This window comes from Manacus vitellinus, unplaced genomic scaffold (assembly GCF_001715985.3).
Source record: "Manacus vitellinus isolate BGI_N305 unplaced genomic scaffold, ASM171598v3 scaffold_49_pilon, whole genome shotgun sequence".
NCBI lineage: Eukaryota > Metazoa > Chordata > Aves > Passeriformes > Pipridae > Manacus > Manacus vitellinus.
Window position 1 is genome coordinate 2,360,006 of NW_021940603.1, and position 144,179 is coordinate 2,504,184.

The 144,179-nt window shown below is 39.6% G+C and overlaps 4 protein-coding genes across 7 annotated transcripts in view; 1 reads left to right on the forward strand and 3 right to left on the reverse strand.

Moving 5' to 3' along the window:
• Nucleotides 1-1,344, forward strand: part of MRPS22 (mitochondrial ribosomal protein S22) — a 5,260-nt gene extending 3,916 nt beyond the window's left edge. The window contains exons 5-7 of the mRNA XM_018080015.3: nucleotides 1-83; nucleotides 788-896; nucleotides 1,169-1,344. The exon at nucleotides 1-83 is cut by the window's left edge and continues 63 nt beyond it. Of these exons, the coding sequence (XP_017935504.1) occupies nucleotides 1-83; nucleotides 788-896; nucleotides 1,169-1,261 (285 nt within the window). The 3' untranslated portion in view covers nucleotides 1,262-1,344. The remainder of the gene's footprint in view (nucleotides 84-787; nucleotides 897-1,168) is intronic.
• A 388-nt stretch (nucleotides 1,345-1,732) lies between these two features.
• On the reverse strand, nucleotides 1,733-15,846 carry COPB2 (coatomer protein complex subunit beta 2). 2 transcript variants are annotated; one of them, XM_018080014.2, is made up of 22 exons: nucleotides 15,755-15,846; nucleotides 14,395-14,532; nucleotides 14,056-14,142; nucleotides 13,144-13,270; nucleotides 11,948-12,096; nucleotides 10,656-10,802; nucleotides 9,389-9,488; nucleotides 9,114-9,256; nucleotides 8,718-8,917; nucleotides 8,283-8,393; nucleotides 7,927-8,015; nucleotides 7,739-7,845; nucleotides 7,323-7,466; nucleotides 6,523-6,653; nucleotides 6,022-6,229; nucleotides 5,670-5,780; nucleotides 4,859-5,073; nucleotides 4,489-4,581; nucleotides 4,229-4,409; nucleotides 4,051-4,119; nucleotides 2,530-2,619; nucleotides 1,733-2,075 (listed from the first exon to the last, which is right to left on the reverse strand). In XM_018080014.2, exons 1-22 carry the CDS (start codon nucleotides 15,755-15,757, stop codon nucleotides 1,980-1,982), a joined length of 2,739 nt encoding a protein of 912 aa, XP_017935503.1. In that variant the 5' UTR covers nucleotides 15,758-15,846; the 3' UTR covers nucleotides 1,733-1,979. The 2 variants fall into 2 exon arrangements, with proteins under 2 accessions (XP_017935503.1, XP_017935502.1); XM_018080013.2 differs by having other exon boundaries at nucleotides 2,530-2,622.
• Nucleotides 15,847-30,510: 14,664 nt separating this feature from the next.
• RBP2 (retinol binding protein 2) lies at nucleotides 30,511-38,870 on the reverse strand. The gene is made up of 4 exons (XM_008919608.3): nucleotides 38,743-38,870; nucleotides 35,634-35,812; nucleotides 32,510-32,611; nucleotides 30,511-30,777 (listed from the first exon to the last, which is right to left on the reverse strand). Exons 1-4 carry the CDS (start codon nucleotides 38,813-38,815, stop codon nucleotides 30,724-30,726), a joined length of 408 nt encoding a protein of 135 aa, XP_008917856.1. The 5' UTR covers nucleotides 38,816-38,870; the 3' UTR covers nucleotides 30,511-30,723.
• Nucleotides 38,871-55,640: 16,770 nt separating this feature from the next.
• LOC103753858 (retinol-binding protein 1) lies at nucleotides 55,641-96,892 on the reverse strand. Of its 3 annotated transcripts, XM_018080054.2 has the most exons (8): nucleotides 96,750-96,892; nucleotides 90,359-90,444; nucleotides 88,843-88,979; nucleotides 79,909-80,092; nucleotides 75,717-75,826; nucleotides 71,496-71,674; nucleotides 59,049-59,150; nucleotides 55,795-55,919 (listed from the first exon to the last, which is right to left on the reverse strand). In XM_018080054.2, the coding sequence occupies exons 3-8, from the start codon at nucleotides 88,949-88,951 to the stop codon at nucleotides 55,866-55,868; spliced, it is 738 nt and encodes a 245-aa protein (XP_017935543.1). In that variant the 5' UTR covers nucleotides 88,952-88,979; nucleotides 90,359-90,444; nucleotides 96,750-96,892; the 3' UTR covers nucleotides 55,795-55,865. The 3 variants fall into 3 exon arrangements, with proteins under 3 accessions (XP_008917858.1, XP_017935543.1, XP_029818533.1); XM_008919610.3 differs by lacking the exons at nucleotides 75,717-75,826; nucleotides 79,909-80,092; nucleotides 88,843-88,979; nucleotides 90,359-90,444; nucleotides 96,750-96,892 and adding an exon at nucleotides 72,266-73,253 and having other exon boundaries at nucleotides 55,641-55,919; XM_029962673.1 differs by lacking the exons at nucleotides 55,795-55,919; nucleotides 59,049-59,150; nucleotides 71,496-71,674; nucleotides 88,843-88,979; nucleotides 90,359-90,444 and adding an exon at nucleotides 73,745-74,251.
• Nucleotides 96,893-144,179: the final 47,287 nt, after the last annotated feature.

Genomic DNA, 144,179 nt, shown 5'->3' on the forward strand with positions numbered 1-144,179 from the left:
AGGCACTTCGGGGGCATGGTGTGGTACCTGCTCAGCAGGAGGAGAACAGATGGCTTACTGATAGATATGATCAACAGAGACCTGTAAGTACTGTGTGACGCTCACTGATCCTGCTTATCCCAGCAAATAGAAAACAAGCACCACTGGTCAAAAATAATAGTTCTGTAAGATGCAGAAAAGTTTTCATTTGCAGGAAAACTTAGGCTGGCTCGAAGCGTTGGCTGTACAGGTGCTGTTTGCTGTGTGGAGGCACTAACTGCAGGGCATGAAGTTGTGGGGTACTAAACTAAGTTTCTGCAGAAACAGACCTTTTGGAGTTGTTGGGGTTTTATTTTTGTTTCCTATATAATTGTCAGAACACTTTCAGCCCTGGGCAGTGCTGCTCTTAAACATGCTAGTTACTGCAGTCTGTGTTCAGAAGCTCCCCTTTGGCACAGTTGCTCCACTATTTGTTGTGGGGTAATTAATTTTATTTTACAGATAGATTTCAGGTGTATTACTGCTGAGCAGGGCACCAGGCTTCAACTGCACTCTGGCTAGATTTAGGTACTTTTCCTGGTGCACTGTGGTGTTCATGTGCTTCTGGCCTTCCTTCTCATGAAGGGGCTGCTGCAGATGATGGGCTGCCCATTGCCCTGTTCACCTATTGCAGTGACTGGATACTCAGTGAAAGCAGCACTTTATGACAGCCTGTGCTGTGCCAAGTACATCACAATATACACTTCCTCTGTAGACTCTTAATGATTAAGAGACAGTAATTGCTACAAATGAGCCTTTATTTTTTTAGGCTGGATGATGCCACCAGTTTAATTACACTGTATCATATGCTACATCCTGAATGTCAGTCAGCAAAAGAAGCTGAAGAAGGGAAACTTAAAGGAGTTGATCTGATCAAGGTATGCTTTTCTGCTTTAAGCTACTTTAACTACAGAGGAGAAAGCTTTTAAACAGCAGAACTCATTTAGTAGCCTAAATTTCTTACCTTAAGAAGCAGATATTTAACTAGAACTGTTCTGCATGCTATGTTTGGTGTATTTTAAGATATATATATATATATCTGCACCAGGATTTCAGCTGTAGGTGGCTGATCTGCCACTGGCATGATGAAATCTCATTATGCAACTCTGCTGTTAACTGTACATTAATCTCTCTCCTGCCATGGTTGCAGGTGTTTGTGAAAACTGAATCCCAGAGAGAAGGCTACATCCAGCTGGCCTTGCAGGCTTATGAAGAAGCAATGGCTACTTCTACAGCTTCGTGAAATAAATGGCAGCTCATCCTAAGTTTTAAGTCTGTTTATCAACATTCTCTGTACAGGATTTCACAATAAATACAATAAACTGACTGTTCTGGATTTTTTTTTTTTACTGAACTATATAAGAATCATTACAGCAGTTTGCTATTTTGAAAAGCTCTGTAAATGAACTTAGAGCAGTCATCATGAGTTTTGCCCTGAGTTTAATATTTTAATGTTACATCTTGAATCTAAAGAATTTCCCACAATTCATTTTAGTTATTTTACTGATTGTTACCAAACCCAAGCCAAACAGCACAGTGAACATAACCATATGCCTCAGTGTATATGCTGAGGAAATGTCAGGCTAAAATACTCATGTTCAGCTATTATGCTCCTGTTTCATGTATTTCTAATATACACTGTTGAAGCTGGGTTATTCTTAAGAATGGCCCTATTCTTAGTAGAATTACTAGTAAATGGAGATCTGAGGAGAAGAATGTTTAAAAGACTTTATTGAGTTGCTTGCAAAATGAAAACATTTGTTAGCACATGCTGGAGCCAGGCCTATGTCTTGAAATTCAGTGTACTGGAAGCTGATTCTCCACGTACAATTGCTGGGTCTGCACTTCCTTCTACATGTACATGGTCCACTTGTGGTATAAAAATCAAGTTAACTTGGAGCACATAGTCCACAGAACTTCATTTGTTGGAGTAACTGATTTGGTCATCTAAAAAAGGATGTTCACTCATCTAAGATCTCTTCATCCAGGTTGATATCTGTAGTATCAATATCCTCCAGATCCAAGTTATCTAAGTCATCTTCCAAGTCCAGCAGTGTCTAGGGAAAGAAAAGACTAGATGAAGGGTACACTACTACAATTATGTCAGCCAGCTTCTATGATGTATGATTCTGTAGGATGTACTTGCACATTCTGCAAACCCCAAGTTCTGGCAGTGGTGTGGAACAGGAATGCTAAAATGAGCTGTAGAGAGAAGCTCTGTGCTTGGTAAGGAAGCATCTTGCAGGAGTTGCAGCTTTTTACAATGTTCTGGCCAACTGTGTTTGAACTTCCCCCTTGTAACCCCCAAGGCTGTTACCTGGTCTGTGTCACTGTGGATGGTTTCTGCACCCCAGCAAGGGAGGGAGGGACCTGTACCCTGGACTGGCCCTAAGTTGTCCAGTAATATAGAGACATTTTCCAGTAGCTTTGTTCAATCACATTATTAATTGAAGGCTTTAACATAAAATTAGTGCTTGTAGTGCTCCCCTTCATAAAAATATGTTTTGGTACCTTCTGATCTCTTGTTGGAAGTATATCAGCATTCTGCAAAACTGTCTTCATCACTTCTTGTTTAGGAGAGGGAACTGGTTCTTCAGCCTTCTTCTAATGACAAAAAAATTCCTTTAGTTCTTTTGAATTTAAATTTTCCAACAAAAGCAAGTAAACAACAGCAAACCTCTAATCCTCCCCTCCCACCCAGTAGTTCTCTTCCAAAGTTTTCCTCAGCAATTCTTGAGCCACAGCCTGTAAGGGTTCTAGTCCTCACTCCACTGGAACCTGCCATTTCCCTCCCCAGTTACTTTGAAGCAGTTGGAACTGCTTCAATGGATGGAACTGATAAAAGGAAAACCACCTTCAGTTCATTTCAAATACCCAAGTGCTGTTAGAAAGTGATTGTAAAGGTCCTCAGCAAGACACATTAGGTTACTTGAGACTGTGACAGCAAACCTTAGTACTGTTGTGGGTTTTGTGTACCCTGTAAAGGTTTAACACTTCATCTTCTCTCTTTGCTGCTGCACAAGTTTTATATTAAGATAATTCATCAGTATCATCACTGAAGCAATACTGTCCAATTAACTGTTTTGATTAATTCTATAATTATCTCCTACCCTGTAAAAGACAACTGTGGTTTAGGCCTTCTATGTAATCATGACAGCTACTTGAAAGTAAGGTAACTTCTCTGAACTGCCAGTGATGCTTTGTAGTGCATCTCCTAAGAGGAAAAAAATAAAGACAGAATGGGGAGTTGTGGCTTTTATGTTTCTCCCTCAGTTTCTGATTTTAGTTCTAATTTAAGATGTTTATAGTGTCAAAGAGCTGTGCCTCTTCAAGAAACTCACAATCTGATTTTCATGTACAAATGTATTTGACATGAGCAAGAATTGTAAGGTGTCATCTTCTGTTGAAGCTCTGAAAAGCATTTGAAGTGTTTGTTTCAATCTGTATGCTCATACCTTACACTTAAGTTGTGTTTTCTGCATAAAAATTGGACAACTGAGGTGGAGGAAAAAAAAATCAGTTTGTTACTTCAGATATTGATTAGAACATCTGTTCAAGTACCTGAGGATGATTCCTAATCAGTCAGTCATGGAATAGTGTTATTCCATAACCATGCAGCACACTAGCAGAGAACATAAAGCATTTTTAACTGCTGTAATACACAGGAGTTTCCAGGTTCCAGCAAGTGAGCTGTTAGAAAACCATCTGCAGTTGGGGTGGTGTTTGTATGTGCAACTGAAATTGGTTTTCTGCAGGATGAATTCAGTGGTAACACTCTACAGTCACTCACACCACAAAGGGTGACCCAGGGTAGGGAAGCACACAAATAATTTCACAGCCGAGAAGTTCTTAGTAGTTACAGATGCAGATAAGAAGAATCTGAAGCAAAGAACATGGAACTCAGCTGCAGCACTTACAGTCAAGCCAGTAAGAGCAATAATTAGTCCATTATTGGTGAAATATTCTCCAAGGTAGATGTTATCACCAAATAGCAAAGTTGTCTCTTAGAATTCATCACTTAGTACCACTGACCTGAGATGCCATTACTCCAGAAGGCTCAAATCCTTTTGCTTCTTCAAGTAAGTTTCTTTCTTCGTTTGGCTAAAAGTAAAAAACCAACACGTGTGTTTAAATGTTGCACTGACTTGCTTAAAGCTGCTTTCACACATCACCAAATCTTCTTCTAGACACAATAAAAACTCCCACTCACAGTGACAAGGGGGTATTCCTTGGCTGGCCTCAAATCAGCCAGGCTTTGTTTCACGTATTCTTCAGCAACAAAAGCTTCCTTCAGGCCAGGGAAAAGGTTTTCATATTCTGTAGGATCAGCGAGGGACTCGGCAGCTTTTTGATTGACTTTGGAGAGGTTTTCCCGCCAGAGTTTAACAACCCTGGAGACACAAACAGTATTTGTCACACCCAGCTGATTCTGACAGTGCCATTCGTGCTCTGAATATGCTTAAAAATTACCTGGAAACTTGGCTTGGCAAATATGTCCGTGCAAGAAAAGCAGCTTCTGGGAGCCGCCCGGTTTTGATCAGGAGTTCCAAACATGAATCAAGCCTAGAAGATTTTAAAATGTGGTTTTAACCAGTAAATTTAATAAAGACAAATTCCTGTGTTAGATTAGCTGTTTACGCTATTACATTAATTTAAAGTGCTTTCACTTCAGATTTTAAATCTAGCAGCCATCATAAAATAGAAGCACCTTTTCTGAGAAGGTGCCCACCACCAAGTTTCTCTGTGAAAGTTGGCAGTAGTTTACCATTTGGAGAAACTGAGGTACTTAGAACTTGGGAAGGCAGAAGAGAACAATCAGAATCTCTTGTTTGCTACTTACTTTCCCTGCAGGAAGTAGCTCATAAATGCCACATTATTCTTGCCATCTTTCTCTGCTCCTTCAGCTAACTTGTTCACCATGTTGGCATTTCCTGAAGCTGTGGCCAGGAGCAGCAGCCCTCCATAGTCTTGTGCATGGTGGAGACACTCCTGGGCTAAGCCAAACTGGCATTTACTGATGGCAAGCTCTGCAAGTTGCTTCCATTTCTGTTCTGACTAATTGTACAAAAAGGGGAGAGGAAGGGAAAGAAAATAAACCATAACTCACATTTTTGAACAGCACTGAAAGATTTGCAGAGCATTCAGTATGGAAATGTAAGTTTACTTATGTATCCCATTACTACATTGTCTTCCCTTTGAGGTCCTGTGATTACTGTAGCTTCACAGCATGACACAGTGAGTTTTATAAGATCATTACACAGCTCTACCATTACATAAAATAAACAGTTTGTCAGTAAACATGGAGGTGGGAGGTAGGAATAACTTTGGAAATTGGCCTAAAGGCCTCAGCCCTGTCACTCCTCCTCTCACTGTTCAGTACTGGAGACTCAGGCTTCGTTCTTTGCCCAAGTTCTGGTTCTCCAGGAGATCCTGCAGCTTTCTGAGGAAAAAACATTCTTCTGTCCCCATCCCACAGCTCAGATGCCTTTGAATTACAGGCAGAAGAGCTTCATCAAAAGAGTTGGAGGCATTTCTGTTGTGTTCAGGAAGCTGTACTGTGTCCCTACACACCACTGTCTTTTCTTACAGGGCCTCTCAGATTCATGCTAGCACTTAGAATTAGTATGAATCACCAAAAAGTATATATGTACCTCTGCTTCCACTGCAAGCTGATATGCTATTTTTAACTCTCCAAGCTGAAGAGCAAGTTCAAAACGATGTTCTGGATCTGTAGATACTGCAAGAGCTTGTTGTTTGAAGCCCTGAAAGGAAAATCTCAAAGTTAGGTGGGATCTGTCAGGTCAAACAGCATCCTAGATGTTTTAACAAAAATACTCTCAACAGAAGGTTACAGGATTCTCAAATAAATACAGATAATTAACAGGAGTTTATGCTTACAGATAACTGTAAGCTGGGTTATGCTGGGTTTTGCTTAGCAAACTCAATTAAAAATGTGAATTAACTGATTTGTTTAGTTTGATAACTAAGAAGTAGTTTTCTTGCCTGCTTCTCAAGGAAATGTGCAACTCTTGTTCTCTGTTCTTTCGGAATTGTGGGAAGAACTTTGTCAGCCATACCAAAATCTCTTCTCATCACAGCAGTCTGATACTCAAGCACTGAGACCAGCAAAGAGTAACTAACAATGTTTAGCTCTTTATCACCCAAATAAAGTCGGTTGTCCTTGGGGATATACCCCAGAAGATACATTGTTCTGAAACAAAACAAAGAATATTCATCTTCAATAGATCCACTACAAAACAGTCTATCAAAAAAACCCCTCCAGTAGTTCTTATGGTAGCGAGAGCACTCACATAAAATATTCTACTTCTCCTAGAGGTGCACTTTCACACAGCACTGTTCACTCCCTCCACCATTACACATCCATCAGTATGATATATAAGAAGGGGTTGTAATGCACAGCAAGCAGGGGACAAGGTTTACCTTGGACTCACTTGACTGACAGAACCTTTAACACTCCCTCAGGAACCTGCAGCAGCCACTTACCTGTCCAAATGGGCAATGGTGACAATCTCTCCTCCAACGTAGTAGTTGAGTCTGTTCACAGAACTGGTGTAAATAAAGCAGTCACCCACCCACAAGCCTGTTTTCACAATCTCCTGAATCTCACCAAGAACCTGCAAAGTAAGATTGGTTTAATTAGAGACAAAAATGTACTTTTAGGTAGCAGAAAGATTACTGCACTTTGAAATTATATTTAATATTCTGTATTAAGTAGTGAGGCAAGTTGCAAAAATAAGTTTAGATACAGATTAGAAGTACATAAATGATGATTTGGTTTTACAAAAATGCTGCCTTAATTCTTAACTAACCCAATTACAAATCTAGGAAACAAGCACCAAACCAAGCATTAAACAAGGCAATCAAAGACAACTTTCCTTCTGAAATTTTCATTTCTGACATTTCACGGCATGACGTTTTTTCACTTCTAAATTTGAATAACATTTCAAAACTTGTAAAAAATTGCAAAAAAAAAGTTTAAGCCATGACCCAAAAGTGTGTTTTAAAAACAATCTCTGTAAGTCTGTGAGAACAGTAAACAGATAACTGAAGGGAAATGCAGGCATCAAGGTCTGTTATGCTGGGATTTAAACTGGGATAACTCTCCTCTGGAACCCAAAGAAAATTATGAAGATTGTTCCTTAGGCAGATGTACTGTGTGGTACTCAGTGGTCTGGAAACTGTGGTGTAAATAGTTATTTTAACCACTAAGTTTGCTACACTCTGGGAAGACTGGCTTCTACCATCTAATCTTATTCCACTTTTCAAACAGAAGCTTTAAATACCTCAAAGGCATCTTCAATTCCATCTTCAGTGACACCTTCATGTGTTTCTTGGGCTGCTGCTACTTTTTCTGACAGGTATTTGAGAATGAAGAATGACTCCTCTGTAGCAATGCACACAAGCTCCCCCGAGTCAGACCAGAAAATCTGTATCATCAGAATCAACAACAGAAGTTTTAGACACCTCAGCTTAGGAAAAGAGGATGTGTGAATTAAAGTTAAAACATTAACTCTAGAAGCTTTAGGACCTGAAAAACCAACACATACAGGATTTTTTTCTTCTCCTTCTGCCATATGATTGAGATAAACTTTAGGATTGATAGCTTGGCTTCATTCATGAAAATCAGCAGTTTAGTAAACAAATGAAAACTCAGTAAACACAGACAGCTAAATATCTTCAGTCCCCTGTAGAAACTTACGTGTTTGGGCTGAATTTCAATTCTGCGAATCAGTTCTGTGTTTTCCCAGTCATAGAATGCCAGGCCATTAACAGATCTGACTCCCAACAGAAAGCCACCATAGATGCCTGCAAGAAAATAAAGGCAGAAGAAATCCAAACTGTGCAAAAAAATGAACCAACATATCTATTTTAAAAGTAAATACTTACCTTCTGCTCCAAAATCGGGTTTGAAAGACTTCTTCTCTTTGAAATTTTTAAATATCTTTACAACACTGTTGCTCTCCCTGATTGCATATCTAAATAGAGATTAAATTGTAAGAAAAACCAAGATTATTTGGTTTCCAAAGTAGCAAATTACTAAATCATAAGCTGCTACAAAACAGCTGCATTTGAGTTATCTTCTGCAACTAGCAGAGTACTAGAAATAGTAATTTTAAAGCAGCCAAGTTATTGCAAGTTCATTGTCCACATAGATTTTAGTCTTCAGGCCAGTTCACTGTTTGCACGGCCCAAAAACGAGCAGCAGCAAATCTAATACACAGGAAAAAATGTGCAGCACTTACTCTGAGGAATCATGTGCCCAAACAAACTCCTGTGCAGAACCAAAGCTCTTGTTCCTCAGAGCCATGGCTGTGTAGATGATGTACTCCCCATCACCACACACCACCACGAACCTGGAGCGGGAAGAAGATGGAGTTGGTCAGATATCTCTGTTCAGTTCAACAGCCATCATCAAGAAGGCAAATTATCTAAAAAGTGAAAGGCCCCCACGCCCAATATGATCACTGCAAATGCAGACAGAGCATGAGCTTTATATATCCATAAAGTGTCAAGGAGCTGCATCTTTTTTCTGCATCACGTTGCTGGCTACTTGCTATTCCCTCTTCCTTCTGCTCTCCACTGAGCAGCTCTTGTACCTTGCATGGCTTTCTTTTATTTTAGCCTATCTGTTAACAAAAAAAAAAACAATTCAAGAGAAGGATAAAAGAATGTATTACCGTCCATTAGGGTTGTGCTGAATGGTCTGGGGATAGATTTCACAGCTCCCCATATCCTTCACAGCCAGGGGCAATCTCTCTCCATCTTTGATTTCAGCATCTCCCATGGCTTTCAAGTTTGCCTGTTGGACTTCTGAATGTTTAGCCCAAATAATTTTTCCATTTGCATCCATGGACATGGCAGGTTCTTCACGGCCAAGCTAGAAAGCATAGTGTAAGAAGGTGGGAGATGGAAAGACTACATTTCTTTTCAGTTGAAAATATCAAATGAAACAGCCCATCCCTATCTAAAAACGCCAATTAAAATGTCAGACTTTCAGTATTTTACAAATTATCCCAGAATCAGAAACCAGCTGCTCTGCATCACCGCTTCTCATTACCAAGCATTACAGGTACCTTGACAATAATGCTGCCTTCATCATATCCCAAAGCCACATTATTGGACCCTCTCAAGCTGGCCACACACCACACTCTCTCCATGCCATAGTTCAGGGTGCTTTCCAGGCGGTAGGTGCTGGAATGCCAGATGCGGACGGTTCCTACAGGAAAAAGAGATGGATGCTTTTCCTCTCTTCCCAGTGCAAGGGCAGGAGCTGTGCAGCCTCACCACAAGAAGAGTTCTCCCCTGAGTTCTTTCCCTGGCCTTTATACCACAGAAAACACAAAATTACCGTCCTCTGAGCCCGTGATGATGATGGGCAGCTCAGGATGGAAGCTGACACACGACACGTTCTGAGCGTGCCCTTCCAGTGTCTGGACACAGGTTTTATTCTGCAAAAGAGAATGAGAAGTATAGGTACAGAAAATGAACACATTTTAACCTCCATTTCTTAAAAAAACCTCCCTCAAATCCAAAATTTGCCTGAAAACATATTTCTCTAGATTTCTTCCGTTTATTTCCAAGTTGCTCAAACAACAGCATTAACATATTAAAAATTATGACTGTACTGAGGTAATTTCTCTTGCCCAGAAGAAAATATTTATTTCCCTACACAGAGGTTTTTTCCTCTATTTTCAGATAGGTTTCTGCCTAGAAAATATGCTTTCCCAGAGCTGTGCAGCACAATAGATTAAAGTAACATAGAAAGCTGAGTTCACTGCAAAAAAAATCAGAAAACATCTGAATCTAAATGCAGGTGAAGACAGATCTAATGTCTTTGGTAAGAATGTTCAATCACATGAACATGAAGTTATGAATGAAAAGGCTATGCTGCTTGTTACAACTAAGACCAACTGATGGCTACAGCTGTACATGGTGGCAACATTTCAAGCAGTGTTGTCTAACAGTCATTACTGCAGTGCATGCTTAAATTAACAGTGCCAGCTTAAACTTCTGGGCTTGGGTTTACTCTAGGACAATGCTTTAATAACCAGAAAGTACCACCTAACAACTTTTGTCTTGCCCTTCTGGCCATTCATACACTTGTACACAGGAAGAACTTTTGAGTTCTAGGGTCCAACAACAGAACAGAGCATTCAAACAGGTCCTCTCAAGACTCCTGGCAAGTAGAAGCACGTGCATGGGTGTGCATGCACATGTGCCTGTGTAAATGTGCACAGGATGAGAAAGGAGAGAGGGAAAGAGTTGATACATGAGCAATATTTACACAATATTTACACTTGAACGTAAAAGAGGAGCATGTTAATCCACAGACATGAAGCCTAAAAGGCAGGGATTAATATGTTACAAGGAAAAAACCTAATGCTAACAGCAGAAACCTTATGTCAGATTTAATTTTACAAATCAACTTTGAGGCTGTTTAAATTCACAGCAGGTTTTCTCAAGGGTTAACAAATTTTTTAATTAAATACATGTCAGGAAATATTCCCTCCTCAGTATCCTTCTTTCCAAGATAAAAATGAGGGAAATCTGTTGGTCTGTTCAAACCTAGCCACGGATGTTTTGCCACAAAGGTTCCTGAGGGCTTGAACACGTACCTGGTAGTCCCAGATTTTCACCAGCCGGTCATCAGCCCCCGAGATGAGGTAGGGCTTGTCCCCCCCACTGTAATAGTCGATGCAGTTCACTCCTTTCTCATGGCCTTCCAAAGTGAAGTTGGGAGAGGATGATCCCAGCTGCCACACCTTCCCAGGAAGAGACCCAACAAAACACCAACCACATGCAGTCACTGATCTTTTGCCTCCAGGTCAAGCTTGCCAAACAGAGCAGGTGTTCAGGTGTACTTTACAAGTCCAAAGACAGATACTATGGAATTCCAAAGGCACAGTTGCTTTTCTTAGGTGAGGAGCCTCAACAACTGCTCACACTACCAGTCCTTCCCCCCACATAAAAACAAAAAACCCCCCAACATGTCGAGTTGCATGTGCCCTGCTCATACCTCTAAACAATGGAATTGGTTTCTTTCGACTTCTTTTTGAAACATAAAACCATATAAAGCACTGTCTGTAAGAAGAAGTACCTGTTTATGATATCAACTAGAACACCTCAGAAAAGCAACAACTGTGCATACACGGGTTGCCCCCAACTGGCTCCTGAATTTGATTTTTTCCCAGTTACATTAAATGAATAACAAATCTTATGTTAAATGAGGATACCAAATAAGTGCAGAAATACTGCTATTTTCTGACGTTTACCACATCAAATCAACATTTATGTGGACCTGATCTCAACATCTGAGGACATTTGAAACCAGAACTGGCTTTTTACAGCCAATATAGTGTACATGGGAGGAAGTCTCACTGCTCAGGTGCCTGTAAATCTGTAGTCACAGATGTTTAGTAACAGTTTCACAGCAAATCAGACTCATCAGGGTGTACCACGAGAAGGCTGAGGGCACCTTTGGAAACAATTCAATAGACAGCCAAGGACAGGAAAGTAATGAGTGAGACACCTTTACCAGAGTTTTGTTTTTTTCTTTTTGCTGCACAACTAAAAGCCTTTACCCACTACATAGTTCTAATAGTGCCAAACCACTCACTGACAGTTTAACCATTACTACTCTCTGTATTTCTGTGTAATCCAAATAGAAAAGCAGCACTTCAAAAAGTTTAAAGACCTGCATTTCAGTGATTAGAGGTGACAAGTAATCTGGTAAATTTACTGAAATACTTAATAAATTGACCAGTGTTCAGGTCTTTGCTCAATTTATATCCAATTCTTGCACCTGCTTTTAAGGATACTGATGCACTGTCCATACAGGGTTATTGGTTTGTGTATACTGTTAATTACTTAATGACTAAAAAAAAATCCCCAAATACAGTTTCTTTACCTTAATTGTCCTATCCAAAGAGGCACTGGCAAACTGATTATTGTCTTTCGGGTTTATGACGATCTGCATGACATAATGGGTGTGTCCTTCAAACACCTGAGAACAAGACCATTTCTTATCCCAGTCCCAGAGTTTAATGAGCATGTCATCTGAAAAAAACCCACAAACAGCCAAGCATCACTGAGTGATAACTACCTTCTTAAACTACATAATCCTCGAAAGCTTCAAGCTGAAGGCTGGAAAGGAAGCACTGCTAATATTCAATATATTTTTCATCTGTAAGATTTCACCAGTCCTTCCTTGCAGAAGGACCACAGCGAGTACAAGTTTCTCAAAAAGACTGTCCAGTAAAATGGTGATAAAACTAAGAAAGAAATACATCTGTGTTTAAAAGGGAGATTAAGAATTGATATTAAGGGATTGAATTATTAATCTTAAAATAGTGTGCAGACATTAAGTAATTGGACCTGTGCTTTGTTCTGCAGCACCTACTCTGATGAGTGCTAAGGAACAGGAAGCAGAGACCACAAAGCTGGCTCCTCAGGACCTTCATTTCAAGTGCTGAGTGTAAGTTTAACAGCAAAACACAGAAATACAGAGTGCTTGTGACACACAAAGCTCTCTGCATTCCTGCAGAGCTCTGACTGCATTACTAAGGTTTCCAGGAACAAAAAGGACTGAGCAGCACAATCCAGGTGTTCCTGGGCAAGATCTCTTGTGCCACTGATCTTCCAAAGCTGAGTAACAGAGATCACTTCAAATAACAGAGAGGCCAGTGACATTTTGGGAAAAAGATTTAAGTTACCTGTTGCTTCCAAGTCAGATTGCCAGCTGAAAACATACTCCAAATCATTATGTAATTTTTTAAAAAATGGGACTCAAGCTGTTATTTGAGAGTTTGCCACACTGATTAGCATATATAGGAACCCTTCCCCTGGCAGATATTTAAATGAGAAGGTTCTTTGCTCTTCTCTGACATGACCATAAGCTACTATATTTTAAATTTTAGGTGCAGTTGATATTCAACCAAAGAAACAGGAATGCAACTGATAAAGAAATAACCAAGTGACAACTGATTCCTGTTTCTGCAGGAAAAGGAGAAGACATGCATCCCTCACTACACAGAAAACAGAAGCCTAAAAGTAGCTGGTTATTAAATATAAAATAAATATAAAAATATGCCAAAGGGCTCTTACCACTGCTGGTCAGTATGAAGGGCTGTGTGGGATGCACAGCAATGCAACGGATATAATCAGAGTGGGCCTCAAACATGTGCACCCTTTCCAAGGTGTTGTAATTAAAAACTCTGATCTGCATGTCATCCTGTGAAAGGTAAGGAAAGCCACCATTAAAATAAGACTCTCTGTCTTATTGCACCTTCTGTGCAATGCAGGGGAGCTAGAGAAAATATTCTGGCACTTAAGAGCCTCTAACAACAAAACGTTGAAGAAAATGTATTTTCTGCACATTGCTAATGGTAAAAATTATGCTTTAATTCAGAAGTTTATAAATTACCCACTGTTATTCCCAAGACACTTAGGAAATGGAAAGAACTTCAACCAAAATTTAATTTTTAAAAGTAACTTGGTCACAGCAGTGTAAAACAACAAAATGACAAGAAATGTTTACTCTGTGTATAGGGCAGAAGACTAGGAAAATTGAGACAAAAATATTTAGGCATTACCTCAGTTCAAACAAATAATACTCATGCCATCAAGAAAAATGTGTTACCAAGATTAGAATAAAACTATTCCTCTCAAAGTAGACTCATTGAATAAAAGCACATTTTTTCCTAGAGGTGAGCACAACTAAAAAATTTATGACCAAGAACAAAAGCAGAAAGCAACTTCTAATTTTCAGTAGTTTCATCTTAAAGTAGCACCAACAATATTGAGTCAAAAGTGGGTGCTGAGTATGTTCCAGTTGGCAGCAAAAGCTGACTTTGGATCTACCCTGTACTACCTGCAGAGTTAGTCACATTATTAGGCTGCTCTCTTTGGAAATGAAGAGTTTAAGCTTCTAAGCTTAAACATGCACAAAGCAGTGGCATGAAAATAAATTAGAGAAAGTACAGCTACATATGAAATCACAAGAGGACAATATCTTACAGCTCCAGTAACAACCCAGTTCTTCCTCGCCACGAATTTGGCAGCTCTCACAGGCAGGTCACACACTTCAAAATTCTTCACCAGAGTCTAAAAATAAAAACAGTAAGTTTATAGCACAGGAGAAAACACAAGTTTTGAAATCAGCTCTCCATATTTTCTTAACAGTGTCCACTAAGTTGCCTCCTTGTCTACTAATACAGTGACTTTTGTAATCAGAGGAGAGCACAGTCAGTTAGCGACAGTGATTTAAGATTCTTGGATAAATTCAATTCTTCAGTCCCAGACACACATCTGACAGCTATGAAGACTCCATAAAAAAGGCAGAGCAAGGCCCTTCACCTGTGTCTCATGGTTCCAAACACAGACACTTCCATTGTAAAGGCTGGCCAGCATCCATGGCTCCGTGGGATGCAAGTCCACGCTCTTCACCCGGTCGGAGCGAGCCGTCAGCTTCCGCTTGATATCCAGTCGGAGAGGCTGGGGGGGAAGAATTGGGAATAGCCACTTACTGAACAGAAAACTGGCACAGAAATACAACAGGGAAAGGAAAGCTGATGTTAAACCTCAAAATGAAAGGATCCAATCTTGCTTTTCAGGCAGGCTGAAGGCTACCACTCTTTTCTATCCACCTGCTTATTTGGTTTTGCAGGGAACCAGCACATCCCCATCAATGGCAATGGGTCCATTACATTTAATTTTGTGAAATTCAAAATTTCTTCAGACTGTAGAAAGCATCCTCAGAACAGTAAAAACCAAGATGCACTGCACATCTTCCTGGTGTCCCTGACCTACCATAGCAAAGCAAAGAGAACTTGCTCCTAATACAAATGTTAGAAAATTAATCTTCCTGCTACTTCACCTGAAAAAACAGGTAAGAGAGCCAATTATCACAACAGAGCACAACAAGATTTGCCCATTATGAATTTATTTCCCTTCACAACTCCAAAATAAAGGTTTAGAACAGAACACTACGTCATAAAAACTGAGAGGAGGGAAAAGTTTAAGTCTTTCCCTTACAGAGAAGGCCTTGACTTTCCACTTTCATCACTGGCAATGTAAATCCACAGTATTTGAAAGGCACAAAGTCTAGTGAAATGATTTTATAAACTATTGGACGCATTACAGATTCATTCAGACACTCAGCTGAGCTCACTTAACCCTGCTGACATTTTAGCTCATAGAAAACTTAATGGATAATATCTGATCAAAGAACGCTGTGTTTAGTGGTGGGATAATATTAATAAAACCTGCAGTTACATTTGTTAAGACACCGCAGGGAGAAAAAAATCCCCAGTTACCATGCAGTACCTGTGACTTACAGACAGGACACGGTGGGAGAGGATGGATTTGTGGTTTATTTCTCCCGACATAAACACTAGAACACGATGCACTGGATTTGTGGTTTATTTCTCCCGACATAAACACTAGAACACGATGCACTCGACTCTGTGCTTATTCGTGGCACTGCTCAGACCTGCAGCCCATCAGGGCCGGGTATGGCCGCTCTGAGGGGCGCCCTGCAACACGCCCCCAGAACACTGGTACAGCTGCTCGGTGCGTCCGATGAACACCCCACCAGTGACCCCGCGCTGCTGCTCCGGCCCCGCCACCCCCCCGCTCCCCACGTCCCGCCGGCCGCGGGGCTGGGACTGTCAACCTCCCGCACCGGGAGCTGGCACAGGGCGCTCCCCGCGCTCACCATGGCCCCGCTCCCGCCGAGGTCTCCCCGCGGTGTCTCTCAGGTGTCCCTCAGCTCCCCGCGGTGTCTCTCCGGTGTCCCTCAGCTCCCCCTCAGCCACCGCCGCGCCCCGGGCAGGTTCCGACCCTCCGACGTGGAGCTTCCGGACCCGCCGCTCTCGCGACAGAGCGCGGGATCTCCCGGCACTCGCGAGAACGAGGCGCCGCCCCGCGGGGTGCCGGGAGATGTAGTCGGCGGGTGAGGGGGGAGCGTGGAATAGGCTGAGCTCGGAGGGACCTACAAGGATCATCGAGTGCCACCCCTGCGCAGGACACCCCAAGAGTCACACCATGTGACCGAAATTGTTGTTGAAACGGTCCTTGACCTCTGTCAGGCTTGGTGCTGCGACCACTGTTCTAGGGAGCCTGTTCAGTGCCCAACCACCCTCTGGGAGAAGAACCTTTTCCTGACATCGAGCCTAAACCTCCCCGACGCAGCTTCATGCCGTTCCCTTGGGTCCTGTCACTGGTCACCACAGAGCAGAGATCGGTGCCCTCCCTCTGCTTCCCCTCATGAGGAAGCCATAGATTGCTATGAGGTCTCCCCTCAGTCTCCTCCAGGTTGAACAGACCAAGTGCCCTCAGCCGCTCCTCGTACAGCTTCCCCTCAAGGCCCTTCACCGTCCTCGTGGCCTTCCTTTAAATGCTCTCTAATAGCTTAATGTCTTTTTTACATCATGCTGCCCGAAACTGTGTCTGTTCGGTGTCCCCTCAGTGTCCCCAGCCAGTCCCCTGTGCGACCTCGGACCTCTCTCAAAGACAAGGACATGAGCCTGGTCAGCCCTGCAGGCCCTGTGAGAGGCTCTGTGCCACATTTCTCCTCTCCCTATTCATTTGGTCAGCTGAAGCCACTGCAAACCCAAACAGCATCTCATAGAAACACGGGGAATGCGAGGGTTTGGGAAGCACCAAAGCACAAGGGAATTTCTCTCCCAGCATTGCTGCCAGGTTGAAGTTCCACCTCCAATTAAAAATTACAACCCCCCCCCCCTTTCGTTGTGTAAAGGAGAGGGATAACATGGAGCATATTTGTATTCGCTGGAATTCAGTTAAAGAAAATTCTCCTTTCGAAAACAAGTGTTCCCCTGGGGATTAGGAGCCCTGTGTGTTCGATCCCACAGCACAGCAAGAAGGATTACACTGACCTGGAGTGATTACAGTCTGAGGGACATAAACAAATAAAAAGGAGAGACAGAGACGTTACTGCAGTGCTTGTTATTTTCACACCAAGAGGGCAAAGACAGAAAAGATAGATAATTAAAATTCGAAAAACCACAAGGCTGATGAAAAGTGAGAAGAGAAATGCCTGAAGCAAGAGAAAGGGCACAATACTCTAATGGGTGAGTTTAGACTTTCAGCTTTCCTTAAGGCTTGCTTTTTACTTTGAATTCATTGGAGTAATGATTGTAGAATAACGCTGAAAATGTTTGAGTACAGAATTTCAGGATGCGGAATCTGGATAATCTCGCTTAAAAGTAATGATCTGAGTAAAATTTATGGCTTTTGAGTCTATTTCATGGTTTTTAGGCAGCTGAGGTTTAACAGTGAAAGAAGAGATGTAGAGGAAAGATACCATATTAGAGAATGTAGGTAGTGGGGGATATAGGACACACACTGTATATTTTTCCTTGAAAAACTCAATGAGATCCTATCCAGAGAGAGATGAGAGTATTGAATCAAAGATAATCAGAAGGGTAAGTGAAATATATAGGTATAGATCTTAGTCAAGAAAATAACAGCAGGGAAAGGAAGAAATTATTTTGCTGTTAGCTTCTCCTGGAAAGTTGTAATAATAGAAAAACTAAAGGGAGAAAAAAAGGCACAGGGTATAAGCCAAGGCTGACCTTACAGTAGGAGAGAAGAAATGAAAAAAACCCCAATGAAATTAAAAATAAGAAATATCCCTCACAGCTGTTACATGCAAAGGGACCAACTGGGTACCAGTTCTGAGTCAAAACCATGATCCATTGTGGGAATTGAATGAATACACAGAGGAAATATATTATGTATTTGTTTTCCTCTCACGTTCTTTGCAGTGTATCCTGTACTGGCCACTGTTTCACCAAGGGTTATATACATAACAACTGGAACCATGGGGTGTCTCTTAGAAGACTTTCACTACAGGGATTAAATGAGAACAAAATCTCTACTTCAGGTTCTTTTGTGTGACCCAACAGCTTTTCTTATGCCTCTTTACTGAAAGCTATTTTTCAGGTAAAAAACCCCCCAAGACAATGTTTTACTCTGGAGCAGAAAGAAAACTTTGTTTCTTGTAGGCATTGTCTTGAAGTCCCTCATTGCCCCTTTCATCCCTCTGCCTGCTGGGCAGTGTAGGAGCACTTGCTGAGCTTACCTGGAACAACACAAACGTGCTGGGCATTTGGCTCTTTCCTCCCAGGCCTGGAAAAAATCTGGCATTTGCTTTGCCTTGGAGGAAGGGCACAAACTTGGTTTTGTCTGTCTCCCATGGCTGCTTCATAACTTTAAGACCACAGACAGGGAAAGGGGAGAGGAGAGAACGATGAAGGGCAAATGCTGAGATGGCTACAGATCATTAGGGTGCAGCCACAGGCCTTGTTTCCTTAAGGAACCAGAATAAAGCTGTACAGAATGCAGTGTCTGGTACCATTCTTCAACTGTCTTCTTGTTAGAAACACAACCAGCATTCCTGAAAAGTGTGGATATTTGTGTGTATAGAAGTGCATAATAAAGGAACTGCTAGTAGGATTTTGCAGGACACATTTCCTGTAGGTGCAAAGCTACTTTTAAATCTCTTGAAGTTCTAAATACGAAGCATTAAAAAGGATCTTTTTTTGTATTACCAAAAAAAACCCAAAATCAGAAAAAAAAATGATGTTCTAAACAACTGACCAGGTAAGTGCTGGTAGCTGAAGCAGTTGCATTCTGACACATTAAATTTTGCAAAGCTAAAAAAATTACTGAAGTTCTGTAAGAGAGGAATTCTGCCCATTTTTACTGTTGGTGATTTAGTCAGAAATACAGCAGCTAAAAAGGGTTTGCCACAAGCAATACAACAGTGGGAAGGAGGAAGCAATGCTGGTACTGTTTCAGTGTACTGGTAATTTCTTCTTTACAGGGTTTTTGCTCCTCAGGAGAGCCAATCCACTCAACCTTATTTGTCTGAGATTCCAGCTTAGATCCTTTAGGCTGTGAAATTATTGGCAGGTTTTGAATTTGCGTGGCAATATAAAAAGTTTTTTTGGAAACAGGACAGAGCATTTTAAAATAAAAAAAGTTGTACAACATCATTCTTTCAAAGAAAAAGATTAAAGCAGTTTGGGATACAAGTCACAAGCACCTGTAATTTATCCTCAGCATAGCAGATGAATTTTAACTGGTGTTTTAACAATAAAACACCAGTCCACTCTCTTTTTCTCTCAGGTGGAGACTGGAGGTCTGGAAGTAAGAACCATATCTATGTGGCTCATCCCATACGTCTGAAAATTCATATTCAGGCAGTAATCTATGAAATGCTGTTAGGAAGATCCACACCTAGTATAATTATTATAGTGTGTGCTGCTGCTGGCTGCAGGAGGTAGCTCAGACCTGAGGGTCCAGTATTTCTTTGCCTTGATTGTTCTACCCAGGACACCACCCCTGTTATGTAAATTCTTTATTTCTCCAGACTTCAGCCACTGCTGGTTTTCTTTGTGGGGTTGTGCAGCAGAATCACTGCCTTTCACTTTGGGTTTGCCAGTGCCTCAGAGCTTGGCTAACTGAGGTAGTATTATGGGTGGCTCTTTAATTCCCTAAGTGTTCTGTAACCTGAATTATTGTATTTTATTCTCCTAAGATCCTTTATTTTATAATAAACAGAGGCACTTATGTATTTAGGTCAACTCTGCAGTATTGTAAAGTGTTCATTTCATCTGCAAAATCAATGTGCTGTGCTGGTGATTGCCAGGAGTTAATACTTGCAGTGCAGTGAACTGAAGCAAAACTCATTGCAGCCTTAACTTGGAAGATAGTAAAGATTGATGGAACACAGTGGGATTAAAGAAAAGGTGTTATTAACATGTAGGTGTCAGAGCTGTGAGACAAACCCCATTGTAAATCTACATTAAAGCCTCCCTTGAAATGATAGCATTTCACTTGGTTGTGGAGCAGGGACACAGCAGTGTGGTGGGATGCAGTTTGTCTCTCTCAGTCTGAGATGCCCAGCCTGTCCCTTCTCACTCTCTTGGATACAATCCTGACACAGATACAGAGCATTAAACTCACTGGGATAATGAGGAATTAAAATGCCAGTAAAGAAATGAGAACTGTCAAAAGTGTAGAGTTCATATATGAAAATATATAATCCCATCCTCTCCAAAACCTGCAACCTGTCAGCAGCAGCCTGATGGTGCATAAACTGATAGTTTCAAAAAATGGTTGTTCCTTCAAATACAATCATATATGTGGTGCACACAGGGAAACTAGATACTGCAGTGAGTAAAGAAGGGTTTGGAAGTTTTGTATTTGATGTCATCTAAAATAATATCACCTGACACTTCCATTACAGGCCTGCCTTCTCAACCCACAGTTCTGCCAAACTTCAGCCATGTGGGTTTGAATTTATTGGTGCTGAATGTCTCCATCTGAACAAGGGGCCTATTTTACCTTGTATTTTCAAGTTTCAATAGAAGGGTTTGGTCATTTTTAAAGGAGCAATTTAGTAATTTTAAGGGAGCACAAAATCAGCACCGGGATCATCAACAATATTTTTAGCAGGATCTGATATGGACTTAATTTAAAGTATTAATCATGGTAGCACACTCCTAAGTGGCACCCACATGCTAATAATAATGAAGAGAGAGATGTCCATAAACAGGGAACTCTGATAAAAAAGAAGGTTGTCAGTGAGAGAAAACAAAGTGTTGTATGTAATATAAAGCCTCCACTTCTTGACCTCTTGTGCTTCATCTTCTTTGGGTACACTTGATTCATTAGACAAATGCTGTCTTTATGTCATTCATGAAATCACTTACCAGCAATGATCTTGATTGACCTGTTAGTGCTTCTGATTTATGAACACTTGCTGCTTCGTGTTTTATTTCCTGGAGGCCACAGTCTCAATTTTGGCACAATTCCACTTCCATTAAGATCAGTGACAAAAGGGCAGGCCTTGAAAGCACAGAAGTGGTTCAGAAGGCAGCAGAATATATCCTCCCAAGTATTCCAAGTTTGGAGCTTGTAATGTCTTTCTTTATCAGATTTACGATGCCTTTCACTCTGGCTGAATGTTGGTGTTAATGTTCTTTTACTGAGCTTTGAGGCTTCGGGTAAACTTATTCTATTTTTTCTGCTCATCTTTAAACATGTCAGACTGTTTCTAAGGTCTGATTCAGCAAGAATCCTTGAATATAATTTTGAGATAACATGAACTAGAAGACCTATAAAATTATTTCTTCTTGTCTGAGGAGTATCAGTCCAACAGCTACTTAAAAGTTTCTATAATGATATTGATTTCAGGACAAAAAGATTCTATGATTTTCACTTCTAATTGCTGTTATATATTATTATTTTATCATTGCTGACCACAGAGTTGGAGCATTCTTGGATTCAGCATGAGGTTTTCCATAAGCTTGCAAAAAATGTTAATTGAATATACTGAGTTTGTTTCCTATTAATGTTAGAAAAAAATTGACATAGAGTTATTTTTTTTTATCCAGCTACAAAGTGGTAATAAAAGGTACTTTAAGAACAGCACTGTGGACACATAGCCAAGGTGAAAGGTTGGTTTATAATTTGAGAGCAGTTGTTTCACCAGGGCTCAAATGCGGGTCAGACCTGTGGTGTGATAGTGCAGAAAACTAAAACCCTACTACTGAGTTTTTATTTCAAGTCAGGCTAATTTACACAAGGTGTCAGGAGAAGCTTTTAGAAACACAAAATGTGTCTGTAATCCAGTGCTCTTCTCTCAAGATATGCACGTCAAATGGAAAGTGGCTCTGCCAATAGGTTTGGGGCTTTTTGAAACATTCTATTATTTTATTTTTAATTTGTTTTCAGTATATGTAAGGTGTTTTTTTTTTTTTAAGGAAAGTTAAGACCACTCTGTATTTGTGATTTGAGCTGCATGGTTACGTGGTTTATCAGTTTGCATCATGTTCAGACAATCAACAATCACAGAATGTTATGGCATTTCTGTAACACCAAATGTATGGCTTTGTATCAGAAGCTTTTTCTTCCCAACAACACAGTAACAAGTTGTTTATGTAGGAGAGCAGGCAGTGATGAAAGCTATATTAAATTTTATCCCTACTCTTTTATAATGATCACACATAAATAACATATTGCCAGAGGCAAATGTAACAATATATTTATATATACAAGTCCTATACAATAGTTGTTTCTTTTGTTTTCCCATTTCTAGCAGACCCTGAATCATTATTTTTTTCAGAGATCCAGTCATATATAGAACTCAATTATAATGGTGTGTGGTATGTACCCTCTTCATCTAGTCTGAGGGCTGCAAGTTATCACAGCCATCTGTGACCAGTGTTTGAATTTTCAAACTCAGACTGTAGCAATTAATGCTTTTAGGTTTGAATGTCTCTTTTTCAGGCCTTTGTCAATATATTACATAAATGGAACCTGACCTGGGATTTACAGCGTTCAGACCTTCTGCACAAGTTCACTCTCAGTGATTTAGTATATAAACTGATGATGAGTGAGGATCAATATAGAGTCTTGGTTTAGGCTAAAAAATTGTATGCTTTTAATCCTGGAGGTTTCTGGTTCAACTCCTCTGATGCTTTTCTTGCAAATGCTGCCATTCTGTGATATAATCAATGTCCCCCCTCCCTCCAAGTGGTGATAACTATCATCTATAACACACACATAGTTTTATAAACTTTATGAATTATTCTATCAAAAATGGATATGTACTATTTTTAGGTGGCTATCCAAATTTAACTGATGAAATTTAGTAATATGTAGTCAGTATGTGGTTGGAATTTCATCCCCTAAAAGTAAAGTTGTGGAAAGTTTAGAGTGTGCACGTTGTCTTAAAAAGACATTATGAGGATTTTATTTCATTTACTTGTAGACATACAAAATTACAATAGTGCTGGTATTTTTTGATTCGAGGAGGTGAAGGGGACAGTGTGATTACGTGATTCGCCACTCGATGGCGCCTTGATTCTGTTAATATCTATTTTGTGGTCTCTGATTGATGTCTGGATGTGAAAATCCCGAAACTCTTTCTGTAGTAAATCCAGCTGGGAAAGAATGCTTACTGTACGTTTCTAAAAGATAGTTTGAAATGTCCTCTACTGATGGAAATACATTTTTTTCAATTTTCACTGATGCCTTTTAACTCCAACCTTTCAAAGAACGATGGTGAATCTCCTCAATTTTGGTTAAGCAGTACTTCAGTGTAGATATTTGCAGGTGGGCACTGGCACGGGAGCAGTTCCTGGCACCAAGTTGCCAACAAGACCTAATTCCTTCGTGATATTTTTATGAGTCAAAGGGCTGCACTGGGCCCAAACCCTAATATAACAGATCTTGTATGTTAGAATGTTATTATGTTCTATGTTCTTGGCTGCTTTGCTGACAAAATCCAGGCTCTTTAGATGGTTTTGTAACTGCAAGAGGTGCCACCCACTGCTTGAAACTTTCAAGTTAGTTCCAAAGTTACTGTAATGAAAATGCTTTCTGATTTTTTATGTGAACTATGTCATGACAGCTGATGACTATTGTTCTATTCAATGCATTAGAAATTAGTGGTGGAATTGTTTGAAGGGTTTCTCTGAGATGGGACTCTGAAGACTGACTCTGACTGCAAATAGAAGCTGGGAGCATTTATAAAGTAACACTTATTTTGTCAGCAGCATTTTTGGTAACTGTTGGCTGAGAGAATTTTGTTGTTTGGGAAAGTAGATTTGATTTGGACAAGACAAAAACTGGGCTTTCCTGGCTTACATCAGGTTTGTGTTTACAGCTTTAATGACAAAAGGAGGTCTCTGGCAATAAGCCTTTGCAGTGTAGAGCAGACTATTGAGGAATTTATTTTTTTTGCTGAAGATGATAGTATAGAAGAAAAATGTGTTCTCATAAATATGTTCTCCTCAAACCCAAATATCACTAAATTAAAGCATTTGTCCTCAGAGAAGATACTGCAAATTCTTCTGTGGCTTCAAGTGACTTCATAGAGGGCCATTAAAGACATTACACATTAAAGACAACTATATAAACCAAGATTTACTTGGTTTTTTGCTCTCTAATTAATACTACCAGATAAGAAGACCTGACATTGAACTAGATACAGAAGTTCTCAGATTAAATTTTTTCCTACCCAAAGATGTTCTCTGGTGCATTTTTTTGGTTCCATAGTCATTATAATGTGGGGGGGAAATGGTGATAAAAGCACCTTTATGCTCTTCAGTCTGTGGAGATTAATTACTGCTGAGGCAGCCAGCAGGAAAGGATAGGAGTAGTAATGGTTTCATTACCAAAACCTAATGGAGTGCTCAGGAGAGTTATACCTTAGAATTGATATGTTTCCATATTTTGTTTCTTTAGTCCAAGTGGAATCCAGAAAACAACCAAAATATGTGCTCCAAATGCTCTAGCACTGATCTAATATTTGAGAAAGTTATTTGGGCTGTTAACTGCCTAGGGTGAAAGTGTTTGGTGAGAGTCTGTGTACATTCTTCACTGCAGAATTGTAACCAGTGTATATACATTTAGCACTCTTGGTTGTTACTGTTGTTGGTAATCCAACAAAGGATATTTGAAATATCTTGCAGGCCTAGATTTTTAGATAAGTTGTTGCACTGTTGTTATACCTCACACAGTGATACTGATTTGTTCTGTGAAAGAAATTTAATCTGTGTCTACTTCCATTAGGAAACAAATTTTCAGCGTGAGGGGAATTATTTAGGCTTCCTTTTAACCCTGTTCCAAGGTGCCAAAATATGTTCTACTTTTCACTGGAAGATTCCTAATATGCTCTGGGTCTCATTTTATTTAAATTATCTGCACTAGGACAGCTACAGAGCTCTGTCATATACTTTATAAATTAAACCCCAGATCTGAGAAGTTATTATGGTGTTTTCATGCACAGCTTTGCTTACAGTTTGTTGATATTGAGATCTACAATAAACCAAACAAATTTTTTTTCTTTTTTGTGAAGGATTGACTTTCTTATTTGAAACAAAAGACAAACACAAACTATATCAACAGATTATAGAGATTTATCCTTGTGAAAAAGCAAGTTATGAAAACCTGTAAACTCAAGTCTGAGCTCAAGGGCCAGAATTTCCATTGCCTTGCATTGTGTCAATGGAACATTGACAGGTTTAAACTGCTATACTAAAATATGGGCTGCAAATCCTTTGTGTTAACTTCTTGTTGTGGGTGTGAGTGGAAGGCTGGACAAAATTTATTGAAGAAAAGCCCTGCTGTTGAGTTACAAGGTGCAGAAAGGACTTGATTTCTAAACTCCTTCTCAGAGAGGAGTCGGGGTGCAGCTGAATCCAGTCTTAGCCTCAGATTGTGTCAGTGTAAGGAATTACAGAGATGTGATTGAACCATTTTTGTCCAGCAGGTTTTAATGATTGGCAGGCAAAATGAGAATATTTATATAAAATGAATCATTTATTATTCCAAATGATCAGACAAAAGATATTAGTCAGAATTATTTACTACACACTATAAATGCTAAAACTACTAGTAGTATAGTATAAGGATAGTGCACTATTTTGAAACAGTTATTGAAGCAATTATATTAAAGCTTGCAAAAAGAAATAATTATTAAGTAGAGATTTGATGTAACTCACCCACACCAACACTCATGGGGAGATCTCTTTCTCTCAACCTTGAGGAGCAACCTTGAAGGTTGAACCTCCACACATACAGCCCAAGAAGGTTTGTGATAGAAGTGATGTTGTATCTGGAAGTGCAAGCAGAGGCAAGGGCTGGAGCTGTCTAGAATTCCATTGGGATCACACTGGGGCCTGCAGCCCGATGGCCAGAGGTTAATTTATTCCTGCCATTGTCGTTTAGCCCCAGTCCCCATCCATTTTGCTCTGCTACAGAATGACTGTGCAATCAGCATGGCCAGAGAAAATCTGGTTCTGCTGCTTGTTTTAAATGATACAAGTTCACTGAAAGAGAAACTAAATTGATCACTAAAACAGATCAATTATGGTCATGCAAAGTCTTTCTCTGCAAAGCAGTTATTTTCCTTTAGTGCCTTTTGATGTGCTAACATTTTAACTCAGTGTTCATGTTTTCTGTGTATTCAGTTTATGCCATCAAGGAAAGCAATTTGCTGTAATGCTGCACAAGGCACCCATTAGTAGCAAACAGCAATCTGTGTTTTTAGAGAACCAAGGCTGTTATTTCACAAAGGGAGCAATTCAACTCTCCCTTAATCCTCTAACCAGTAAAGCTCATCTTCCAGGTGTTATTTCTGACTATTTTACTAATAATGGCTTCGAAAAATGTATAGAAAATTTAAGTCTAATTTAAATTAAGCTGTTGGTGATGTATTTAAAAAAGTATGTGATATATGTCTATATAAAGAACTGTAAATTCTCAATTTCTTTTCAAAACAACAGAAAAAAGTGCCATATGTCACATGCCTTTATTTTTAGTTGCTCGACTTGAACATCTAATCAAAAAGACTTTTTGCCAGGTGGCATTGCAGGAGACACCTTTCACAAGCAGCAAATCAGCAGAGCATCCAGGATATTCATGGAAAATTTGAGGGGCATTCTGTGCATATCCTGGTGACCCTTCAGAGCTCCACAGAAAGGCAGCATCACAGGGACTTGCCACGGAGTGTTATTGGTAGGAGCATTTACACTGTTATTCTACAGCCTTTGCCTGCAGTGTTGCTCTCTTAGCAGCTGGCAAGAAAATGCAGGGAACTTCTGGAGAGAAAAACTAGCTCAATGGAGAGGATTTTTAGTAATTCTGCCCTAAACTTTTCTTACACACAGCTTTGTCATTGTCATTTGAAAAGTCCACTGACAGGTAATGGTACTGATTCTTTTCCCTGCACTGTATCAGTAGGAAGGGCTTTTGTACAGTACAGGCTTTTCTGTTTTCTGGATCAGAAGGTTGCTGGTAAATTCCCTTCCTGGAGCTGTATTTGGGTAATATTCTCTGTGAGGAAAAGAATCCATGCAAATGGTAATGCTTCAAAACAGTTGAGACAGCACTGTGTGCCAGAGGGCTGAAAAATGTGAATGAACATGCTCTGATTTACCAGCAAGGTCTGTTCCTCCAGTGCAAATATTTCATCTGCTGACAAGGAGATAAGGGGCTTTGTACACTTGGAGACCAAGCTAACATCCCAAATATGATACATTTCTTACCTTTGGAAGAAATTATAATGCAGCATAATGAATATCTCCTCTGTCTCCAGTTCTATGTGTACAGTTGTAAAGGATACTGCAGGTTCTTCCACATCAGCATGTCCAGAAACAAAATGTTGTTTTGGAGAATAAAAATCCTTGCATGTTTTCTCACTTCCTGTTAAAGAATCTGAAATTTTCATTTCCAAAATAGATGAGAAAATAGGGTCAAATCCAGTTTTCTTCTAATCAAAGTTTACTTGTGCTCAGTTTCCTACTTCATTTACTTCTGAACCACAACCATAATACGAAACTAATTGAAGAACGTTTCCTCTCCATCTTCAAACTCATAATTTGTGAATTGATGATAGTTCTTTTTGATACATGAAAGGTTTTCTTTTGTTTTATGATTTGGTGTGAAGTCACAAACCCCTTCATTGTGCTCATTCCTGGCAAGAATTATGAGAAATGTCGCTGATTAAAACATGCACATTTTGTTTTCTAGTGATTACTTCCTTTGGATAACATTTTGAAATCTTAATGAATTGTGGCACTTCTTATCCTTGTAACTGTCAGAGACTTAGAAATAGGAATTAAATACATTTCTACTGAAAAGTCCAAGTCAGGGCTGAATAAGAAAAAATAAGGAGTTTACTAAGTCCAAGTGCAGTTTCTTCTGTGTGAACTCACATGAAAGCATTGCTCAGTTGAAGTACACAGGAAGTTTGATACCAGGTCAACTTTTATCAGGAGAAGCAAAGTCCAATTCATAAATACATCCTTACATATGCACCTCTATGCCTGTCAGGATTTAACCCCAGACAGCAACTAAGCACCACACAGCCATTCACTGAGAAAACTCGTGTGTTGAGCTATGGACAGTTTAATAGGTAAAGAAAAAGCTTCCTGAACAAGGAAAGTAGAACAAGGAAGCAATTCACCACTTCCCATGGGTAGGAAACAACCGTTTTCCCTCTTTTTTCTTCAGCTTTATAAGCCAAGCATGGAACATCCCTTTGGCCACTTCAGGTCAGCTGTCCCAGCTCCCTCCCAGTTTCTGGTGCCCCTGGCAGAGCATGGGAACCTGGAGTCCTTGGCTTAGAGAAAGCTCTACTTAGCAGCAACTAAACCATCAGTGTGTTGTCCCCATTATTCTCCTACTAAATCCAAACCACAGCACTGGTGTAATGGGTTGGCCCTGGATGGACACCAGGTACCAGCTCTCTCACTCCCCTCTGCAGCTGGACAGAGGAGAGAAGATATCACAAATGGTTCATGAGTTGAGATAAGGACAGGGAGAGAGCAGTCACCAGTCACCATCACGGGCAAAACAGAGTGGGGATATTAATTAAATTTACTACTGACAGAATCAGAGCAGAAGAATGAGAAGTAAAATAAATCTTAAAAACACCTTCCCCCCACCCCTCCCTCCTCCCAAGTTCTGTCTCCTCCCCACAGTGACACAGGGAGATGGGAATGGATGTCATGATCAGTTCATCACAGGTTATTTCTGCTGCTGCTGAGGGAGAAGAGTCCTTCCCCTGCTCCCCATGGGGTCTCTCCCATGGGAGAGAGTCCTTCACAGCCTTCTCCAGCATGAGTCCACCCCATGGGCAACAGTTCTTTACAAGCTGCTGCAGTGTGGGTCACTTTTACATGGGGTGCAGTCCTTCAGGCACAGTTTGCTCCAGTGTGGGTCCCCCACAGGGCCACAAGTCCAGGGAAAAGCTGCTCCAGTGTGGGCTCCTCTCCCCACAGATCAGCAGGTCCCTGCTCCATCATGGGCCTCCCATGCAGTCACAGCCTCCTTTGGATCCCCACCTGCTCCAGCCTGGGCTCCTCCAGGGGCTGCAGGTGGGTCTCTGCACCCCGATGGTCCTCCATGGGCTGCGGGGGAACCTCAGCTCCAGTACCTGGAGCCCCTTCTGCCCCTCCTGCCCCTCCTTCTCCACTGACCTTGGTTTCTGCAGAGTTGTTCACATGTTCTCACTCTGCTCTTTTCTGGCTGCAATTTTCATCTGCCAAATAACTTCTTTTTCCTTCTTAATGATGTTATCCCAGAGGCATTACTGCCATTCCTGATGGGCTTGGCCTTGGCCAGTGGGGGGGTCCATCCTGGCAGCTTCTCACAGAAGCCACCCCTGTAGTCCCACTGCTACCAAAACCTGGCCACAGAAACTCCATAAAACTAGCTCCTAAGAGGAAAATTAACTCAATGCCAGCTGGCACCAGGATAATGTCCACGGCCATGTAAGTATTGGTGACATAATAATCAGATTTTTGCAGATGTAACCTAGTTTTCAGCTGGGACTCCTTTCCTATGCTGAGCTATTGACAGTGAGTGGGCTAAGGAACAGGCAGGGATGAGGAGAAAGCATATGAAATTCTTTTTCCACATATTTTCTGTTCTTCCCTACCACTTATCTATTTAGTGAACTTCCACCCCTCCCATACTACACAGAAGATGGGGGCTATGGACAAGAGGGAACTTTAACAGTGATAAAGTTGACATGAAAGTTTTTATATCTGAAAGGCAAGGTTGTAGGAAAGACAGTATGTATTATTAAATAGCTCATATAGGTGGGAAAAAGCAGATGAGCTTTTGGGCATACCAGCTCTTCTGCAGTTCCCTGGAAGGCGCACACGCATTTTGCCAAATCATTTCAGTTCATCCACTGAAGTAGTGCTCATCAGCCATGGGTGACTTGAACTTGCCTTTAGCAAAGAACATGATTTCTTTTGAAAAACCCTGAATAAAACTGAGTAGAGTTGCATGGAAATGACTTTTCTTTTTCAAGTCTCTGAGAGGTAGGTGCGAGGGGAAGAGTGCAGCATGCGGGGTGCTCTTTATGCACAGGGAACGTGCAGACTGTGTGTGCTCTGAAGTTTTCCTCTTGCATCCTGAGTGTGCCTTAGTTTTCGCACCACAGAGCAACTGTGAAAATGCAGAGTTTGCCTCAAACAGCAGGTTTCTCCACTGGGATTTTTAGTAGGATGCTGTTTCTAACTGGAGGTTACAGCATTGTCATTGATCCACCATATTAAGGAGCTGCAGCATTTCCCCATGGCCGTGAGACATTTCTCAGGTGATAACTACTAGGAGCTATAGACCTGGGCCAAATTCAAGTGAACATCTTGTGAAAGGCTGTGTATTGTGCTCAGTGAGCCATTCTGGTACCTGAAACTGTGCACTTAGTGATCCAGGACTAAATTAAATAGAAACACTCCAATGAATGTCCAATTTTACTCAGTCATCCAAATATATTATGATAATGCAGCACTATAGAGAGATATACTGTGGTTGAGATAATTGTGACTGTTAATTGTCAGCCTTGTTGCTAAAGGACATTCCTCTGGAAATGATTTGAAAGACATAGGGAAGCAGTATTTGAAAGACAATTACTTTTATTTACCTCCAGACTGAAAGGCAAAGAAATTTATGAGGTTTGTAACCGTTTGATGTTATTTCTATAAAATGTGTTTGTTTCCATAAACAGGAACAAAATATATTCACACAGCAGTGTTAATGAAGTGAAAATCTGGTTTTATCCTTCTTTTAGACAAAACATAACAGCAGAACAATGAGATGAAGATCAGGGCAGCTTTTTGCTCAATTTTATTTCTTCTTCCTGAACGTCTGATGGCACACCTGGTCTTCACATGTCAGTTCCTGCAGTATTAAAGCAATGAGTAAATATATAATGGTAGAAATTATATTTTGCATACACAGCAGATCCCACCAGAAATTACTACAGCTGAGCCACTGCATTAAAAACTTATGCTTATGAAAAAGAGAACAGAAAGAATAGTGTAATATATGTAACCAAACAGCAGGCATGCACCTCATGTTGCAGTAATTAGTTTTTGACACTTGAATTGAACTCTAAGAAGAATAAACATGAAAAATGCATAAAAATTGCGCTTTAATGCAAGGCCTTTTCAGGCTCTGTTATTAAAACAATATACTGTACTAGTTTATAATTCACCTTACCTCATAATTCATGAGAAGCAATGAAACAAGGAAATAATAAAAAAAAGGAATACTTAAAAAAGATGATTTGCTTCAGAGGTGTGCCCAGCTATTTCTCAGGGGCCAGAACAATACACCATTTTTGCCCAGTGTTGCAGCTGACCCCTTAAAGTTTGGCACAGCTGCTTTTTGCAATGCAGTCAGTTTGCTTAGTCTGATCAGCCAGCATTCCTGTGCAAACAGCACTTGGAAGGGAGCTGGAGCTGGCTTTTTGGCCAGCATGGAGTCAAACCTGCAATACAGTTTCTGAAGACTCTTGTAAGGATCTACTTGGCCTCTCTGTTTCCCCCAGTCTTAGCCTCAGTGGTGGTTCCATCCTGTAGAACCTTTGTTAGGTCAGCTTTTGAGTATGTGTTAAAGTGGATTTGAAGTCACTGGATGGGTGACTTTTAGTTTGGTGGCAGATCATGGTTTTAACTCATAGCTTTGACCTTTCAGGGGTACAGACCCGAGCCACTGTAGGTGCCACACCCAGAATCCACAGAGGAAACAGGTGAAGGAGCAGATGTCTGGGTGCAAAGTGTGGGAGAGAACAATGAGATCTCCTCCACAATCTTTCTCCCCCCCACCATTGTACCATCCAACACTATCATGCCCATTTCTTGATTGCTCTCCCAGGAAACTCGGGAATCATTATGTGAAATGTTCAAAAAAATGAGTAGATGTGGCAATTCATGGTATGGTTTGGTGGGCATGGTGGTATTCAGTCAGATCTTGGATTTGATGGTCTTGGAAGTCTTTTCCAACCTTCTGTGATTCTATTATTTTGAAATCTTTCTGGACTTCACTGCCTGCTTATTTCCTGCACGAGTTCTTCAGGCCTCTCTTAGACTCACCTCTTCTGTCTTTGGGTTCCAGCTACTACCTCAGATGTATGAATATTTTGAAGTTTTTATTGTACTAGCAAAAATAGTTGCAGTAGAGGTTGTTTATGGGATCCTCTTGAGTATCCATGGGTTTCTGATCTGTATTACAACATAGTGTGCTAAAAATTCATAGTGCTTCTTTCAGAACAAAAAAAATAACATTTCTCTTGCAATCTGCCTGATTGGTTTTTTGTTATTTTTTTTTTTTTTTCTCCTACCAGGGATTATAACAGAATGAGATGATGCTAGAGATGCAATGTAACAGGAAGGGTTAATGGCTGGAGGGCAGTGGACTGGAGCAAAAACCCCACTGCAGGGTTATGAGTTAATTGGGAGCAGGTGGAAAGAAACAGAGCATTCCTATTACTTAAGGGTAATTTCCTTAGAGTTCAGAGATCAGAACCGTCTAAAGACCTTTCTAACTAGAAAAAGGATCATTTGAAATGGAAAACCTGAGTGTGTTGCACCCTCAGAGATGTGCCATGTATCTGCACAACAGCCCTTACCAGATGCAGAATGTCTCCTTCAATCCAGTGCTTCCAGCCCCTGTTGTTCTTTTCACCTTTCTGAACACAGACCAGTTTGTCACCATCCCAGGTCACCAGTGTCTGCATGAGTCAGATAATTAAGGCAGATATGTTAATGGAAAGTTAATGAATACATGAAAATAAGTTCAATCAAAAAATGTAAATACACAATTACACAACTGCTTTCTGTCATTTCCCACCTTCCTCCTAAAAAACCTCAAATGCCTTTAACCAAAACCCCAGTGCATTCAAGATGCCAACAGCATTTTGAAGGAAAGTTTTGCAGTGCTTTGTTTTCATTTCCAGGTGTTTCTTCCCATACACATATATCAAGTGTTCATACTAACCAATGAACTGCTGAGTGAGTTAACAGATAATTGTGCAATATATGCAAATTGTACTTTTTTTCCTTGCTGTTTAAAGCCATTAATAAGATAGGTGAAGACCTGGGGGTTCATACCAACCAGTGCAGTGCTAACACCTTTTTCTAGGTCTGCATAAAATAACAAGAGAAAGTGGATGCTAGTATCATCTCATACAATAAATTTTTTACATGTTTTCATGCACTTTCATGAAGACATTTAACGAGATGTGATCATAAGCTGGGCAATGTGCTGTAGCTGACCCTGCTGGAGCAGAGGGGTTGGACAAGGTGATCTCAAGAGGTCCCTTCCATCCTCAACCATCTGATGATTTGGTGTGATTCAGAGTCTGTCACTAGTAGACAGGGTATTGGGTGTGCTGATTCTTGTCCAGGAGCAGGATAACTGTCAGGAAGAAGAATTTCTCTTTACAGGCTAAATCCTCTCTAATATCTGCAGATGTGCCAGGGTACATTCACAGCAATTTTGTTTGAACTGTTCTAGGTTTGAAACACTGTACTTTAGGGGCATACTTAACCATGTCTCAGACAAATCCTTTTTAGAGACCAGTTACAGTCCATGTAAGTTCAGCTATTATAAAGCTCCAAGTGCACTGGGACCTTAGTTCATTTTCTACTCCAGCACTGGATAATTTATTTCTCTTAGGAGGGAGCTTTCTATTAATGCCACAAAAGTCATTCCATTTCAGTTAATTTCTTTTTTATTTACGGAATTTTCAAGCTACATGCTCTCTAAATTATCCATGCCCTCTTTACATTTAAATGTGGCCTACCAACTGTATTATGTTCATCTAACTTTAATGTGTTTGTGGCATTGTTTAGTTAATAAAATGACCGGAACATTCTCTTACAGCAGTCCAGAGAATAATGGCATGACATGCTTCTCTTTTGCTTCTTTTCTCATTAGAAACAAATAATATAATTTGTTAAGAAAAGAATATTAGGCCAAAGTAATTAAACCAGGTAGGGTTATAAATGTACACACCGTGTTTTCTTCTTTCCTCCCTCCCTCCCTCCCTCCCTCCCTCCCTCCCTCCCTCCCTCCTCCCTCCCTCCCTCCTTCCCTTCCTTTCTCCCTTCCTGTCTTCCTTTCCTTGCCTTTCTTCCCTCCCTCCCTCCCATTGATAGTGAAGAGGAGAGTCTACAAGTGAAAAGATTTTGCAGGGAAAGGCAAGTGCTTTGGTAGGGGTGAAGGGCACTAGAGGAATGTTAGTTGATGGATTTAAGCAGTGATGCATCTAATGAGTCCTTAGATCCTTCATAATGCCTTCAACTGACCTAAAGAGGTGTGGGAACAATGTTTTAAAGCATGGACTTTGTCACAGGAATATGTCCTACCCAGGGCTCACTGGAGAAAGAGGTAGGAAGAAAATTTCAATACAGGGATATTCAGGATAGTGGGGGAAAAATAAAAGGTTTTATTATTTGATGGCTTGCAGTGCTGTCAGTGAGAAATAATTTGGAAGAAGTCATGGAATTACACTGCACAAAGAGTTTGAGAATGAAAAGTGATCCATGGTGAATAAACAATGACTCGTGTTAAATTTGTGCCACTCCAGTGCAGGATGATGTGAGTTCAAATGTAAACAGGTCCTTTATGCTGCCAGGTTCCTGTCCCAATTGCCAAAACAAACCAGGTCTTCTGACAGGGAGCTTTGGTCTCAGCTTCTCTGAGCTTGGCAGCTGAGAGCTGAGTGGCAGAACAGGGCTGTGGTGATGGCAAAGAGTCAGACAGGGGCATTCAGGGCATGGTGCAAGAGGAGCCAGGGGATGCAGGATCAGCAAGGCTTGGGAGGGGACAGGCATTGGAAATGTGAGATCTACTGGGCTTTCTAGCTTGGAAAATCTTGCTTAATTGTTTTAGGGGCGAGAAGAGAGTAAACCTGCAGTGGTATTGATACAGAAACACGAGGCTGAATTCAGTAAATGAATTAGGACTCCAGTGTGTTCCTTTCCTCTCCGATAGAGCCCTGTCTGAAGGCCCCACAGGAACCCACTCACTGACTCTGCCACAGGAGGGAGGGAAGGGGCTAACACATAGCATGGCCCTTGGTCCAAACCTGTGTGTCTGAACATATCCCCACAGGTTCCTGGGGGAATTCTGAGCTCGGGTTACTCCTGTAATCCAAAAGGTATCAGAGCATGCACTGCTGGGCCTCCTTGCCCCTCTGCCCCTGCCAGCAGCCCTGCCACCTGGATCACTGGGACCTCTGGCTCACATTTCTTTCTTGCCCCTTCCTGAAGCTCCCTTAAGGTTCATAGCCAAGCACAGTTTATTTTTAACAGTGTCTAAGTGTTAAACTGCCCAGCTGAGGCTGATCAGGCTCAGATTAAAAATACACTCTGAACACAACCATTGCAAACTGAAGATTTATATCGATGTGGAAACAGTCCTAAATTCACAGGGATGAATTTAAAATTTCATTAAAGAGGATACATAGGTAAAAATAAGTTTTTCTACTTTCTAAATACATAAAGAAAGTAGAAAAGCTGGAAAAATTCCCTACTAGAAAAACCTGTAATTAATGATTGTCCTCTCGAGTCTGAGTAACCATCCCGATTCACATTTCTAATAAATGCTTGTAGCAGGAAAGAAAACTGTCTCAAGATGCAAATTATTTCTGCTTTATAAAAATCCTCTGATATTTGTGAAATATTGGGGGCTTATTTAATGTATTCAGCTGATTTTTGAAACTGCTGACTCAGGTACCAGATTTTTACCTTTACCACTCGGTTATCCAGTCCTTTGGTTTGTTCTTCAAACTCCACTCCCACTGTGTAATCCAGATCATAGTTTCTGAAAGTGCTGAGTGTTTTTGTTTTAAAATTATCTCCATTTTGAGTAATCTCCTTTGTTTGTTTCAAGTGTTTTGCAATCTTACGAGTTGCAAAATCAATACCTGTCAAAAACCAAAAGGGAGAATATCACAATGAAAATTCCAGTATTTGATACCAAAAATAAAAAAAACCCCACAGAGCATATATTTATAGATTAAAAAATATGTGGAATATTGTTCCACAAATAATGCTTTTACCTAGAACATTTTGCAGAGAAAAAGATAATTTCAAATAAAAATCATCTTGTGTTTGCAAGTACACTTTCAATTCGATGATCTTCCACTGATTATAAATTTATTTATTAACAGGATATCTGTGGGAATGTGAGCAGAGCTACAGCACACAACCAATAGTGTTTAAATTACCTGAATTTCCAGGTTTTTTTGAGAACATGAAACAACAGGGGCTATTCAGACTGACATTGCCTGTTTGACCTCCCTTCCACATGAAGCTGTGGGATGCAGAACTGTTATCATCTAATAACAGGGAGCCATTCCTTTGCCATTGCCTTTCCTGAGCATGCAGGAACTCAGGGGGCTCCCTTAGGCACGTGCTCTTTGTCCTGCAGGATTACAGATGTTGGCCACTTCTAAAGAAGGATCTCATAATAATATTCCTTTTCAGAAATAAAGCATGTTAGAATGAGTATGTAACCAAGGGAGAATGAGCACCTAATCAAAGGGATTCTGGCATGTTACTTTTATGATGAAACTACAGCCTGTGGGAGTATATAAGAGGTTAATTAATTAACCTAAAATAATGAAATATATACTAATAAAAAAAAAGAAACAATTAATAAAAGCCTGACACCCATTATTGTCAGACAGTGGACGCAGAAATAAATTTCAGTTTAAAAGGAGACAAATTCAAAGTGAAAAGCCAAAGTATCCATGCAGAGCATTTCCCAGTTCCTGTTCAATATTCTGTGAACATCACACAGCACTATCTCCTTAACATCCTTATTTTGCTGGTGAGGAACATTCTAATGTAAACAGCTGCTTGCAGTGGAATGCACTGGAAGTTACCAAAGGCAGAATATAGATTACCATGCTGACAGCTTGCCCCAGCCAATCCACCTCATGCCAGCAGCATTACCAGCTGCAATAAATAGTTCTGCCCAGCTGGCAGGGAATCTTATTGTGGTGCTCTATGCAAATGAAATAATCTCACGTGCTGCTGCAAGAGGCTGAAAAATGGGTTTGGTTTGCCAGCCATCCTTTAGTGGTTTTGCATGGGAGTTCATCACTGTCAGCTGGGCAATGCCACGTTCTAAAGGAGCCCTTTTTCTTTTGGGAGATTCATTAGACTACTTGTGAAGTGCTAATGGAGTTGAGTAAGAGGATTGGCTTTAAAAAAATGTGACTTTTTAACGCAGGGAATAATGTTCTTGTTCGGTATTTATATTCGAGACTTCTTGGGTATATTTTATCTGCTGGGGTGGATTAAAGGTATCTCTGGGTCTGATTTATAGCCAGACAACATAAAATTTAGTTCTCTCCGAGGGAAAAAATTGTCTAGACCTCTAAAGAAATGCTATTTCTGACTAATATATTAGTCTTGTAGCTCCTGGAGAAAATTAGGGGAGGTTTTATTAAAGCATGGTTTTCATAACTGCATTTTGAACAATACAAGCAATAAAAAGGATATATTGTTCAATTTTGGTAGGTTAAAATACTTTGTAACATGTTTATGATAAAACCAAAGTTCCTGACTGAAAGGACAAAAGCATTCTTTAATTAAAGTATAGAATATATGTGTGCATTAATTAAAAGGATGGATGAATTTAAAAAAAAACCCAAACCTCAGTGTGCTTTGAATCTGAGCACTTTCATACTTAAAATACCAACTACATGTAAAACTGTGAGAAACAGAGCAGAAGAATATTTTTTCACCCTTTGCCTGTAATTTCTTTTCATTCTGAGAATCACCTATAGCATATGTATCTTTGTGCTGGTTTTGGTGTTGGGTGTTTTTGCTAATCTATTGGCAGTTTTAACTTCATATAACTTATAGTGTGTATGTGCATGTGTACACAAAAAAGCACGATGGAACACTCAATTGGTGACAACTGGAAGTTGTCTTAAGCATCAGCCAGACCAACAGGCCTCATACTCAAAGCTAAAATCACATTTCAGTTGCACAAAAAATAGCAATTATTCTTCATGTTTAACTAACTGCCAAATCCCAGCATGCAAATCACTTCAGTCAGTGTGTATCCTTCTCCCAAAATTCATGATGTTGGCTTAATCATTCTTATTTTTTTAAAACCTCACAGGTGTCTCTGTATCTTACCTACAGGTGTCCCCAAAGTTATTGATCTTTTTTCCATAAATACAAAGGGCAAAAACTATGAAGAGCGAAACTTGCCTTTCTCTCTTAAGAGAGTTGAAGCTTTGAGGAAATTATAAATATTTTCAGTTGTTGGTGAATAATGATGAGAGTTTATTTATAACTATTTATGTGTATTCCTTCTCTTTCAATCTGAACAGATAAATCAATTAGGGTTAAGATTCTTTGGTAAGAGTAAAACTAGTACAAAATCACATAAAGCATCAAATTTTTCATTTATGTAACATATAATTTGAATAGTTCAAAGCACTAATTAAGTATTAGCATTATTGTTGCCTTAGTGATATAAAACACCCTATTCCTCTTTAGCAGAGCTAACCAGGCTGTGGCTTCACTGGTACAGGAAGTATTTACAGGAATAAAAAGAGTTTCTGTATCTGAAAGCCTGTTATTTTGGATTTTTTTCCCCCCATCTGTATCTGTTTTTTCATTTATCTAAATAAAGAATTATATATTTGGCTACAAATCTTCTCTTACTTATATGATGGTAATTATAAGTGATTTGTTGATTTTCACTTGATTGGCAGAAGCCCTTGTGCCACAGCACACACTACAGAAATAAGCTCATTAATTTTTAGAGGGATTTTACTTATAATTGGAACCTTTCCTCTTCTCTCTGTGCAGCTAATGTTTTCTCACTCACCTAAAGCCACCATGTAGCCTTCAAAGTTCTCGTTGGTCTCCATCTCCCAGGTGCCATTGTAATCAGCCGGCATGGTGGCGACAGCTCCAGGTCACCTGCAGCTCCAGAGGGGAGGCAGCAAACAGGACCTGCTCACAGAAGGTTTTATAAAGCTTTTCATATTTTTTTTTAATAAGGTTTATGGTTTTCTAGATAATACAGTGTAAGGGGCAGAGTGATAACCCTGCAGACTTTGCCTTGGTTACCAAAGTTCACTTGACCAGCTGGCAGACAAGGAACACTTTCAGAAATCTGGAGTAATACAGGATATGATTTTACAGTGACCTCTGGGAAGAACGACAAGCTATTATGGGATACCTTTGAAATACAGTGAACACAGTGTCAAATTGGGCAATCCACTTAAAAGTTTCCAAGGTGAATTCCCGTTTTCAGTTCCTTTCTCTGTGTCACTGTTCCCTGTGAAGGGTCAATTTTACGGAACTGTAACACCCAGAACTCCCATTTCAAATTTTTGGAAGTCTGGAATGTGCAAAAAATGTAAGGCAGGGCAGAAAAAGGAATACTCCCATTGAAAATATTTTTGTTTTCCTTTGATTTTCAAAGCAGCTGTACTTATACCAACCACACTTCCATATTTTTGTTTTAATTTACCAGCAAGTTTATCAAATATAAAGTAAATAAAAATCAAGCATAATTAATATCAAGTCTGCCCTAAGAATGATTTTTAATTACGCTGAAACATGGCAGTTTGTGTTAGAAAGGTATTTTTCATCCATTGGCATTACATTGTTGTGGACAAACCCACATATTTCAGTTGTGCAAATAAGCACATTCAGAATGTGTCTGAATGGAGAATTTGAATGTGCAGTCCAACTTTATTGGAATTTAAAGTAAGTACTAAAAGCAAATTAACATAAGATTTTACATTATGTGGCTTTAATCAGTCAAGAGAACTTAGAGATGGCTCTATAGAGAGAGTAATTGAAATGATCAGCAGTCAAAAACTCCTTAAACTCCTTGCCTTTCTTTCCCTCCTCTTTTTTCCTTTTTTTTAATGGGTATATTATTTAAAAATTTACTAGAAAAAGTAATAAAGTCTAGAACTACAACTCAGAAATAACAAAACTGAATAGTTACTGATCTTATAATGTCTCTTCTATGCCTTCACTTTGTTAAAATTTAATGTAAAATTCCACAATTGCTGAAAATTTATGTAGGGTTTTAAAAAAACAACCAAAAAACTAAAGAAGTTTGAGAGTTTCTGGGAGCTGAGTTCTTAAAATGCCTTAACTTAAGGAGCTAATTTAAGATAAGGAAAGGAAGTATCTTGATCTGTACCTACAGGAGATGGGGAGAGGGTTTTCAATCAGATAAAGGCTCCAGAATCTTTGTGTCTAAAATATTGTTCTGTGGTCATATTAAGTAATACCTATGCAAAAGGTTTGATTTTACATATCTTTGTGTACTTTCTTAGCCTCTGTGCTGCATCAATGTCAACAAATACATTATTACTATTTAGATGTTTTATGTATGTATTAAAAGGTTCTATAAATTTTATGTATGTACTAAAAGGTTCTATAAAAACAAGAAAAAGTTATCATTCTCAAGTCAACCCCTCACAAGCACTCAAAATTAGCTGTGTAAGCACCATCAGTTCCCTTGTGCACATGCATAACAATCTTTGCTGTCTTCCCAACTGGAAGTTCTTCTCTCCTTCAGGATGCTGAAAGAATGAGGTACAATTTATAAGCAGGTACTCGGTGTTTTACCTTATATCTCCAAATGCCTGGGGGGGAATTTATGAGGAGTAGATCAGAGTGAATGTCTACAAGCACCTCCAAAAATCAGAGCATTTGCCAGAAGCTCACGGGCAGAGATTTTATGTGCCCGTTGATTTTAGTTCTGATGTAGTTTGCTTCCTATGTAACAGTCATTTTGGGAGGATGTGGAGGAGACTGAAGCTGTGCCATGTGATGGTCACCAACTAATGTCCATTAACAACCAACAAAGTAACAGAGGGTCCTGTTGCTGCAGATATGCAGAGCCAGGCACATTCAGAGAAAGTCAATTATGAGATGAGTACATCCTTTGCATAAAACACCATAATTAATTAACAGCATACACATATAATTGTACAGGGTTTCCCCATGATGTTTTGATGATATTCATCCCTTTTTCTTATTTTTCCCCCAATGTGTATATTTTCTAAGCAGGTGTTTACCTATTGAAGTAGCATTTTGAGCCTTTTCAGGTAAATATACAGCCAAGGGGTTTACAGACACGAAGTTTAACCAAACAAAGAACTGGCTAAATAGGGAATTAATAAAACTGAAATACTGAAAATTGAATACTGACTTGGCAGAGTTCTGTGATGCTTCATGAGCTTTTAAAGAGCATTGTGTTAAGGTCCATGAAGAGAATTTTCAGTTTAAGAATGAATATCTTGGTAGGCAGTAAAAGCTCTACCACAGTCAAACACCTGCCTAAATCATATGATGCCAAGACACAGTTTGGATACTGTGAACACAATTCTTTTTACAGCACTAGGTGGATAATTGCAAGTCTTGGGTCTGTGCCTTACCAGGTATAGTGACCTGCCTCTCAGCACATTTCAGATTTAAAATTTTGACTAATTATTCATTTGAAATCTTAGAAATGATTCATTGTGCTCTGTATTTGTTGTTTATGTCCTGTAGACATAGGGACAAACTTTCAAAATGGCAAAGGAATATTTCCTTCCCATGGGACAAGTCTACCTTAAGGGAAATGAAGATAAGGTACCTTCTCCTGATTGTCATTAATATTTTGTTCTCAGCATCCTTTTCTTGCAAGGCCATCAGGGATGCCATGTGCACCATGTATTTAACCCCAGGAATGGGGAGAGGGAGGGGTCTTTTCCATGTTTTCCAATATGTGTGTTAAACCCCAAAGTTCTGAGCTCATATCTTTTGTGTCAGGTGTCAACACAGGTGTAAGTTTTATGGCTGAATAGTGAGACCTTAGAAATAAAGCAAATCATGAAAAATCAAATTACCTTTGCTAAATGCCTAAGTAACTTTTTCAGTCTTTATTTGTGTGTGAAAAAACAAAGACAGTTTTGCCTCTTTCCTATGAATCAGTATTGAAAAAAATAATCTCACAGAAGGAGTCTAGGCTGACAAGATTGAAAAGTGAGGCCCAAATGCTGTTTGTGTGGAATAAGTCAGCACTCATGGATGCTACTTCTAACACTTGCCTCCAGCTCTTCTCTCTGTGTCTGAGACCTGCCTAGAAGAGAAATTCTATCCAGGTAGCTGAACAAAACTCAGCCTTTCTTGCTGCCTGAAAGAGCTGGTGGTGCATTCTCCTTGGAAAGGTTCTTCTGTAAAGCTCTGTTGGGAGCACCACATAAAGCACAGAATGACCAGGTCAAACAGAATTTTTCCTGTAAACTTTTGGGCATGGTATTTTGGAGAGACAGTAACATGCTTCCCACTCTGTCCTTGCCTCATTTCATTTTCGTTTTAGATTATCTAATATGCATATATAACACAAGAGAAAAATGCCTTGTACTCCCCCAGCCAGCCCCTACACTCCTCATGCTTGACAGCTGGGACTTTTGCCTATAGTTCTTTGGTTGTTGTTTAACACATAGAAATATGGCAAGCTGTGGAAGTTGTTCTTAGCAACTGAGTTCCCCTGAAGGCTCCAGACAGAAGCAGCATGGTCACAGACACCTATTATTATTTTTAACTTGTTAGCACATGTGAATTCACTAGGTTTATTTTTATTTTTAAGAAAATTAATCATTTGAAATGTATTCAGTGATGGCTGCTACTGCAAAAGCTGTCAGAGGTACTGTCTCACCAGGCTTGGGGCTCTGTTCTGCACTGACCTGAGGAATCACATTGTGGCAACTAAAAGTACACTGGAAGGAGGCAACATGCTGCCTTGTAGGTGTGTTGGAGGCCTTGGGAGTTCAGCTGGCTGAGGAGAGCAATCACCTGCTGGGCAGAGACCTTAGCAAGAAGTGGCAGGAGCAGCAGGAGGGGGCAGAATCAAAAGGTGCTATTTGCAAAATGAGCTCAGCAAATAGGATTTGATGGCCCCTTTTTTGGTTACCTTCCTCCAGCATCAGCTGGCACTACACTGCCTTGGATATCCTTAACTGATAAGCTTTCCTGCTGGGTCAGAGCCATCTCTGAGCACTGAGGGTTGGGGTGCTCAGTGCCTTGGGCTTGGACTTTTGGGTTCTAACTGTTGAGATTGTTTGTTCAGGCCTAGACCCTCCAGAGAAGGACTGGAAGTCTGACCAGTTGTACATAAGAGTTGTTGGCTAAACACGTATTATTTGACATCAGTTCTTAGCTGATCATGCCAAAACAGAAACCTGCAGGAACAAACTTTTTGTTGACAGCTAAGAGAAGGGAGAATTCCTTCATTCCCATCTCAGCAGAGGAACATGCCTTACACCTTGTTGACACAGCAGCAGGGACAGGTTGCAAACGCTGTGGTGGCGTGAGGGAGTGCACAGGGCTTGCAGTTATGCCAGTTTAGCCCATTTTGTGTTTACCTTCAGCTTAAACAAAGATGCACAAAAATATGTTTGTAATCACTCTCTTAGAAAATACTTGGCTTTCAGCCATTGGATTTTTGTCTCCTTTTTTTTTTTAATCAATGACTGGCTGGCTTCAGTCATTCCTGTCTTACTCCATCTGATTTTGCTGATGGAGTTGGATGCAGATGTTACACACTTTATTAATTAGAAGCCTTCCTCCTCTCTAACTAAGGACTTTGGCTTAGCTCTTAGAGACTTAATAATGTCACTAATGATCATGTTACTCAGCTTGATAATATTAAAAATACAAGCCAGTGGATCCTACTGGCTTGAGAACTCACTTTTATTAAAGTGGTTTACATTATGAAAAATTATGCTGTAGAGATATATTAGCCAATGGATAAAGCTGACCTTGGTTTTTAGAAAAAAATGGGGATTACTGAATTTATTTGTTCCTTAATTCTCCTGAGCATTTATTCAATGCTCTTTACCCAGGGGAAGCAGGCAAAAATCATTAGCCTTTATGAAATTAGAAAAATGTAGGGAGTGACATGGTTTGGCCAAGGGCATGAAGGTCATAAAGCCAGTGGGCAGAGCAAGTTAGTGAGTATAACTCTTTATGTTATCCACTAAAATCATGCTTCTGCCTGGCCAACTTTAATGTGGATGGAAAATCTGGAGCCAGTTTAAATGCTTTGTCAATTTAAGGCTGCTTAAATTTTCCCTTCAAAGATTTTTTCAGGATTTGAATTCCCTGCATGAGCTGCACATTAATATCTGTAACTGTAATCTATAACTTAATTGTATTTATTCTGTGGCAAAGTTTTGTAATTGCAACTGCCACTTCTTATCTTCATCAGATAAAGGTTGCATTACTCAGACGTTGGACTGGAATACTGATGGATGGGTTTTGAATGAAAAGAATCTATAGAAAGCAATCTGAGGTTTTTTCTTTGATACTTCTATGACAGGCACAATTTAGCTAAGCAAATGTGTATCTCATGCCTGACCATAAAAGCCTAAAGGTCATTTTAATGCAGGGTCTCATCCATTAGAAGAATATTTTAAAGAATCAATTTTGTCAAACAGAAAAAGTCCTTTTTACCTCATCTGAAGAACACTTTATAGGGACAATTTCAAATATCTTAGACCTCAAGTTTTCACATACCTCATAAGTGGTTTAATTCAATGATGGAAAGATTTTGCTTCAAGTTCTATAATTCAGATGAACAGAAAAAGTTGTATCAGGTGTTGCAGTTAGTGCACAAATTTGAATTCACTGTAGCCTTTAAGAGAAAGATTAAAACCGTTCTTGTGATAACATGAAGGACCTAAAGCCATTGTCCCAGAAGAACTGTAGATTGGGTCCAGACATACTGATGAAAATCCACAATAATGTTCTGCCTCTTTTCTTTCACTGCTCTGCTGCCAGTGTGGAGCAGTCCCAGAACTGTTACCCCAGTCCTGGGGAAACTCTGACAGTGAGTGTATCTGTTTCCTGAATGCTTGCTTTTTTGCCATACATCAGTTTTTTACTCCTTCAGGTTGAAAAAAATCACAAGCAACTCAGGGGCAAAATCTTCACGGTCACTGAGTGCAACGATCCTGTGCTGTCCCACCTCTCAGAGCACAGGCAGAACTCCCTATTTCCTGTTGATTAAGGGATGCTCTGCCTTGTAAATCTCAGGAGTTTACTCCTCTCCCAGTGCTGGATGGTTATCCTTTTCTGCCTGCATCTCCAGCACCCTTGCTGTGGGAAAGGCTCTGCCTTCATTCTACCCACATTTGTTGAGCAAAGACCCAGTGTTTAGCTCTCCAATGCATCCTGGAGCTTATTAGAAAATAGTTTGTTGTAGTAACAGTGGTGTTTAGATGTCTGTCTCTCCTTGTGGTGAATTTCTGGCTCTGAGTTAGTTGGCAATTATTTGATAGAAACAGCACTTAAGATGGAAATTTACAGTAATCTTTAAAAAAAAAGTAACTTGAAAAATGCCAATATTATTTGAGGTAGTTAAATGAGTTGGTACACTCTGTGTTACTAAACTGCAACATTGACACTGCAAGCTGGCCCTTAAGGCATGTGTATAATCAGGCAATTTAGGAATCCCTGGTGCTGGGCCAAGCAATATAATTCAGGACACGTTGCTGAAGTTAAGATTTCTCCCTGGCATCTGTCAGGATGGGTTCTTAACAGCAGTGATACCCAGTAGTCTCAGGAACTGGATGCACATGCATGCAAAGCAGGGGGAAGGATCAATTTGATTTATTGATATTGCCAGTGGATGTTTGAGTTGAAATGAAGCATTGATAAATATGGTAATATCAGTTTTCAGCAAAAAGTACAAAGTACATTTAATATAGAAGAAGATAAAACAGAAAGTAAAGTTTCTTAAATGGGGCATTTTAGAAGAAAATGTATTCTTGGAGATATAGATATACCTATTCCAACATGTATAATATAACAGAATGGCAGGCTGTATTTCACTAGAAGAGTAAAAGAAAAGATAAAAATAATTGAAAATTGAAAATCCGAGGCCTAAATAAAATCTCAGATTAGGAAAGAGTTCCCCAGAAATTCAGTCATGTTCATGATGATATGATAGTTTATGCGTGAAAATAAAATTAATCAATTGATCAGAAGAGTTACTTTCAAGAGAGCATTTGAAAGTTACCTTTACAAATTTCCATTTAATGCTTCCCAGAAATTGGAGAACTATATCAGTGTTTGTTCTCATACTAACTGGGTTTAATAAGGGAAGGAAGAAAGGAAGGGAGAGAGGGAAAGGAAGAAAGAGAAAGGGAGAAAGAGAAAGCAGAGGAAAAACTAATATGGAAACAAGTCTCTCCTTTTTATGAACACAGATACAGCCTGTCAGGTGTGTGGAAGCAGTGCAAGTGTCAGCTTTGACCTGTCTGATAGCACCCATGACTAAAGAGTGTGAGCTGGGAAGTATTTCTTCAGCACCATCAGACTCCTTATGAGGAGTCTCCCTTCGTGACCCTGGGAAAACAGTCTCGTGCTGAAATGAAATGTGTTACTTGTGAAAACATGGATAACTGGGCAATTTTTTCTGATTTGCCAAACATAAACAGAAGTGGTTGCAGTGAGCTATATATCTGTTAGAATGATGTTTAGCATTGCCTTTGTCTCTAGTAAAGGACAACCCTGTCAGGGAAAAGAAAGTGTCTTAGTTGTCAGGGCATTGTGCTCCATTGCTTCCTAGCTGAAAGATGAGCCTTTTGGGGAGAGGATGCTGCCTCAATTAGCTGTGTTATCAAGAGATTGCAACCAACAGACATTTCAAGAGAGGAAAAATGTCTTTTAGACCAATATTGAGCATGAGAGGGGGAAAAATGATGCCTTTTCCTCCTTGTGACTATTACAGCTACATCTTCAGCCAGCAGTTCTAAGGATTCCAACAGCACCATGTTCTAACAGTGCCAGTGCCAAAGTCCAGCATGGTTGGAAGGTCTGTGAGCCCTGTGAACAGTCAGTTGTGACACTGCCTGGTGCCTGTCATTCCTTGGAATATGCTCATGGCCTTTGAAGGCTGATTTGCTATCTCTGCTCAACAACATACCCTTGGCTCGTGAGTAAAGGTTACAGCACTGCGTGGCAGTCACACAGAGCTGCAGTTTCAAAGAAGACATCACCTCATTATTCTAACCTTTTATATGGTGTCTCTTAAACACACAGTCATTAGACTGAGGCTAGTTGGATGCTCTGACAGCTTGGATTTATCGAAAGCAGCCCAAAACTGTTCCTCTTCTCCCCAGTAATATACTCTTCATTAGGATCTGACCACACAGGCTGCTGAGTAAACTGCCTTTTATCTGGCCAGCACACTGACTTAACATTTTGCTTTCTGTCAGTGCACAGCTTTGTGTTTTAATAGTTTTCATATTTCATATTTCAAGGTAGAGATCTTGGGACCTCGCAGAATCTCATTCAAGCACGTTTGCAGTGCAGACAGTAGACTGAGTTTAGGTATTTAATTACAACAAGGAGACATACCTGCATTGATCTCTAACATGGAAGTACCTACTTTTGAAATCCTTGGTGAAATTGCAGGTAGTTTTGCTATCTTTTCAAGAAAAAAAAAATTTAAACAGTGTTATTTCAGAAAATACTTTCATTGTGAAAAGATCAAATTATCAGCCAACAAGCACCAAAATGACCTGTGGTAGAGCTTTACAAAACTGAGTTTTCTAAAAATAAGGATCACTGGCACCAGAAAAAAAAAGGAGTATGAAGAAAGGAAAGGTTTCTTGCTTTGTGTAAGCTATTTCATCAACAAATTTTTTGTTCTGATGGAATGCACATGCTGCACAACAAAACAAAATACACTCCAAAAGAAGTTGTAGCAGGTCCAGGAAGAGCTGTACTTCACAAAGAAATAACTCTTATGAAAAGTGGCCTTTTCTGTGGGTACTTGTTCCATTTATTTTTTCTCTTGACTCGTACAGACATTTCTAGGAGGAGGATTTACCAGCCAAGATAAGCAGTGTGCCATCCTGAATTTAGGCACAGTGTCTTGAGGTTTTATGCTTCAGAGATGAACTGCAGTAAGCTTTTGGTCAGCTCTGTAATTGAAAGCTGTACTTATTTTGCTATTGGTTATTTTGCTGTTGTGGGGCTTTTTTTTCTTGTGCAGGGAGGACTTAAAAGAAGAACAGTGTTGTTTATGTGGGGATTTAATCTACATTTGCCTGCACATCACTAAGATTTAGGCATTCCTTTTTCAAATTTTAAGTGTTTGATGAGTACTGAAACCCAATCACTTCAGGGGAATGTATGACTGAAAAGGCAACTGGATGCTCCTGAAGTTACACAAGCTGGAGTGGGAAGTGCAGGACACTGGGCCAGCTTTTTAAAACATTCTTGTGGCTGAAGAGGGAAAAAGGCTCCCCTAAAAAAAATCCACATGATGTTCAAGCAAAGTAGGTACTTGTTACCTGTTAATTGTAACTAACAGTAAAGCACCTGGTAAGGTTTTTGACTGACCTTAAGCAGTTTGAGTGTCTACCTGTTCCTTTGGTCCCCAAAATACAATCAAAAATAGATGCCACCGTGCTGGGAGTTGGAAACAGAAATGGAATCCTGTGTAATGTGATACTTTAAATGTTTACAAGGTAGAATTGCTGTGTGAGAAGAATACTCTAGAAAGCATTGTGCACATGTTGAAAAAACCATTATCTGAAATAATTCTGCATCTGTGTTTGGGACACATTTGCCTCGTGTTCAATTGCACAAAAGATGACAAGGAAAGTTTCTAACGGAAATTTGAGGGTTCTTTGGTCCATAAGGAGGTGGAAGCAGACTGCTCACAGACTATTTTGCTATGGAACTCTAATGTTCTACTTATTTTCTGTTTTGCTTGCTAGGGAATGAGTCATCTGTTTCTGCATCATTGAGGACAGCGTGAAATCTAGTTTGCAGTTCTTGTTTGTCTGGCTCCTACGTCAGCCCCCGTGTCTGAGATTGGTTGAAGTTGGGATGATGTGTTACTGCTGCAGAGTGTTGTGAAAGTCTGTTCTGTGCTTTTGGCTGGCTTTTAGGTATAATACATCTAAAACTCTCAAGTAATTCTTTCAGAGCTCTCAGCAGCTGAGACAGTATCTGTGTTTATAGGTGCAATAATGGGACATATGTGTTGGAATCAAGGACAGTGATGGCTGGCTTTCCAGCTAGTGCTATTTTAGACCATATGTTGCCCTTAAGGATTGTCCTGAGTAATTAAGTGTCTCTGATGAACACTGTCAGCAGTGATACAATGGAAAGGACTGACTGCATTACAGGGAACTACATTGTGGAACCTAAAAATGAGTGTTTGGAGGAACTGCTTGGTGCTGTGTTTGAGTAAGTTCTTTGCTGTGTTGCTGTTACACATAAAATGGCACTTTTCTCTCCTTTTTCTCTACAAAAATAAACTTGGAAATGTCAGCATCAAGAATGGCAGCCTGTTTCTTGACAGGATGAGTGAAAGATCACACAGTCATTTCACAGAAGCACTGCTGAATTGTGTTAACTTCTTCTGTGTGCCCTTAACATGCCCAGCTGGAGAGAAGTGTTGGAAATTGTAATGGTTATGGATAATAAGTGTCAGTGTTTTAGTAAGAAAATATAAACTGAGTCATGCTGATTTAGAATTAGAGGAGGAGGTGAGTCTTATTGCACTTGATTGAATGTTAAATTTCTGTAGTTCTCCCCATATGCTTTGGTTCTAAACCCCACCAAACTATAATGGTGACTGCATTGCATTATAAACAACTCCTTTTTGCAGTAAGTCCACTGGCTCACACTAGAGAAAGATTTGGTGGGAACATCAGGACAGAGAGGAACTTTTCAGTTTAAGGGTAACTTCAAATTTCAGTACCATTTTGCATAAGCTCTTTCTTCATCTTTTCTTGTGTTTCAGTTCTGCACTTCTGTACTGTTGCTTTGTGTAGCTGAAAGGAGAGGGGAAAGAAAAGCCAGTCAAAGAGTTAGAGGAAAACTTTGGAAGTGAGGCTACAATACTGATCAAAGCTTTTTAAGGAGTGCACATCTTTGCAGTGCACTGCTGAGGGTAATGCTCTCTGTCTTTGCATGTGCCCAAACAGGTTCTAAATGTTTGCTGCTCTGTAATGCCTATGGACCCATAAATAACTGCCTCTGCTCCAATCTTTAACTATCAAATAGCTGAACATTTAAATAAAATGCTTTAAATCTGAAATGCTCTTGCTACAATATTGGCCTTTTAATTTGCTCAGCGTTAGAACAGTGGTGTTAACGAGACAAATGGTCTCTTGTTATGTAAATAAGTGTAGAGTCAATAACCACAGACCATTTCTTATCCTTCTTTCCTCCACTCCTTTAATGAGAATGTTGCCATTGAAAAAGGGAATTTTATTTTGCCTCCATGGTGTGGAAACTTGTCAGGTGATCCTGTTGAAGGGTTCGGTGAAGAACTGAAATGCCAGTCTGTGTAGGTGTTCAGTGTGGATATTTATATTTAGCTATTAATATAGAGAAAGTGCTGGGCCTGGTAATAAAACACACGGTACTGATGGGACTCTGCTTTTGTGGGCACTTCTGCTAGACAGGAGTAAATTATTTAAATGAATATTTGCTTTGAGGTTAAAAAACCCTGAAAATAGCAATAGCTGTACCACACAGAGAGTATTCCAAGACAAATGTGCTACTAACAGAGGATGAAAGGATGAATAGCTGTGACTCTGTTATGTGATTACAGATGAGGCTGTCCAAAAAAATAATATAATACAATATGATACATACTAAGAAATGTTATTAATGTTGTAATGGAGAACCGTTGCTTTTTACTGTCAGCTTGAGTTTCATACAGCAGAGTCAACCAAATGATTGATGGAAGTGGATGTGTCTGGTGGAGCACATCATTCATGGTATGCCAGCAGACCATCAATCACCCTCTGCTGCTCAGTCCCATGGGAGACTTCAGGAATCTAATGCACCTTCTCCTTTTAAGGTATTTGCCATTCAGCTCCCTCACGCTTCTTTGACAAGAAAACACTTACACAGATCACACTAAGCACCTCTTTCCCATCTTTCAAAGCTGGACTGTTGCATAAATGAAGGCTGCAAGCCCAATTCTTATTTCAAGTTTGGTTTCCATGGCTTAGGTTGTAAGAGTTGCTCTTAGTCCACGTGTTTCCATGGAGTATTTCACTGGTGTGGGCTGAAATGAGAACACTGATATTCTGATGTTTTAAACAAAAGCTTCTAGGAAAGAAAACAGTCAAGTTTATACACTAGAAGGGGTAAAGAAAATCTAAGTGGCAGGGACAAGACAGAGAATGGCTCTCTGGTATCTCTTGCATTACAAGAATTAGGAGAAAGTACATTATAATAGCAAGTAGCAGATTCAAGCAAACAAAAAGAGGTGTTTTCTCAACAAGGGACAGAGGCTGTTTTGTTTACATTGATCCCACAAGTCACTGGAGAGTTTCACGAAAAAAAATATAGTGATCAAATCAATCCAAAGAGAAAATATTCTACATTCAGCTACAGCTCAGTAGAGTCTGGGAGAACACTGTAGTATAACGTTAGTCATATTTTATGGAAATCACAAAGGGTGGTGTTCTGCACATGACACTGCAGAATAAATCTGCTGATGAAATGCTCTGGCAACATTAAAGGCATTTCAAAAGATTAATTAATACCATTAATTCAATAACACTAATAACTGACATTAAAATACCTCTTTAGGTAATGGAATCTGGCTTAATTTGTGTTCTCCTGCTGGCAAAATATTTTGTTATCTATTAAAAAATCCTGGATTTTTAGAATACAGAAACGAAACATTTACAGTCCATAGACACACATGTATTTTGTAGAGATTAGATTAGATTAGATTAGATTTGCACTCATATCAAATATCTAGTCTTCAAGTAGTGAGTTAAAGGCTTTATACTTATTTGCCCCACTAAAACTAATATGTATATTTTGAATTCTTCACATAAAACAGAAATCAAACTGGTTTCCAAATGAAAATATAATCTGTACAGATTATTCTATCAAACATGATCAATTTATTAAAAATATTAGTGCTACTAATTTTTCTTCTTCCTTTCTCACCCTTCCCTCTCCTCCTACTCTTATAAGACCATCCTGTTTTCTTTAAATGCCACTACAAAAAGTTTCAATTGGTTGGGGCTCTGAGCAACCTGGTCTGGTGGAAGGTGTCTCTGCCCATGGCAGGAGGGTTGGAACTGGATGGTCTTTAGGGTCCCTTCCAACCCCAACCATTCAATGATTCTGTGATAATTCTGTCCCTGACCCTTTGCATTTGCATGTATATCATGTTTTCAAATCCTACTGAAATTTCTTTCATGTTCTGCTCTGTGAAAGCCTTGTTTCCTAATCATCGTGTGTTCTAAGCACACAACCTGAATTAATCCTTTATTTAATTCTCTGCACCTCCAGTGAAGATAAGCAGGCTGCTCATGGCTCTACATGTTGCTGCTTCTGTTTTCACAGGAAGTTTGGCCATCCCAAACTTTCAGGCTCCCAATTTTGCTCTCTTGCCCCATGACTGCTAAAAACATGGTTCTGTCTCTCTACTTCTTCTGTAAGGCTGCAATTTCATACCCACAACATGCCTTCATGTGCCATAGGGACAGAAGGTATGTATTCCTTCTGGGTGTCCTTCACTGAAAAGCCACAGAACCATAAAATGTAGCAGTGAGTTCCCCAGTCATCCTCAGAAGATCATACCTACTTAGAAAATGCACACAAATCCCCAGCTGGGGGAACTGAAGCAGAACAATCAGCCTTATGGAACACATTGGCCTTTATTCTTCAGCTTTTCTCACCTAGAGGTTTGTGGATCAAGAATAAAACCAATGCTGAATTTAACTTTTAGAAATGGTGCAATGCACCCTTTGGCCTTTCCATTCACACTGCTGCTGTGGGCACTGGTCTTTCCCTACAAAATAAAAAAAATTCCATTATCTGGAAGGAATGCAGTTCTGCAGAAATACAGAGTTGGTATTGGCAAACCACAGCTGAAATTCTGTGCAAGATCAAGAAAATTGATATGAAGTTTGATTCCTGAGTAGTAAGCAAATCTGGATATGAATTCACTGTGAAGGTCTTGGCTACTAAGTAGTTATGAAAATAGTCAGGGAGGCTGATGTTTGTCAGGTGACTGTTGAATGTTATACATTCAGCGAGCATTTATTTGATGGAGAAAGTTTTAAACTGTATTTTTATGGTACATTTTCAATTGTTCAAGGTTTGTGGCAGCAGCATGGTTCATTTTACACACATCAGTTGGAAAGCATCGTGGTGGAAGCAATGAATGAACATAATTTCCTTTTCCAAGGGAAAGGATTGCTGCAGGAGAGATAGGAGGTTACAATTATCATGACAAGCAATTGAGCTGATTTGAAGCCAATGTATTAAAAGTTAAATATTTCTGAAGTTTCTGTAGTTTACATCCATGAGCTGTGGCAGTACTTTGTGAGCTTGCCTTTTCTCCATAATTAGCAGCAGGTTACATTGCTCCTGGTTGAAAAGCCATTAGTTATTAGTACAGTGCTAAATTTGCCCTTGTACCAAATGACCCAAAGGGGAAAAGCTGTCTGTTTGATTACAATAATAATAGCTTTTAACAATTGGATTTACTTAGCTAGATGTTAATTGATCCACTTACAACCTTCTGCAAAAAGAGTTTGTGAATGTTACACAAGACTGCAGAGAGCTGCAGGCAAAAATTAGAAGACAGCTGGTGAATTAAGGGTTATGAACTGCCAAGTTCTATTGAAGGAAAACTACAGTTCAAAAACGGTCTCAGTCAGTGCTGAACATTAAAAGAACTATGCAAAGTTTAACTTTGGATAGTGGTGTCACTATCCAAAAATCACTTTATTACATAGTTACTTATTTTCCATTATTTTTCATTATTTTCCATTGTTCTCTTGCTTTCCTTGAGGCTGAAGAGTGGAGAGGTACCTGGAGGGTGTCCATGATTATGAAATCCATAATTAGGAGCTTGAAGGAAAGAAGTTTCTGTGTCCAATAATCTTTCAAGAAAAACAAATGACCAATGCACTGAAATTTGGCAACTGGGAAATCCCCAACCTTGCATAGGATGATAAGTAGCACTTTAAGTAGACAACTACTTGCAATTTCACTTAAGCAGAGAAGTATTTTAGCCTGAGATCCACAGGTTTCTGATCCTTTCCCCTCTCCCAGTACCTTTCCATCTTATTTAATTGTAACCTGTTCCACTCCAAGTACAAGAAAACTCGAACACCATTATTTGCTGGTCTATGTGTTGGTCAGGAGGGGTATCCATTGAGCTATGGAAACACAGCTACATGGCTAACATAATCTTCCATGTGAGAAAAACAGCTTCTGCATGTTTCTGGTTGACTAAGCCAAGCATAATTCCCTGAGACTTCCTCAGTATGAGGAAGAGTATTGCCAAGAAAAAAAAATGACAGGGGAAAAAAGTAAACAATTCTCTGGAATTTTAAGTAGTATGAGCACACCTGTTGCAATAGTAACACAAGAATTTACATGGAGAGGGAGTATTTTTCACCTGTTTATCACATTGGGATGCTTAAATCTTCATGAATAATATCTTCTGTGTACTTTCTGAAGTAAAACAACCCCCAAAACTTTAGAAAATTGAATTAGATGTCCATTACAGCACATCTGGTGCTAAACTCACTGTAAATGTAGTACTACTGAAATACCATAGTTTAGAAAGTTTATCATCCCTGCTGTGCTGACCTGAGTTTACAATGACTGTTTCTGAACCTCCTTTCCTTCATGTTGGATCAGGCTCCTAAACAGGTTTAATACCAGTGCATAATTTAAAGCAGACCCTGATTAGTAGAGAATGGCAGCATTTGTTCCCATTTACATTTCTAAAGTCTCTGTCAGCATTGGGTTCCCAAGGAAGGCAAAAGCCATGCTGTGCACAGGAGCTGCAGAAGAGTAGGGAAAGGTAGAACATCTTAGAACACTTTAGAAAACACCTCAAACTCTGCCCCAGCAACTTCCCCACTGATTGAGTCCTGGAAAATGGCTGGTAGCAGTTGTTCTAGGAGACACTTGGAATTCTGTTACATACTGAAGGTCTGATCCAACTAGACCCCCTGTATCCTTGTTTCTTTTTGAACTTGTTGTGAAGTGGTGGTGCTAATTGTATATCCAGCGTGTTGATGGACTGAAAATACAACAGTGTGCTTTGAAGATTATTACTCCAACTAATGTTTGAACCAGCACTGGAAACTGCTCAGCCAATGCTTTGCTACATGCTCAGTCTCCACTGAGGACTGTGATGGGTCATAAAAAACTCTGCAAATTCTATGGTACAAAGCAATGCCAGTCACATCTGCAGTGTGGTGTGAGTACAGTTATATACAGCTTCTAGCAGTGATCCTACTCTTAGTTTCTCAAGAATAAGAAAACAAAATGCAAGGGCAGATATTTGCTGAAGTGTACAGGAAAGAATTGCCCCTTAGCCATGCTTCTGTGTTTTGGCAGGCTATTGATCTATAACTTTACTCATTTTGAGAAATCAGATTTTTATTTTTAGTGGAACACTTCCAGTGCTGTATTGCTGCATTGGAGCTAATGGTCAAATCCTCACTGGCCTCACTGAATTCCTGATTTAAGTGTAAGCTCATCCTACAGCTCTCAGTTTTTTCCCTACAACTACACTTCAGCTTTTGACAACAAGACTACGTGGAGGCCCCTTGCTAAGGCTATGAAAGGGTGATATCTATTGAGAGTCAAAAATTAGCTTACAAGGTCTTAAACTCCATCCTCTTGTTTTGCACCAGAAAGTCCTGTTTTGGTGTAGCCAAGAATTATGATATGCACACATTTATAGCATTTAGTATCTTTATTGGCATTTCTAAAAATACTTTTATTTGCAGTCATTTTTTCAAAATTATTTCTTAAAAATATTTCATTCTAATTATACATTTCTAATGTGATCTTCATTTCTGTGTTTGCTCTTGTCACTGACAATGTTCAGTGCTAGCACTTGGAGATTTGGTGGTAAGTCTGTAAATTCTACTGTTCTTCACTTCTGTATCAGCAGTAGGCTCACTGTACCTTCTTAAAGACCTGCTTACACATTACTCCACATGCTCTTATTTCCTAAGAAGAGAAAATAATTAAAAATACAACTTTTACTTAGAACACATGGATTATAGATTCATGTGTATGTCCACCTTAATTTGAATCCACAATTGTCTATTAAATTAGTTTGGGAGGCTTGTACATATTTTTGCCTATTTTTCATCCTAAAAGAAACAATTTGGTTTGGGGTTTTTTTCTGGTAAAAGATGGAGTAAGAGAAGTTATTTTGGGACCTCTGATCTTAAAGGGCCAAATATTCTCTATTCTGCATTATTCTCTATTTGTAGTTTATGCAACTGCTTAGATCTTTGCAATGGGCATTTCTGGTTTGGACACCTAAAGAAGTGGAGGTGGATTTGACTGACCAGTTCTGAATGTACCCAAGCAAACACAGGCTGAAGGCCCACACAGAGATCATGGGACAAAAGCACAGGTGTGCAGGAGTTGATAAAGCAGCACAGCAGCCAGTCTGGACTGAACCTGAGCACACTGGATGCCTAATGCTCTCTGCTGTTCCTTTGTGTTCCATAAGAGCTTTCCAAAAATGCCCACTTGCCAGGCACTGGATCCCTGTGAACTGGGCATAAGCAGGTGCAACAATGATCACATCCTGGCCTCTGATTTGTGAGGCTGCTGCTGTTCACCTGCTTACCCTGCTCTATTACTGAGACTACTTAACTCTGACCTGAGAAGTGCCCACAGGTGTGTCCCTGTGGGATGTGTGCACATGGCATGTGTGCACATGGGATGTGGGCATGGCTCAGATGCTTTAGGTGGAAGAAAAATAGCACAGAAGCTCTTAAGGGACACAAAGACCAAGGTTACATATGACCCAGCAGAAGGGATGGTTGTACTTTCTAGACGAGACTTTTAATAAAGTTGGAACACTTTGAGGAAGTTATGCACATTTCTTATGGGGGACTTACTTTGATAAAATGACATCAAACCCCTTACATTAAGTCAATAACCTCACTGACATATGTTGCTGGACCCCAAGAAGAGAAAGTGCTTCGTAATGAACCGGTGCACCAAGCAGCCCAATACACTGATTTTACTTGGGACCTGTTTTGTTCACTGCTCTATGGGTAACCCAGAAGAAGGAGTGTGCAAAAAGGGCTAAGAGATCTGCTGACAGTGACAAAAACCTATAGAGCAGAAGCAATCAATACAATAGAAAAGGGCAATAAAACTCAAAAGGAAATGGAGAACGGCCAAATAAGTCACTCACATAAAATAAAATCTAAAGAGGAAAAAGAACTACAAAGTGCAGACCATGGAATGAAATGAAGGAAATAGGAAACAATAAACTACTAAAGGATGTGGTATCACTCTCTACAGAACTGTGGAAGAATTAACACTTGGCTCATTGTGTAAAGTTCAATAGGATCATAAAGCTATCGAAGTATCAATTTTTTAGAGGTAACTGCTCATTCTATCAAAGCACTCTCAAAAGTACAAGCCCTGGTTACCTTAGCTGGTCAAAAATAAGGTACGAAATGGGACTCTTTACTGTGTTTTTAACAGGGATTCAGAGAAGTAAAGAGGATGTCTTTTGAAGTTCATGAAATATAAAAAGTGATAAAATTGAAATACTGGGGAGTGGACTCTAAAATATTTTTTGCATGAAGTAATTTTATACTGAGTTCTGAGACAGGTTGTGATAAATTGTACAAGTGCTGATGAGTACAACGATGCCTGCATGAGCTGGCAGGTGTGACACAGAACCCTGTACAGCCTTCTGGAAAGAGCCCCAGGTCAGTCAGATTACCCTGGGGTACCCAGAGTGGCACTGCAGACATATATTTGAGAAACTGGATTGCACTTTCCGACTTCTAAACTCAACCTCTTGACAGGGACAAGTATAGAAAGTGGTCTGGGCTGGAGGTCCATGGGCAGGTTGTGTGGATAGCAGCACTCAGGACTAAAGAAATCCATGGTGGGGACAGGGAATGGGAAGAGATAATGACTGCAGAGCTGGTGAGGGACAGAAACCAGGATGCCAACACAGAGAAATGCAAAAGCAACTAGTGCTCTTGTTTCACATATGTCATATATCTTTCAGATGAGTGCATAGATGTGCATGGTTGAGTGCAGCAAGGTGTAAACTCAGCTTCTAGGCCAGACATTGTAATGGGTCACTGCAACCTGTTTGCCAGCAGAGAATCTGAAAGGGCTGATGCTCAGTGGCATGGCAGCAGCTGTTGGGAAGCTGGGAGGCCGTGTGGAAATACTGTAATGTGCTGAATAGCACTGGTAATGTATGGACAGGCAATCCTGGACTCTCCTTATTGCTTGGTCCCCTACTTTGTGTGAGGCCAGGGCCTCAGCTCTAAGGTGATCACTGAGCAACTTTCTCCCTACCTGCATTGGATCAAGTACCTAGTCCAGTGGGTAAGATGTCATATATATTCCTTTCCTGAACTGGTTTCTGAGACTTCCTGAAAATAGTGTTTAGGAGAGGTTTGCGGTACTTTTGCAAAGATTTCATAGCTCTGCTGCTGATTTGAATATTTAGAGACCATCCATTTAGGCTGCTGAATACTAATAGTCCTGAACAGAAATGGAGGCTGGATTTTACTATCTCAGCAGGAAGACTGCCTTTTACCCACACTGATGAGAGAGTGAGGCTGCTATAAAGCCTTATAGGATAAAAGAACAGGCATCTTCTTTCAGGTCCTGTTAATTCAGGAAGACAAAAATGATGATCTGAAAAACATACATTTCAAAAACTTAATTGCTGTTTTAGTTCTGCAGGCTATAATGCAGTGTGACCTGTAATTATTTTAAAAGAACAATGATGTATTTTCCCTTTAGTGTTGGGTGTGCAATTTTACCAGCTCCCGTACTGAGTATTTCAGAAACTGTGAGAGGGACATTCTGTTAAATGTCTTCCTCAGTGTGAACATTTCAGCCTGGCATGTCTGGACAGACAGTTAAAACAGACAGAGCAGTGCTCTGAAACCACCAGTCTTTGTAAGGGACACAAAAGTGTAATGGCTCTAAAAGACATTGTTGCTTTAGAAACAAGTCAAATGCTGCACTGATACATAATTATGTCCAAGTGGCCCAAACAACAGCACATCCCCTGCTGTGTTACATCCAACCATTTTAACAGAGTGGCATTTAAAACCTCTTACATGATCTTACCAGGTGCATTTTATCTCCTTCAATCCACTGGGTCCAACCACGACCTTCTTTTTCTCCATTCTGTACACAGAGAAGTTTATCTCCATCCCAAGATACAGTGGTCTAACAAAATAGACATGTTCAGTGTTACCACAGTATTCTCTGATTTTATGATTAGTTTCTACGAAGCAAAACTTATCTCTAATGTAATTAATGATTAATGTATCTTGTAAGAATTGCAAAGTGTTATAATACTTAGGGTAACTACAAAAGAAATGAGCCCGAACAGAAAGATGCTGCCCAACTGCCTGCTAAAAACTGGAAGGATGAGATAAAGTTGTTTAAATGCAAGAAAAAATACCATCAAAATCACTGATGATGAGAGCACACTGCTCCCTCCCTACTGACAAACACAGCAGGAGAAGGGCTCTGAAGCCTAACATTGTGTTTAAAAAAGGAGCTGAAAACTTGAGATTCACTTTGGTTCTTCCACCCTAAGAATGATTCCCCAGCTGCACCACCTGAACAAAATTCCCACCTCCTAGCATTACAAGGCTTTTGAATACTGAGCTGGTTTTTCCTCATGTCTTAATCTGCCTTCCTTCACTGAGCAGAGTGGTTTGGAAGTATCAGCACACTGGTGACTCTCCCAGCATCCTGCCTTTTAACTGAGGCTGGGGAACTACTTGAGCCAGGACTGGCAAATGAGAGTGAGAGTCAGGTGTTACAGTATTCAACACAGCACTTTTGTGAATATTGGTGCTGTCCTGAGTAGTTCAGTAAAACTTGATTCATAAAACTATTTAAATGCACGATGGTGCATCCTCCAGCTTGTTACTCTGGTTAGTGTTGCTTGACAATTTGCCTTTCACATCTCCCTAAGATAAAGAGGAGCAATACTCTGTAAAATATTTAAAGAGGGAAGAGCAGTGACAATTTGTGTTCCATGAGGATAATTTAACATCAATATTAGCACATGGCTTTTAAATCAGCTTGTTTGTGGTGGCTCTGAGGGCTAAATATGAAATTACTGTCTATCTTGTAAAAGCCTTCAGCCACTGCCTGCACGAGTAGCCAAATGGGGAGAGATGATGAATTCTGATCTGTCATTAAGGGAAACTTCTTGCATCCATCCTGTGTAGTTTCTAAGAGAAGTCAGCCTCCATTTTCCATTCTGGGAATTAATGCCAGTTCAACACTCAGGAACTATGTGGTCCTATTTATTTAATTTGTGCATGTCACAAACAATTAATTCTTAAATGATATCCGTGATAGCCACTATCTCTGCATGAGTACAGCCAGCAGGCTCCTACTGTGGGAAGCTTTAGACTAAACAAGCATGGAAAATGAATCAGTAGAAGGAGTGCCAGTATAGATAATCACAGGCAAGGCATTGGTATTGATCACACATAGTCTCTTTGCACCACAGGGGGTCTCTGAAAGACAAACTCACGTGTCCCTGCTAAAAATCTCTTCAGTTTGGAAGATGCATTTGCAAATTCTGTTTGCTTTTGGAAAATGATGTATTTAAACAAGTAGTAGATAACATTTTCGTGCGCAGCATGGCCCAGCCCCGGTCCTGGCATATTACAAACAGCACCCCGCAATCCTTAGGATTCTCCCTCAAGAAGAACAAGGACTGGTTTGATGAAAACAATCAAGAGATCCAGGAATTGTTGAGGAAGAAGAGAACTACCCACCAAGCACACCTTGCACTGCCATCCTGTCATGTGAGAAAAGCAGCCTTTTGTCTTGCATGCAGCAAGATCGGTGTTTGCAGAGCCAGAGTGCTGTCCACTCTTGTTTACAGAGCCATAGTGCTGTCTACTCTTTTATATGGATCCCAATCATGGGTCATCTACTGCCACCACCTGCGACTCTTAGAATGCTTCCATCAAAGCTGTCTCAGTACAATCCTAAACACCCACTGGTCAGATTATGTGACCAATACATCTGTTCTAGAACAAGCAGCAGTCACAAGCATTGAGGCCATGTTGCTGAGAACACAGCTGCGCTGGGCAGGGCACGTCTCCAGGATGAAGGACCAACCACCCCCTCCCTAAGATCCTGCTTTATGGTGAACTTGCCACCGGCTGCTGCAAGAGAGGAGCCCCAAAGAGGAGATACAAGGACTCCCTGAAACAACATCTCAGCCTTGGCCATATTGATCACCATAACTGGTCTACTCTGGCCTCCAATAGGGAGGTCTGCAGATACACCATCTATAACGCTGCTGATGCCTTTGAGAAGGCACGCAGGATCCCTTGAGGAGAAGAGACAATGCAGAAAGAATCGTGCCTTGCAGAATTTACCACCTAAGGAGTCTTTCTGCTGTGCCTTTTGCAACCAGACATGCCTGTCTCGTATTGGCCTTTTTAGCCACCAGCGTGTTTGTAACAATGGTGGGTAGAGCCCTTCCCAAATCTTCGTTCGCGAAGCCTGGCCATGATGATGAGATAACACTTTAATGAAACTATATCCTCTTAATGTAAAAAATGCTAATGCAGGAAGGAACAAATTTGGGTAAAACAGTAGTTTATGTGCTCACCCACAATATAAATCCTCTCCTCCGTTTGACTCCTATTATTTGCTATCTTCTGTCTCTAAGTGGATGTCTACAGATTCAAAGTCAAAAATGTTTATAAGCTAACATATCTAAGAATTTCTGATTCTGAAAATGAATGTAACAGAAAATGAATGCTAACCTGTACATGTGAGGGATACCGAGGAATGAAGCATTTGCACTAAGCAACTTTGCTTAGTAACTGCACTTACTCGTATCTGTTGAGTACTAGCTCAGCATAGTTTAATCATTAGATTACCTTAATAGTTTTTGTGGGTTTATATGGGAATTCAAAGGCAATACACCATGACAGAGTAAGATCCAACTTTATTAATCCAACTATTAATGCTCAAAGTCAGTTGTGAAAGTTATTAGGCCTGATAATATTCCCCAGCTTAGTACATTTGGGGGCAATTCACAAATATTTGTAGCTGTTCAAGGAAATGTTAACTTTTTAGCCTCCAAGGGTGACTGAAATTGTTTCATCTCAGAAAACAACACACTTCTTTCTCTGGCTTTCTTGTTTTTCCAGTCAAGATTAGATATTGCTTTTTGCAATCTGGTGATAACCACAAAGAGTATAATACCACAGCCCGTTAACCAAGCTGCTTTATCAGGCAATATTCTCAGTTATCATCCTCTGCCTTCCCTTGGAGAAATATAAATGCTGAGGGGATATGAGTAAACCATACAATTTCTGATTTTGGTATGTAGCTATTTTGTTCTGAAGGTTATAAAGGACAGAATATTGCAGGAGAACATAATGTCCTTTTCGTTATTAGCGGAACAACCCCTCTATGACAGTGAGATTAATCAGCAGCACCTGTATCTTGCCTTTCTTTAGGTCACACTGTAATGTCTCAATGTCTCTTTTATTAAAGGCACACTAATACAGAAGATAGAAAATTCTCTTTCAACTCAGACTGAAACAAGTTCTTCCTCTCCAAACATCTGTATTGAGACACACAGTGAGTGGCAGCTGAGGGCAGAGGTGCTGTGGCTGCTACATTTGCACCCTCCACCGACATCTAAGACAGAGCAATGCTTGCCTTACAACATTCCCAAACACTGGAGTCAGAACATAAAAATAACACTCCAAAAGTACCACTGTAGGGCAAATGTTGGTATACATCATCTCTTTTGTTGTATATAAGAGCAAAGATTTTATTTTTGAAGACTGGATCCAGATTTCACCACAGCATAATCAGGAGCCAAGCACTGGAACAGACTAAGGCAGCTCTGCCTGAGCCTTCAGTTGCTGCTGTTTTCCCCTCCTGGCACACACTATCAAGAGAAAGAAACACTTCACCTTTTATGCCAAGCTACTTTTCTTAGAAAAGTAGGCCTTTATAATTAACCTTGTTTGCCCCTGTTTTGATAATAGTGTTACCTAAGGTTTGCCTGATTACAGACGCTGAGCCATGGCTGGAAACCTTTGCCAGGGTTTGGTGGACACAGCTTGGCCAGGCAGGCAGTTCCTATTCTTCATCCTCCTCCACAAGCAAGAGCAGAGGTACACTAACTCAGAGCACTGAAAACTGCAGTTTCCTGATGGTAACAGAACCAAGTAGATGAAAATGTAGGATTTCTCTAAAACTGAAGATTCCTGCAGGATAAATGGAAGCCATCATTTATTCCTTTTAACTAGGTAGTACATAATCTAATTTGTCATAAGCACACCTAAATTTTGCTTACTCACTGCCTGATCATCCTTAAACCTAAGATGAATACTTCTTAGGTCACATGCATATAATTCTGTAGGAAACTTCAACAGAGAATGGTGATTCATGTGCCATTAAAAATATGGAAGGTACACAAGAAAAGGTAAGGGAGTAAGACAAATAAGAGTGAGTCTTGCCTTAATTTAACTCTTCTCAAAAACTCTAACCAACAATATTGCACATTTTTCAGACTACATACTCTTTGTTCTTGAAGAGTAATAATAGACAATGGAGCTCCTCTGGGAAATGCAAAAGCCTTTGAAGCCTGAGAACACAAAAATGTTCAATTTTTCTTTAGTTTTATGCTATGGTTTCTGTAATCTTACACTTTTTCTGTACTCTGGTATTTTCCTTTCATTACTTGGTCATTCACACACTTTAGTTAGTGATTTAATCTCTTTGTGCTATGAAGATTTAAATTCATGTGCATAGCAGCACCATCTTCCTGAAAATTAAAGCTGGAAGAAATTATGATTAAAATATTCTCATCACCGTTTTCAGTTATGAGACAAGAGAGATTTATTAAATGAAATATTTAATAAAACCAAATCACATCATTGACCATGTATTTGCTTTTTCTCCAGTAACAGTAGTGAAGTCTTGCACAATTCCAGCCTCTAGTGGCAAGTCATATTGTCCCACAGCCAGAGATAGTGACTTTTGTCATTTACTGAAATAGTCATCAATATGTTATCAGAGCACTTGGCATTTCCCAGTGAGGTCTAAGTGCAAAACCATTTGATGCTGGCTCTGCACAATGCTTCCCATTCCCCTGTTGGCTGTTCCTACTGTGCTGCTTTGTGTCAGGTGCTCTGCACCTGAAGGTACATAATGTATTTCACGGACAAATGAAAGAAAATAACTTTTTTCAAAGTAGTTCATGAACATTTTTTGTTAATGCTACATAGATTTTTGACATGTTGCATTTAAAAAAAATAACTGCAGCTACCACCTTTCATCTATGTTATTGATTTCCTGTCTGCAGGAGAAACACAGCAGTGCCAGTTCTGTTTTTCTCCTGCTTCCCTTCAGAGTGTTGTCTCTATAGATGGTGCAGCAAACGACTGCAAAGCTCTAAAAGCGCACACCGAGCTCCATCTCAATCCAGCAAGGCCCTGCTCGTGAGAATGACATGTCATTTTACAACTGTAATTATCATTTAAGAAGGATTAAACAATGGAAAGTCATTTTTTTAGGTCAGATGACACAGGAAAATCCAATTTGAGCTGTGTCCTGTACAGTGTTTAAAAATAACACCAAAGAAAATATCCCAGAACTTTTGGTCACACGTGGCAATATATCCAACTAGGTATCCAACAGCTTCTCAAGATAAAGCATTTTCATCTGTCCTAAGTATCAAAGTGATATAAAAACCTCTGATAAGCAGTTTGCAGGGGAAATTTTCATCCAATGAAGTGCTGATGGAATGAACTAATGTTGATGTCACAGCCAAAGTCTGACATAGCTGTGAAGGGACATTCTGTACTCTTGTGGTCTGGGGAGGAGGCTGCACGCTGCTGCCAGGAGGCTCCAGCCATGCTCAGGGTTTGTCATCTTCTCTGTCCTGTAACCTCTTTTATCTCCTCAAATCTGTGTCTGGTAGGTTGGTGACAGAGAGAGAAACCACTGAGAAAACAACAAACCCAACAGAAAAATCAGTGTTTGGATTCCTGGATTTATCCCAAGATCCTGTTGCTGGCCATATTTAGCCACACTGTACCTAGGTCATGATAAAGTCTTCTTTGCTTCCATTACTGTCAGCATTTCCACTGCTAGAATAGCTAGGAAAGGGGCTTAGGATTGGATTGTCAAGTTTTAGATCAAAGGTAAGCTGCTGTCAGATAGGAGCAGATCTTAAATGTTCCAATGCCTTATTCTGAATCCTTGCTCATAAGAGCAATGAGTAACGATACAGTGCAGGGAGTAGTGGAAAAGCTGCAGGCCATGCAGCTGGCAGTATGTGGGAGGAGGGGTAGAATCAATATTTTGGACAGTGCATATTGCTTCATTTCTTAGGCATGGTGGATATTTTTTCCTACTGAAATAAAACTGTATACAAGTAATACAAAAATAGGAGGAGCTGTGTATATCCTATGCCAGGAAAAAAAAAAGGAGTAAAAACCAGCACATCCAATTCACTTTGTGCAAGGATCAGAATCGATTCTAAGACACTCACTGTTTAAAGTAATGTGTATAATTGATTTATCCCCTGTGTAATTTTAGCAAGATGCAATTGTACATAACACTAATGGCTTGCCATTCAAAATTGGATTTGTTGCATCTGGTTCTCAGCTTTTCAGCTGATTCTTTCTGATTGTACTTTCTGCATTCATAACTCTCAGAGCTTTTCAGAATTCTCAAAAAGCTGAAATGCTAAACCCATCCAAACCCATGTTTCCTACAGAACTTCAGTGTGCTAGCAGTGCTTTTGTGAATAACTAGCTCAAAAGCTTCTGATCAGCCTCAGATTTTAGACGTGAATCCAGCAATGCAAAATTCGAAGTTTATGACAAATTATATGGCAAAAGATCCAGGAGATCTCATCTGCTGTCACTGTGTGAATGTGCTGAGCATTTCACCTGCAGTGATGCCAAAAGAGCAGGCAGGGTGAAACAAGGTAGGAGAAAGGAAACAGCCCCTCTTTACTGAGGCACAGACAGGATGAACTAGAGTTTGAGAGAGCCTGAGACAGAGCCAGGAGTGGACCTCTGTTCTCCAGACCTCAAGGGGAGTTACTGGAGGGATTTTCTTCCTCACTTGTGGAGAGCAGTTTGCAAAAGGTCAGAAATACCAACAGAAAACTACATGAAAGTCTCCCTCTTTTAAACTATTAAAAAAAAGTAATCAGTGATTATGCCAGTGAGGAGCTGGGGAAAATACAGTGCTGCAGAGAGACAGGGGGCACTAAATTTGGGAGACTAGTCCCAGCTACAGTGATTCCAGAACAATGCTTGAGCCAACCAATTTATGAGAAAATACCTACAAGCCAAAAAGGACAGAATGTGCAGGGTAAAGAAACAAACCAGCTCAACCAGAAGGATCAAGTAAAGACATATTGATGATCTTGCATTTTACTAGACAGGTACAATGTGAGTCTTCTCATCCTGTGGGGATCCCTACTGAAATTCCAAGTATTGGAATGTTAGTTGTTTTTTTAGCAACAAAGTCTTAATTCCAAAACCTACTCTAAACTAGATTAAGAGCTGTGAATTCCATTTGTGTAACAGAAGAACCTTTCCTAAATAGTTAAATAAGCTTCATGAGCCATGTGATTTTGTAACAGGGCTTTATCCTGGCCTCGCAGTGGTATAAATCAAATTCTGTCCAGAACAACCAAACTTCATATAAACTAGAGAGGAATCAGTGTCACACAAGGCATTTTTGTTAATTAAAACTGCAGTTTCAAACAACTTATCTCCCCTCAGTAGGATAAGGCACATGTAACAGGTGCCTATGAACAGTCCTTATGTGGCTGTCTTAAACATTAATTGACTATATTTTCAGGAAGCTACTTCATATGGTTAAGATGGATGATAGTTCTGATGAGTGAATTCTACAGCTGCCAAATCCTCACCCTACCCCACCCCAGCAAGTCTTAACTCTGACTAGAACTTATAATAGTTCCAATAAAGGAACCCTAAATACCCATTTGATAACTTATTCACAGTTATATTCTGCTTGCATTCAATTTTTTTAACTAACTGGTTAATATTATTATTCCCATATTCTGTTTGCCAGCTCCCAGTCATTGTCATGTCATTTCCCACTCCAATGGCAGAAGAAAATTACTCTGCCAGAGTGCAAAAGGCTCTGAATGACCAGAGCAGCCCTCACGTGCTTGGCCAAATACGCAGCTCTAATGCAACTCCCACTCTTTGCAGTTATCCAAGGAATTCTGCTGCTCTATATTTAGAACATAAAATCTTCCTTGAGTTTTTAAACAGCCCTTAGTCTCTGTCAGCATAGTGTGAGCTAAAGCAATTCAGTCAAATGCTTGAACAGCAGAGAGAAATTACAATGCACAAGCTTCCTTGGACTTCAGCAGCAAAATGATTAGAAAAGTAAAAATTCTAGGAAAGTAATTTTTGCATCTGAGCTATCCCATTTTCAAGCTGCTTTGATTCACTGGGTGCAAAGACTTGGAATGTGAAACTTCAGCCTTTGTTTCAGCTTTTAAGTTTTTTTCAGTTAATATTTTTGTAAATTTTTTACTATATATTATGCAAATACACTTTGAAGGCTTATATTTTCTGCTTAGTGTCAAATCCTGCCCTGTTTTTATGTGTGCTGGTACATACATTGCAGATGACTCCTCAGTTCCACTGTTTATTACTGGTGGTGAAAAAGGAAAGCAAAATTACCTGCTGATGAATGGGATATACTCTCAGAGATGGTTTTCAATTAATTGTTGTTTCAATAAGGTCTTGCCTCTTTTGTGCACAATAAATTTTTCCCACACTAATGTTTATACACATGAAACGAAGTTTCATACTTAGTGCAGTACCTGAGGCAGTCATTAAATTAATCATGATGAGAGATTACAGACATTATCTTTAAAACTGAGGAAATCTCACGATGAGACTGGAGCTTCACTAAGAATTAAGATAGCAGGATCAAATACTCAGTGCAGGAAATACCAAAGTCAGAGTTATCCATTTCACTTTAAATTTCTGTCTTGGTACACTATCCATCTGATATATGTTACCAATTAAAACCATGAACAAACTCTCCAGAGTAGCAGAAACTTTACTTCATGGTCCGATTCACATCTCAGGAGAAAAAATGTAACACAATATTAATGTTCTAAACTTCTTTCTACATCTTGTGCTCCTTGCAATATTTGCAAAAAATAAAAGAGGTTCCTGAATATGTCAGCTTTCATTGTACCTTTGTACTTCCAACTGCCAAGTTTTTAACAACCCTGAATATTAAGTATGATTAAACCTGCAGAAACACTTTGCTGAAATCGCCAAATAAATAGAGAAAGTGTCACTGAACTTTTCCCTAGGAGATGAAATCTCTGGGGGAAAGTTGGAGGAGCAGCATGGCAGCATTCTGGGGCTCAGTGAATGCAGGTGTCTGTATTCCTTAGCAACCCAGGCTGTGCTGCAGCTTGATCCAGCCATGCTTTCAGGAAGGCAATGATCCCAACTGCCCTCTTGGAAGTGCCTTGCACTGGGATTAGGGATCTCTCCTGTGTGGGCAGCTAACAGAGAAACTGCATCTTTAACTAAGGGAGAAACTTCTGAGTTTCTCAAGATTCCAAACTAGCACATGTTCACTTCCCCACAGAAACAAACTCTTAAAGAGTCACCTAAAACATGTGCATACAAGAAAGAGACAGTTCAGGGTCAAAAGAAGGACAAATTGAACCTCCTGAGGTTCATCCTGCTCAATTAGCTCACTGATCCAGAAAGTTCAGACAGGCTTCTGGGGGTGACCAACTAGAGAAATGAAAGAGCCTTCACAGAAATGAAGGAGAGAGCCTGTACTGCCACAGGAGTATCAACTCCCAGTGTCAAAACTTCAATTTACCTCTAAAATAATTATCAGCAAAGCTTTTTAGCCTTTTCTCACTATGGACAGTATTGATTTGAAATTACTGTACTTACACTCTACCCTGCCTGCCTCAAGGATATGTTCTACAACTGAAAGGTGAACACAATTTCAGTGAATTACACACAAGATGTAACCTGTTCACTGTGCTAACATTATGTTAACTCTAGTGAGATGATATATTCTTCATTAAAAGGAAAAATGATCCATACCTATAGGGTGAATTACCTCTAAGGTTGTTTTTGCTGCTCTCCTGATGATTGCTCTGCTATACAGATTAATGTTTAATGTGCAATTTGTCTTATCCATGTTACTTTGTACTGCTCATACATTGAGCTACTTGGATGAAACTTGCCCAGTGCTCTGCTCAGTCCACAACATAAATAACAATAATTGATTCCCAATCTCTCCCATTACACAGTCTGACTATTAATTATTAAGCCATTTATGGAGGCAGTTCCACAAGCTCCAGCTGAGCAAAGGAAACACCAAGAATGATATTCAACCTTTGCTTTTATGGTGGTTTTATTCATAACCCCACTCAGGGAGTGGTCCAGTATCTCTTACAGCCTCCATGACCCTGCTCTCACAGGACTCTTTCTGCATTGTTGCAGTTATTTTGCTGCTTAACAACTGCAAATTTTTCCTCATGTTTATCAGATTTGGACTGAAGTGATTTCAGAAAGACAGAGCTTCTTATACTGTTTTGCCTTTGACAAAACAGAGGCCTCATGTAGAAATCTTTAATTGGAAAATGGAACTATTAAGTGTGATATGTTGCTACAAGGCAAGCAGAGAACCAGGGCTCAGTGACCTGAACTGTACAGCTGCAGCTGGAATTTGTTCTTGGAGGCCATAAAGAGACATGGAGACCTCTGGAGGGTTTTGTGGAGTTACATCCCTAAGTCATTCTTAACAAAAAAACCAGTCAGGATTAGTGATTACCTCTGATTTTTTTTTTTTTTTTGAAAAGGCAAGAAGGTGCTGGTACCTTCTGCTTCCAAGGCTGAATAAACACTTTGCACTAGAGTAACCTTTGAAAGTAGGGTGAATTAGGTTCTACTCCAAATCAAATAGCTGCTGTAGTGGCTAAAATAATCCTCCTCTAGTTTCTTCTTTCTGGTTTAACATTTTGAATTCTTCCCTATCACTCAGTTTAGTAAAAAAGGGTAGAAAATTTTTGCTTATTACAAATAAGGAAATATTTAGGATATTTCTCAAGAAATCAAGAGTTGTGTGTTAAATCTATTCAGCACTTTGAAAGCAGGATTGGCAAGGACCACATTTCCCTGTCTTCTGAACCTGATTTTTTGGTTTTTACACATTTTGTAAGAACTCAATGCAGGCACTTGCTAGGCAGCCTCAGAGCACAAAGACTTCTTTCTGCCACGTAAAGGATGGTTTAGTCCTCCTTTAAATGGGAGTTTAATGGCATTTAAGTATGGATAATGCTTAGATGGAGACAGCTCTGTGCACACCAAGCCAGTGAGCAGATGTTCTGAACATTGCTATCTCCAACGGGAATTTAGCCACCTAAGTCAAATCCTTCTGTGGGCTCATAACTGTTCAGTGCATCTGGACCTCATTATCCTGACTAAGAGCCTTCCAGGAGTCAAAAATGCATTGTGTCATTGGGGTATTTCCCTGTTCACAAATCCATGTGCTCCTCCCTTCTGTGCACTTTGGATTCTGCACTCCCAGCACACTTGGGCCCTCTGGAACAAGGAGTACAGAGGGGTTACTTGAGGCATTCAGCACGTAGCCATTCTTTTTTTTCTGGTCTCCACAATCTTTCCCTTTCTTGCCATGACCTGAGCAAAAGACAATTTGCATATCCTAGTGCTAGATAAAAGTATTGGCTTTAAATGGCACTATCTTTCTTGGAAATCTATTAATTCTCTTTAATGTAGATGTAGAGTTCTCCTCTATAGTCCCTCCCGAGATAACTGTCTTTTGTTTATCAACTTCTTCACTGTAGAATATTGCCAGCATCATGCTTTCAAACTAAAAGGTGAGAACTTGGTATTCTCAAGTTTTTCCCCTGTTAATTGCTATTTATCAGTCATAAGATAAAAACTACTGTCTCCCTGGCAAGCAAAAAGAGCTCATAAGAGTCACAGCTCAGAGTCCTGTTTGTTCATTTCAATAATATTTGTTCCAGTAATTAATGTGTCTGCTCCAATAAATGCATATAATAATTTTTAAGTAATATATCTTTATAATTTTAATTAACTTATATAAATTTTTCGAGCACTTGGCCATTCTTACACATGGGGACTAGTGCCTGGTCCTGCAATCAGTGCATTTCCTCTGCCATAAAACATCATCCAGGGAAGAGGTTCTGAAAAGGAACTGAGATGCCTTTTTGACTAATGAATATCCCAGTGTAACTGAGCAAATTTTCGTTGAAATGAATTGAAATCAATTCTCACTGATAAAATTGCTTTGTGCTCCTGATTAAAATTAGTAAAGGCACGCCCAAAACTGTAGGTGCATCTTGGCCAACTGAGAAATACAGAAATAATTTTAGGAATAGCCCCCCAAAAAGGTAACAGATGAGCTCTGTGAAAGGCCTCAGATTAGTACTATTCTTTTTTTTTTGCCCGTGGTTACAGTTCTAATTCTTACCATGCACTTGCGATCATCCACCCCGGATAAATCCTCCTCAAACTCCTTTCCTATATCAAATTCCATGATGTAGTTTCTAAAAGTGCTTAGAGTTTTAATGATCATATGATCCCCATCCTGAAGGATTTCTTTGTCAGGCTTTACCAAGTTGGCTATTTTTCTTACGGCAACGTTGACATCTGAAAAAGAAAAACAATTATTTTGATCCAGAAAAGTTGTCCACAAAAATAAGCTTGTTGCTTTTTGGGAGAACTAAAAGGAACAAAGATAAATAAAATGTCCAGATCTTTCAGGCCAGCCTTCTCATCAGGAAAAAGTCCACAACTTAATTCTTTTAACTTCAATAAGTTAATGTTTCAATTTTCTCATTATGTGGAATCTTAAAAAAATTTGTATTGGGCAGTTCATAAGGCCCTGAGTACTTCTCTAGAAATACTTAACATCAAATACAAACACACAACATTGCATAATGCACAGTACTGATTCTTTATTAAACATAAAAATTTTCCTCTTTTCAAATTATGGTTTGAAATCTGCCCCCCCTTCAAGCTATGTAGTTTAATCCCTGTTAATGTAAGCTTCAAGATGATAAAAAGTAGAGGCTGCTTAAGGTGAAATAATTTTCCTTAAGGCAATTCTTAAAGTGCATTCCTGAAGAAAACATTTCTCATGAAAATGATTTATGACTATACAAAAACAAAATAGATTAATGTAAAGACCAAGGTGGCATTTATTGATTATTTATTGAAGAAGTACAAAGGGGACCTTACCCAGTGCTTTCAGATACTCCTCAAAATTGTCATTGCTGACCATTTTCCAGTAGCCATTGAAATCCACAGGCATCCCTACTTTAGGGAACTGTCAAAATCCAAGCCCTGGAACCGTGTGTTGATGGTGCCCCACACAGCTCACTGCCTTTCTTCGGGCAAGCTGCAACTCTGCTTTCTTTTATCTGGTTTTCAGCCCCCAGAGCTATGCGAGTCCTCCTAAGCCGATTAGTGCTGAAGTGCTGCCTTTAAACCCTTCCACAAGGCTGAACTCGGAGGTTCTAATGACACCAGGATGACTTGATTTAAACCCAATGAAACTTTCACCTTTCATGTAACTTCTGTGAGGGAGATCCATTTTAACCATATTACTCTTCATTTCTCATGCCACTCAGAAAAAAACCCTTTTAAATAGCTTTAATTTAGGATATCTGCCAAAGCTATACAAGGGCTTATCTTGTATGGTTTTTGAGGTAAAATCTTCTTTTTTGAATATGTTTCAGCTACTTTATACCTTCTTCTTTCCAGAAAACAATCATACAGACTCTTTCAGTGAAAGCAATTTGGGTCTGGCTTTACTTCAACTTGTTCCCCAAGCTCCTTAATTCTAGAGAACTACCAGTGGAAGCTGTTTGGCCAACTAAGGGTTCTAAAAGGGCCAGTGAAGTGGAAACTTGTATTAAGAAGCAGTGGTTAGCTGTGTATATTGATAAATGCTACATCACTACTGAACACATAATTTAAGAAACTTTGAAACACAAAAATAACACTTTAAGAGTTTTTATATTCTTTGAACGTGTCTTCTGTCAGAAATGAGAAATACTGATTCAGCACAACAGGCAACCAGTACAGAAGAGAACAGATTTTTCTGGCTAAAATTATGGCTCAAAGACTGAGTCCTATTAATAATTTAATTTATTTTCCACTGTTTATTTTCAAATGGAACAAGTGATGTTCCTCTTGGATATATTATCTACTCTGGGGCTTTGGCAATGACTTACCCTTACAGAAGACTCTGGATCAGAGAAGTAAAGAAACCCACTTTAAACACGGGGATGAGGATTGTCTGGAATTTGAGAATGCAGAGGCTCAAAAGTGGCCTAAGTGTTTAAGTGCTTGCATGAAAGAAAGATATATTTCCATCTCTTGGCCAAACTGCCAAAACTCAAGAAGTTTTTTAAGGTCTTATAAAGTCAAATTTTAGCATTAACATATATTTAAACATATCTGTATAAAGTTATGGTTCATTATATTGTGCTGTTTCATTTTCACGCTGAAACAGTCTGTAAGATTGCAGAATTACAATTTAGGAAAGCACTATGTTTGACCTTCAAGCATTACTAAAGATGACCATTCATTATGCAGATCTCCTTTTATTTTCACAAGGAAGCTGTTCTTTTTATATTTTCAGCTGTGCAGCTGAGCATCCCCCTTTGCTTACGCACTGCCACAGGAGGATTCCCTTGTTTAAAACACCACAGGATTTCGAGACATTTGGGACTGATGCGCTTTCTTTTTATTAACAAGAACCAACTTTCTGAAGAAATGTCAGTGGACAAACTGGCTGTGTGTGGAGAAATCAGTCCCTCAGGGGGGTTCCTGTTGGGCTCTGCAGTTTCAGGGGCTGCAGCAGGTCCCCTTCGTTCCTCCTCTCGCTCCCCTCGGTGTAGATGTTGTGCTGGGCGATGTAGGATATCACCGAGTCTGGCAGTAGGTATTTGACACTCAGCCCCCTGCGCAGGGCAGAGCGGATCCGGGTGGCACTGATTTCATTCTGAATCCATTCTTTCACCAGGAAGATGTTGTGCTGAAATTGAGTTAAAAGGTCTGACTCCTTGATATACTGAGAGGGATCAGAGCCAGCCCGGCTAATACAGACCAAACCAAACTTTTCCACTATTTCTTTGATGTCTTCTTCCTTCCAGAGATTGGGGGTCTTAAATGTCTGTAGAAAATCAGCTCCACAGAGCAGCTTTAATTCTGGTAGAACTGGAAAGACAACAGGAAATAAGAGATGTCTATCCTTGCTCAGTTTTCTAGGAAGTTTTTACTTAAAATTGGTTTTAACTCATCACTTCATACCCACCTCCCCCCTATTTTAAAAATAATTTAGCTTTACTCCAGTTTGGTTTTGGTGATTTTTTCAAAAGGCTGCAAGGAAAAAATCAGTTTAGATTTTATGTGTCTCGTCACAATTACTTTACCACCTACTTCGTCATCACTCAGCATATCAAATATTATCAGTACAAAGGTAAAGGAGAATTCTTCCTCCACTCAAGCAAGCCAAAAAGGGGGAGAAACAAATGAAGAGAATTATGACAAACTGTATCTAATCAACTGCCTTACAATAACCTAGTTAGAAAACCTACCAAATTTTATTTCACTTTTAGACAAATTTGAATGGGCAGAATATTTTACAGATATTTCGTGTCACATGGCCATGGCATTTTCACTTTGTATCTTGTAGGAATGACCAAGGATACTGCACCAGTACATTTTTTTCTGTTTTCTCTCCATTTCTTATTTGCTCTCCACTGCCTAAGCCCCAGCACAGAACTATCTCTTTCCTCAAATCATTTCTATGTAACTCATCATTATTCCATCTGAGTATTTTCCAAACACTGCCCAGGTATTTTCACAGCCTTGTATTCACGTGAATACAAATGAAGGGGAAGGATGGAGGTATTGCCTCCATTTTACACTTATTTGTGGTTGTAGGTGGTTAACACATCTGCAAGTCTTCTACAAACTCCTTAAATGGGCAATTCAGAAAACAAGAAACATCCCAGTGATGATGCACAAAAAGCAGACCTTTTTTTCTCTACCAACTGTGAAGATACAACTCATCAACAACCACGAACAACTGAAATGTATTATTCATGTCCAAGAGAGACTGCAATACTACAGGAAAAATGCAAGGTATCAAAAATCTAGCAGCATCCTAGCAAGTCATAGGGCCAGGGAATATGATTAAATAGGAAACTGAGAACTGACATTGTTCCAGGACCTGCCACACTTTTGCTGTCAACTGAAGCTTTTCTGGCCAGAAACACAGTAAACATCAAGGCATCAGCATCACTGGTGTGCTATCCAGATACTTTGTTTTCCAATACTAGAATTAGAATTCTAAGTAACCCCTGTATTTTTGATATTTTTTATTCATATATTCTGTGCTTTGCAAAACAAGCAGGGCCACAACATACATCTCTGACATAGCTAAAGATATGCTTATAAACCCGGATTTAATACAACTCCAAGGTCTCCTGTCTGAGTGGGAATTATTACAAAACACTGTACCAGCAGTTCTATTGGCATGGCTTGTTTTTGGCAGGCAGCTCCAGCCCTCAACACTCACCAGCTACTCTGCTCAACTTTTTCATTGTCAGTGTAACCTGGTACAGCTGCACAGTTTTTAATACTAAACAAAGAGTCATGTTTACAATTATGAACCAACCTGGGTGCTGGCAAGAAAGGGAATCCCTGGTGGATCTTTCATGGGGATGTTTGTTTTCCATGAATTCCTTCTTGGACTGGAGCGATCTGAGTGATTCCTTATAATGGTGCCTGCATTTAAAAGAAAGGCTTCTGTGTGAGATAATCCTCTCAGAGATGCAACAAAGAGATTACCTGGCACTTTCCCCTTCAAGAACAGAGTCTGCTTTTATACACTTTGGATTTGAATACAATTTGTTAAGAATTTGGCATATTCACTCTGCCATGAGATTAGTATCAATGCAGTTAACATTTTGTGGAATTCACAAGCAATGTCCTTTCATGGCATTCTGGTTTTTAAATTCCTTTTGAAATTATGGCAAATTTGGTAGCAAAAAAAAAATTCATTACAGTTAAAACATTGTGGAGGTTTTCGCTTGAAACAGGATTAAATCACACTTCAGTCATTAAAGTTCTTGATTAAATACAACTCCTCATGATCATGTTTTTAGAACATGTGCTCAGGTTTCAGGAGGAGACATTTTTGTTCTCTCTCCTCCTCTTCTCCATAAAAACATGTTCCCTGAGTTTTCACCTTGTGGTCTTCCCCTTCATTTTAATTGAAAGAATTCTGAGAAACTAAAAATATGCAATTCTTGTAAGATTTTTGACATCTGCTGTGCTTCTAATTTTACTGAGCTCAGATGCATGATGGCAGTCAAGGATCCCTTTGTCAGTTTTTCCAGGTTTTTATTACTGTATTCTTTTGCTGCTCCTGATCACTGGTGCCCCCCTGCAATACTGGTATTGCTACCTCATGTAGGGGCCTTTTCTTTGATCATGAGGGCAAGTGCCAGTGTCAGATCCAAGCACCTAAACTCCCTTCCTTCCAAATCAGCATGGCCTTAACTATTTAGAACAGTTCCAGACTTGCCCCATCCTGAGCCATGCTCAGGTGCTGCTCCTATTGGCACAAACCAAAATTGCTTCAGGAAACAAGCTCGTGGTTAGACAGGACAGGCAGACCCAGAGTCACATCAGTGTCCAGTCTCTGTCTAGCACATACAGAGCTGACATGACCATCAGCTCTTGTCACTGCACCAAAGCAAAGATTATGAGCTGCAAGGTCCAGTCTGAATCCAGTGCGTGTACAAAGCCACAGATGACCCTCGCAATGTCTGGTGTCAGGAGCGAGTTTATAGTTGAGGGATTTAAAAGCACGCTCTTCAAATCCTGGAAATACTTTAGCCACAGGAATAAGTTGCACATGTGCCAAGGACCTGCACCCAGACAGGCTGCAAAGCAACCCCCAGTAATTTTTAGTGCTCAGCCACTGGCTAAAGAAACTGCACAGACAAGAGGTGAGGGACATATGGTAGCAGAGAGGAGGTACCAGTAGCTTGGTCTGTGCCTTCCTACACTTCTAATTTTAATCCTGTCTTGCTGTAAACAAGATGCTATGTATAGTCAAGCACACTAACAGTGTATTGTGGTCTGACATTCTTTGGCCATGATTCAAAAATAAGAATGCTTGGGAAAGAGCTCCCTGCAGGAATAACGTTACAGGACTGCCGAGCCTGAACTGCACAGGGGCTGTTCAGCAGGAGTTTCAAGGGCTGGAGCAGGAGGGTTATGGTGCTGTAAAGATACACCAAAAAGTACAACCAACCTGCCAGTTTATTAAGCATTTTCTGAACTGTGTATGAAGCTTTGAGTCACTATAGAACTCAATCACAAGCACACCTCAACAAAAGTTAGGTAATGCAGATCTTTGCCAATTCTTAATTACTTACGAGTGTATCTGCACAACAATCAAATCTACAATACAAGAGGAGTGAATGGAGCTCTTTGGTTACTGACAGTACTGTTTCCTTGGCTAGGAAGGATATTCTCAAGCAGCAGATAAGTGGAAATTAGCTCTATTATGTTCCCTCCTGCTCTCAAAAAAAAAAAGGCTTGGGATAGTCTCCAAAATTTCCATTCTCATTTAACAGCACCACCATAAGTGGGATATGAGCTTTGCTGCTTAAAATTCTTTTATGTCACAACTACTTGTGAGCCTCTGCAAAATCCACAGATTTTCATGAAATGTGACATTTTTATCGCACTCAGTTAAAACAAGCACTGTAAGAAAAGGCCATTCATGTATCTCAGGACAAAATGTTCCTCTGCAGTTAAGTGTACAACTCAAAATACTGATAAGAAGAGACATTTAGGTAAAATAATGATTTTTACCTTTGACTTGCAACAGAAATATCTCTTTCTATTAGTACTGGAGTTTCCTACCTGAGGGAGCTTATAGAGAAGGCAGCAATTGCTCCTTGGTTCTTTGAGCTGGGAAGATCTATAGCCTAACCTTGAAAACGTGAAGAACAACAACTCCACAATAAACAATTGCCTGTTTATACTTAGTAAGATTCTAGCTCTAAAACCATCTCTTTTTCATCTTTTTTTTACCCGTGACACTTCAAATACAATATAAAGCACAAACACCCACATGTGCCATTTCATCAGAATGCTGCTTCCCCATTCAAGGGACAGGGTTCAGCATTACATTAGGGCACTGGTTCAGCTCATTAATACAGGTCAGAATTAGGAAAAAAAACATTTAAGCTCATTTCTCTCCTTAACAAGCAGCCACTTGAACATTTTGTGAATTTAATCATAAAGCTAGAGGTTCATTTTCTAGGCAGACAAGAAGTCTGGCATTGATAACTACTTTGCCTGAGCAGAAAATTATACATGTAAGTTTTATTTATTGTACTGTTTATCCTAAAGGACTCTCAAGTGGATTTACAACTTCCAAACCCAATCTTGCAAGCAGTACTCGCTTGGAGCTGTGCAAGATCAAAGCCTTTGTAAGTAGGATCACCTGATCTGAGATTTGGGACTGTGTCCTCTGGAGGAAAATAGTTTTACAGAACTGAAGTTTAGGACAAACATCCCAAACCCAGCCAATACTGCAGAAGAGCCCTTTTGGTGATTTCTCACACTGGGATATACAGTTGTGATTGGAGAGCAGAACAGAGTTTTCTGCAGGGACAGGGGGGCATTGTCAAGCCTTCCTCCCATCCCAGTCCTATTCTGCTCCCTGGAGGGGAGGGACAAATGGAGCAACTGGATGTCTGTGTTCCCTCAGGGAAGCAAATAAAAGCCAAACTAAAAGGCTCCTTGAATTGTTTTGTAAATATGCAGTGAATTCTTATGTATGCTTTTGTAAAGTAACAGGTCTGGCTTTCAACTGCTTTCACAGGAGCCAAAGGATCTTCCAGGGCAGTTGATGGAAGGCACAATTTAGAGCCTTAAGCTACATGAACACCTCTTTCCACTTAAATAGTAACCTAAAAAATGGGCATAGAAATGAAGAATCAGTGACAGCTCTTAGAGCACTTTTGCTGTAGACATCCAGGAAGTTGACTTCTGTAGCACCTGTGTTTCCAAAAGATGGTTTAGCACAAGAACTTCGTGTTTTCATACCTTGCCTCATAATGCACTTATTACCATAAGGGAAAAGGCATGTTTCCAGGTCCTTGCATCAAGTTAACAGGCTTGGGACAAATTGTTTAATTTTTCCTTCCAGCACAAAGCCCCAGCAAACTCAAAGAGATCTTGAAGAAAACATCAGCAGTGATGAGCTTGGGTTTAACTTACCATTAGAGTTAATAAGGAAACTTTTCAAGGAAGTGTGAATAGATAAACCTGGAGGCACAACAATGCTAACAAAGCTAATCTGGAATAGGGATGCTCCTGAAGAATTGAATTGTTTACAAACCCTCTCACTTTCTGATTATGATCTCTATTACCTGCTTAGAGACTTAAAACCAAGAAAAACAACATGAGAGCCAAGAACTTTTCCAGTAGAACTCTTTCAGTGGCCAGAATTTTGCAGAGGCTTTCCACATGCATTTAACTACTTAAAGGGCATTAGTGCAGTGCTGTGGTTATTACAGAGGTTTGGGGAAAGCTTATCTACTTTGCACTAGCAAAGGACAGCCTCCTGGTGGGGAATCCTGACTTCTGAAGGAATGAAAGGGATGTGAATTTTCATTGCTCACAGGTACAATACTTAATTCCACAGCAAGTGAACACAACCAGACATGCTCTGCTTTGCCTGGCTGTTTTACAGGAGCGAGGTCTGTGCACTGACCTGGAAGACCAGCAGATTTTTGGCAGTCAGCAATTTCATAAAGACAGAAAAAAGATAATGTAATTACCTTAATACTTTGACTGTCTCTGTCCATGTCTCCTGCTCACTCTCCCATGGATCAACTCGAATCCAGTCAGATGTCTTCAGTGCTAGTTTAGCCATTGCTATCCTGTGCCTTGCTGAAACCAAGCCTTTCTTTCCATAGTTGTCATTCACAGGAGACATTATGCCCTCAGTCACCCGATACCTCCCTTTTGTAAAAAAAGAAAAGAAAAAAGAAAATTATGTCCTCTTCACAGAACCTTGAAAATTTAGGGTGGATAACACCTTGGGAGCTCATCTAGTCCAACTTCTTCAAAGGTTAAGTTCCATGGTTAACTACAAAATTGTAAGACACTATGAACAACTTGTTTTGGGTGTTGTTTTTAATACATTAACAGCAATTAAAATGCAGCTTCTTTGTTCCTCTGTGAACTGTTCACAATTACTATCAATATGTTTATCCTGTTATATGATCCATAAAGGAAAGCTGGATGAACAGACAATTTTAAAGCAAGTAGAGATATTCATAATTTATGTTGCAAAGTACCAAAATCATTAGATATGATTAAGTTTTATAGTCCAGTAATTCCAGCTTTGATATAGCCAGAGCAATGGATGACTTAACTAATACTACTTTGTTCTTAAGCATCTGATGCTTGTTTATCAAAATCATTGTGCCTTCTTGTGTTAAAGCAAGAATTATGGCACATTATTACCGCTGTGATTAATGTGATTCAGACACATCAGAAGATTCAAGACCAAAGATGGGGCTAATGGGGTCTAAAATGAAACTTATAAACACCAGCTTAGCAGCCACTAAAGCCCCTTTCTGTCAGGCTGATCATGTTAATTAAATTTGAAAATAAGCCCATACTTTTCTACTCCTGTGACATCATGGAATCATTAACACATCAGGTTCTTTTTGTTAGATTTTGCAATTCTGTCCTCAAATCAGAAAACAAAAATGTAGCTCTCGTTTTGATAAGCCATCAGTCACTACTCTAAGCTGGAACCCTCAAGAAAGGGAGAGGAGAGAAAGGGTGTTTCAACTGAACAAAAAGGAAACAAAATTATTTCTGATGTAGCACATGCATTTTAAATAGCTATGCTAAATATGATACTGAAGGGGAAAAATCATCTTCTTTTCTAATTCAATTGTTTTAACAAAGAAACTTAAAAGCAGCATTATTTATAATGAAAACAATACCCCTAGACTCATAATTTCTGATACTGGCACATGACAATTTAATATTCTAAAATACAATCTAGTAACTTCCCATTTATTTTGATGTAATAGGGTAAAATTTTCAAAAGTACTTCACTGGACTTAAGATGGACTTAAAAAAATAGTATGAAAATTCAATGAGATTTGCAACCTCTTAAAATGTCAGTTCAAACCATCCTCTGTTTTAAAACATTCTCATTGCAGACAAAATGAGCAAGATAAAACTTTCCAGAAACATGCAAAGATGTGCATATAATTAAGTCCATCTCTTGGTCTGAAATTGGAAATAATTTCACTTGATTTATGAACAACAATTATTCTCTGGTAGTCTGATATTATACAGAGCTATAACAAATTGTTATTTAAAGGGAAAGAAAGTACAGTTTGAAGTCACTTCTCATTTAAAGGGAAAGAAGCTACAGTTTGAAGTCATTAGTATGTTAACCTTATTAAAAGGTTAACAATAATTTTATTTTCCACATTTCAGTTTTTTCTTTTCAGTTCCTACAGACATAAATTGTTCCCTTATATTTCAAATGAATATATTAAGTGTAAAAATTAAATTTCTGTGAGATCATGCTAACCAAGAACGAGTCTGTAATGATTTCAGTCTTCAGTCTGGCCTAGAACTGCATAAATGGGCTAAGAGCTTCTGATGCCATATCAGCTTGTTCCAAAGCAGAAATGAAAACAACTAGAAGGAAAAAATGAAGGTACTTCAGTACTGCCAGTCAAACACAGGAAGTGTTTGAGATGATTCACAGCTGAGTAACCCACACTATGCAAACACGATGCCCAGGAGAGCCTTCCACCTAAAATTACAAGCTCTAGCTGTCAAAACATAGGAAAACATTTTATTATTGGCTGCTAATAACTTGTGTCCTCTTCAGTAATTTGAAAGTTCACCTATTCAAATATGGCCCTCAATTCTGGCAGGCATGCAAAGAGAAAATCATTAAATTCTGTCCCCTTGGGCTTTTCTTAATGTCCACTGCAATTCTCTTCTCTGTCCCATAAATTATTATAGGTAGCTTTAAACCTTTCTTGGTCCAGAATTATCTTCAAATTCTATTTCTCTGGAATAGAATTTTTCACCCTGAAGTGTGTTATTATTGTTTGTCCTAAGTATGTGTAAAAATCCTTCAGGCCCTTAAGTGGCTTTGTTTTTCAAAACATACCTATCACAAGTAGCAAAAAATTTCCTCTTGCTACAAACTTATATTCTCTAAGAACTGTTTAGGAAAACTTGTTAGTGGCTAGAAAACTAAATATAACAAAATTAATGAAACAAAAGCTGTCTCTCAAACATGTTAAAATAGACTATTAAGTAGGTATTTAGTTTTACATAATAAAAGTCACTGTCAATTGTCACAAGCACTAGCACAAATGGTAATGCTGAATTAATTTATTAATACTAAAGCAAATTTATCAAATGGCAATTTCATATAAAATTGAATGTGTACTTTGGTTGGGCTTCTAAAGATTTATTTCTTCTTGCAGTAAGTCTGGAATTCACTGTGACAAACTATACAAAAGGCAAATCATAAAAGTAAATAACCACTATAGGAAACCAAATAAATGAGATACCTCCATACATTTAACTCTGACCCATGACTCATTTTTCTCCCAGTGTCACAGGAAAACCCCCAACAGACTGGGAAGCTCTGCAGCTTTCTGGTGTGATCCTACCCAGAGAAGAGGAATGACCCCACTGCTGTTCCTCCTTCCTTCCCATCCTGAGCAGGCAGCAATGGCACTTGGGGCCTCAGTGCTGCTGGACTTCATTCCTTTTCCAAGGTGCTACTAAGTAAGTATTATGAAATAGTTCTGGTTTAGCATAAGCAAAATTTCTAGAAACTTCCCTCCCTGCTGAGCAGTGCCCACAAAACATAAGTCTCTTCTGCATTTCCATGATAATTGAGTAAAAGGCAGAGTTAGACTTGCTGGAAGCTTCTCTGACATCAATGAAACATGACACCAACTCAAATACAAAATTTTGGCTCCCTGCAGATATGGGCATTAGTTTAAAGACCATGTCATATATCTCTCATCCACTGGGAAAAAATCAAAGGCCAGGTAAGAAAAACCCAACACCCCCTCCAAAACCATACCCAGAGTAAACCACCAGAAAATTCCAAGCCACCAAATCAAAAGCCCTAAACACACACACAAAAATCCAAATCAATACCACACCAAAAGAACTTCCACCAACCTAAACACCAAAAAAACCCCAAACCCACTGAAAACCAAAGACCAAAAAATCTCCCCTCAAACCCCACGCACTTTACTCAAGATGACAGCACTCAACTCATCACCTACCTACAGTTTCTGTCCTGTGCATCCAGTCTGCAAGCATAAGTGAAAGAAAATTCCCTGGACTCCTGTTCCTTTCTAGAGACTCTCCCTAATTTTCTTTCAAGCACAGGACAAGATAACTTCTACACAGTGCACTCATGAATGATTGTAGGACACAGGATTGCAAATTTTTTGGCGTTGGGTTTTGGAAGGTTTCTCCAGGAATAAGTATTTTCTTTGCTTCATTAAGCCTGTTCTAAGGGCATAAACCTACCTACACATCTCAGATTTAACCAAATGCATCTGATGAATGGTTTAAATTTTACTGCATAGTACATACACAACATCAAACACATAAATAACAAGTGTCACTCTGCTGAGGAGTCAGTTCTCCTTTGTGAGGGAAGTGGCAGCTATTTCAAAATGTAAAATGATGTAAAATGTGCTACCAGCCGTGAACAGTGTTGGAAAATAAGTTACAATATAATGTTCTAACTGTCTAAATTGAAACAAGAGCTTACCTTAATGTAAGTTTTCATTTCTTCGTTGAAACAACTGGCACACTTGCTTTTACGAATACAGATAATTACTGGACTATTTAATTTCTTTTATCAGCCTTCTGTGTGTGACTACACACAGATTAAAATCACATGACAAAATTCTGTATTGAAGCAATAGCAGTGGTTTCCCTTGAACCCACAAGAAAGCCACAATTATCCTCCCAGAACTCTCAGTCTGCTAAGGTAAGGAAAACAAATTTGTCATTGTTCCATTTAAACTAAAATGTTAATTTTATTTACAAGGTATAATTAACTGGGGAGGAGGGAGGGATATCTAACATCTTTGTTCAGATTAAATATCAAAAGGATATCATCCTAAGCTTACCTTCCCATGACATGTATACCATGCCAAGCATGAAAAAGGAAAAGACAATAAGCAAGACTTTTTTTACTTCTTGTTCAGTCTCCTTCTGTGAAAGGAATTCAACAGAAGGAAAATCAAAGGGGAAACAATTCAGAAACCATTGCATTGAAAGTGAACATCCATCAGAGCAGTAATGGACAGTCTTTGAGGAGAGTTCTCCATGGGATGGCTGGCTTTGCCTTGATCACTTCAGAGCACAGGAAAGCTGAAGTGACAGAATGAGATGAGGGGTGCAAACACGGCAGGGAGAGGTGCCCTGTGAGCACCAGACAAACACAACTCATACCCACCTGGCTGAGTGAGCTGCAGGGCCTGAGGGTGCACATTTACCTCCACAATCAGACAGGCACTAAAACACACTGTGGCTCCAGGAACTCCTCCAGCAGCTGAGTACCTGAGCATGCACAGTGACCAGCCCTCAAAGAAATGCTCAGCCATCTCCACACAGCACATCCACAATAAACCTTTCATAGCAAGATCTTAAACACAACTTCACTTCTACAGTGTTCACTGGATCTGGACAAAAAGGAGTATCTATGAAAATGAGTATTTCCTCTAGAAAGGATGGATAAAACCACCATTTTGAGAGTAACAATGTGAGTAACAAAATATTGTAGCTCTACTCATAAGACACTTTATTCTGAAACGCTCTCATCCATGTAACATGACTGGGAAGCAATGGTTCTCTGCAGCAATGTTACAGTATAGGAGGTTGTGATTCCAAAGGCAAATAGAGAGGTAACACAAATACCACTGCAAGCTGGGGATGCTCACCCTTTATTCTGCTGGGCTTTATAGTAAGACAACAAAACTTGTGGAACAGAAACACACCTACACTTCTTCCACTTAGGAAAGCATAATTCAGAAAAAGGTTAGAAACTAAACTGTATGCACTGCTAACAGTATTCAGCAAATGGAGTTGGATGTAATGGAAGTGTTTTCATCAGGGATGTGGTATGCCTTGAGATGTCTTAAATTCATGCTTTTGATTTGCACCTCTGCAAAGTGCATTCTATAATTCTTTTGCAATGCTAAGCCACACGTGCATCCCTCTTCATGCACCTTTCAAGGGTAAAGCCTAACCCAATGAACCAGGTACTGCTCTAGCCAGGCAAGCACTGCTGTAAATCTTGTAATGAAAAGAAAATAATCAACTATTTGTTTCCTTTGCATTTTTTAAGCTAAGGCAGTTTTAACTAATGTCTGTCAATATTTATTGTAAATGTAGTGAGTAACTACAGCTGACTGGATCGTGTTCCAGCTCTGTATCTCAGACTGCTGCACACACTCAAAACAGCAGCACCCAACTGGAGTTCTTTTGTTTTCAAATTCCAGTTATCAGACTTGTTGCAGCAAAAACCACACTGAAGCCTGCATTTATGCTGACTTGCTGGTGTTACAATCTAGTCCTATCCCTTTCTTGAAAATATCATTCCACTTCAGTCAAATGCAGCCCTAAAGCAACATAAACTTCCAAATTTTCAAGGCTGTGAGTGACTAATTATTCCTTGGACTTCTCAGCTCTGCTGTCCAGCACTGCATCTGACACAACCCATTGATGGTGGCACATTTTTCCCACCTTTTCACAAGCTAGGAACTCATTATTCTACAACTACCCCTTGCATGTCTTGTCACATAGAAACATCTTAGTCTTTCATCCCCTTCTCCTCTGCCCTCTATCCCTTTTGGTCTTATCTGGAAACATGGTGATCTAATATCTAAGTATTCCACTGGCAATACTTGGGAAACAAGATTATAAATATCTTACATAGATTAATTCTAGTAATATATCTTTCTGGACTTTATGGTCAAATGAGAAACACATTCAGAGAGAAATAAAAGTATCAGGTATTAACAGACTGGAAAGGTACTTGCCGCAGTCACTAAAGTTTCAAGAAACAATTTTAAAACAAGGGATTGAATCTCAGAAAATTTTAGCTGTGTGTGAGGATGTGTAAGGCATCAAATTTGCATGAGTAGACTCAAAATCCAGATAAAGAGAATCATTAGAGTCATCCAGACACATGTTAAATTTAAAAAGCAGCATGACAAGATTTGTTGGCTGAGAAAGGATGAATTACTTCAGATGTGGCAATGAAACTGCTTAAAATACCAGAAACTCAATAAAATTTCCTACTTGAAATAGGGATGTATGAAAAATAAGATTAGGCAGCATTTGAAACTGAAGTGATGTACAAAAAGCTGGCAGAGAGAATTACTGGAGCTGTCAGTCAGGATGCACATCAGGGATAGTCATGTCATTCCTAACAGCAAAACCTGACTCTGAAGTCACAGAATCATTAAGGTTGGAAAAGCCCTCTAAGATCACTGAGCCCAACCATTAACACAGCCCTAGCGAGTTCAGCACTACAACATGCCCCCAGTGCCAGATCCACACAGCTGTGGAACACCCCCAGGGCTGGTGACTGCAGTGAGCTCCAGCCAAGCCCCTTCACAACTCATCATCCCCGTCCCATCTGGAATGAAGAACTCCTGCAAGAGAACTGAATGAAGCCATTCTCACAGCCTGGTAACAGCCCCTTGTGCTGGGTGATTCCTCACTCCTGCTTCTCACCTTCCCAGGCACTCAGGGTGTGCCAGCTTCCAAGTGCACTGCTCCCCCTGAGGAGGGAATCCCTGGGAATACAGCATCCTCCTCCCTCAGTTCAATCAAACCCTAGCCATGGATCACCACTGTTCTCCCCACTACCAGCTCCCAGTCTGCAGCTGGGGCTTCTCAGCAAATGAGCTCCAATTTCTCCCCTCCTTCCCTGGGTAACCACAGAACTGGAAACATGATTAAAATCGTGAGAGAATGACCAATTAACTTCCTGTCAAACAGGCATCCCAAACCAGTCATTTTTATAGCACTTTGCCAACCCCCTCTGCTTGAGAAACTATCTTCACAGTGGAAAGAAGATCATACAGGAGATTTGTATATCCATACATGAAAACACATATACCTGCACTTACAGATACTTCAAATAAAGCCACCTCGACTTGTGATGGGTGACAGGATTCTTGCTTTGCACTGCAGGCAACCCAGACACAAATGAAGGGTTTCTTTAACACATAAAGCCCTAATACCAGTGAGTCTTCACACATTAAACTAAGAAGTCAAAAGGCAAGTCACACCCTATCCAGAACTAAGCACTGACATTAGAGACGTGCAACGTAATGCACAATTTCCATTTCAGCTTTTCACAATTTCACTTTTAGTATGATTTTTACCAGACTTCTTTAAGTAACCTGCTCTGAGTAAGGGCTGGAGTCTCATTACACACATCCTGGAGCAGACTAAACCATGAATTGTGATTCAGACAGAGCTATAATTCATTTCCCAGTTCAATCCTTCTTCCAAGGTAATGAAATGTTACTTAAACAGAATTACCAATTGGTCTCACATTACCCTTCTACTCCTTGCACACCTGGGCAGCAGAATCAGTTACAAAATTACAGTGAAAAAAGTCAATTAAAATCTCTTTTTAACCCTTTATTTCCAGTCTTGCAGGAGCAACAAAATAATATTAAAGTTATAGCACAACAGAGACTTGTAGAGGTTGCTCTCTGAGCCAGCTCTGTAATTCTTCCTCATGAGGGTCAAGGCATTCTGACAGTATACAGAGAGTAGGTGGTTGCTGCATTTCCTGCACAGGGATATCAGAGGGTTATCAGATTCTCTCCCTGCCTCAGTTTGCCAGCCACATTCCTTTTACTGTTATTTGCCCTTCAGGTTCCTACTCAACCACCTCCCTAGGAACTTCTGTCAGATTCCAGTAAACTACAATTCCCTCACTACTGCCTCCAGAAACATAAATGCAAATTTTAGCTGCCAAATGAAAAAAACCAAACAAACCAAAATAAAACCCCTCAGCAACTAAGGAGCTGATCAAGCTTAGAATTCAATGCCTCTCAGTGGCTCTTCTGATTCTTGCTGAAGTTCCTGATGTTACCCACTTTCTCCTTTGTTGCCAAAACATTCTATCCTGCTGATATCTCACTTTTTTTTTTTTTTTTACTATATGAACAAATTATTTTTCTAGGATGGAAAAAGTGCCTCTTAGTGAAGATGGATAATGAATAATTAACGTTTCACCTTTTCTCCAGTTTCACCTGGCTGTCAGGACTGCTGACAGGTACCACTTCTTACTAAAACATAGTGTATCATAAAAGCGTGAAATTTGAACATAAATGATTCTTCTCAGTTTCAGAATTATTAAGCATACTCCTTCACAAGGCTCAGTTCCACGAATATGATCCTAAAACTGCTGATAAAACTTTCACTTTATTTGCCTGAACACTCATTATACTCTTTTAAACACTGAGCCAAAGGAAGAGGTAATGCTACTCTTCCTGTATTAAATATGCCATGAAAGCCTCATATTAAATGATCAATAAAGAGAATTAAAATTAAGCCAGACATAAAAGGAGAGCTTATCCAAGCAAGTACCGAAGATGTTCCTTCCTTTCCCCAGCCAAGCCCTGTGCGTGTGCCCCTGAGCCCCCCCTACTGACCTGTTTGGTGCAGGTGATCTCTAGCCAGCTCAAACAACCGCATGTGCATGTTTGTGATGGGGTTGAAGGAGCCACAGGCTAGAAGAATGACAGGGATCCTGCTCTCCATCCTGACAGCAAAACATTAAAACTCCACCCTAAAGGAAAAAAAAATTAAAATAAAAGACGCTTGACAAAGAGAAGCCCCCGTCTATTCTTCCTAATCTAAAAGGAGCACCATTCTCAGAGTTGTGTGTTCATGGAGCACCAGAGAAGTAGCAGGAGATCAGTCCTGTGTGTTAAAATGTCAGGCACCTCAGTAAAAATGGAGCAGAAACCAGTTTAAATTAGTCACTGTGCTTGGAGCTACTTATTTGCATAGCTCTTTTTACAACTGATCCAGAATATACCTGGCATGGTAAAAACATGTATGTCCCACACACGTCTGTGAATTCAATTTATTTTCCTAGATTTGAAATCTCTACAATGCTCACACCTATATATCAGACACACAGTATTCTCCTCACTTTCCCTGGCCTCCAGGCCTCTCCACCAAATGTTAACTGTCTTCCTGCAGAAGACACTTGCATCCCAAACTTCAGCAGTCAGTCTTGGGTTAACAGACCAAATCCATCTGGATTCTGTGCTCTGTTCAGCCAAATCTTACTCTCCAACTGCAGTACAAGCATGTACTGCAGCTCAGAGCCTACCTCTTACAGTTCCCAGGCCTTATATTCCCTTTTTTTTTTAACTTCTCTGACTTAGAAAAATTTAATAATAACAGTTATAACAATGTGAAGTTGATGTTTTGTAGCTGCCAACTCTATCAGTTAATTTACAGAGGAGTTACAGTTCTGAAGCTTGGGACTGTACCTCTGAACAGCATTCAGTGCACCCTGAAACAAATTTTAACATTTCTACTTGTGACACATTAGCAGTTTGCAAAATTTTATAGAGAAAATTCTTTGAAGCATAAGTGCTATCTGTAACTTGAACATTTAGTACTAAATATATATATATAAAGATTCTTTCATAATGTTTTTATCTTACTTCCCTCATTTCTCATATCTCACATCATACTCAGGGAGAAAAGACTTGCTGGCTGCAGAGCCATTGGAAGTTAGCAACAATTTGATGGTTTACAATTGTAGCAGCTGCAGGAAGCACATTTCACAGCACCCTCTTCTCTCTCTCTCCTCTGCTTTACTGTCCCTGTGTGGACACCAAACAAACTCACACATGAAAACTGTATGCAAAATCTGCAGGCTGTTTATTCAGACAAACCAACACCAAAGTTTTAGTTTCCATATCAGCAGTTCTGTAAATGTATCTTGATTGTCTTTTTGCCTTGAAACAGTGAGCAAAACATTAGTATGTGAATGGGGGCTCCCACATGTGCTGGTCCATGGCTCTGTGAACTCTCTTCTGTTCTGATGAAGGGTGGTTTATATTCCCACTGCTGAGCTTTAATTTGCCATCTTAGCTGAATGATTGCTTTTGTTTTTCTTTTACTTCTATAGACTACTCTATTTCTCACCTGAAACAAAGGTGTTGGATGGTTTGATTGCAGCTCTTACTCATTTATACCCTGGAGGCTCCAGGGAAAGACTTCAACCTGTAATTCTTAATGATAATCAGACAACACCAACAGTGGAAACTCAAAAATCAAGCCAACAACAATAAAAAGACTAAAAACAAACAAACAAACCAAACCAAAAATGTACTAATATTAAACATGTAATGAAGTTGTGTTGCATAAGATGTTTTATACATATATACACCTCCATTTATAAAATCTAGTTATATATTAAAAAAAAAAATCAAAAGAGCAGTGTTTTTATTCCTACTATCCCCAATATAGTGTATCCTAAACCTATTCAACAGGTCTAGTACAACAGTTAAAATTTCAAACAAAACTTTCTGATTCAGCCACTATCTTGGCTGGTACTAATTAATTAAAGGTTTAAAATCAATAGAACACCACTCAAAATAAGAGGAAAAAAAAAAAGAAAGTTAAGTGATTTTTCAGCTAAGCTCTCTTGAGAAATCAAACACAGGAGAAAACTTTAACCACAGAGCCTGTGTGCCCTGCTCTGGGCACTTGTACCAACAGCCCTGGCCAAGCAGGTGTCTCCCTACAAATGCCAGTCACCTCCCACCCGAGGGTCTGCAGCTGGAAAGCTTTCAGCAACATGGAACATCATGTGGCAATACACAAAAGGGCAGTTACCACCAATTTAATCCATATAGAAAAGGGTTTATGATGGATAAATCACTATTAACTTCATTAGAAAATTCCTGCAAGTTCTCTTCCTGTTGCCTCTATTCCTACAATATGTCAATAATAGATGATGTAACAGATGACCACAGCTAAGTTCTGCTGAAAGACAGGAATTAGAGCCATATCTGATTAATTATCAGCAGCACAATGAAGTGCTGAGCAGTGCAGGCTGATTCATGAGCTGTTAAATTAGTAAACTGGAGAACAAGACACTGATCCGTGCACGCTCTGAGGCACTCACCCTTGAGGGAAAATTTCTGCAAGGAACAGAAATAAAAAACCAAACCCTAGCACAGGATTAAAGTGTTATCTCCTCCTGTGAGGATGAATCTAGATTAATTTAGATGAAATTTAGATTTGAACAAGTTCAAAGCTGCCCATTTCCATTCTCTTACTGGGCCACATCATTAACTCATATATATTCATGCAGATGCACTGAGTCCAGCTGAGTTACACCAAATGACATTACAAGAATATTATGGCTGCTAGACATATTTTCAAAGTCAGAAAATAAAAAGTGCATTTTAGTAGCTGACCCAAACCATAGCAAACCACAGTACACAAATGTCCCTTAAAAATATGACTGGATATCAGATTTTCTCACACTGTAAATAATGAGAGCCAGAAGTAAGAGAAGTTACTCCAGTCAGTGAGTTCCCAGCATGTGCTGTCACTGAAATCAATCCTCTGCAACAGTGACAAATATTTACCAGTGTATCCCCACCTTCCACTTTAATAATGAACATAAGTACCTGGGTGAGAGAAAAAATTAAAAATGTACAATCTAAGGTGACATTTTATTTACTCATTAAAAAGCTTGTCACCCCAGCAAAGAATAGTTTGTTTCAGTTTTCACTGGAGCAGCAGCTTGTACAACCTTATAAAAATAATCCCTGCTTTTTCACATGTATCTTTGAAATTGCCTCAAAGCACAAAAATAATAAATAATATTAATAATGCATAGGGATCTTTTGCTTAATTTGAGGGGGTACTGACTATTTTTATTTCATCTCTGTCCAGGCAGCAATTTTCCCAACAAACCAAAAAGTTTTCCATGGAGAAGTTACCTCACAGAAAAGTGTGATATGTCTGTGGCCCAAACTCCAAGTGCCCTGGTGGCAACCAGAGAAAGCAGCCTGAGTAGAAGTGTCTCTTCCTCTCCTGAAATTATAATCCTTCAAATCACAGTAGGATACTTCACTCTTGCAATTCCTTTATTTCAGGCTGTATCTGTGGGGAAGTTCCCTCTCACAGAAGAGCCAACAAAATCTCTTCATCTGTGACATCTCTGAAATCAACCTAAACATCACTTATAGTTGCTTTTACTTTTTTTCTTCTCCATACAACTAGTTCTCTGTTTTCAATTTCCATTCCCAACTGTTTCTGCTCCATTGCTACAAAGAACCTACAGTTGAAAGGAACTAAACAAAAAAAATCACCATAAAAAGTACACATGGATAAAGCATGAAAAATATAAATAATAAATTGAGCACAGGATTCAAGCAATCTGAAATATGTGGAAATATTGAACCTCTAGTTAATAATGTTCATGGTATTGCCTTCAGTGATTTTCAAGTGCAAAAAAAATGAGCAGAAATATTCTTTAGCACAACTTTAAAAGGATGGTGTTCACAATACACAGAAAGCAGTGCCTGTGAGCTCAAGTCAACAAGGTAATTTTTTAAGCCTGTGGAGTTGTTGCAAGTTTAGAACTTGTAACTGGAATTACACAGTGGGGCACAAGAGGGTCTGGTCCCAGAGTCCAGCCAATAAGAAATCCACAGTGATGGTCCCATGATAGTATCCTATAGGATATATTCCTCTTCATATTCTTAATATTAAGAATATGATATTTTATTAATATTCCTAATCATCCTGCCAAATAATCATGCTTACAGGCTGCCTCTTGCTTGAACAGCAATAAGGGATGGAACAACTCAGCAACATGGAATTCAGAAACCACCATTCATGCACGTCAACAGTAAACTCCTCCCATGTTTTTACACGCCTATATGGGCATTTACTAAATATTTTGAGGTCTTTAAACATTAACATTGTTATCCTTAAACAGTAAACATGTAAAGAGAAAACAAAGTATAACAGTCTTAATATTCTTTCTCTGCATCTCTGGGAAAATAACGAAGTAATCCCCATTTTGTAAACTGCCTATTGAGCATTTGACAATATTTAGGCACAGAGATCTGTAGCAGTTCCATCTGGTTACAAAGCCAATGATACCTCCCCAACCCAGACTATGCAGAAAATAAGTAAAAAAAGACCATCTTGTCCAACTTCCCACAGCCAGTTTGCTGGGAAATGCAGGATGTCAGCGTGCATCACACAACAGCAGTCCCTGCACATTTGGCAGCACTTCCACAGGGTCACAGGGACACAACCAACTCCTGGTACCTTCTTGTATCTACTGCAGGATGAGCTTTATAATTACTTACCCAGTAATCCCCTGTGATCACTCAGCATCTAACCCTCAGCTCCTTCCCTACTCCTTGTGCCCATATCACACGAATAAATAAGTTTTTTATTACTCTAAGTAAAGCCAATAGTCATCCTTCTGTTTGCACGTATGAGTCAATCACCCACAAAGAGCAATATATTGATCTACAGAAAAGAGAGGATACATCCAAAACTAAACCCCAGGGTGGTTATTTTTAAGCAAACAAACAGCTGATTTAGTGAAAACACCAACTTGTCTGTCAAAAACAGTCTCTTGCTAAAACTTCAAGTTCCTTTCAAGAAGCCCCTCAGAGTGATTTTTTTTTGTCTATCATCATCATTGTAATTTTCTTATAACTAGCAAGATACACTTAGCATAACCTAAAGCAAATCTCAGAAATACAGCTTGCACACAAATGGAAGATATTTAAGCAGTAATGAAAGCATCTTCAATCACTAAAATTTGCTTTTATAAAGCTGGCTTTAAAAGGTAGCAAACTAATGAAACATCTAAAAGCACTACTGTAGAACAGATGCAAAATAATCATATATAGCAACCAGAGGGAAATGCAGGATTTCCAGAAAAAACAGCAAGACCAAAGTTAAAACATCAACATCCCACTAGTTACTTTTGGGTTTCAAAAAAGGGATCACTATTTGCCATCATGCTGTGTTAGGAGCAACTAATCCCTGACAGAGTTTATGGAGTCAAGGAAAGAACATCTCACTGGCTCTTCAGTCATATGGAGCAGGTCTTTTGGCAAAGGAAAGAATTAAAAAACTAAGCTAAAATCATGACTAAGAAAGCTATCTTTCTATGCTTTGAAGTTTACCAGACCACCTGCAAGCAAGAAGGAATTCTGCAACATGTAGAACTGCTCAGTTTGTTAGGTGCATGATAGGTCTCCTTTTCCTCTGAAACTTCATCTCTTGGTTACTGCCCAAGGCAACAAACCCAGCTCAACAATTGAGGTTGATAATGAATCTATAAGGCTGCTGCTGGAAACAATGTGCCCTCCTGCACACCCTGGTAGCATCCAGGTGCCCCTAAGCATAGCCTACTTGCCAGTGAGGAACTTACTTGCAGCTATATTTTTAAGCCATCAAAATGCAAAGCATCATGTGCATTTCTTGCACTAATATAAGAATTTCCCTAATAAGACTGAGGATTTTGCATAGCAATGAAGCAGTTTAAGTAAATGGCTCCTAGGCTCAAGAGTTCACATCGCTTCTTATCTTTTTATTTTAATTAAATGATTGCTTTAGAACTTTACTTGTCTTGTACAACCAAAGAACTTGGAAATTACATTGCCCTGCCTATTGTCCAAAACGTGCTCTCTCTTTAAGAACATCTCACCCATGTGGGGATTTCTATCTATCCAAAGAAAAAGACATGAGATTCTGAAACAACTACATTGAAATGTTTATAAATTGTTCTGATAATTAAAGTATACACTAATAACCATATCGTCATACTATCTCCAAAACTTTGCACCTCCTCTTTTTTTGGTGGCAGACAAGAAAGCCAACAAAATGCTGGGCATCATGAGGAAAGGTACCAAGACCATCACATGGGATATTGTCTTAGTGCTACAAGAAACCTGGGTGGGACCAAGCCTTGACTGCTACGAGCAGTTCTGGTCTCAGCTCAGGATGGGCAGTTCAAATAGCCAAGTGAATGGAGCCACTGCTGTTCAGGGGAGGCAAAAAATGTCAGAGACTGTTTGGTTTGGAGAGGAGGAGCTTGGGGGAGGCTACAGCTGAGTTTTACAGAAGGATGAAAGCACTGGTTAAATTGAAAGCACAACTTCTTCCTGCAATACCAGATCTAGACAGCAGTCAGTAAAAGCAATACCAAACTTTACAACAGGCAAAAAGAGCACCCTACATCCATGTGTGGTGTCCCTAAGGAACACAAGGTGAAGCAAGTGGCCAGGTTAGTTTCCCTAAACTGCATCTCCTCTCTCCATTGCTGTGACAGATCGCTGGGCTGGACAGCACCTCTTATGTCCTTGAAACTCTCCATTATACTTTGTGAGCCCAAAAGGCTCATTTCTTAGTTTCTTCTAGTTATTGTTAAAAAAAATGCACGATGCTTGGTGAGGGGACATCCACACTTTTTTTTTTTTTTTTTTTGAGTGGCAGTTGCACTAAAGAACAACACGAGGGGGAAAAATACAGTTGTGAAGTTGGCTGGTGAGATGCAGCCAGTCCTTCTCCAGGGCACCTGCTAAGGCCAGGGCAGGCAGCTGTGGGTTAACAGCTTCACCCAGCCAATTTAGTCTGCTCCAGATGCAGCAATAGCTACTGAAACATTTTATGAATTAAGTCCTTAGAAATCATCACTGCAATGAAATCCAATTTGTCTAATTAAATTATTGTAAAAGGCAGAACCTTAAATAGCTCAAATTCCCCTCTGACAGGACTGTCACCTATTGCATCCTCAGTGCCTCCCAAAGACATCTCTGGACTTCCCAAAGTCCGGATCATCCGAACACTAATTAGCTTATCATAGCTACACCAAAGCCTAAAATTTGCATTTCTGAAGCAAAAACCATGAAGGTAATTTACTGCCAGAACCACACAATGGAACCAGACTTCAGCAGCAACTGTGGTGCTGCAGAGCTTAAAGAAGACAATCAGGGACTGCTTATAGAACTGAACCACAGCTGTTGCACAAGGGGGGAAACAACCTCTTAAAGTGAAGTAGAGGAGAGAGATGAATTACATAGAATTAAAAAAAAAGGGGGAAAGTAACCGTATATGTTTTTGTCCTATTTAACTCTAGCACTTGGGGGGAGGGAGAGAAAAAAAAAGCAGCTTTAATTTTCTGTTTTAAATACAAATATATATGCACACAGAGATACGCACACACACGTTCCCGGATATATGATACGGTGTCATTGCCGGGGAGCACAGCACGGGACAGCGCGGCCTGCCCGGCCCGGCCCCGCCGCGCTGCGCTCCGACCCGCCCGCGCTCTCCCCGCCTCCGCCCCGCTCGGAGCCGACCCCGGTCACCGATCCACGGTCACCGATCCCGGTCACCGATCCCCGGCTCCTGCCGCGCCGTCGCCTCCTCCCCTCCCTCCTCCCTCCTTCCCTCCTCACCGCGGCTTCAGGGGCCGCTCTCCCCGCCTTCCCCCGGCAGTCCGGCCGGCGGCGGCAGGGAGCGGGGACTTCCCTGCCGCACTCACCTGGAGGTGACGTCCCGAACCTTGGGCTTCCTGCTGTTATAACTGGTTTTTAAGGACGGGCCCTGCGGCTCCAGGGTCGCGCTTTCGGCGTGGTGAGGGCGAAAAGGGTTCCTGAGTTCGCATGGCTTTCTCAGAGGCTTGGGCTTGGAGCAGTGGAGCTCAGGTTTCTCGGTGTATTGAATGACCTCCTTTTTCAGCAGCTGTGCGATATTCGGAAAAATACAGAAATGTCACAAAATGTGCGTTTAGTAGATTTTTGCATAAAAGTGAAGTCTGGAGAATTTAAAAATAGTTTATTCTTTAATTTTAGGCATGTAAAATCCAGTGTCTTGCGATGTCCAAATGTCACCAGTCAAGTTTAGAATCTACCCCAAACCTCCTGTTTTTCATGGTGTTGAAGGGAAACACAACTATTCTTCTTGTCTGACATTGTGGTAAAAAGTAAATAGGACTGTGGGTTGCATTTTTAAGCTTTCCTGTGTAAAGTGCACATGCAAACAATAAAGCTTCACTCTTACCCAGAGGCCATAAGCTGGGCTTCAGGCTGGCCTTGCTCAGGGCTGGCCAAGGGACGGTGTTGGCATTCATGTCTTTGGATTGAGACTGGCAGCAGGGTTTATGCTTTTGAGGTTTAACCTCAGGAAGTTTGAAATCATAAATTAGATTTCCCAGACAAGGCACAAGCTCAAACAAAACCAATCCAGTTAGGTGTATAAAGTCTCACATCGTCTGCTTTTAATCATATATGGCTGTTGGGTTTGGGACTTCCTCCCTAATGCTGAATTTCTCACACCAGCAGATGGTCCCCACAGCTTCAGGGTGATAAGAGCGGCAGTGTGGGCTGTGCTGAAATTCTTGTTTACCTGTGTGTGGCTGTGTATTTCTCCCTGACATTTCCTTGCTCCTCTTTGGTCCTGCCCTCTTCACATGAAGTTTTAATTTTAGAATGCAACTTGTAACTTGAGATGGTAGGGAAATCCTGTTGCTAATGGTGTTGTTTGTCATTGTTTTAAAGAGAAAAAATGTGGGACAAAAAGACTACACAAACCCTTTCATATATTTAAGAACCCAGACTATAGGTGCTCAACTTTTAAATTCTATGGGATGATAAAACGATGGCAAACCAGATTGGCAGTTTTGAAATTAACTAATGTGTATATAAATAATCCTTTTTGTCAAAGGATCTACAGTGTTATAGAAACAATAATTCCCCAACTCCTTTTGAGAGACAAAAGTCTATTTAAAAAAACTTTATGAAGCTCATATCCTAGTGCATAATGGACCATTTGCTTTGGCTGACCAGCCTTACTCTGAAAAGGAGGAGTTAGGATTAAAACTTCCTTTTTCTAGAGTTTGAATTACTGTTGGGTGTTTTAGGAATACATAAGATTCCCTATAAAAGGAGACCTAGTCCTTTATTTACAAAAAAAATGACCAATCCAAAGATTAAATCTTGTGCATCAAGCTGAAAACTAAAAATGAGTTGCTGAGTTGACACAAATTAATGTGGCTCAAGTGATCTCAGTGGGAACTGTTCTGTGCTGGCTGAGGTTCTGTCCTTCACAAGTTTTGTTGTGAACTGAATCATAGTTGTGGTAATAATTACTTCTTTTCTGTTGCTTTTAAACCTAAGGTTTCCATTTCACATTGGGTTTTAATAAACTGTTTAATATATAAAATGCTTTTAGAGCTGGGAATAATTTGCTGATGCTAAACGAATGGAGCAGTAGGTCTGATCCTAAGCTGTGTTCTCCTCTGAGCCCATGTGGAGTGGGTGAACTTGCAAATGGTGCCTGAAGTGCCAGTGATGTAAAAGGGAAGATATGAGAAGAGAGGAGTACCAGACAAGGAAGGGGACAGGAGCTGCAGCACTGAGATGCCACCCTGCCCAGGAAGAACAAATGACCACAGAAAGTTCCACAATGATTGTGAAAGATGATCTGGTTAAAACCTGTCTTCCAGCAATTAAATGAAGACAAAGTTACCCTGCAAGATCATGTAGCACTCTGACAATTACCTAAAGATAATGGTAATCACTGCACTGGCTCTGCTCTTTGTCACAGTATTACTTCCATGGGGTTCAGTTCTGGCCTGCTTTCAGTGTGACTTTGGAGCTACATGTTGCTCTGTTACTCTTCTGTTAGTATTAAGTAAAACATAAGTCAGAATACCCCTGCCAAGGTGTAAAACTGTGAGTATGAAATTCCAAGCCAAAGTTGTTCCAGATGCTCTGAATCAATCGTTGTAAGAAAATTTGGCATTGGATGCAGTGCTTGAGACACAAAGCCCCCAGGGTCTTACATGAGTTCTGCACACTGAGGCTGCAGGATTAGGCCTTGTAATTGTAAAATCTGCCAAAACAGCAGCAGGGCAAGTCTTTTAGTTCTTGGCATCTGCTCTGTACTGATGGGTGGTTCAGATCTGAAGAAAATTCTATTGGGACGAGATGGAGAAGCAAAACATGAGGGAAGTGTTCATTAACCTTTCCCCTCCATAAAAGAATTGGAAAGCATTAGCTTGAAGGCTTGGCTTGATTCACTCAGCTTCATTTATGAAGTAAATACACAAGCTTTTATCTCTAAATTACTTAAATGCTGCAGTTATGGTTGGTTTGAACATTACATCAAATATTACAGGTACAGGAGGACAAGGAAATGTTAACTTCTTGCAAATGGAAATCTTTCAATTGTTTGATTGCTATTAGAACTAAAGGCAAACATTAGCAAATCCATTACTACTGAGGTGAGCAGTAGAAATCAAAAGGCTAAAATGCAGTGCAGACACAAAGCAAAGCGGGCTCCAGTGTGCTGATTCCTCTGAAACTGCAGAAGATAAATGAGCTGAGGTAGAGACAGGGCAGAATACAAAGCTTTGTCTGAAAGCTAAGGAGAAAAACAAACAAACCAACTTAAAAAGGGCTCAGAAACAATCATAAAACTTTTTAACTTGGCTGCAAGGAAGACTTATCTAGAGAATCAAATAGAAGCATTGAAAGGGAGATAAATAAAATTTTCTCACTTGTTTTAGGCTCCCTGATGATAAAAGCAGGTTTTGTTTTGGTTTGTTTTTTTTGGTCACAGGTGAACAGAATGGAACGTTTGGTTCATTTGTTTCTTTCTTTGTGTTATTAGAGAGTCTGTCACGCGTGCATTTTAAATTGGTTTGGTTTTTCCCCTCTCTCTCCTTAATCCTCCACTGTTTGTAAAATTATATCAGTATGTATCAATTGTTTTTGTCATTGCCTTCACTTGCTTGTATTTTGAATTTTAGTGACGCTTAAAACAGCTTTAAAATAGCTTGTTTTGTTTGCAAAATGTTTCAGATGACATTCCATATTATCTTTCCAGCACACTGAGTGGTATTATTGATTGATAAAATCATAACAGTAGGGTTGTTTGGTATTTTAATCACAAATAAAAAAATTTGCAGGGTTGCATCTGGAGATAACAACAACATATATCCAGTCTGGGAGAATTTTTGTAAGATAATTTAAAAATCAGTTTTTAATATACGTGGGTTTTTTTCAAGTGGATATTATGAAAGTGTTTGGCACCTTGCTTTTCCTTCATAAATTCTTTGGGGTCTCTGTTGATGCATGTTATTATGCTGCTGTGTTCTTCTGTAACCTGCAGGATTTTACCCACAGGTATTTTTAATAATTGTACTGGAAACCACAACACCACTTTTGTTGAATGTCAGCTTTCCTCTACCTAAAGCCTCCATATGATTGGAAGTTTAAGATTTAATAGTTCTGCTGAGCTGAGTGTAATACCACTACCAAAAGGAAACCATTCCTGTTTACCTGTTCTGTTCTAATTCAGAAAGGAAGGACCAAGACAAAAAATACTGGTACTTTAATATATTTGTGTGCAGCAAATTCCCTCGGCAGCAAAGGTGGGAGGGAGGACAGAAACTCCAGTAGTAAAAAGGTTTATAATGAGAATACAGTATAAACTTTACATCTCTTTACCAAGAATGAAATAGGATTGAAAATAAACTCTTGCTTTTCTGCTGATAAATGACAGTAACTCACTGCTTTGCCTCCTTAGCCTTAACAGACCATTTTAACTTTACACAGGTTTATATCAGAGCAACAGTAAACTTTGGGCATTAAGATTTTGTTTAAACTGCTGGGAACAGCCTTGTAATGATTGAAGTGATTTTAATTAAATTACTTTTAGTTAAAATACAGCCCTAGTCAAAACTGAAACATATTGTGGTGGCCTGTTTGTTCTGATAATTTTCTGACCACGTGGGACTCCCTGATCTCTGGCACAGATAGGGCAGAGAGAAAAGCAAGCAAGTCTGATGCTAGAAAGTGTGTGGGTTTTCATAAAATGGGATATCTGACACAATACCATTCTACAGAGATCTGGAGAGGATTTTGTGTTCTTTCAACGCAGAACAAAGACTAATTTCAAACCTTGGAGGTTTGTTGTGAAACAGAGCTGTCATTTTTTGGGAGCTCTGTAATTTTTAGAGTAGCTTCTCTGTAACACAGAGTTGAGTAACAGAGGAAAAAATGGGCATAATATGTGGATTTCATTATTGCTTTTCTGAGAGGAATTGCTGTAAAGGTGCATCATTTCCCCACTCTAAATAACAGAGATACTCCAGGCTTCGATTCCTGCTGCCATAGCCACAGGTTTGAGGGAGTTTTTGCCTTCTCATAACTGAACTTATGGTTAGTACACCAGGACAACGTGGTCAGCAGTGGGGTTTGTGTTCTGGGGAGGCATTGAAGTGTCACTGTTCCCACAAGAGAATTCTGCCTGTGCACACAAGGTGCTGGTACCCTTTCTCTTAGCAACCTGTACAGTTTCACCAGGCCATGGCAAATGGGCAGCTGCAGCCCTTAATGTTGGGCAGATGCCTGCCTTTCCTGGGTGCCTGATATTGCCATCCTCCTCAAGGATTACTGAGGCACAGCATGGTTATAATTTAAAAAAAAATATATTTTTGTTCATATTTGTAAACCTCTTTAGAACATGCAATATTGAACTTTAAAGAATGAAAATTAAATGTGCTGAAAATATCAATTTTTACCCATTTTTAACTATGGTTTCTGTTATCTCAGTGAGCTAGAGGATCTCTCTCTCTCTTTCTCAGCCCTCACCTTCTAGTTTTTAGTGACTTGGCTAGAAGATTATTTAATCTGTTTTATATAAACTTTGAAATGATAACGATGAAGCAGAAATGTAACGCTTAAAATCTTGATTTCAGTATAATTTAACGTGAAGGATCTTTTACAAAGCAGTTTTGTGCAGCGCAAAGCATCAAGGCTTCATCCATCTTTATTGTTCCTCATTTAGGCCCAGATCCACACTTACATGCCAGATGGCAACTGCAGAGGAGTTTCAAGTTATAGCTGCAGTAGATGAGAAGATAAGTGCCTCCTGAGAAGGGGAAAGCCAGATTGCATATTCCTTTCAATTGCACCTGATGACTTATTGCTTGTCACTAATTGGTTTGTCCATGCACAGGCAATTCAGATCCAACAGCACTTCCTAAACTTTATCTGCAGCTCAGTTCTTCCTGCAGAGATCGTGGGTGAAATAAACCCTGGCAGAGAAGAATATTTTATAGGAAGCTCTGTGGAAAGCAGACCTAAGGGCTTTTTTTCTTTTTTTTACTTTTCATTACTACTGTGTCAAGATTTTTTTCCTTCAGGAGAGCCATAAAATCTTTTGTAACTGTCATTGTTAGTTGTTATTGTAAAATAGCATAGATGGCTATGGTGTGCTAACAATTGGCAATATATGCCTATTAAAAAAAAGAGACAGAAACCTATGGTAAGTAGAGCTTGGTCTATTTTTCATTAAAGATACGAATGTTTTAATAGAAATCTTCCTTTTTCACATGTTTTTGAGTGCATTTTCATTTTAGTCCTGGGTGGGGCACGTCAGAGACTGAAATGGTTAATGGCTTAAAGATTGCTAAGACCTTAAGGGTTATTTTTATGCTGTAATAGTGCTCTGTTAGTCTGGATGACAACAACCAAAATGGCTACATACCTGTTTTCCTTTGAAACCAAACTGTTCCAAAATAAACTCCAAGTGTATATATATTTACAAACACTGATCCTTCGGTGGTGTTTCGCTCTAATCCACCCCAAGGGATCTATGAGCAGAAACCTGGGTCACCCTCACCTTCTGGGGTGGGTTATAACAGGGCATGTGACTTATTTACACTGCACACAGAGAACGAGAGAGCCAGCTATGAAAAACATAAAGTAGCTCAGGGATGAGAAACCACTGGTTTATTTTCACTACTTAGAGGCCATCAGCAGCTGAAACATCTCTGGAGCTGCAGAGCAGTGTTACTGCTTGCCATTGTTGTTGATGAAAGACAAAATCTGTGTGGAATGGTACAGCACAGAGCCAACCTTGTAATAAGCCCTTTAAAAGGTGAAGTATGCACTTAGAAAACAGCATCCCTCATGCAGTGAAATGTCAGTAATTTTCCAGCTAATGCAGAACCAGCATTATCTCCTGAACTCTTCCATTGAAAGCGTTTTCCCAAGATGTGTTTTACTAAATGCAGTGACAACATAACAGAGTTATGTGCAGACTGAAAAAACCTAGCTGTCCATGTTATAAATGATTATTAGTTGTCCTGATGAAAAAAAAACACAAGGAAAAACAGGCTATGTAATTAAGATCTTCAGTGTTCACTATCTTTGTTGCCCATGTGTCTGTAATCACAATTCCAACAAAAACAGAAGTATAGGTGTGAAAGTGCAACATCTCAGGGCTGTAATGCCATATAAATAGGTGGAGAATGTATCTTGTTGAATAAACATGAAGTAAAATAAATCACTGGGAATCAGTGGTACTTCTCAAAGGTATTCTCACCAAAGAGGGGTGTGAAAGAGTAGAAATATTCTTAACTACAACAGGACTACATTAAACATGTGGAGAGATCACTGGGGAGATTCCCAAAGCTTCAACCAAACTGTGAATTGAGTTCAGGTCCTGTAAGTTATTGTTTGCTTCAGAAAATTGCTAAATTGACTTCACCTGTTGAGGGCTCCACCAGTAACAGATAAAATAAAATCATGGACAGGCATACAATCAGGAATGAAGCTGTTTAAGACTTGGATAGCTGTGTAGGCAAACCCCCAGTCCTCAGGGAAATGAAATTTGAACACTGCAAATGTGTTAGAAAGTAGTGAATGTAGATCCCTAAAAATCCTGGGTCAAGTCTTTTCAGTGTTGGGCTTTGCTTTTCCTGTATATAGGCTCTAGATCTAGAGTATAATGGGGTACTTTGAGTGGCCCCTCTGCTACAGCTGAGCCAGTGGCTTGCAGGTGCCATGCCTTGCAATCTTTGCCATATATGGGAAGGAACCACCTTCTCATCAGTAGTCCCAGGTGGGTGCCAGAGAGCACTTCCTTAGCAGAGCCCAGCAGCTCTGCTCTGGTGGTTTGGCAGCAGCAGTGGAAGGTCCTTTATCCAACTGTGAGTAGCTCTCAAACAGAACTTCACAAATGTGCTGGTCTGGGGATACCTTCAGCTTGCCCTGGGAGTCATGTGCTGTGGTAGTGAGCCCCTTGGAATGGGGCTTTTGAAACAGTGCACTCCCATGGGATCTGCGGAGGGGGTTCCTCACGGTGGGTTCTATCATAGCTTTGGCAAAACTGGGACCTTTCAAAACACAACTGCATGTTGGTGGATAAAAATGTTTGTGGTACCTTTTGTCATCTTGCAAAATCAGGGGTGTTTTGTAGTTGAAAGCATTTCTTAAACCCTCAGGGAAAAGAAATGACTGCAAAATAAGGGGAAAAGTTTGTTATGGCTTGAAGTGAAGATATTAAGAGGGTAAATCCAAAGATTTGGGATGGATGGCTGCAAAGATAGCAAGAATTAAGTTAAGTTTGCCATGAGATGTTTGAAATGGCAATATACTCTGTAGTTATCTGAGAATAAACACTTGTTAATAATAATGATCAGGCAACACCACAGTCTGCATCTGGAGTCTCTTAAAACACTAACTTGAACATTATCAGTTGTTTACCATATAGTGCAGCAAGGCTTCTGGCAGCCTGTGTATGTTATAAGGTAGTGTAACAGGGAAGATTATGAGATAGAAGTAAGCTTTCACCAGGTTAGATTGCTGGCAAATCTGCACTTGTGATTTTACAGATGGGTACAAAAGTGACAGGTGCCTTAGTTCAGGGCTCTGCTGCTTTACTCATGGAGCATTAGCTATTGGTTATAGTGGGAGGAAATTCAAAGGCACTTTGGGCCAACAGTGCAGTTGTGGCAAAGTGATATAAATAGTTTGTGTGGGAATTTATTGCCCTTGAAGGTGCTGGCTTGACTGACATACTGTACAGCAACTTCATCTTTAGACATGCAGCTTCCAAAGATGAAAAAGTGGTTTGGTTACTGTACAGCTAAAAAAATAATTTTTCCCAATGGAGAAAAATTCATTGCTTTTTCTCTTTCAGATTCAATGTAATTTGTTGAAAATGTTAGGAGTTGTTTTCTTCAGTTTTATTTTTCATTCTTGGCTGAATTCAGTGGGGACGTAGGGCCTATACCAGTAAGGTTGTGCTTGAAATTAAGGCTGATTGTTTGGTGAGAACAGATGTCATGGAGACGCTTATTTTTGGTGAGGTGGAACATCTTATATTTAAGAATAAGCATTTTTATAAGAAGGTTTTTCTTCCTGAGTTGGCAGTGATAGGGTGACAGGTCTGCATGAACAGGGGGGACTTTCTTGTACTTGCTTTTCTGCAGCAGAGATATTCATATGTCTGAGTAACAGCAACAGTCTCTGTGGCTTTTTTTAACTTGATATTTTAAATACTCCAACCACTGTTTGTATTTGTTAGTACTTCATGTCTCACACATCTCTGCAAATCCAGCAATGAGTGATTTATTTTTGAGGTCAAACCTGTTACAGAAGGTGCTATTTTTGCGAGAGGTTCAAGGTGCTTTCCAATGAATCACTGCTCTAATAAATCACATTGTATATATACCAGCATATACAAGTTAGGGCATTAATTTCCAGGCAGTGCCTGCCATGAATATGTAGTTTCAAAAAACCTGAGATGAATAAAGCATATGGCCTTTACATCTCCAGACCATATCTGTAATTCACTGTACATTCATGCTGATACACAGACAAAGGTGAATTAGTTCCAGACAAAAATGCCTCAGTGCTCTATTGAATAGTCAATTATTAAACACGTAATGGAATCTCTGATTATCAAGGTGTGCTCAGCATGTGCACAGAGTACATAATTTCCACCAGAATGGAGCAGAACTAGTTTATTTCTAAAAAATTATATTAACATGGGATTAAAATGAATTATAGCTTCTGCTGTACAACGAATGGGCTTACTTTGCTTCGTTTACCCTCCCAAGGAGCTAATTTCAGGGTCTTGTTACATGTACAAACCTAGAAAAATAGCAGTAAACACCATTATTTTCATAGCCTGAGGAAATAATCTATCCAATTTCCAGTGTTCCATTTTGTGGAGAAATAATATTTTTGGAGAAGCACACATGAGGGTAAACGTTACAACCTAAATGTCCTAGCAACTGTTCTTGTACCAATTTGGTTGAATAAAATGAAGAAAAAAATAATTTATTGTTGAATGATGAGAAAAATATCATATTAATGTCAACTGCATGAGGTTTTAGATATTATTCATTCTCCTAAATCTACATTAAAGCTTTTATTCAGGAAAAAAAGTAGTTGACTCTTGGGTTGTTGACATTGTCAACAAACTGTGAACATTATTCAAGTCATGGCTGGTTATTATTTTACTGCAATTATATATCATGATTAATATGTTGGATCATTGGTCTGTTGCATATTTTTGATTAACATTAGCCAAGCTGAAGATTTATTGCAGAATGTTTAAAGGCATCCTTTAAGTCAACAGAGAGGTGTGTTGGGCTGGTTTCAGGTTGGGTTTTAGTAAACCTTTATTCTCAATTGTAGGAAATGTAATTATGGGTATAGTTAATTACAGTATTCCTGTATATATTTTCATGGTTTATAAAAAAATATTTTCTGATTTAGGACTTTCAAAAAATAACATTTTACTGACATTTTTTGTGGCATAAGTAGTTATAGTTATTTGCATGCTCCAATAAAAATTGCAAAATCTCTCCTTAGTGAGATTCAACACATTACCATTCATTTCTTTCCCAAAAAGACTGGGACAGTACGTGAGCTGTTACTCAGTTACTACTGACATTTTGTCTATATTAGACAGGAAATATGAGTGCTGGAGGCTTTGTATGTCTAAATTAATATATCCAACAGAAAGGAAAAAGCAGAAATTGTGCAACTGTTTATAAGATGCTGCAAGAATTTCTTGGCTAATGAGATGACAAGTTAATTTATCTGTATGAAAGTAGAGGAACATAGAGGCAGAAATTCAGAAGTAGAAACTGTCCATATGCTGCTTTCAGAATTACCTTTTCATCTAGAAATTGGAGTTTCTGCTAGGATTAGAATGCCAAAGTTAGTTCTTCGTTCTGCAACCTGTGGTTCATTAGAGAATTCTTGTCACCATGCTGACCTGCACTCTGGAGTCCTTCTTTTGCAAAAGACTCTAAAGACCAGAACAATTCATATTTTATGTGCAAAACATTCTTAGCTGAGGTACCGATACAGAAGAAAAGTTTGCAAAAGAGGTGGGATAACATTTCTCTGTTTCTGCATAAGGCATTTAAATGCTCCTCCAAGTGGATAATGGAGGTGGGATTTTTTCCTGCACTAAAACACACAGAGAGAACAGGCCACAATGGTATAAAAGCAGGTGTGTCATGTTTCTCTTGACGTGAAATACTCCAGTCATGTTTACAATGGTTACCTTGAAATAGTGGGATATGCTGTGATAACTTCTTGAAGTTAACTCAAAGGGAGTAGACTTTAAGTAAAGATTTTAGCAAAAGCTTAGCAAATGAGTGTAGGTAAAATTACCAGTTCAAATCCTGAACATATAACGCACCATTAAACCCTACCCCCCAAGCATCAATGTTCTAGCAAAGCTCTGAGAGGAAATATCTTTGTCTCTAACCATTCATCCCACCGGGATTCTGGAAGTGAGGCCTCCAGGTGGGAACCTGCCATTAATAGTGATGATCTTCAAGCACCTGCAGTCAAGGCATTTGCTCCAGCTGTCAGTCAGTGAGGCTGTCACTGCTGAGCTCATTTCTCCTTCTGCTCAGTCATTCATCAAAGCAACTTCTGCTGCCACTTTGAGTGCCTCATTGGTACCACAGTGGATGTAATTGCCTGCTGTTATGATTCGTGCTGTTACTTCTGTTGACCTTTCAGTGTTGTTTTGTTCTTCCCAAAGAAGAGGATATTTTGTTGGCTGTGGGGCCTTTCAGTTTAATGGTGTGATCAGAGCACGGTGAGGACTGTCCTGGAATATGAAATTATCTTGGTATGAAGGAGGGGCTCAATCTCTGAGACTTTTTTCCTCATATTTTTGTAGCTGCAGATATAAACCTCAGAGTAAGGCCACGTCTGCCTGGTTGTACTTCAGGTAATAGTTGTCTCTTACATGAAAATCCATTCAGGAGGGGGGATGTTCCTAAAGCTTTCTCATGGATAATCAGTGATGTCCTCTGAAAGAAAAGACATAGTTCCAGGCACAAGTTCATTGAATCCTGGGGGAAGTCCTGAGGGAGCTCAGATGTTTGGGAACAATGTGTCCTCATGTTGGCCCTAGCTTTGGTGCCTGTGTTGAAAGGGGAGAGGAAGATGTGACCAGTTACTGCTCTCCACCTCAGTGTGAAACCTGTATGCTTTTCTGTTGCCTGGTTGGGTCTAGTGGAAGGTGGTTATTGGAGTTCTGCCCCTGAGCAAAACTTTATCTCCAGGAGACCCAAGAGAGTCTGAAAAGATATCTCAGTACCCCTGTTTAAACAGGGAAGTATTGTCACATGGAGGTTTTTAGTTCAACTCTCCTTTTGTTTGCAGCTTGCCTGAGTCCCTTCATTGAGCTTTATGGTTCTGTCTGTCCGTGTTACCTCCGTTGTTCTTTCCAGGTTCACTTTCTTCCTGCTCTACTGAGCAACTTTACTGTTTCCTCTAATGACTGCTTATGCTAATCTAGGAAATGTTTGTAATAAGAAAACTACTTGACACATGCAATCATAATGATAGGTGGGGCTTTTAATGCAGCAAGGCAGACATGAAAATCGTGATTTGCATACCTTGTTTGTCAAAATTAAAAGCTAAGGCTTGTGTTACCTAGTGGCTGTTTAGCAGCAGGTATTTCCTACATACTGCTTGGGTTAGAACAGGAGAGAAGGGAAAAAGAAACAGTAATTCTGCTGGAAATGTTCAAAGAGTGCAGAGCACATTAGCTGGCTTGCTTCTTTCTCCCCCTTAGGCATCTGTAATTCAAATAAACAGTAATTCAAACCAGGGATTCCGTTTGTCCCAGCATCCCCTGAACTTTTCCAGGCTTCAATATCTTTACCTTAGCAAAGCTTCAATCCTATTGCTGGTTCCACATGACTAACCCTTGTACACCAGGACCATGTCTGCCTCTCTGGATCCTGGTGTCTGCAAAGTCAGAGATGACATAATGGAGAGAGATGTAACCTCAGTGTCATTTCTTTGTGATGCTAATCTGATAGAAAAAATGAACTTCATCTTTCTTCTGTCTTACCCAGACTTTTCTGCAGCTGTTTGAGACTCATCACAAACAGATTTTTGGTGTTTTAGCTTCAGGAAGTCTGTATCCACCATGTACAGTTGGTATGTCATTCCTTGCTGTTTTCAGCCTCTCTGTGTTCCTCCCAGTAGTGGTACCTGTTGGTAGCAGAGCCAACAAATACCCAGCACAGAGCCCTTAGAGTTGCCTAAGTGAACAACTTCAGTGCCAGTGCAGGACTATTAGTCTTTTGGAACCTCATACTGTAAACCTCGTGGAAACAATGACTGATTTCTTTGCCAGATAAAAGTTCTGAACCTTCAAGGTAAAGCCTGCCATTTGAATCAAGAGCTGGTTAAAAATGCATGAGAGGAGCAGGGTCTCTGTGGAGGAAATATTGCTTGCATATGCAGAAAGGTTAAAACATTTGTGTCTTTAACCTCTAGTTTTTGTTCGTGTATACAAGATATAAACCCAAACAATTACAGAAAGTGCTGGCCTCTTTCAGAAAGGAAGGGAAACCAGGCAGTAAAACAGTAGAAAAGAGGAGGGGAATAAGCCTGACAACTTTAATGTATGTGGACGTTTAAATGCAGGGAGTGAGTTCAGTAGTGCTGTGTTTGGAATGTGTTTGGAATGACTCGATTTCTGTGCAATTTGCAGGAAGTGACACAATGGGGTGAATAGGATTGAAGAAGGAAAAGTATGCCTGATAATCTTAAAAAGATAATGGACTTCCCATAAGAAAAGTCTTAAGAAAACTCAAACAAAATACCCAGAAAAAAATAAGAATTAATAACTGGGAAATTCAATACCTGACTTAAATAATTCCATATCTAAAATAAAGCTTCTTAACTCAAGAATGGTTCAACTGTCTGTGGATATGGTATTGCTAGAAACAGGTATGTTAAAAAAGGGTTAGGTTAAAAGAAACATGATTAACTTTAATTCTTTGTTCCTGAGCCCATACATACTTACTCTGAATTGTGAGCAGGCAGTAAAGGGTTCTCTTTTAAAGTTTTCTGCAGCGAGGATGCAGGTGCTCATATCTCTGAAATTGCTTTATGGAACTGAATTCACATTTCCTACTAATTTGACTTTCTTTAATCATCAATAATTAGATTCAAAGAAATAGTAGGAAAGGTTGTTTTTGTTTTGTTTTGTTTTGTTTTTTTTTGCCAAGACTTGCAGTTCAGTGAGGTTAATGACTTTGGCACTGCTTTATTAAAAAATGAATTTTCCCTTAAGCTAGGATAAGAATTCTTCAAAAGAATTAACATTTCAAGAAAACCTGGGTAACTTTTCCTCTTATCCATCACTGGCACTTGTTACAGAGGAACTGATGGTCTTTAAAACAATCATTACCTTATCAATTGTATGGGGTAAGGATATACTGTCTGTGTTCTGGAGAGGAAAAAAAGGAGAACTAGAATTTCTTACAGTAATTGTGAGGAATGATTTTTAGAATTCCTTCTGTAAAAGAGGCTGTGTCAGGATGGGCTTAGAAGCAAGAAGGAATCTAATAAAATATAATGCAGCTACTGTAAAACGTGGCTGCCCCTCCTTGCCAAAGAGAGAGTTAAAATAGGTTTGGCCAGCAGATACAGAAGTACATAACACAATAAAGAATAACCAAGTCATTCCTTTCAGCAGGAACAAGTCAATGAAATCTTGATCTCTATCATTCAATACTCATCCCAAAGCTGTGCACTGCACCATACCTAAAATCAATACTGAAAAAGGAGATGAGCTCTGAAAAGTTAAAGCAACTGTTATAAAAATTGGTAGGAAATGGTGCCAAACATTTGTGGGATGAAGCTCGTTGGTAGATACTTTCTACACACGTATCTCTCTGTAACTTTATATGCTACCAGACTGAATTGCCTAACAATGTAATTCTGTTCATTCTCATAAGGGAGAATGAAAGAAAACCCACCAAAAAAATTCAAATTCAAAATTCAAATATTATGAATGCCTCTGTGTAGAGTCTGTACTGGAATATATGTCAGTATGCATCAGTAAAATCCTTGTTAGCACTGAAATGGTGCCAGCAGTGTACCCTCTACTGCAAGCCCAGTGAGGGATCACTTGCTCCTCAGATACACTGACTGGATTAGCATGGAAAGTACTGTATAGCTTGATTTTTTTGACACATTTAGAATAGAATTGTCTTTAGTGATAATTTAAATGAAACATTGGCACTGCTAATAGGAAATCCATACAATTGTTCCAAAAAGGCCATAACTAAAGAAAATATGAAGCGGGGAAAAGCTGGATTTCACGCACTGGGGAACAGAGCAATAATGAGCTGCTTCTGAGAAGACTGAATAAATGAGAAATGTAGAGCTGAAAAAATGCATTTACTTTTGTAAGGAGGTGACTGTTGGATCTGATGTTTAGCCTCCAGTTCAACACAAAATAGAAAACACACAGCTGACATTCCTGCTCCGGGTTTCTGTATTCAGTGTCTGTGGGGCTTTGCCCATTAGGGATGTGCTCTGGTATTTCAAAATGAAGTCCCACCCCTTAGGTGCTGTTCCCTAATCTAGTTCTACTGTTTGCATTGGAAGTACATGGCATTAAAGAGAACTAAAACGACTCTTGCCCAAGTGAGCAGGACAAAAAATACTGATCACTTTATTTTGTCATAGATTTGCATTTCACAGCTATTCACACCGTTCAGGGTGAGAGCCAGAGCTGGTCTTGTTGAATATACAGTGATAATGTATGAAGAGGATGGTAAAGAGAGAGGACAAGGTTAATCTGCTCAGAGACAGTTCCTAAGATACCAGCAAACTTGGAGATATTTTGTTTTTTTTTGCCCAGTGTGTGGTCTTTCACCATTTCTCTCCAGATCTGTTGTTGCCAACCATTTGCTTGCACAAAAGTACTTCTCCTTGTATGAGTTTGAACAGGCAAATATGTTGTGCTCCTGATAAATGTGTGACCATTCTGTTAACAACTTCATAGGCAGTTGGCACGTAAAGTCCTTGTTCCAATACCAAAAGAGTTGTCATACGTGACACAGTCCTGTCATAAGAGATATAGATATATTTCTCTCTTCCTTTTTGAGCTGTTTAATATGACTTTACTCTCTGAATTGGGAAAGCTGCAATATGCTCATTTTCCTGCTTTATTCTCCCAGATTCTCACTGACATTTGGAAGTCCAGGTATTATCCAAACTAGCTTAACAAGCTGTATTACTTGGGGAAGTTGTTTAACCCATTTCTTCACAACATGATGTGTTGTTCAAGTTATTTCTCGCTGAAAATATTCAGAATATCCTGAGGAATGACCCAAAATATAAGGAAGGTTGTGATGTGCTGACCTGTACTCTTTATTAATGAAACTAAAATACTAGGAATATATAAATAGATTCCTAAAAATATTTATGTAAAAATTGCCTGTTTTAATTCTAAGAAAATTCCTCTGCTTAGTTGCATTTCTCCATTCCAATTCTTTTGGCTGCATTGTTAGAACTATTTTTGGAGGAGAAAGTCAAACCATTCTGATCCATGAGAACTAATATCATTGCTCATTGCACATAAGGAGGAAGGACTTTGCCTCTGTAAAGTGTTTTGTCTTCTGAAAATAACAGTTTTTTTCAGCTTGGCTTTTGGGACCTTTAAGATATTTTCCATCCTCATTTTTTGAAAATATGAATTTTTCTCTATTTCCCTCATGAATCAGTATGCCTGCCCCTGTCCCCCTGAGAGCTGTGTTGAGACTAAATTCCTGCTGATACAGAAGAGAGGAAGAAGAAGCAAACAAGGCAGTCTCACACATACATGAGGAGGTGGCCTGCAGAAGGGCACAGCCCACAGTGGAAAACAAAAGGAATGTCCAGCTATATGCCACAATTGAAACACAAAAAATGTGGCAGGTATCACATTTGGTGTGCATTGCTTTTAGTCCCTAAGTACAGTTGAGGAAGTTCATGTTATCTCAGTGGCACCAGTAAACTGCTGCAGCTTTGCTCCTCTTTGATACAGGAGAGCCAGATCCTTGCTATTCCCAGGGTATCCAGCTTTGTGGGTGACTTTATTGCCACAGTGGTAGGGCCACTGGAGTGTGTTGGCAAATCCCATCATGCATGTTCCTGATGTCAGAAGGGATTTAGAATAATCTCACCTGTGTGAGGTTGTCCTGGTACAACCGGAGTCAGAAGCTGTTCCTTGTTTGCATATTGATTGGTTGTCATTAGTATGGAGTGTATGGAGCTGTCTGTGCAGCTCCTGCTGGTTCAGGGGAACAATAAATAGTAACAACAAGCATATAGTTTAATGTACACGTCTCTTACAGATACTGAAATACTGCTAAATCAAAGACTGCAGCATTTAGATTTTAAAAGGTTAAATGAATTTCACTCAAGCAGGTTATGTGCTCAGAGGCTTCCAGAGTAGAGCCTGGGTGCTGTTCACAGCCTCCACAGCTGCTTCAGCACACCTGGCTTGCTCTGTGGCCCTGTTCCCATCCTTCCATCTCATCTCTCCTGTGCATGGGTCAGAGGCACGGGTCACTGGCAGGCGTGCTGTGCTGCTGGGACTGCCACCCTTGCTGTGTAGAAGCCCTGGCTTTAATTTGCACTCAGCATGTGCCACCTGTGCCATGCCAGGAAGAGTTTTTCCTCTCTGAGCAGCTGGTGGTGGAGAACAGAGTTCCACTTAATGCAAGATCAGGCATTCCTTTGCTGCTTTTCACTATATTGTATCAAAATACTTTGAATGAAACAGGTCCTTAGGAATAGAGTGTTTCCCAAGGCTTTCTGGTTAGCTTGGTTAGCTGAACACTTCAGGAAGAGGAGTAGGCTACAAGCAGAAATATGAGCTGTCCAAGGTCTGGCAGGTGGGATAGAAGAACACTTATTTTGTTGTGGTGGATGATGGGTGTCTCAGACTCAGATCTGCTTTTAGGTTATGTTAGAAGTTATCTTTGCATCTCTTCTTTCACTCACATTACAAAAGCCTGTGTGGCTCTGTCCTTTAAATCATTTTGCAAACTGGTCTTTCACTACTATGTTTTTCTTTAATTATAACATTAAAACTTGATTTTTATTTATGTTCTTGATTATTTAATGATTTTACTTAATGATGAGAGAAGAAATGTATTACTAGTGAGACAGGAATGCTGAGCTCTACTGCCTGCTCCTGGGCTGGGTGGGATGGTGGAGTGAAGAGCTCAGACTGTGCTGCCTCCAGAGCCTGAAGTCATCTGCAAAGGTCCTGGTCCTCACCAGATCTGAGGGACTATATCAGGCTTGACCATGAAATTCTCATTCCTTAAAGTAAGGAAGTGGATATCTGTTGCCTGTCCTACCAGAGCCCAAACACCTACAAAATACGATGGAAATTTCCTTTCTTTGGGAACTGGGACAGAAAAATTCTTCTACTCTGACATGATGCAAGTGAAGTTTGACATAGAAAATGCACTTGAGTTAGAAATGGAAATGAAGATTCTTAGCCATGGGAAATAGTCTCTGGAGCTGTAACAAACCCAGAAATAGATGCCTTTATTTTTATATCACTAAGTAACTCATGCCTCATGTTCCTTTTGATAATTGTTGAGGATTTCTGTAACTCCTGATTCCTCTGACAGAAAAAAGTTGAAGACCAGATGGGACTGATGAATGCCATCCTGCAAATCACACAGTATAATTCAGCAACAGGAGCTAAAAAGTGATAGTCCATAAATAGGTGGTTTGTGTCAAGTGAAAAACAGTAATTTCACAATACATATCTTTGCTGGATAGGTATTAATTAATCCATTTGCACTCTGGTTGTTTTTATATTTGTGTTTATTTTTTTTTTAATATGGAAGTGGAGGAAAGGGATATGAAAAGCTGACAGATCACAGAATTTCCTGTAACTAATAAGGGTGAGTAAGAGAGACTTTGAATCACTGTTCTGAGTACTGTTGTCTGCTCTATTCCCCCGGTGTGGGCTACAGCAGGATGAGTCTGGCCCCAAATCTTGATGGCTCTAAAGATCCTCAAGGGACTCTTCCACTGTCCAACAGTGTATTGTTCAACTTCTCATGCTAGTCTGACTTGGCATTCTCCCAAAAATGTACAGGATTTAATCTTCTTTTCCCCTCACCTCAAGAAAATCCCCACTTGTTTCACATTTGAAGAAATCTAAAAAAAAAAGGCACAAGTAAAGGGCAACTAGACATAGAATCAGAGAATAGTTGGGGTTGAAAGGGACCTTTAAGGGTATCTAGTCCACCCCCCTGCAGTGAACAGAGGCATCTTCAACTAGACCAGGTTGCTCAGAGCCCCATCCAACCTGACCTTGAATTTTTTCAGGGATGGGGCATCCATCACTTTTTTGGGCAACCTGTGCCAGTGTTTTACCAGCTTCATTGTAAAAAATGTCTTCCTGATATCTAGTTTAAACCTACCCTCTTTTAGTTTTTAACTATCCCGTGTCCTGTTGCAACAGACCCTGCTAAAAAGTTTCTTACAGGTCCTCTTTAAGGTACAGGTCAATGCTCTGAGGTCTCCCCAGAGCCTTCTCTTCTCCAGGCTGAACTACCCAACACTCAGCCTTTCTTCACAGGAGAATTGCTCCAGCCCTCTTGTATTTTTGTGACCTGCTCCAAGAAGTCCGTGGTCCCTGACTTATTGCCAGAATTTGTCTAGTTTTTATAGAAGAGAGTTTCATAATGAGGGAAATTGTATTTCATTGGAGGGAGTGAATGAAAGAATATCAGAAATAAAGCTTGAGGGTCAGGTCAGGCAAACCCCTCCTGTTTTGCTGAAGGGTTGAACTACCTTGTGTCCACCAGGAGAGGGAGCACAGCAAGGAGAGCCGAAGTTAACCTGACTCTCAACACCTCACAGAGAAAAAAAAAATCTTTATTCTATCTCTTTCAGTACGTTTATGGCATGAAAGAGGTAGCAAAATGTTTGGGTTTTATGTTCTGTATGAGTTTATGTTAGTGAGCTGAGCAGAAAGTGTTTATGTTAGTGACCCGAGACAGTGGTTATTACAAAGACAAGTTGTTTGGATGCTGAGGCTTTACAAGAAAAGGGTGCTGTCTGTGTGGGTTTGTGGCTTCCCCTGGCACAATCATCTCTCTTTGTTTTGATCAAGTCACTAGTTCCAGAGGGTACATATGGTGTGATTTTTCTAACTGGCAATATCTCAGGCAGGACTAAAGGATCTGTGACTGGTGTGTTCATAAAGGTCAAAATGTTCTCATTAGAGAGCAGATAACTGTTCAAAACTCCTCATTATTTTACTGGAAAGGCTGGATTCTTTCAGGTGCTTGTGGAGCAGTCCTTGCAGCTCCTGGCTGTAAGTGTGCTTCTCGTGGGAACACTCACTCCTCCCCTCTGCTCCCACCCACCCCAGTCTGAGGTGCTACCAGTTCAGTTTTAATCTGGAAGTGCTCTCAGATTTCAAATTTGGCTGTGTATATTTGCCAAGTCAGTATAGAACAACTTATCCAAACCCATATGGAAAATGCAAAACACTTAAAAGCTTTCTAATATTTCCACTTATTTAATTTAGTGGAAGTTGGGGGGTTTATATGAAACATCAGCATGAAGGCCATTATGCCCATAATACACCCTCTCAAATGGCTGGTAAACTTAAGTTACAACTTTCAGAGAAGGAAAATAAATAAAAAGTGACAAGAACCTGCACCACAAAATAAGTCTCTAAAAGCCTTGCTTTAAAGTTGATGCCTTTGAGCCTATGAGAACCCACAGCTTTGGTTGGGTTCACACAGAGCTATAGGGGAAGCTTTTTGTTGTAATATCAAGAGCCTGAATAGATCATTGTTATACATTGTCCTGTTATTTAGGCACTTGAAAAAGGCATGGGAGTGATGGTGGAAATAGAAGTGCTGTAAAATCCTTCAAATGCTGGAGCAGATTTAACATGAATTTCTTGAGGAAATGATGTATGTACACTTTACGTGAAAGTTTGGCTAAAAGAAACTACTACCCTGTGCCTTATAACTGTGTTGTGTGGCTGTGTTTTGTGTTGCTGTATGTATGTTAAAGAGACAGGAGAGTCTCATGCCAATATTTGCTAAATCTTCCAGCATCCAGGTGAAGTTTTGCATGCAGAGACAACAAAGGAATGTAATTTCTTTGGAGTCAGAACAATAAGCATTGGTTATTAATATGGGGAATTGAAAATGAGAAGGTTCAGGTCTGGTGATTGTGGGATCACTTGGTGGGGCTGAGCACTTTGTTGCTCTTAGGGGAAAATAATGTAGGAGAGGAAAAATACCCCTGTTTTCCATCAGATCAATGGAATTACAGGATTCACTGAACCCTGACTGCCTTTTTATGAGACCAGGACAGGGAAAGAAGTGGGAAGCTGCAGCTGGAATATGTGCATCGAGGCCTGTGGGATGGGAATAGACAGCTGTTTGGGCAATTGGCCCACAACATGAAGTTGTGCCTTTAGTGGAGGAAGTCTCAAAGGAAATGATGTAGGATTTTTGGTTCTTTCACTCTGAATTCAAATAAAGTAGAAAAAAATGGAGAAGAGAGATGCAGAAAATACAGGGACACTGATTTTTTTTGTTGTTTTGTTTTTGTGGGGGGTTTTTTGTTACTTTTTGTTCTGTTTTTGTTGTTGGTTTTTTTCTTTCTTTTTTGGAGAATTCATTTACAGAGCAGTAGGAGAAAAGATTTCTAGAAGAAAAGACTTGAATGGAGGAAGTGATAACCAGTCTGTAGGTCCTGTGTTTGCTCTACCTAGATGACTGAGACCCTTCCAGTTACACCAAGCAGCTGCAATTGTCTGGTTTCTATATTTAGAGCACAAACATTTGTGGTTTAAATCTCAGGAGTTCTTAAGAGTATTGAGGGACCTGAGGTTAAGAAAGCATAGAATTGTGGTTTCTCTCATGCATATGCCTCCTCCCTTCCTTCTTTTTGGAGTAAATTCAGGTAGAAATACAGGGACAAGGATATACCAGGCACAAAGAAATTAATATCTTTGTGGGTCTCTCATGCATATCTGTGCAAGGAGATAAAATCATGTCACTAGATTACTGAGGGAGGATTTTATCACCTTATTTTGTGGATCAAAGTACTCTAAAGTTCAGATACTCAAAGCATATTTATGACACTGCTCTTGGCAATGTCTCAGTGATTGTTTTCTCTGTGCATCTTTGGCTTGAGTCACACAGGACAGCGAACACAAATCATGTCACTCTGGAAGTGTTTAGGCAGAGGTTACATTTGGATAGATGGGGAGGAGTGGGCAGTGCTGAGGGTGATGTGGTGTTGCAAAGCGCCTCAAGGAGACAAAGGAGATATTTTTGCCTGAATGGAAAAAAAATGGGTGTTTTGGGGGGTGACTTAACTAGTAATTGATTCCTGCTGACTTGTACCTGTCTGTGGCAGGGGCTGTAGTTGTGGCTGTCCTGCAGTGAACAGATTCCGTGCTGATTTCTTTAACTGATGCACACTGGTTGCTGTGAAGTGCCTTTGACCTTCATGGCTCAATTACACTGCTTTTAGGCTCAAGAAATAGGGAAATATGAGCCAGTTCCTGTCATACATGCCTTCATTATGGCACATATCACCACTCTGGCCCAAGTATTTTGATGTCTTTCTGACAGTGAGGGAATTCCATTCTTAAAGAATGTTCCCTTGTTATTTGCATGATATACAATAATTTAAAGTTAAGGTTTCCTTTGAAATGAAAATGTTTTTTGTCTTCTCCAGACTGTGTTGCATGCATCTTGTTTTCTACCCTTGTCAAGCATTAGGGAAGAGGAGGAGTTCTGTGTTATTCCTGGTTTTGTACAGTATTTCACAACATCTGTTTAAGGACAAAGGAGAAAAAAAGAAATTTCTCATTGTTGTCAAGGGCTGTTGCTTATCTTGTGGACATTTTATATTCATAAATTATAACCAGCATGTCGATAACTGAGGCAAGGCACTCTGAACAACTTTGCAGAAAGCTTTTTTTTTGTTTTGTTTTGTTAGGGCAACTCTGATGCCTGCTTTAGAAATAGAAGTGATGAAAATTTAAAGGAAAATGTAGACAGGAAGGGAGCCTGGCCTTACTAAGATATCTTTGATGAGTATGGTATCTCTGATTACCCTTAACACATGTGGGAATACAAATGAATTAAGCATGTCATCACTGGGATTAATTCATTCTCTTGGGTACACTTTGTATCTTCTAATATTTTCTCAGCCAGGGTATAAACAGACATTGGCTTTCAATTGGTCATCGGTTCAATTTTACCTTTTAATTGCATCAAAGACCAATCAATAATGAAAAGGCTGAAGTCAAGAAGTGTCTCAAGTCTTCCTATCTTTCACAAAACCCTCTCTTTTTCCTCACTCTCCTATCTGTGAGCTTAATGCTTCAAGCCGACAATGACAGGAATTGAAATATCTCAAACTCTGCCATTATTATACAGTTCCAACCCTGACTTAAATGGTGCTACCATGTTTCTTGCTGAGTTAGGCTCTTGAAAGAATTAGAGTAGTGTTCTTTTGATTGCCAAATCAATACCAATAACCTGTGGAGCTCTTGAGCTCACGCAGGCGATGACAAAATCCGTTTTATTCTTGGTGACTTGTTCTTTGCAGTCCGTAGTTCGTAAAGAATCTCTGCCCTGAGCGTGGAGAATTTTTCCCAGGTAGCAACCACTCAGTTATATGTTTTGTAGTGGTTAGATTTCCCCACGTAGCTCTGGATATTATAGTGCCTACAGAAAGTGATTGCATTTTAAGTTTGCAGAGGAAGAGGTGGTGATTGTTCTTTCAAGTCACTTTAACATGGAGCACTTCCTACAGCAAAGTCATTTTTCCACTGCTGATGAAACTTATGTCTGGCTGTGTGTAGTGTCAGTTAAATATGCTGGAAGGAAAAAACTACAGAAGAAAAAAATTTCATGGTATTTGAAAACTCAGAGTAAGTTGGGCCCTGTTGTTCATCAGAAAAGACTTTGGACAATAAAATTAAACTTATAAATAAGGTTATGATTGTATCAAAATAAATCTTACAAATATTTCTGTGGTGTTTTTGCAGTTTCCAGAGAGTCTGCAGGCAGCAGTAGCATGATTTTTGTGTGTGTCTATGCAGTTACTCCAGGTGTGTGCTGCTGTTGCACTCCTGTTTTCAAAGTGCAGGGAACAGTTTTGTACTGGGGTAGTTCTGGTTGTTTTGGCACCTGGGTAAGAAAAGCATGATCATTCATGGATGCCTAACTGATCACTAAGCAATAAAAACAGTGGAAAAGGTGGTTGCATGTGCATGTCCCTTGTGACCCTGGAAAGCCCGGGGTGCAGAGTTGTGTGAGAGCCTCCCCACTGCCCAGGATGTGCTGCACAGGGCCTGTCTGTGGAGAGCTTCACCAGCCTCACTGCTCTTCACAGCTTTGGACAATTCTTCCCAGTGAATGCAGCTGACAATCTTTTCCCTTTACAGCACTGCACTGGCTGGTTCACTGAGGTTCAGGGAGAGCATCGGCCTCTTACACATCTCCACAGAAACAAGTTCCAAGCACCAGTGCTCAGGGGTGGTGTTCAGTCACAGGCAGCACATCCTAATGTCACAGTGTGTGCTTGGGTCATGGAGCAGTCACTTGGTAATGTGCAGGTCTCTGTGATAAAGGACTGTGTTTGAATCTCTGCCTTGATTGTGCCTGAAATCACTTTCTCCTTGTTACACTGTCTGCTGCAGTGGCCCACTGCACATACTGATATTATAATGTGGAGAATAACAAACATGATATGCTCATAAAAGTAAAAGTTAACTAAGCAATGCATAAACTCATGAGTTTGAACTCAATGATATGCAAAATCTCCAGGTCGATGATGCCGTGTGATATCGTTTCATCAAGCTTTTATCAGACTAATTTAATATCTTGATAAGATAGCTGACTTTTAAACAAGGGTAATGCAATGAAACTAATCTGTCTAAATTTAAGCAAAGTATTTGACATAGTTCCTCAAGGGAAATTATTATTAAGGAATGAGAAATTGGGGATTAATTAAAAAACTGTGAAGTGGGTAAAAAGCTTGCTAAAGTGGAAACTTTGGTGAATTATATTGAAAGGAAAGTTCCCAGACTGAAGAAAAGTTGCCAGTGCTGTTTCTCAAGGTTTGGTCTGGAGAGCAATCCTGTCTAATATTTCAATTAGTGACCTTGTTACAAGAACAAAGTGGGTTGCAATTATAAAATTTGTGTCTGACACAAAGTCAGAAAGTATTACCAGTTTTGGAGGAGGAATGGATCATAATTTAGGAAGGCTTAGGTAGACTTAGGGGAATAATTTTTTCTGAATTATGATCCAGTCTTCCTCTAATACCAGCAATATTTTCTCATTTTGTCATCCACAAATTTTATATGGCCTTGTAGACTTGACTAATGGAAGTGGAATGAAGTTTAATTGTACAAAGTCAAACACATAGAGACTAATTACAATAACTTTTGCTATGAGATGGAACCTTATCATTTAGATTTGACTATTTCATAGGTTGTGATGTGCTGGAGAGAGATGATGAGACTGAAGGTCTGGTTACGTGTGCTGTGCTGGGGGTCTAGAATTGAACTGACTTCTGTCTAATCCTTTACACCAATATAGGTGAGGGATTAAAAGTCTGTTCTGTGATGGACAGTGGCTACATCTAACTTGTCTGTAGCTGGGCTGTAACTGGAGATGGTTAGTTCAAAGAGTACTTTGTTCTGAGTATTCTAATTAGGAAGCACAAAGAAGCTGAAGCTCAATTATGCTGGAACTCAGCCTCATAATGACTGTAACATCATAAATTATTTCAGCTTCCCCTTCCAAGGCTGACAGTGCTGGGGTCATTTATGATCTACACATCCATTTTGGGCCCTTCACTACAAGGAAGACACTGATGTTCTGGAGTGTGTCCAGGGAAGGGCAACAGAGCTGGGAATGGGTCTGGAGCACAAGTCTGATGAGGAGCAGCTTGGGGTGCTTAGCCTGGAGAAAAGGAGGCTCAGGGTGGACCTTATTGCTCTCTACAACTCCCTCAAAAGAGGTTGGAGTCAGGTGGGGGTTAATCTCTTCTCCCAGGTAACAAGCAATAGGACCAGAGGAAACTGCCTCAAGTCGGTTTAGATTGAATCCTGGGAAAAACTGCCCTGAAAGGGTGGGTCAGGCATGGAACAGGCTGTTCAGGGCAGCAGTGGAGTCACCATCCCTGGAGGGATTTAAAAGATGTGGCACTCAGGGACATGGCTTAGTGATAGGCTTGGCAGTGCTGGCTCAATCTTGGCAGTCTTTTCTAACCTTAATGGTTCTGTAATCTCTTGCACTTAATCTAATTCTGACAGTTTATTGAAGGTGTGAAATCTGTTGATTTGGGAGCACTTGAAATGATGGGGAATGAGTTTTTAAAATGAAGCAAACAATGAATCAGTCACTAATTTGTTGATTCTCAGGTAATAATATTCATAATAGTGCTTAGAATAGTTTAAAAACTGCCATTGCTGTGGTGGTTTGTTGTCTGTCTTCTGTATTTTCATAGGTATCTAAAAGCCAGTTATTTGCATCTTACTGAAAATTCTGTGCTGATGTTTATTTTTTTGTATTTGGTGTTGTGAAGTTTTTGTGCTTTCAGTAAGGCACAGACAGCCACTGACCAATGTGAGTTCTGGAAAGGAGTGAGCCTAGAAAAAGTCAAATTGCACTGAAGTTTGCCAGGAAATGGTCTACCTAACAAGCACCAGTGTATATTATTGAATTATTTTGACAGCACACAGTATATGGAAGGGAACCATTGTCTATATAATCCTCACAAAATTCTTGTTGAATTCTAAGTTTACTGCCAAACATTGAAAATTAATGGCCAAGACCTCCGATAAAGCCAGAAAATCGAACACTGAGTAATTAGAAAATGCCACACCTAAGTAAAGTCTAAGCATACATAAACTTATGTTTTTCTAGTGTAAAAATTTAGGCAGGTTTACATGGTTTTTCATGTGAACAGGTGCAGAACTTGATACCAGAAATCTTGTCTTACTGACTTTTGCTCTGTGCCCCAAATAATGGAACTGCTCAGGATCTCCTAAAAGAGTTGGTACAAGCAAAAGAAAAAAAACCCAACAAAAAACAAACCTTTAAAGCTTCCAGAACATGTTCACAGAAATGGCAAGATCATGTTTTATTTGACCTTTGAAGGAAAAACTCCCCAAACCCCAAGAAAATTTCAGCTATGGAAAACTTCCCTCTGCACACTTAACCTTTCAGAGCACACTGGAAATCAGAATATCATAATGAAAATGCCTGAGTCATCTCTGACAAAGTTATCTCAGACATCTCTAATGGTACAATACAGGCCATTACCACTGCTGGAAGCATTGTTCTGGGCACTGCTGTAAGTGCTAACTGGTTATATAAAGGTTTTTATAAGGTTCTAAATTGGACTATTATCTGAATGTACATATTAAGGAGTAGATATTCAATAGGGTATATTGCATTTCTACATCATAAATTTTTATCCATCGTATCTTCATACACAGTATTAACAAATGTAAGGTTTCTCAGAGCCTTTTGAGATATTTAGTCAGATTATGGTCTGGTAAATCATTCACACCAGCTACTCCACTGACCTGAACAGAACTGTTTCAATGAGAAACGACTAATGGGGGTTAATAATGTGATCACAAAATAGCTCATAAATTACAAGGCTTTTGATATTTCTGGGGTAGTTAATTAAGATGGGAAATGCAAATTTTAATAGTATAACTGGAATTATGCAGGAGTGAAGTACGTTTTGGAATTTTCTTCAGAAGAACAGCGAAAGTAGGAGTTTGCATTGACACCTTCTGGAAACAGTGGCTTTAGACAACAGCCACGGAATTTCTGAGGGTTTGAGAAGCTGAAACCTGGCTCTTAAATAACAGGACAAAATGCACTATAATGTACCCAGGGATATTCCAGCCAGCAAGGGAGCTGATTTCTGAAGGTAAGGCTGCCCCAGAGGGAATTTGGCACTAGGAGCAAGCTCCTGCTGCTCTGTCAGAGTTCCTGCTCCCTGCTGCAGGCTGGGGATTCTCGAGCTTTGGTGGTTCTCAAACTCTCTGTGCAAGTGCTAAAGCATTTTTTTTTTTCCACCATCCACTTTCAAGAGACAGAAGCAGAAGAACCAGAACTTCTCATCCTATTTTGTGCCTGGCAAGGAAAATTTGTGGGTCTTTTCCCAGTATCCATCTGTCTCTAAGTACTGAATCTGTTTAGAGTACAGGACTTAAAATTTTAAGTGTCACAATGTCCACACCCAAGAGAAAGCAGTTGGATTTTAATTTCAAGTTGTGTTTGTTTCATGCATTAAAACCACTTATAGTTTGTGTCTGAAAGCTCTATTACTGTATTTTTTGTTTCCTAACTTACAACTCTGTGTTCCATTATTTTTTCGTCTCTATATTCTATTTCTATACTCTCTATATCTCTCTAGGAGATAAAAACAAAATTACTGTATTATTGGAGTAATGTATCATAATAGGGAAACATTTAAGAACATATAATAATTTTTTTTTCTGACTCTTATGATCCAAAAGGAATTAAAGAATAAATAATAAAAATACAGAGATCTGGTCAGAGTTTGGAGCTAAAATAGATTCAACCTACTTAACTTCTGAGCATGGCTAATACAATCTAATATGCTACTAAGGTGAAAAAGCTCTTCTGTAGGAACAAAGCTCTTTATTTAGAATATGAAGTTGGTGTGTGATCTACTGAGATAGCTGTCTGGTTTTTGAGACAATCACAGATATTGCCAAATTAAAATCCTGGCGTTAACAATTTGTGTCATTAAAATTTTTCTTCAAGTAAATACCTCCTACTTTGTGCTCCTTAGTCACTGACCATGTCAGCCTGATTTTTTTATGAAACTCAGGCTGCTCTTGGTGCTGCACTCCTGCAACCTGAGTTGATTGACCACCCAGCCCTCCTTGCAGGCTCTTTGCAGGCAGTGCCTCCTCTCTCGAGGTCAAGGGTTTTGAAACCAGGCAGAGTTTGAAGAGCCTACAGTCCCAAGGACTTCTCTTATGTAAGTATTCCTAAAGCTGGAGCATATTAGAAAAGGCAGTAACAGCTGTTGGAAGGGAATCTTTGTTCCAGTCCTGAATATGAAAATGTAATTTGTTTACCAAACCTAAATTCAAACTCCTGACTGAATATTTCAGATCTGAGTCTCAGCAATGAAATAGTCAACTATTTTTTTACATATGTAAGATGTAAAGCATTTAAATATGCTTTTCTGTAAAGATGACTAGCAGATGTGGACATTGTTTTCAGTGCTCAAGCAGTCAGTAGTCATTACACTTTACCCAACTAGGCATAGAGCCAAGGTGAAGGCTTTGATACTGGAAATTGTGGGGGAAAACCTTGAAGGATTTATTTTTTTCCATGTTGCTGTTTTGCACAAGGAGGTGATGGTTCATTATGATCCCAGTAAAACAACTCTTGGACTCTGTGAAGTAGTATGTAAAAACTTATCTCTCTTCAGATACTGGGGACCTCCAGTTGAGATCAGACAGGCTTCCAACCAGGCTGTGGCACACCAGGCAGATCCCACCTGAGGGAAACTTGCCCATCAGTTTGGCTTTTTGTGAGACCTTTCAGGATTTTTTTTTAAAAAACCCTAATTCTCTTGGTTATTTCTATTGTCAAACAAAACTGATGTTCCCAGAAGAACTTGTTGTGGCACTTGCAGTGAAGGCCAGGGCTGCAGGCAGTGCAGTGTGTGGGGCTGAGTGGGAGCTGCCCACGGCCCCACTGGTTACAGCTGAGCTTTATGTGCAGCACAGCACAAACCTGAAGGTGAAGCTGTACCTGCAGCACAGCACAGCCTCTGCCTCCTTGGGCTGAACTGTTAAGTGGATCACTAACTCCTTGATTTACAGTGGCCTTCTGGTTAGCATCACTGCAGTGATTCATTTGGATTTTCACAGTTCCCATCTCCTTACCCAGAGGGACCAATCCAGTGGTTTTAGACTTAAAAAATGTAAGAGCCTTTGATGGAAATTAAGATTAGGTTCTGCTGTCTTACTGAACTGTGACTTAAATGGCATTTTCAAACTTATTTCAGGTGGAACACAGACTACTGGGCATTGTTTAAGTGTCCTCTAAATTTCCAAATGCTTAAGTAATACTGTTCTTTGAATATTTATATGGCTTTTCCTTCTTAGGGAAAGGAGAGATAGCCAAGGAAAAATATATTACCTGGTTCCAAAAGGGTTGGTAGTTACTAGTTCCTTTAAGAAAGAACAGCATGTTAATCTCTTTGCTTCCATATTAATGTATTTTATGGAAAAATACTATAGTTGAGCTGATAAATTTAGTGCTGTCACTGTAATTCACACCTTGGCCATTCTAGGCAGCAGTGAGGAAGCAGTGCCTCTGTTACTGTCTTACCAAGCAGCAGGTTTGGGATATGACTGATTACAGGGCTGTCAAGAGATGATAACACCCATCTCAACAGCCCCCACAACACTTGGACCTGGTAGAATGGGCATGGAAGGCAAGAGGAGCCTCATCTCAACTGACCCCAGCTGAGGTGGGATGAGACTGTGTTTGACTGATGTGTTTGTAGCAGAGTTTTATTCCCACAGCATCTAACAACAGGGACAAGTTTTATGGATTTGTCACCTGGACAGTCTTAGGAGCTGTCTAATTTTAATTAGACGTCATAACTGGGGTTAATCAAGCTCGTTAATCACACGTGTTGAAGTAGAGGAGAAACATCCAATCTAATTATCAGAGCCAAATAATGGTCTAGTAGGAAGGGGCACCAAATACCCCAGGTTTTGGCAGCAGCTGTTGTTTTATAAGACAGGACTGGGATTGGTGGACTGTGACTGGTTTAGGCTTTTAAAGTTAAAAATACAATTTTGCATGATTATATATTGATTGTTTTAAGCCAGTTGAGCTATTTATTTGTTTTAAACAGACTATTTTGGAGCCTATTTAGGGCTTCACTTTACAAACAAAGCATTACTTTTTGAAGTCCTTCTCCCCTTCAGTTGATAATGTTGACTTACAACTCAAACATCTTGAAATATTTGCTAGAAACATCATGGGCTTGCACATTCACGTTGTATTGTGTACTTGCAAGATGACTTTAAAACAATGTTCTGTATTTCTGCGTTGCAGTCCTGAGAAGGGTGTCCTTGTTTAATCATGTAGCTCTGACAGAATATTTTATTAGTAGTATAGGTAGTTCCAAAACTTCTGTGCAATAATAAGAAATAGTTTGTTTCATGAAACCTGGAAAACCTAAAAATGTTTTCAGTAAACTTAGGGGGGAAAACAGTTGTATTTATGTTCTCCAGTTACTTTATCTTATACATATCTTACATATAATAAGGCTTGTATTTATTCCTCTGGAACTTTGTACTAAGGATGATGCCCATTACCTGTGAACTGTCAAAATCACGTGATTGGCAACTTCTAAACTTTGTATAAAATAAATTTCTCTGACGTTCTACCCCCTAGTTATTAATCCAAAATTAAAGCTTTATACTGTCTAACTTTGATCCACCGAAATCCTTTTGTACAAGCACTGGGGGAAAATGTACTGTATGAACCAGAGAAAGAAAAAGGTTTCCCTGAAACAATATATAAAAATATATTAAAAAAAAAATCCAATTTCTCTGTATGAGCACATGTGCCTGAGAACTAGAGTTAGATGAGCTTGTTCCTTTACTGCTGTCACAGCTCCTTCCTATTGAGCATATTTTTCAGGAGGGGTTGAGGAAGGGCTCTGGGGCTCTAATGGATACAGGAGCAGCCTTGTACTTTGGAAATAGCAGTTCATAATTGGATGGCTTCACATTTAGAATTGCTTTGGCATAACTTGAAATCAGGTGACATTTGTGTTTGTCACTTAGAAGCTGACATAGTTGTCACTTTTTGGTTGGGGTAACAGAACCTACATCCCTCCTACAAATAGCAGGGCATGTGTAGTGGAGTTTCCACATCTGTGCACGTTTTGCTCAAGTTCAGTGTTACTGGTCTCAATTTTCTGAGAGAGTGAAGGTCCTAATGTTAAAAAGGGAATTAATTTTTTCACTGGAAATGGAAAAACTTTACTGTTTGGTTTCACAAAAGTATAGCTCAATATAGGCATACAATTGCACAAGTATTTGGCCTGTGAAAGATTTATGTTTTACAATTATTTATACTAACAGTTGGTGGGAGATGTCTTCCTACAAAAATGCTCCCAAATTGGCTGCCTGTGAATGTAGCAGGAAAAAGAAGAATTCAGCAGTTCTGGGCTCTAGTTCTATGTCTTCTCTAGACTCATTACGGGACTGAGCAGTCACCTCACTTTGACTGTCATTTGTAGAATAAGAATGGTTATCCATGTTTGTGAAGGACTTGGAGATGTATGTGCTTTAAAAGTGCAAACCTTTTTATGGACAAATTAACATAGTGATACAGGGTTTGTTTTCTTATTAAATAAAATAAAACAACAGCTCAATGTATGAACAAGGAATTCTTCAGCAGGTTAAGAACATACATTTTAACTCTGTTTTGTTAATTTACACCCCACAATAAATGCCAACCTAAGCTCAGAGGCTCAGGGCTGCTGCAGTTCTGGGAGGGGTATCAGAGGGAACACACAGCACCCAGTTAGTTTCTTTTATCTCAACACAGAAGAGCTGCAGTAAAATCCAAAAGGCTTTGTTTCCATGGCTATTGTTTCCTGGCTATGAAGTGCCTGACTCTGTGACTGTGCCTGGAGATCACAGGTGTGGTTGTGACCAGTACATGTGACAGGGACACGGGTCTGGTTTGGACTGTGGTTTGCCCAAACTCTGCTCACACTTACTATTGCATAGCAACCAAGAGCAGCTGTTGATCACACACCCAGACCCCCTTTGGGTTGGGAAACAATATTTCATTGAAACCAGCCACTCCTGTGCATCATGTTTTTTCTATGCCTGTTACTGAATACTATATTATGACGCTTTTTTAAACTATGATTTCAAATACATTGATCAGACTTCTTTTTCTTGTGAAGCATTAAGGTGTTATTAAGGCTGTTGTAAAAAGATCCTGGGTAGACTGGGAGCTTCCTTTCATGTATGACACCTGCAAATCCAAACAGTAAAGCTATTGTGCCAAACAGATCTGCTCCATAAAAACTAAACATTTGCAAAATACGTCTCTCCCTTAAGAGCTGAAAGCCTTTAACTTCATCTTTTAGCCAGCAAGAACTTGAAAGCTTGCACCATTTAATGGAAAACATCTTTCAGCACTAATAACATAATAAGAACAAATTGGGCAATGATCACACATAAACCAGGATAGATGGCACCCTGGGAATAGGATCTCTGACAGATTGTTAAAGGTGAGGCTGTTTACTGATTTCCAAGGAAATGCTGTTTGGGCAGTGACAGCTGCAGCCTCTGCAGGGGATACTGCTGCCTTCACATTGAAATGCTGGCTTTGTGGTAGTCAGGAGAGGCTCAGGTAGAAAAAGAATATTCCCTAAACAGGCAAGAATATGCCTTTTAAATGACATGTAAGGCTGAGCACTGTTAGAGATGGGACAGCACTAGGTTCAGTTCCTCTCTGCGTTTGCTGTGAGCTTTTTCCTTTTAAATACAGTCACAAGTATGTTTTCTTATTTAAAATGATCTTTGGAATGTTGTTACAGTCGTTTGTCTGTTTTCTCTCTCATTTATCAAAATTTTGCAAAGCTGCAGCCACAGGTATGCTATATACATTGCAGTCAGTTTGAAAGGTGGTGCTGGTGTAGTTTTTTTCAACAATATTTCACCTCCACTTCAAAAGTGTAACTAAAATGGCTAAAGGGAAATTGAAAGGAAGCATTTTTTCCTGACATATAAATTTTATTGATGGTGACATTCCAGGTGAGGTGAACCTAAGATGGAGAATTCAAAAAACCTCTGAGATGACCTGCTTTATTTCCAAAACTCCTGCATTTAAAATGAGTAAACAACTTCCGAAGTGCTATTGCCTGTAACATTAAATCTCCCAACTTATACTCATAGGCTATTTCTTCTCTTCTCATCTTGTTTAATAGTTAGCATGAGGCTTTACTCGTCTTTTAAAAGACATATATTTGAGTTGCTGTAATGGGAAATGGGGTGTTCCTGCTACTAAGTTATGCCACGTGTGTTTGGGCACATTGATTACATATTAGTCCTTCTCTGGTGTCTGTAGATACCTGCCTGGAAAAATCTGCCTCAAATCACTTGATAAATGATGCAAACTAGTTTATGTCATCCAGAGATGTCTTGCCTATAGGAAATTCAAGGCTCAGAGGTTTAAGGGGAGGGAGGGAGGGATTATCTGGGTTTCTTCTTTTTGAGTCCGTTCTTGAAAGTTAAATGAATGGAAAAGACATTTGTTGTGATCTGTAAAATAGGAGCAGCTATTAGGAAAAGCCTTTTTATGCCAGACAGTGAAATGAAATGGGCAAGTTGACCAGCAGGAGGAACCAAATGTTTGTAACAAAAAGGCCAGCTAAGGCAGTAAATATATTGCATTGTTCCCCCTTGTCAGTAAATAGAGCAGTGTACCTGGATCTCTTGAGTTTGTTTTGTATAGTAAACGCATGAATTTCCCATTCTGTTGGTTCATTTTAGCTTGTTAAGGAGCTACATCCTCTGGGCAAAATTATAGTGTGAAAACTGAAAATTCATGTCTTTATTATGTATTGATAAATCTAGTAAAAATTTATATTTAAAGCTTTCATATTTTATTTCATTTGGTGCCCATTGATGAGGTGAAAAGGTAGCTACTGTTATTTTATTACAGTGCTAACATTTTGCATTTCCATTATTTTACTGTCTCCTGTCAGTATAGGTTTGAATTTTTGGGGTTTGATAAGTTGGACATGAAGTAGTTTGTCCGTGCTGAAATTTGGCAATGAAATTCTTTGGCCTTGAGTGATTTGAAACTCATGTATATGGAGAAAAACAACAACAAAAGCCAAATCCAAAACACCTCACAGCTCCGGGCTTTCTTTAATTAAAAAAAAACAAACAAAAAAACCCAAAAAACCAGAAGCCATATGGAGAAACTTGGTTCCATTTCCCTGTAGCTTGGAAAGGACAGGGTGAAGGGGCTAATAAAGGGCCATTTCTAGTAGCCTTAGGAATTTATCAGCTGTCTCAGTGATGAATCTTCCTGGAACCGAAATGCTTGTGTACAGATTCATAGTGTAGAACACAGGGATAAATCTAAACATGGTGGAGTTTCCACTGCCAGCTAATTTGGTGCTCTTCGTGAACTCCGATCTCATTCTTTTTTAGGAATTGCCTCTTGTCCAAAGTAACCCTAAATCTTGACCATTGGACAACTCAACACAATCCATATTCTTTTGGTTTTCCTGCCAGCGAGGTTTAGGTTCAGGCTGCACTCGGATCTAATGAATGTCTTTTAAGTGTAAGTCCAACTCTGTGCACAAGTTTTTGCCTGCTCTGCACCCAGACTGTTTAACTGCCTTCCATGTAGCTCCATGGATATGAGGAAACCCTGGAACACTCTAAAAGAGAAAACTGGTGTCCATCCCATCCTTCTCCAAGGACACCCCCGATACACTGAATTACAGGGTAGGTGAGATGACTGTGTGCATTCTGTGTCTGCCATACAAAACTACTGCAAACCTGTATTCCATGGTCACTAAGCCCCTGAAATCTGAGGGATGATCAGTGTTAAAGGAACAATATTAAAGGAATAACTGGAAATACTTTTTCTTCTGCCTACCAAGCTATGGGTAATTTTTTTGTGTTGCCAGAATGAGATGGGTGTTCAGTGTGGAATTTTTCACTTTCAAACAAATGTTATAGGATTTTTAAGGATTTAAGAATGCTTTGTACAATTACTCAGGCCTAAATACAAACATCAAACCCCAGTGATTTTGAGCTGGAGTCAGGAGTGGGATTTTTAACCTAAAGAAGGAGAGCTGTTTCAAGGAGGATTTACCTCCTTCTGAAGTATTTGGTGCTTCTGGCTGCTAAGGGCAAGCATTCAGACTTGCCCAAATAATGGCCTAATCCAGGATGGATACTTCAAGCTTCCAGACTGGCTGTGAGTGCTTCAAGCAGCCTGGCTGGATGCCACAGTTAGATGTTATCCATTCTCCTGTGTCATCTGGCTCTCCTGTATCTGGCATTGTGTTGCTTTGTTTTCATTGGAAAGCAACAAAACAGAATTACATTTTTTAGCAACTGATGGTGTGGGAAAAGTCCCCAGCTCACTGAGAGCAAGAGTATTTTGGAGAAGTGTTCCTTCACACAAGCAGGCAAAGAGGTTCATCGTTTCATAGGGGGAACTGAGACAGACTTTGACTCCACTGGCCAAGAGTCCCCATAATTCTGGTTTCAAGATGCACATCTTGCCATTTCCACCCCTGCCACTTTGATTTCCCAGCAAGGTGAAATGACTTTCTCACCATCGATAGAAAGGCGGATAGAGCCAAGCATAGACACCAAGGACCTGATTAAAGCCATTTTTTACCTTGGTGAAAAGTCAATGCAAAGCACAGAAGTGCAGCTAAACAGAACAGCCTCCCTCTGCTCCATCAGAGCTCTTGCTCATTTGCTGGCTCCTCACATAATTTTCTGTGTGTTGTTTTCTGTCAGCTCTCCATGCAAACTTTGATATCTCTGGACTTCCTTGCATGTGTTCTTTTAATGATCCATTTCTACTGAATTTCTTACAATAAATAAATGTGACATGTTATGGCAGTGCATAAAATGCTGTTGTTATGGATGCAAGCTGAAGTGCACAGACGTGGTCTTGGCCCCAAGAAGATATTTCTTAAGAAATGTGATGTGTATGTAGATTACCTTTCACTTCTCCCTTCTGATAATCTACCATCTTTTCCTAACAGCTGGTAATCCCTCCTGATTATCCCTCACCTCATAACCTCACAGAAGCAAACGGTCTCACAGGCTGCTCAATACAGTCAAACTTACAAATTAACAACACGGTATTTGCTTAAAAATCATGGCCTATTTTGAATCTGGTAATAGCCAATTAGGTTATGATTTTTATCAAAGTCTTATCCAGATAACTTTAAGGAATTAACATTTTTCTTATGTTGCTGTATCTCTTTCTCTTCATCTCCTTTTCTTTTCGTTCATAGATTACTTGTAGGCAAACATTTCCTGGTTCTGTGAGCTGCAGGAAAGTTCCTGCCTATAGCTTAGCTCTCAACAATCTGTGAGAGGATAATTTTTCCCATCATTGAGATGATTAATTTATTTTGTTGCATGCTAAGAAAATAATACCTAGGTTGGGTTTTTTTGTTTATTTGTTTGTTTCCATCATTTAATCTTGCTCTGCAAATATAAATATAGTTTTGCAGGGTCTTGGGAAAAGACTGGCTTTTCTAGTGTTACTGAGTTAAAGGACTTAGGAAAGAATAGTACTCCAGTCTGGGATAGCACTCCTACCATCCCAGTGCTCTGTTTACTGGGCCAAACCTGTGGTTGGTGAGTGCAGAATGGCACAGAAAATGAGATGACACATCAGAAATGCCCATTCAGGGGACAGTCTTGGTCTTTAGTGATTCAGTGACAAAGGACAAGCTGGATACCTCTCTCTGTGCTGCAATGAATGTGGGGGTGAGTGGACCTTTCCTGCCACAAGCTCCCTTTGCTATTTGGCATTCCTCATCCTTGTCATTATTCAGTGCCTGGCAAATGGACTTGCTGACTTCTGGACTGACCTACTAGGCTTTATGTTTTATTGATGTCCTATGGTTTTCCTGAATTCAGAATTCTCCATTCACTTTAATTAGTTGAACCTGAGTTCACCAACTCAGAGACCTTTTAAAGCATTTGGCAAGCTGCAGGAAAGTGTCACAGCAAAAGTCTCTGAAGTGCACAATGTAATCTGGGTTGAAAACTCAAGGAAGTTTTATAGATACCTTTTGAAATCCTGAATATCGAGAGGAAAAAAATACCTGAGAAAAAAATGTGCCCACTTCTCTGCTGAACATCCCAAAAATCAACTTGGGATGAACTTTTCTGGGTACTTAGTGTAGGCCTAACACAGCTGTCGTTGACTAAATCAGAATGGGAATAATCTGAGTACTGAAAATATCTCCCCTCTTGGTGTCTTCTCCAAAGTTGTTATCAGTGCAGAATGAAAGTGTGATGCTGATGTTATACAGAAAATCTGTTGTTCGAGTTGCAGCTGGTGCCCTGAGTATAATTTTAAATCTACTAGACATTGTACTACTGGATTTTTAATTGCATGCAGTATGCTTGCAATGCAATTGTGTCCTGGTGTTGGTTCACCATATAACAGCCATTAAGGAAAATAACCTTCATCCCTGAGCCTTGTGGGTTTTGCCTCTGGTGTCACTGTTCAAAATCAACACTGTGGTAACTGAGCACCAAAAGTGTAAGTACAAATGTCTTGAGGCTTTATGAAAACACAGTGACAAATATAAAAGTTCATGATCAGAAGACCAGAATAATTGCTGTCATATAGCATTTAAAATATTTAAGATTTACTTAATGAATATTTAAATATATTAATACATTTTATCTTGAAGTGGTGATGCTTAGCAGAAGCTGTTCTAGGGTTGGTGTCTGAATTTCAGGTCTGACTCCAGACTGTAATCTGCACTCTGGATAAGTGCATCTGTCTCCTTCCCTGCTGAGCATGACAGCTCTCCTCTCTTTAGCTGTCCTGAAAACTTCTTGGTTCTGTTTGCTCAATTCATTTTCTGTCTTTTCAGATCTTATTGATACAAAATGGGCCTCGTGAGAAGCAGCAGTTGATTGCATGTGGAGTTTCAAGTACAGTAGAATGAACTGTGCAAGGGAGAATCCCCAGCTGGGGCAGACACCCTTCCAATCCTGTGAGAAGGTGGTGGCTGTACTGAAGATGTTGACTTGCATTATCATATACCTTGAAATTACTTAAAGCACATTGGGGCTGGAAGTCCAGCAGAAAAATTAGAAGCAGATACCTCAGCTCATCTTTCCTGCCTGAGTAAGTAACGTGTTTCTGACTCTTATTAAAAGCACAGTAAATACGGAGGGCACTTCTTAAAAGCTGTTGTCAGTGTGATGGGAGCTGTAAGAATCCTGGAACCTCTGGGTCAGAGTGTATCCCTGCTACTCTGCTCTCCCACTGTTGCCATGACAACAGGTGTCAGTCTGCTGAAAATGGAGTAAATGAGAGTTAGGAAACAATTATTGTTTTAAATCTCTTTGCTTTTGCAGCCTGACGACTGTTCCTGTGGCGACAGCAGCAGGGACGGGGCAGTTTGGGTGTCAGGTTCACATCCAGCTACTCAGTGACAGCTGAAACATCTCATTTTGTTAAGAGCACCCCCCAGCTGGTGGATTTGAGAAATGAGAAGTGGCTTTAAGCTGTTTAATGGAGAAAAAATATTAATATGCCTGCCTCTACAACAATATAGAAGGGGAAAGTTAAGGAAAAATAGGGTTTTTAATACTCCAAGAATTCTTCATGTTCCTTGGTGGAGAGAGCAGAGCTGGTCTTCACCACGCACAACTTTGTATCACTGTGTGTTCAGCTCTTGTAAAGCTGACTGGAGATTTCAAACCCACTCACCCCTGAGGTTTCAAAGACAAGAACTTAATGCCAGTTTTATTCTGGATTCCTGTTATATCTTCATGAGTCTGTAGGGAGTGGGAGAAGGAGGAGAAAAGGATTAAAAAATATAGGAGGTGTGCATAGAAGACATAGCAAAGGAAATTTGTCACAGCATCCAGCTCAGAATTTGAAGGAAATAAATGCTGGCAATACTTTCAAGTGTTTGGGAAAGGAGTTTGCAGCATTTGCCTATATTTATAGCTATTTCTGCAAAAATAGGTTCCAAGTATTAATCCAAACTCCAAGTTTGCTTTACTCATGGACTGAAACTTCTTTTGCTTCTCTTTTGTTTGTGATGTAATCATTGTTCATGTTCTTGTTTGCCTTTCAGGACCTGGTCTGTGTAAGTAAACCCAAGAGGCATCATGTTGGATTCAGTCTCTAGATGGCTGCAGAAGTCCTGAGCTGACCAGGAGCTTCAGTGGAGGTATTTTATAGGAAGTAGACACAAGCCCAAAACTCTTTACAGGGTTGTGAACCAATGTGCACTAGATTCCAGGCTCATTAGGTGCAGTATCTACTTGCCAGATATTTTATTCTTATTCAAATTCCTCTCTGGAATCTACATCTGTCAGAAAGCTTTAGAAGCGGTAAACTAATTAAAATGTTACAGTGAAATGATTTTGCTTGCCAAACAGCCTATGATTTTACAGAGGCAGGAAAGTCTTGCTAGTAAGATACTGCAGCATTTTAAGTTCAGCAGTCTGTCATCTCAGCTTTGAGTTCTTGAATAAAGGGTCCAGAAATCTCATGTGTCTTGTGAGATACCTGAGGCATTTGTGGGCAAGATATGATCAGTAGTGCTAATTAATGTAAATATCAGTAGGCATTTCAAATGTGAATTTCTCTTTACTAATGTTAATTAATGTCAGTCTTACGCTGCATGTAGATTCTCCACAATTTTTTGTACTAATTTACTATATAAAGATCAGTGTTTCTATTTTTCTTTCACGGTCTCAGATGGCTCTCAATCTGCTATTCTACATGGGAATCTTTTTTGCTCTCCCTTTTCTCTGCCATTTCTTTGATCATTGCTCTATTTTGCAATTTAGAAAGTTTTCATTCCCCTAGGTAATGTGCAATGTAACTGTTTTCCTCAGGAGATATGTAGAATTCTTTTCACAGGCAGCAAGAATCTGACAGCTCTGTAGAAATGCTAGACTTCAGGTTTGCACGTGATAGGATCCCTCAGTTTTGTACCCCAATATCTCATGTTCACACTGCAACAACATCTGTGCAAATAGTGAAGTTAATATGCAGAAGTCAAACCAAATAACTACTGTTGTGGAAACACTTCCCATCCAGAATCAGCCTTAGCTCTGTAGAGTGGCTCCTCAAGTTGTCTTAAACCCATTGCTTGAAATGCTAAAAACAAACATAAAGGCATTTGTGGAAATAAGTGAGTTTGTTAAAAAAAAAATTAAAATTAAGTTAAGTCTTGGTAAATTAGTGGTGGGCAGGCTGATCTGCATTAGGAGAAGCCTACAGCCACTTGGAAAGCTGGCCAAATGAAAGCAGCAAACCTGCAATCCCAGCATGTTTCACCAACTTGTCCTGGTAATGACTATGTTTGTTGGACACTCTGGCAGAATTTCAGGATAGAGACTTTAGTGGTTGTCTTCAGGTATTCTTAAGACTTGATGCTCCTGCTTACCCAGAACTCTGCCAGGGGAAGGAAGAATTTGAAATCTGAATACTTTAGTAGAACTATATGGCTGCCCCCTTCCTGGCTCTGATAGTTGTATTTTTAGAGTGAACCTCAGCAGAGGTTGAAGAAACTCAGGAGAATAAATGTATCACTACAGGTCTAATTAAAAGTTCTATTGAGTGCATTGAAAACTCTTACCTGGTTGTGCATTGAGAGGAAGATGGGGATGGGAAGCCCATTATTTTTCACTCCCTTCTTCCAGCTGCCCTGATGGAACTTTTTGCAGCACAGACGTGAGTGCTTACAACACAAGGTGTTGGAAAATGCACACTAATCAGCTCTTGGGTTTTAAGGTGTCCTTTACATCATGTAACTGAGCTTATTGGTGTTCACAGTTTATCTTAATATACAAGGGAACAAATACTCTGGAGATTCCTTCATAGGTGACACCAGTCTGTACTTCAGGAGGTGTTGGCTTGCCCCTCACAGTATTCTGAAATGAGACATTTCAGTAATTTTATCACCTGTTTTGTATATTTTACAAAATTGAAGCCTGATATTATTTATGTGATCCTGTGGACAGTTGGTTTCTCAGGTGAGTGACCGTCTGTGTTAAGACAAAAGAGTCTAAGATGTAGAAAGAAGTCTGGAGATTCTTTTGTTGGCTACTTATCTTCAAGGGTCCTTTGAGTTGTGTTTTGCTGGTGTTGAGTATTCAGTCAGCATATTGATAGTACCAATTGTTTTGTAGCCCTTTGAAGAAGGATATTATGAAGGATGGACACTTTTTTACATCTCGTTTTAGACATCTGGTATTAGAAAAGGGTTATTTATAATGTAGATTTCTTTTCAGTGTGACTGCTACAGCTAAATATTTGGTTTCATTCTTCTTGGATTGGTTGTTTTTTTGTGGATTTTGGTGGTTTTCTAATGACAGGTACTAATAGTGTGCCATAGTTTCTTTCAACCAGTACAACTGTTGTTAAAGGAGAGGACAGAAGCATGGAAAAATGAAAGCAAATTGTAGATAAAAGCCCACTAGACTTGACCTTCACTGTTTAGGCTTGATATTAACTACCTATTGTATAAGAATAGTCCATATCTTGGTTTTAAAAATGGATTTTATAAAGAGTAGGATGTTTCTGTAATTACAGTATTGGGAGAGAATGAATGTTCCACTTAACAGACTCCTGTAATAACCCCTTATGTTTGTTCTGAATTTGCTGCTATGCTATATGCTTTTATTCCTCTTTACACTGTTTTATTCACTCTCTTTCCTTTAGTAATCTCAAACTTGATGAAGCCATCTTTTTCTAAAAGTAAAGAAAAAAAAATAAAAACCCCTTTAGAAGTAGGTTTGTAAACTGTAACTGTAATGGCTTCTAGAACAAACACTGTGTAGAAGATGAAAGAAAGTGATTAATATCTCTGAATATTTGAAGTGAGGACTGATAGCCAAGAGCTGACAAAGGGTGATTTAAAAATGAAAATGAAGCCATAATATATTCAAAGGGGTGAAATGGGTATTACTTGGGAGGGGAGAGGGGGAGCTGATGTATTAATTTTGACTTCCAAATTAAAAAAAATAAAACTTGGGAGCCAATTATCACCCAATTGCTCCAGGCTGGATTTCCCACATGGCAATTATACAACGTTATACTCTGAGAAAAACAGCACTAATCAAAGATCACTTCTGCAATTGTGTGCAGGCTCTGACTGGCTGGATCCCAAGTCCAACATCCCCTAGGAAGGAGGAGGGAGGAGAGGATTTATGTCTTGTGTTAGCACAGTCAAAGATAGGGGGAAGCAGAGATGTAGCTCCCAAAGCAAAATCGTGAACTGGGCTTAATATCATGGCTTACAAAAGGTGCTGTGTTAGCTGCATGTTGGATATAGAAAATCTGGAATTTTCCTTGTGGAACCAAAGGGGGAATGACATGCCCAATAAGGCCCTAGGGGGAAAGAAAGGTGAGGGAACGAAAGGCCCCAGCTGGTGATCTTCCTGAGAAGGATGGTCTAACTGAGAAATACGTGTCTGTTCTTTAAATGCAGGGTTTTGATAAACCTTTTTCAAGTCACTGACAGATTTCCACTGGAAACCTTGTTGGTCTTCTCCCCCATTGACCGGGAGGTTACTCGGGAGGCAGAGCTTCTGTGAGCTGTGTGTCTTGCCACGTAAACGATTCCAGAGCCGGTCCCTCCTCACTTCTGGGCAGCCGGCAGGAGGTGCTGCTGCTCCATACCAGTTCTCAAAAATACTGAGAAACTTGCTGCATTTATACCATGCTTTACTACAGCAGATGTCTGCTGTGTAAAATCGGGCTTCACGAAAGATGAATTTTTATTTATTTTTTTTTTTTTTTTTACTGGGGCACTTAGTGCTTGTAGCACCAAGAAATTACCCTATGTAAGGAGAAATTCTATTGTTAATATGATGTCATCATCACAACTCATATTAACCTGCTTCTTTCCCCCCTTTCCTCTTTGTTCCCAAGATATATTCTCCATTCCTGGAAATGATCGAGGCTGGGTTGGATGGGGCTCTGTCTACCTGGTCTAGTGGAAGATGTCCCTGCCCATAGAATTGGAGTTGCAAGTGGATGGTCTTTAAGATCCCTTCCTCCCCAAAGCATTCCATGGAGAGAGCAGCCAATATCTATGGGAAATTCTCCATGAAGCATGCTAAATGACTTTCTGTACTGGTGCTACTGCACTCCAGTAATTTTATAATCTGCATGCATATTCTATATAACTGTGATAAAGTGCACTCTTGTGGAACCAGGAGAGCACGATTTGATTTGTTTTGTTGAGGATAGTAGGTTGGGCTGTTTTTACCAGGCCTTCTAAATCAGTTAAACTTTGGAAAATGGACCTGTTTTCTTCTGGCTGGTCCAGAATATCCAATTAACATTTCAGTGACTTAAGTGCATCTTGTAATAATCCATCTCCTAAAGCTGCCTTAATTGCTAATAGAAAAATAAGTTTGTGCCATAAAAAATGTGGGTTTGGGCTGGAAGAAGATGAGGCTGGCAGTTTAGAATGCTGAACAGATGGCAGTGCAGAGTCCTGGAAATTCAGCTGTGCTTTAGGTGCCTGCAGATTAGGCCACCCCTTTGGAATGCTGCCGAGCCAACAAGGATCCATTCAAGGCCCTCTTGTTGTAGCTGGTGTTGTGTCCTATGTTGAACCTCTAAACTAGCAGTTATTTTCATTTTTATGTAACAGTAGTGCCATATATACTGCTGGATCTGCTTTCTAGCTGGGAGTGCATGTAGTTAGGTGCTACCTGGCAACTGTGCTTCTTGGGGAAAGTTGTTGTAAATGTCTCAATGAAACGTTCTCATTCCTGGCAGAAGTAGTGTTTGTCAAAAAATGATAAAATACATTAAGATTTCATGTTCTTAAACTGGAAGCAAACTCCTGTGTTTCATTAATTACATACAAATGTATGCTCCTAATGCAACATTGTAGTTTATGATAAATAAAATAGTTTCTTTGGAGTTTGTGTAATTACAGTAAGCGTTCAATACATGGAGATCTTTAAATCCACTAGTGTATAATAAGAATTAACATATGTAGCTGTGTTGTTCACACACAGGTGAGGCTTAGCTGTGATTCTCCCACCAATGATCACCTCAAATTGCATCTTCCTCAACAGGGCAGAGTTATGATACCTGTGGACATTATAGTACAGTCTAAGCATTAGTGTAATTAGGTTATTTCTTGCAACCCATGAGTGAGGGTGGAACAGGTCTGGGTCAAAAATCTTTCAGGAGAATATTATCGTTACATCCTGTTCATATAATGAAAAGAGCATCCAGATGAATTACTTCTGTGCATCAGAACTACAGTATTTGAAAGAAAAGGGGTATTTCTTAGCTTAAAACCAGCACTAAAAACTCTGTACCCACACAATCTGACAAGTGGGTCAAATCACTAATGTAATACACTTTTGATGGTAGTCTCAGTTCTAAGACAGGGACCTTAGTCTTGCCTTAACTGTAAGTCACATGCATATAATAATAAAAGATTAGGTACACTCTCTGCTATCTTTAAGGAGTGTTTTTATGATATCTGTGCCCATATAGAATGTGTAACACTAATTTTAAAAATTAGTAAGTGAGAAATTTGAAGGTGGAGTTCTGTAAATGGGTGTAGCAACATCTTCTCTCTTCCTACAGTTGTGTATAATACTTGGTATTTAAGGATAATTGCTTTCAGGAACAGGTATTTCCTGGCAATTGGTGACTGGATGGAGGAGCTGATGCTCTTGGCATTGCCTGAGGTACTTAACCTTGATGGTCATTAAATGATAGGGATTGTCTGATCTGGGAGAAGTTATTGCCATTATAAAGAAAAATAGAATATTACATCACCCTAGGTGTGGATTTCTGCATAGAGTTTTGGATGTTTTGCTAGTAATTAAAGAGTGTAAGCACTGTGAAAAGTCAGGTGGTCTTTTCTGGAGTCTATTAAATTTATAATTCTACTTATACATAAGTTTTATACCCTTAGGTATAACAGTAGTAAATAGAAGAGCACCTACATAAGATTGCATCTCCCTCTCAGTTACTTGCTGTTGACCTTAGCCTCACTTTTCCTCGTTTAGACACTTTGGTTTTAATTTACTCCTTTCAGCACTGACCCACCACGACTGCTGAGGGAAACTTCCCAGCCCAGAAGCTGTGCCACCAGCACAGTTCCTGTAATGCCAGGGGAGGAACCCCAACAGCCAGAGCATGTGAGCAGGGGAAGCCCAAGTTCTGAATCACTGAGGTAGCTGGGGAAAGTATTAAAGCTGTTAAACAGGCCTGGAACTGGTGTGATCAAGCAGAGATTTACTATAAAAATTTGGGAGTCTTAACTCTAGGAAGCATTGAAAGAAAGCTCTTGGCTCTGATTCTTACTGTGGTTTAGAACAATAATAAGGTGTAATGGTCCTGAATTTCATCTGAACCAAAACCTGGAGGACTAGAGGGAGTCTTTCAGTTTGCTTCCTTTGCCTTTGTGGACAATATTGCCTAAAGAAAAAGAGAAAACAGCAGTGGTGATAGCAATAGCTTTGTATTTGTGTTTTGTGGCTGTCATTTTGTAAGATGCTGTGGGTGCTGTAGTCCTCGGTTCTCTTCATACAGGCAGTAGTAGAAGCCTTTAAAATGGGTATCCAAAGAGAAGAGAGAGACTAAAAAGGAAGAGATACAAGGAAATAATTTGCTTTGCCATAGATTGTGCAGCAATACAGAAACACAACTGAGAGTTCTGATCAAGTCATCTCATTAATCATATTCATGTCTTTTCCACTGGTGGCATAATCCTTACAGTTTTGGGAACTTGCATCTTTTCTGGGGAAAAACAAGGGAGGGGATTTTAAAATTAATTAGTTTACTCATTAAAACAGACAGAAAGGTTAAAAAGAGAACTATGATAAACTGAACAATCAAGTAAATAGAAAAAGACCTTCAAAATAATGCAGGTGTGCCTCCTGCAGTTCTGTGTGCATTCAGCATGCAGTCCTAAGGTGAAGCATCATATACATATGCAAAATCTTTTATCCTGAGGCTTTTTCTTCGAAGAACAATCGTATGTATTCATCACTTGAGGTTCATGCACACCGATTTCTTTTAGCTGAACTTATAACCTGATGCCTAGGGTTGCATGTGCCTATCATCTGGATTGCACTATGTAGATTTAGATATGTAATGAGATTTAGAGCTTCACTTGAGAATACAGTTAAAAAGAAATGACATTAGGCATGTCCAATCTGCACAGGTACTGAGGGGGTTGCCTTCAAATTTATGATGGTTGATGAAACTGTGTGATCTCTTGAAGGAGCTTCTTTTTCAGGCTGATATTAACACAAGAAAAAAATTGCTACCAAATGTAACATCATGCTCTTCATTTAAAATTCACAGAAAACCTCAGTTTGCACATGAATTATAGATTGAGCCAGGTCTATGATCATCTGTTTTAATGTAAATCTGTTTCACAGAGTTACATCACAATGAGTTCAAAATGCTAAGTAATAAAAATCTTGAAAATCTCATAGAGATGGAAAGATGTGTATCTTTCACACAGTGTGCTGTGTGATTTTGCATTATTCACATAATTTGCTACAGTACTGGTGGATTAAAATAAGTTATTAGAGCTCTGTGCTTCTAGATTTAGAGTCAGGATCTTTAAGCTGAATGTGAGTCACCAGAATTAGTTTAATAACTTTCACTCTCCTTGTTGAAGTGCCCAAAAAAATCATCATTGTTCCAGTTCAAGTCTCTTAAATAGAACATTTTAACCTTATTTAGTGTGTGCATACACAGCAGGAAAGAGTTTGCCTTCTACAACACTTTACAGGCAGATGTTGTGCATCTCTGTCTAAAGGGATTGTGCTATTCTTGGTATTTTGCAAAATGTTTTCTAAAAATAGTTAACTGATGAGTTAACTGATGAGAACAAGGCATTAATACAAAAGACAAGGAACACTTTTTCTTGCCTGAATTCACTGACAGACTTACTTGAATGTTGTTACTGCTAAGCAGGGGGGGATGTCACATGAAAAGCTGCATGAT

What these genes read in the sequence shown, in the direction of transcription:
- COPB2 (XM_018080013.2), bottom strand. An exon ending in TTTGGAACCATGAGACACAG is followed by an intron (nt 14,143 to 14,394) that starts GTGAAGGGCCTT and finishes TTTTATTTTTAG; the next exon opens with ACTCTGGTGAAGAATTTTGA. An exon ending in TGGGCACATGATTCCTCAGA is followed by an intron (nt 8,016 to 8,282) that starts GTAAGTGCTGCA and finishes ATCTCTATTTAG; the next exon opens with ATATGCAATCAGGGAGAGCA.
- RBP2 (XM_008919608.3), bottom strand. Translation starts at nt 38,815, where the DNA reads ATGCCGGCTGATTACAATGGCACCTGGGAGATGGAGACCAACGAGAAC. An exon ending in AGGCTACATGGTGGCTTTAG is followed by an intron (nt 35,813 to 38,742) that starts GTGAGTGAGAAA and finishes GGTTTTTGACAG; the next exon opens with GTATTGATTTTGCAACTCGT. An exon ending in TGGATAACCGAGTGGTAAAG is followed by an intron (nt 32,612 to 35,633) that starts GTAAAAATCTGG and finishes TGACTCATGCAG; the next exon opens with ACACTGGTGACCTGGGATGG.
- LOC103753858 (XM_018080054.2), bottom strand. Translation starts at nt 88,951, where the DNA reads ATGGAGAGCAGGATCCCTGTCATTCTTCTAGCCTGTGGCTCCTTCAAC. An exon ending in CCTTTCTTGCCAGCACCCAG is followed by an intron (nt 71,675 to 75,716) that starts GTTGGTTCATAA and finishes TTTCTTTTTCAG; the next exon opens with ATGTCAACGTTGCCGTAAGA. An exon ending in TGGATGATCGCAAGTGCATG is followed by an intron (nt 59,151 to 71,495) that starts GTAAGAATTAGA and finishes CTATTTTGTTAG; the next exon opens with ACCACTGTATCTTGGGATGG.